Here is a 144,179-nt window from a genome sequence, read left to right as displayed (position 1 = left end):
CTGAAGGTGATGATCCAGCCTTCTTAACGTGAAAGTACTCATTTTAATGAGCCAAGAATAAGGTGAAAACGGGATCATTACACACGCTTTTTGAAAGAAGAAAATCAATGACCTTGCGAGAGCCTAACGTCATCGGGACTTGCCTATGCATGATTGCCAGGTTTGGTTACTTGTCTGTAGTGCCAACATGCTCATTAATTTATCCTCTCTTTGCAGTCTTCTCTCTTGGACTGATACAATAATCTTGCACGTTGAGAGAAGAAATATGGGTGACAGCGTTACATTTTTAAGGACGGAGATTCTTTGCAAGCAACAGGTAAGTACATTTTTGCTATGCTCACGGAGGTGTTAACAGAGGTGTATTTACCAATGCAGTGCAGATCTGCGCTCTCACGGACAGAGTCCTGTGAACGACTCTTTAATGATGCACTGTGAGATGTATCCATGTTGTCCTCTAAACAGGGTAGCTCTTTTTTATTTCCTTTGCTCTTAAACACTGCTAAGTTTCATCCCACTGGTTCAGTTTCTGAAATGTTAAGGGTCTTATACAATTTACTGTATTTATTTTTGTATTATGTTGTATTTTTGTATTATATTAGATTTATTTTGGTATTATATTGTATTTATTGTCTGTTACTTTACTTATAGCCTCTTGTAATTTGGTATTATAATCAGATTTGATGAGTATGGTAAGTATCATGTTAGTGTGTGTTCTCTTAGTTATTTATGAAGATATTATACAGTTTTGTTCCCTAAAAAGCCACTCCTGAAGCATCCTTCTTATCTTTTCAGCTTGAAAATTATGACTTTTTTTTGTCTGTGGACTATTAACCTTGGTTGTGTACGTTCCATATATTTCATACAAATTTCTTTTGCAAATGCGTCTCACGTATCATTTTATACTGCCGTTAATACCGCTGTGTGTCTAGGAGCTCGGATGCTTTAATAAAACATACCTGTACTTGGCCTACTTCTTTGGTCCTACGCTGGCATTCATTAAAACCAACTCCACAGAACTCCGTAGCGGTACTCCTGGTCTAAAACAAGAAAGCAAATTAGGCCAACACATTTGCTGTGTCCCTTCGCATACTTTTCATTTTCAAAGCGCTGCGCAAATATAACCAAGTAATTTAAATAAATATGCAAATGCTTATAAAAGATTAATAGATGTGCGAAATTATCTATCTTATTTTTTTTTTTTAATACGCAGACAGGATTTTGTGTGGGATTTCTCGCACGCCCAGATTATGCACAGGTTTGGAGCCACACTGGAGTGGCATTTTCTGTACCATGTAATTAAGGTCGGGCTCCAGCGGGAAATCCAGGGGAGTGCTGCAGCCAGAAATCAATAGCCAAGGCGGCTCTTCAGATCTGCAGAGCTCCAATGCTGAAGTTTTGCATCTAGCAAAGTGGAAAACGTACATGTCAACAGCAGAGATTTCTGTTAACATCAGTATTATCGTTCTCTGCACCTGAGTAGATTTACAATACCCCGGTAGCAATACAACTGAAACTATTGAAGATTAACAGGGAGACGGCCTAACATGGGAGTAAGTGCTCAGTTTAGCAAATGCGCTGGAACTTGGCTAAATCATCCCTGAAAACCCGAAGAAAAAATAGCACCAAAAGCTGACAAACATCTTGGTGTAGAGATGAGCAAGTTTTAGCAGCGGGTATTGCTGCCCAGTCTGTCCACGCTCAGAATAAAACGGCTTTCTCCCCTCCGCTGCCGAGGCGTTGCGCGCACAGAACACAGCAACGGCAGCGAAAATGCCGGCGGACCCTACGGGCGGTTCATTATGGGAGCGCTTAATCGCTTATTAGGGAAGAGGGTTAGATAACCAAAAGCTAATTGGACAGTAGCCATTCAGCCTTACGTAAGCCGCGTGTGGACGGACACAGCTTTCGCAGGCGTGAGAAATCACCGAGGAAATTCAGCTTTTGCTGAGGAGGTAGCTGGTGACTCACCTCTCTAAGTCGGTGGAGGTGAGGGAAACTTTCCAAAAGGAATGAGGAAAGGCTCAGGCTCTTCCCGTATTTCATCAGGACTTTAGGAACGAGCCCTGTGAGGCAGAAAATGTCCCCAAACCCCGCATATTTCCTGCAAGAAAAGATTTTTTTTGAAGTTGAAATGGCTTTTTTTTTTTTTTTTCCCCGTTTAAATGAGATTAATGTCAAAAAGTATATGACAGTTTGAGTTTTGCGTGGCTTTCAAGTAGCTATTTTGCAGACATCTCCAGAATATCAGCTTTAGAAAGCTACAGATGAAAAATGAAAATTGCCCTGTACAATTCCTCAGGATAAAAAGCATAGATACTGCCTTGACTGTATTACTCTATCACTTTAAGAAAGCAAAATATGGACTTGGAGTAATGAGAGCTAGCAGAGCATTTCTTAAATGTTTACAAAAGTTTTCTTTTGAAAAATTTTCACCATCTGATGCTCCAACGGGGACCTCTGGAGAAGATGCTAGCACTGGTCCTTTGATTGAAAGACTAATGAAATTTGGGATTGAGACCCTCGGTATGTAACAGGGGTTTAGCTCATCTTTTCCTGGTGTTCCTTTGCACCATTTGTTTATTAACACAGTTATTTTGCTGCAGAATATGAGGCTTGGACCCTAGGGGCGCTGGATACCTGCTTCTCACCGAGTCTGGGACAAATTGGTGACCAAATACCTTTTGGGCTTTGAGTCCAAAAACCTGTTTTTGGCAGCCAGCAAAGCGTTGCCTGTGCCGGGTGGAAACGCAGGGAAACGTTGGGTTGTTACCAAGCCTGGAAAACTGATGGCATTTCCATGCGTCCCTGGGGGAAGGAAAACTCAGTGTTCAGGAAACACTCTGCGTTGCTGCTTAGACTTGTCGCTGAATCTATAAATGAGTCTTGATAATGCCCTTTTGGGAGTGTGCGTTTTAGGAAAGGACTTGAGGTTGGTGGTTTGTTATTTATTAATATTCTGCCCTTCAGCAGAAATTATGACAGATGGAAAAGCAGTTGCAACAGAACTTGCCCTTGTATTTAAACATCATTAACGTATGTTATAAGCTTTATAATACAGGCTGTATTTGGAGACCTATTAGGCTTTGATTTATGAATTAGAACTTAGAAAATAATTCATTTCAGCAACATTCAGTTTATAGACATGGACGGCTCATTCTAGTGAAAGCTATTGTGTTCATTATGCATCACACAGTAACACCATTAATTTAGAACAGGTGTTTTTTTAACCAATTAAAAGAGTGAAATATTTTACTAATCGCTAAAATGCCTTGAAACTGGAGATGTAGTCAGATTTATTTCTGAAGAAGAAAGTAACCAAGTTAGGGTCAGGTTAGTTCGGGTGTGCTGAGTAAACATGTAGATCTGTATAAAATCTGCGTACGCATAGTGCCTGGAAGCTGATCCCAGATGTTTTATTAGGGGCAGCTCTAGGTAAGCATGAGGGAGTCAAAGTACATAAAAAAGTCTCATTAAGCGTATTGATGAATTTGAGCCAACCGTAGGACTTCATCGTTGTCCCCATATTTCCTAGCATTAATTTCTGTAGCAGAAATGGACTTTACCAGGTACGGCCGTGGGAAGTAAATTCAGGTCAGAGAGTAAGTGACTGATAGATAAAGCTTGGCATCCCTTTTTAAAATGATTTCTAAATTGGAAAAAAATTGCTAGTGTTTCACAGAGGGACAAAGAATGTTGATCCCTGAACTGTTTGCAGACCAAAAATACAGAAAAAACCTTCCATTTTGGAGCAACTGAGACATTATTTTTTTTAAGAATTCAAAATGTTTCATGTTGATTTTGACCACTTAACTTGTATGCGACAATAATAAGAAAAACCTGTCCCAAAATGTCAAAAAAGATAATTTCAAACCAGAGAGGAAAAATTTTTAATTTCCAAATGTATAAATGGAAAATACAGGGTGGATGAATGGAAAATAATTTTTTCTTGTAAATATTTTTCTTTTTGGCAGACTTTTTTTTTTTTTTTATAAAAATTATTTTAACTGAGAATTTCCTAGACTTACTGTACTGATGAGCATGGAACTTCCTTAGCGAGCTGCACGGTGTGGTGTCGGTGTGGTCCCAGGAGCTGGCTGGATGGCTGGTGGGAGGTTGGTGGCAGGAGGATGCTCAGACGTGTGGCTCCCCAGTGGTGTAACAGCCTGTCTGACGTGTGCCCGGGAGGATACAAGTTTGAAGAGGAACTGGGAATCTAGATTAGGGATCAGGTAGTTCTTCTGCTGAACACTGAACCTGAGCTTTAGGGAAAATTTGGAACTTTGAAGGAAATTTGAAGATATGGTCCCGCTGCAGGCTCCAAATACGTGCAAGGATTTTTGAGGGGTTGGTTGAAACAATTCCCTGCACTCCCGTGAGAAGTGGAGAGCAAAGGTCATTTTTGATGCATGCACATTGCCATTTGTCACTTATTTCCATTTCTTCTCTATTCATCAGTCACACATTAAATGTTCCACCCGTGAGCCAATGCAGAGTGAACATGTTGAAGCTAACAAATCATGCCAAAAGCTTGTTGGGTTTTTGTTGTTGTTGTCGTTGTTGTTTTAAAAGCTTGATCCATTGCAGCAATAAACCTTCCCTGCTCTCTGAGCTATGAATTCTCCTGCATTATGGACTGAATAATATTCATTATAGTTGGCTTGACTCAGCTCCCTTATATTGGTGTAAAGTAAGACTTATCTACAAACCTGAAAGGGATTGCAGAACAACAAGAGGGGAATTAGGTTTTGGTGTGTGGTTTGGTTTTTTTCCCCTAAGAAGTAATACGGGTTTATTTAACAGCTTTTATATATTCAGAGTCTTGCTAATTTTGTTCCGGAATGATGGAGGGCAAGCGTATTATTATCATCATCATCATCATCATCATCATTGTTATTATTATCTGTTATTAGTACTACCTTCTTTGATATTAGCAGTATCTTCTTTTTTCATAAAGTATTGCCTAATAGAACAAGATGCGAAGTTTGGAAAAGGGACTGCAATTTTTTGTTTGTTTTTACCACAGAGTAATTAAGGATGATGTTTTTGCTTTCTTGCTAGAAGAAATCAGTTTGTAATAAAGGCAGAAGCTGCTAAAACGTGTGTCTGAGAAAGCCAGCAACTGTTATCCCTGTGGAAGAGTAAACATGAGAAAACACCCTGGCCTCTTGCTGTGTCATTGAAAAATACAATACAGGTCACTATACATCTTATAAACAGGCACAGTTTTACTGGATTTAGTGGTTTTTTTTTTTTTTTCTGATATGGTTTTAACCTATAAATTGGGACATAGATTTAAGAGCTGTTGTTATAATCTGCAATAACAACTGGTATGTCAAAAAGTAAAGGTAAGCAAGACCTGCTGTGCCTCGGCTGTGAGGTACCTACTGAAAATAAGGAATCCATGAATACGTTATGTGAGATGAAAACAGCAAGACTCTGAGGCAGGATAGTTTCTTTAGCAAATTGCTGGGAAAATATGTTTTGGCTTCAAGGTGCGAATGTATCATCCAGTATTAATGCGTACGCCCCGTTGTAATTGCTACAGGTCAAAACCTGCATGTCGTGAAGATAGGCCCCGTGCATTTCTACAGGGACACTGATCACAGTGGCTGCTGCTACAAATTAGCATGAAATGACATTGGAGATCAGAGCTTTGTCATTTTAATCCCCGAGTTTGCACCCCATGCATTGCAACCCCCTCCTGCCCCTGAGAACAGTGTCCCCTAAGCCAACTGAGAGCAAATGCTGAACTGGATATGTGCAGTCAACATCAAGAGCTGCCACTTAAAACAGCCTTACCCTTTTCACACAAATCCGTGCTACCTTACTGCAGGCTCGCAGCTTCAGAGATATCAGAGTCCAACACCGCTTCTCAAATGACTCATCTGTGGGCGTAGTTCTGGCCAAAGGATGAAGAGCAGCCAGCGCTCCGAGATCAGAGTGGTCCAAGAAGCTCCCTAAACCAAAGCAGCAAGAGCAGACAGGATTTTTTGATCCCAAGGATGCTTTCTGACAACCTTTTCAGGTGGATGGGCTGTAAAGGTAGAACTGTTTTTTATGGTAGGTTCTATTTTTAGTTGTTGAACAGCACTTTTACATCCTATAGCTATAGGAGCAGAGGTGGGCAGCCTCCCCTACTTTCATACCATGTGTATACAGTGTTCCTTTTTCTTTTTTGTCTGTTTGAAGCTCTAGCGAGGGCAGATCTGTAACTTTATTCTCGTGTGAGCTGGAGATAGAAATGATAAGTGAAAACAGAATCAGAATCAGTGCGCTGGGGAGTGCCAGAAGCAGCCCGGTGCTCTCTCTGGAGCCAGGTATCTCTGAGAGCTCCTTTGGGCATCATCCAGACTGCTGCTTTTGGGGGACATTTCATTTTGCACAAGGTAACCCCCAGCAGTCAAAGAATAAAATCTGCCTGAGTTCATTCTTTTTGTTTGCACTGTTAATGCTCCTATGCAGCCAATTTCTTACCTTTCTCTTGGTGGGAAGAGATTCAATTTCTCCTCGTTCCTACCACCTGAAGTGATACACCTCACCTAGCCCATCCCCTCCTGGTGCTCACAGGCTACAGTTGTAATTTCTGCTTCCATGCCTTTTGCCTGGCTGTTTTGGAAGGAAAGCTGTGTTTCGCCTGCTCTGTGTACTTGGTGTGCTTTCCCGTGGCAGAGCCTGGTGGATGTAACCTCCCCTGTCATCTGCCCGGTGAGCTGCGTGGAGGGAGGGATGCTCCGTCTTACTGCTTTGTCTTTGTCTCAGACTCTCACGGATCGAGTGAAAAAGAAACATCTGATTTCTGTGATCCCTGAAGTTCTCGAATATCGATGAGCTGGAAAGATCAAAGCAAATTATAAGCACTCACCCTGGCACGACTGTGTTGTGGGTAAGGAGCCTACCCCTGGAGCTGCGTTGCTCCGAGAGCTGATGGAGATCACACCATGATCACAAAAATGCCAGCGTGGTCTCCGATTCCCTTCTTGTGCCACGGCACGAGCAATGAGCTGGTGTTTTACTGCGCACAGATTGCTTCCTCCCACCGTGGCCTCGCTGCCCTGTTTACAAGCCTGGAACAAACTTCATACTTATCTGCATGAGCGTGGGCTGAATGCGGGCTGAAGGCTCCATAACCCTCTGAACCCTTTGGTTTTTACTGGTTCGTCGGTGTAAAAAAAAAAAAAAAAAGGTGGTCTTAAACATCCTTATTCCTGTATGAGCACATAGCTGAGTTGCAGCCTCATCTCTCACATAAAACAGGTTATGTAAGTGTCACGGAGGGAAACAGTCACTTTACCCATGAATATCTGAAAGATGGATGGCATTAAAGATATCGGCGGTAAGAGACACTGTGCAATAGTGTTGGCTTTTAAAATTTGGAACATCTTGTACAGCTGGGGCCAAGTACAAAGAGGCTAAGTTTCAAGGCTTTAAAATTTTGCTGCAAGGACCGAACACAGATCTAGCGATGCCGGTGAAAAAGAAAGAGGCTGTTTTCACTGAGGAAAGCACAAAGTGCTTCCTCGCAGCTTGGCCTATGGGTGTGCGTACCAGGTTCTCTCTAGACACGACTTTGCAATTCCCCGAGCGGTTAAATGTTCAGCAGCAGCCTGTGGCTCAGCCTGCGGGATGGGGAGGAACCCATGCATGGGGAGATGAGGGAGAGGGGGTCAGATTCCATTAATGACTTGGTTATTAAGAAAATTGTAGCTAATCCATCATTCTGGGTTTGCCCTGGATTCAGTCTTTGCTGTCGGTTATTTAATCCTCATAGAATAGTGCACTGATCCACTTCTTCCCTGTGGGGGAAAAGAAGATATTTGCACTTTAATTTGCATAAATTGTTCTAGAAATCTAAATTAAGTCTAAAAACTGAGATGATGAAAAAGCGTGCAAGGTAGATAAAGAGAAGATGACTTTTTCCCCCTTACATCTGTGATCAAGCAACACAGTCTGTATATCTGCTACAAAATCCCCCAAAAGCCACTGAGACCACTTTCTTTCCCATTGCGGATGTCAAGGATTTGTTTCAAGTGAGACTAATCTATATTTTTTATAAGAGACTGAAGTAATTGATTTTAATTAAACCCTGCTCTACTTGGAGCATTAATGAGCTCATTAGCTATTTTCCAATGAATCCATCCTTTTCTAAATGTCTTATGTCATCAATAACAAGGACATTGCTTGTTTTCAAATTATTGATCTAATTTATTAAATACTTTTCTTAAAACTAAGAATCTTTATACTGCTGTCTGTATAGGAAACATACTCAAGAGAATATCCACTCGGTGGATAAAGAACTGGCTGGACGGTCGCACTCAAAGAGTTGCGGTCAACGGCTCGATGTTCAAGTGGAGAGCAGTGATGAGTGGTGTTCCTCAGGGGTCGGTACTGGGGCCTGTACTGTTCAACATCTTTGTCAGTGACATGGACAGTGGGGTCAGTTTGCTGATGATACCAAGCTGTTTGGTGAGGTAGACATGCTGGAGGGGAGGGATGCCATCCAGAGGGACCTGGACAGGCTGGAGAGGAGGGCCCAAGCCAACCTCATGCAGTTCAACAAGGCCAAGTGCAAAGTCCTACATCTGGGTCGGGGCAATCCCAAGCGCAAATACAGGCTCAGCGGGGAATGGCTGGAGAGCAGCCCTGAGGAGAAGGACCTGGGTGTGCTGAGTGACGAGAAGCTCAACATGAGCCAGCAGTGTGCAATCGCAGCCCAGAAGGCCAACTGTATCCTGGGCTGCATCAAAAGAAGTGTGGCCAGCAGGGCAAAGGAGGTGATTCTGCCCCTCTACTCCACTCCCGTGAGACCCCACCTGGAGTACTGTGTCCAGCTCTGGTGTCCCCAACATAAGAAGGACATGAACCTGCTGGAGCGTGTCCAGAGGAGAGCCACGAGGATGATCTGAGGGCTGGAGCACCTCCCTTATGAGGAGAGGCTGAGAGAGTTGGGGCTGTTCAGCCTGGAGAAGAGAAGGCTCCGGGGAGATCTTATTGCAGCCTTCCAGTCCCTAAAGGGGGCCTACAGGAGAGCTGGGGAAGGACTTTTTACCAGGGCATGTAGCGATAGGAAGAGGGGGAATGGCTTTAAACTGGAAGAGGACAGGCTTAGATTAAACATTAGGAAGAAGTTTTTCACTTTGAGGGTGGTGAGGCACTGGAACAGGGTGCCCAGAGAGGTTGTTGAAGCCCCATCCCTGGAGGTGTTGAAGGCCAGGCTGGACGTGGCCTTGGGCAACCTGGTCTAGTGGGAGGTGTCCCTGCCTATGGTCTTCAAGGTCCTTTCCAACCTAAACCATTCTATGATTCTGTGATTCTATGAAAGTCTGCTCTGGCTGCCTTAAAATTATTTTTAAATGCCAACTGGTCATATTTAAAATCTATAAGTTAAAAATATGTTACAAAAGATGCTGTATATGATGTCTCTGGTGGCAACACTAACATACAGCTTATAGAAAAGCTTTGAGATAACAAGGTCATTTCTCAATGCAATGTTGTGTAAGGTTTTAAAGGCTGCAAGACTATTGCCAACTCTTTTTTTAAGAAAAAAAATAATCCCTACACTAGATCATTTTCAGAATTGTTTGCAGACACCTTTTTCTCAGAGGGTTTCTGGCGGCATTCACAAGATGAGATGTACATTACTTCTGACTGAGTGGTTCTGCAGCAGCTCTTTTCTCAGCAGAATCTGTATCCTTGCAGAGAAAAGCGGGGAGCCTTGTTTTCAGTGGATGTTCTTGAAGTCCTTCTCCATTAAAAATGAAGTTAACATTTGCTACTGGTTAAGCAATGAACAGTTTCCATGAAAAGGATTAGGTCAAAATTCCTGAAGGAGAAAGTTTCAAAGGTTTAAACTGATTAATACTTGAATTTAGTCCCCGGAGCTATGTAAATGTAACCTGCGAGCATAACTGAGCATCTATGATTGTTGCGAGATTTGACAGAACAGGAGTCTGATTTTTTAATGCGTCACACAAGTTGATTTTTCAGGCACTCTTCAGGCTGCATTCTCCACAACTGTGTCATTTCTCACTTATTGTATTTTATTTTCTCTTGGAGGAAAGGTGACTCAAGTCTTTCGTTATCAGCTGATGGGGCAGCTCCACTACGCAAGTCTCTGTATTGCCATAGTCCTGATAGGGGCAATAATCCTGCTGCTATGCAGGCAGCAGTGTATTCTTCATTCAGTTCACTGCAAACGAGAACAGACCTGGTTTTACTGATAGAGCACAACTCTACCAAACAAGATTTCATTTACCCCTGGATTTCATCACTACGATTTTGGCCTCAAAGGAATTGCCAGTTACAAATCCAGTTTAAAACAGAAACGTCAAATATGCAGAAAACTCTTTCTTCACTTTTGTCTCCACTGGGGCGTGATCTGATGCCTTTTTATACCAAAGATCATTGTTCTGTGGAAATGTACATCTTGGATACTGGTTTATATCCATGCTAGTTCCTGTCCAAGAGGATGTCCATGTTTTCAGGGAGTGAGTACTGGGGTGTGGAGAAGCAGAAGTTCTCTGGGTGACATCTAAAGAGGAATGCAGGTGTCTAAAACTCAGATGTAGGAGGTGTCTTAGGCTGACAGTCATCTTACATGAATAAATTTAGCCCTCTGACAGGGAGGTATTTGGCTTACCACGATCTATCACTAGATAATGACAAGGACTTTGAGAAGACTGTTGTCCCTATCCTGGATAAGACTGTGGACATTGGTGGGCTGTAATGCCCTCTGAGGTTGTCCATCTCTCTTAACTGGTAAGAGACAGACGCTAGACAGCAAGACTGGACTGACAGCCTCCCTTACGGTTTACTAAAATTAATGGAAATCCTGTTTTAGGAGGCCCAAACTGGAGTTCGGGGGCTGTTTGCTAAGTGATGTTCCTGTTTTCCCTACGGATTGACAGTTTAGCAAAGCCATGGGTTCACGGGCGTCCCAAGGTAAGCAGCCAGGCACTGGTTGTGCTGCTCTGGGTCATGCTGGGGTCCGGGGGGTGCTGATGTCTGAATAGCTCTAGCCCGGCTCTAAGCAATCCTGACGTGCCGATTCAGTTTGACCTTGTACAATAGACGTCTATTTTGAAAACCCAGCTGACGGGGTAAGGAGAAGGAGGGAAGGGGTCATTGATATTTGCCCTATATAAAATAGTCTTATGGTTAAAGAACTTGTCAAAGCAATGCCTGACCTTCCTCGGCAGGGGAGGGAGTCAAACACACACTAATTTTCCTGGAGCGTGCGCTATCCACCAGGCGACTGCTTATATCAGCTTTCTTGTGCATTCCCTTTTCCATTGACCACCGAAAAAACCCAAAGCAATTTATGTTTGAGATTATTAAAGAACAGCAGCAAACATTCAATACATAGAGTTTGAGGCAACATAAGGGATTAACATGAACTTTTTGAAAGGTGAAGCTGCAATCGTTATATTCCCTGCGTTCAATTTATGCTATTGCCAGTAGCAATGTGAATTCTGTTAGTTGGCAGTAATTTTATGTTCCTCTGTGAATTTTGCTGGTGGTAATTATCCTACTGGATTATGGTCATCTAAAGACTGTACTTGTGTGGGGGGAAAAAAATTATTTTTGAAAGTTACCACATAGTCTTACTTAGTTTGGAGGCACTGTTAATTGGTTTATTTTAAAGTGCTGCTTTCCAACAGATTTTGGTTAACATACTAACATTTTTGACTACTTTCCCTCCCCTTCGTTTTATCTCATTCCTTTATGATCACTCAGTTTCACGAGCAGTGACTCATTTCTCATGATTCCATGGGTCCATAATCGTATCACGCAGCCCACCTTTTTTCTCACCTTGCTCTCTTTTCTCTCACAACTAACTTTATTCTTCTTAGTGATTCAAAGTATGAGGCTTCAAAAGACTTTAAACAAAAAGGGGCAGGGGAGAGGCGAGCTAAAAGAAAATGATACATGCATGGGCAATTCTAGAGGAAGGCGTGGGGAATCTTTCAAATTCGCTTTTTCAGTTTTTAAAGGTTACAATTAAAGTACCAGGCTAAGCATCAGGCTAAAGATCATTCATGTTCCTATGAAGGTAGTTTTGAGCCTACTCGCTGTAACGCTTCCAGTTTGTTCACTTCCTAATGCACTTGTGAATTCCGGCCCCTGCGGTTGGAGGAATCCTCACCGCGACCTACGGTACCCAGGGACTCCAATCCCAGACAGAACTGCCGGTTTCCAGCAGTTGTTATAATAAGCAGTGACTTGGAAGCAAATTTTTCCAACCCCCTGAAGTCTGAACATCGGCATTCTTTCCTCTCTTCCCCATAGCAGCATCTGAAATGGGAAGTTTAATAATGAGGCTCTTCACTTCTGGTGGCTATGCCGTGGTTCCTAAGGGAAAGCCGTGTGCTCAGGGGCACTTTCCCTCCCCCCAAATTCTGAATAATAAATTATAGCTGTCAGCATTTGGGGACTGAGGCATTTTTGATTCATGCCAGGATGACAGAAAAGCTCATACCTGTGTCTGATTCATTTCACAGCTCAGTGAGGCCACGGGTACCTATCCTGAAGGTTGCCATTCAAATCACACCACAGAGCACCAGATTAGATGCCAAGGATGCTTATTAAGGAAACAGTGAGATCCTTTCACAAATAGAAGCTCAGGCTCAGCTGTAACAAAAGGTGTGAGAGAGCACAAGGAAAATTGCATGGATAGCCCGTCACAGCCTGTATGGGTCTCTTCCTCGTTAATCTGAAAGTACTAAATTCGTTGCAAATAAAAGCTTAAATGCATTTCCTTTGTGCTGACATAAGCTCAATGAGCAGAAATAATGAAAGTTTCAGCAAACACTGTTTCTCCCCGTAGAAAAGAGCTTCATCTAACGAAATCTTGCCAGAATATCCAGTAGGACAGTCCAACAGTTCAGTAACTAATGCGGACATCCAGAAGCAAAAGTACTTTATTTTCTCTGTTTCTCTGGGGAGATGAGACGCATGATCGGTTCCTTTCATTTCTACAGATCATCAATTGTATATGCAATTAGATGCCTACCTGTGTCTCATCTTGAGTAAAATTTGTGGAAGTTTTACTGTTGTTTACAATGAATTTAAAGTAGACACTAAATCCTGGTGAAATCTTTGGGTTTTAAAGCACTTTAGCTGTTTTCTCTGGAAACTGAAGGATTGAATTCTGTCAGTTGATATAATCTTTTTCAGTTATTTTGGAGTTTTTTGATACATTGTTATTGTCTGGTTTTCTCATAATGCAGTAAATCATGGATGGCCCCGAAGTCGTGTTTTTGTTACAAAGAAGTAAACACCTTTCTCTAGGAATAATTCAAAACAAGAGATAGTTTTGCTGACTGACTCAGTGAACTTTGAGTAGACACTGTGGCTTGGATATATATGTAAATTAAATGTTGACAATGGGTGATCACTGCATGCGGAACTGAAGTTGATTCAGAGGCAGAAGTGAGACACTACTACTGAAGAATATTGCAATTGGAAACAAATCAATGTTGTAGAAAAAGTAGTGTTTTTAAACTCTTCTGACATTTACGCTGTTCATTGTCTGGGTGACTGTGTTTTCAAATAAATTGTATCTGAATTAGGGGTGTAGGTTATATTGAAACAATTCGAAGTACAAGGAGCAATATACTTCCAGTAGCATTACACCCACATCATGAATGCATCCAGTCTTGGAGGAGCACCAACTTTTCGGAGACTGATGAAAAGACAGTTCAGAGCTCTGAGGTTCATCGCAGGTTCTCTGCATATTCAGCTCTAATTTCAGCTGTGTTTTGGTTTTCCTTTTTGTTTATATTTTTTAAAAAATTTATATAAGCTAGAAACTGTTTTTACAGAAAATCTAAATTCTTGATCTCACTGAGTTGTTTCACCAGACAAAGCTCTAATAATGTTTATGTACTAACCCACCTCTAAGAACCTCTCAACTGAGAAGATAAGGGCAAACAGCAGTGCAAGTTTCATTGGTTGCAACTACATGTTTGCCTTCAGATTCATCTGTGGACTCTCAGATGTACTATGACTGCACGTGAAATAAAGTTTACAGAATTAACTTCAAGAGCAAGCTGTAGGGCTAGGAGAGAGAAAATTAATTGATACAGGCTAAATGAGTTGGAAGAACTTAAAGATCTGGAGAAGAATCACTGATTCAGACTGAGCAAAACACATTTTCTTGGGTTAAAATTTTCTTCCTTATGCGTTTCGTAAAAGTGGACAAACCAGAACACCCACAGCTGAATACTGAAATAGTACAGTTTGTGCTCCAAAGCAGGGGTGGGAGGAGATGACGATGCTTATAAGCAGGTAAGGACCAATATAGAAAATATAAGAAAGCACAAATAGGAGGCCAAAGAGCTTTTCAAATGGAAGTGTAATACTTTGGCTGGACAAATAGTATTAACACATTGCCTTTGTTTAATCTTTAAGGAAACTTAAAATCATATGAAATCTAAGTTTAATAACAAGTCTAACTACTAATTAGAGCAACTGTGAAAATATCGGTTGGGAGAGCAGAAGGAAGCAAAACCATGGTTAACTCGTGAAACGTAGCAGCAAAGCTGAAATGCAAGAAGGTGTCCCAGATGGAGCATTGTTTCTTTCCCTGCGCATTGCATCTGGTGCTGCAGACACACATCAAGATAAAATGTAGTGAATTAAAGTCAAGCATTTGTCTGGCAGTCTGCACGATCTGATCGCAAAGACTGATTAAGGATTAAATCCTTCTGACAGCTGAACCACTTAATAACAGAGGTTTCATAAGGTAGAGGGCTCAAGGCAATTGGACTGTGGAACAATTAGTTTTTCTTTCGGTAGAAAAACAAACATAAAAAGAGCGCTGAAAAGCCCCAGCGTATTCATTGCAGGTAATTTATTTTTCTTCTGCTCATTTGAAAACTTACCTTCCTTGCAGAATTAAGTGTTGACCTTAAAAATAAAGCATATGGAGGGGAGGAAGGAAGCTGAGGGGCAGAGAAGAAAGGAGCGCGTTGAGTTTTAACTGGCTTCACAACGCATTGAAATTATTTCTCTGAGAAAAGTTTTGCCACTTCTTAGCAATTACTGGAAGCAGCTCAGAGGTGGATTTTATAATAGATGATGCTTAGAAAAAGTCGACATCTACCAAACTTGGATGTGCAGAGCAGAGAGAGAAGCTGCAACCAGCTGAAAAACTTCTTGACAGGGCAGTTTGGGGTTTAGATTTGTAGCTAGACCCTCTTTTTAGGTTTGATCTAAGTATGATAATTCACAATAATTTCTCCATTTTAAAGATTCCTTGAATTTCTCACTCTTCCTCTCAGAAAGTTCTGCATAGAAAGTCAGAAGAAATGGAAGGAAATTGTTTTTCAAATGTGAGAGCATCAGTGACAGTAGAGGTCAATCTATACTTCTGAAAATAAACTCTACAGTTTAAATCCTGCTCGTTTGTCAGTGCGTTCTCAGTTTATTTTTCCCTTAGGTCTGATTAAGTCTGGGCTAATTCATCTAGAATTACGCCAGCATTACCGAAATAAGTGATTGTTTTGCATAACAAAGCTGGTAATTAGTGTAATTCTAGAGATAATATTAGTATCAGCAGCAGTGAATCTCTCTCTGGGATGTACAGCCAAATTGGGACTATCTGGAGACACCCGACTAGCTCTATTAGCTTGAAACTCTTCTGGTGGTAACTTCTTCTGTCTTGAACAGCCACAAGTTCTTCAGATCCGTAACCACAGCAGCTTTTCTTGAACAAGCTTGGCTGGCGACAGATAATGAGCCGTTTGTGCTTCTCAGCAGTCAGCCTGGTATCGATTAGGAAGCCAAAAGTTTCCATCAAAACAGCCTGATTATCTCTGTCCCCACTGAGTTTGCTGTTCCTTCTCCTTTATTGCTCGGAGCGCCCTGGTGGCACTTGGCTCCGTGTTCAGGCTCCCTCCCGCACCCTCTGAATTGAGCAGCAGCGCAACGGGGCGGCGCTGAAAGTTAACACTTGGAGTCGTGTGCTGAGGGCACGGTCTCACCAGCCATTTAAGAGGTTAAAAACATATTTTCTGACTCACATTGTAAAATAAAGCACAAGTCTAGAACAAGCTATGCTGGTAACCACCTGGCTTGTTTCCAGTGACCTGCTGGTTGCTGTTGGAGCAGATGGCTCTGGGTCGTGCATTCAGCAGCTCTTCCTTTGGGGCTGCATTGTTGTTTTGGTTTTTTTTTAAAGATAACTTTGCAGCCCATGGAAATTTGGAAACATTGACTTCCAGAGGTGAACTGCTCCAAAGGCACCTTAAGAGCTTCAGTGAAGGGGTGAAGCGATGGAAGTCCCATAGATTCTCTGCAGCCAAGACCTTACTCTGCAGCAGCCTCACCGTGTTTTGACGGCACTGGTACAAGTGGCGTAGGGTCATTAGACACGAAGTGGAGAGGGCAGATGTTTTCTGGGGCAGCAGAGCTGGGATGGGCCGGTGGTATTTTCATGTGTAAATTCCTTCAGATTCTACTCACGTCTCAAAGAACAGTTAAGAACCCAACCATTAATTATTGAATACAGACTAACATTTCCTTTGAATAAGCAGCTTAAACCAAATCATCGAAGAAGTATCAGCTGAGAGTATCTCGGGGGGTTTGCTACGAGAGTCCTTGAGGGTCATATACCTACTGTCTGCGTGCCAGGAAAGCACAGGGACCAAATAGTTCGTGCTTGCTAGCGCTTACAATTCTTTCTGGGTTCTCTGAATCGGCTGAGGTTTAATTTCACTTTCTCTCACTAGCTAGTATTTGAGTGTCTGGCTTTTTCAGTTTAGCATCATTTTTCGTTAGCAAATACATGACAAATTTCCTCCTGGACTGGCTGAAACTCAGCTTGACCTTGATTAACTGTTTGCTATTTCCCAAGACATGAAATGTAATTTAATCATGAAATTTATAATGAAAATTGCTAAGAGGATCTCATGTAATTAATTATTTACTAGTATAAATGTTTTCTGTGCAAATGAGAGACGTGATTTAAAAAATTTAACTCCTCTGACCCGCACATCAGATTAGAGTATTTGAGGGACTGACCTAAGCAAACTTTTTTTGACATCTTCTTCTTAGCAGACTAAGGATGCCGTCGTCTTCATTTCTTGCTGTAAGATTTCTGGGGTCTCACATCTCACAGGGGAAATGAAAACTCTATTATCGATTCCGTGTCCTAGCTGGATAGGGGTAGTTAAATATTAGGAGAATTTTCTAAGAGTAAGGCAAGTGAAACTCTGCAATGGGTAGCCCAGGGAAGTTGTGGAGTTGAGGTGCATATAAGTTAGACACATATGGGCAAACGCTTACAAAGCTGCCTGGGACTCTCTCTTCTTTGTCTCTGCAGTGCTTTGTACAGCACAGTCTTAACCTGTAGATGGAATTCCTGAGTTTCACTGAAAATGATAAATATTAATTGCAGTGAGGACGATCTCTTGCTGTGCAAGTACACAGTAACAAGCAGAAAGCGTCCCATTAAGTTGAAGCAGCACTTAAATTTAATGGCAATATTAACTGTTAGATCTCTCATCCCAAAAATCTATATTCTCCAGGCAGTGTATTCAATCAGAGAAACACTCACACGAAACAGCGTCCCTGCCATAGTTTTTGCATACGTGCTTTGGCAAATGACTTGCTAAAGCTGAACTTCACAGGGGAAAATTATTGTCTTGCAAGTTGAGAGTGTGACCGTCAGTGCACTGACCGAGAGTGGCGGGCACCCCGAGGCACTGCAGGCTTCACTCGGAACCACAGCAGAGATCAACGTCTCATCAGATAGACTGGAGAAAGGGAGGATCTGGCTGACCATCATTAGAGGTTTCTCACTAGGAAAGCCTATTAATCTCTAAAGGAGGACCATAGCACTAGAGATGCCGGGCAAATCGAGACGAAAACGTGCTGTAAAGAATAATTTTTTACTGGAAGAGAAATGGCCAGGACAGTTCCCATTATCAGCTGGTAGTCTGTTTTTCTACATATTTCTGTAAATAAAAGGGATGCATTTATCTATAATTTATATTTAACCATAGCACATAAAAATTATTTGTGTCTACTTTACAGGTACTGCAAGAATAATGTGCTGTTTTTCACTGCAGCTATTATGTTATTGATATTTCTAGGGCAGTTTGTGCCAACCAGCAAAATTTACTTATAACGCACTCAAACTAACCCAATAACATCAAACAAAACCTCACAAATAAGCCAACAACATCAAACAGAACCTCACAAATAACCAAAAAAGCACCAGCTTTAAAGTTTCAGTCAATCGCAGAATGGGGTTGCTATCCAATTCTTCTTATATATAGGCTTGTGGACATGGCTTTAATATGAGTGCGTGTTGTAGACATAGGAAGAATGGTACTTTATAAAGCACCGGATGAATACACAGTATTGAATACACTTTCAAAAGATAGACACATTGCAAAATATTTACTATTCTGCCTTTCAGTTTGATTTCAGAAATTGTACAGTGGAAAGTTCGGCTGGTTATTCCGGATCAGCAGCTGAATTCTGTTCTCTCAAGTTCGTACCAGTTTGATTCTTCCTGAATTTGTGGTATTATCAATGGGTACAGTTTTACCAACATAATTTGCTGTAATAATAACCCAGCCTAATAATAATGTAATAATAATGCCAGATCTAGCTGTCAGACTCGTTGAGCTGAACTAAGCTCGGAACGATGAACTGAAATTTCTGTCACGGGTTGTTCTTCAAACTCTGGGTTGGCACTTCGCAATGTGTGATACTGCCAACTTCTGCTGTGGTGCAGTTCTGTAAAGATTTACCTCATCTAGCGCTGCCTTTGTTACTGTTCGGGTTAAAGACTGAACTCACAAATCTGATGGAGTTTTTTGTTCCTGAAATTTGAAATGGCAACACCTTAAAAATAAGTTATTGGCCCATTTTTGCCTTCTCTCTTGCCATTAGCACTGAAATAGTGGGCTACATTGTTCTGATCATTTCTTTCAGTTTCTCACTTCTAAAAGTGTAACATTAAATTGATAAGAACTGTTAGATTCAAAGATGTGTGGGGCATTTTGGCTTTATAATAGGACAACAAACCAATAGACAGTAGCACAATACACAATAACATCTAAAATAGTGCCATTGCTAAACAGGCGCTAAATGTTGTGAAATAAATTGCACAAGCAGATGGCGAGACATTAGTGTGGAAAAGCCCCATCCTCAGAGCTGCTTAAAAGTTCTTTTTCTCCTGTAAAAAAAGCTACTTGCAAAAGAGAAAAGGTCTGATTTCCTAAGAAATATCACTTTAAAATCACTGTTAATAAAAAGTAACCTTCCCCCCCCCCCCCCCCATGAAAGAGCCAACATTTTAAGGAAAATTTTGTGAATTTGGAGACAATTTTGAGCGCCCCAGGGAACAGAGCCCCAAAAGCAAAGCAGCAGCGAGCCTAATTCATGCTGTTGATATACTGAGAACTAGAGAAGCACCACTTATTTCTGGGCCAGGGTTCAAGCTGCAATATAGGAGTCTGGAAGCTTTGGCACGTATTTTAGTAGGCAAAATGAAACGGTTAGCGTGGTTTATCTTTCACACACCCTCCGATTCGCAGCTCTACACTGCGTTTCTGGGCAGCGCAGTGAGTCACTGCTGCCCAGTTGTATCCTTTAAGATGCTGGTCCAGCCTGCTGTCGCGAAGGGCGATACTAAAGAGATTATATTTCCAGGAAAGCGCATTCAAATATCGAGCAGGTTAGCTGCATGCGAAAGCAAGGTGAAGACAACAACAAGCACTCCAGGTAATTAGAAACTGTGCACTGGAGAGGGGATGAAGTGATCAGCAGATGGCATTTTTCTTATTACTTCTTTCAGACTGCAGGGCCGAGGTCAAAGTTTTGACCTCGCCTTGGGTCCCCCTTGACTATAAAGCCAAGTCTGAATGACAATCATTGCCCAGAAATTTCTGCGACAGGCAGTATGGAAAAGACCAGGGAGTAAAGAAATACACTTTTCCCGTAACACAGCTCTTGTTCTCAGAGCTAATCACCTTGCTAAGAGCTACTAAATGCGACAAAAATATTCTGCAGTAGATTCCTCCGGTGCCCCGTGAATGTCGGTAGCTCCTATATTTTTAATCATGTCTCTCGGCATGCATAAAATGGAAAGCTCTACCCTTGGAAAGGACAATAATTTAAACCGAATACTGGATGTTGAAAACTGAATTATTCATATGCATGTTTTACATTCCTAAAATAAATTAACACAATTAAGGTATTTGTTTTGAAAAAAAAAAAACAAAACAAAACAACAAAAACCAACGCTTTCTTGAAGCAGCGGCTTTATGTCGTGTGAAAGTTACCAGGATATTCTTAGTCCAGTGAAACTCTTAACACTTGTTAGTGTCAGCGACGCTTTATGATGATCACTTAGGGACTTTTTCTGGCTTAGCTGTCTTAAAGCCTTTCTGCCAATAGAACAGTTTGAAACAAATACATTTAACCTTGCGTTAAATGTGTTTTCTTCAGAATAATGCTTTCTCTGGGTAATCCCCCCTGCAAGACATCCACCAAATCGGTAATGTATGTGACACATTCCTATTTATTCTTGACAAATCCACAATCAAGACTGGAGGCTGTGAAGGAAGAAAAGAATGTTATTGTTACCTAGTAGAACAGGCTTTGATAGCGTGTGGCCTTGTTTTTAGTCTACACATTTGGGCCGTACACAGAGACGTCGTGGGCCAAACAGCTTAGGGATAAAATGAGAATTACTAAACATCAAGTTGGGATAGGCCTTGTGAAGGGAATGGAAATATACTGTAATACTTTCTGAGACAAATAGGGAGGAAGGAGCGGGGCCGCTGTGTGGCGGGGAAGGGGTGTGCGCGGTTCTTAACTTCCCTCGGCGCTCGGCAAGGTTGGTGACTCTGTAAAGGTAATGGCATTGAGCATATGGGCAAAGAGAAGACAGGTGATGGGAACGAGGAAGTAGTCAGAGACTATCCTGGAAAATAATGCCAACAATTCACTGCAATCAGATATGAGGTACTGTCCCCAAAACTGCAACCTGTAATACTAAGGAAGTTCCCAGCCCATTTGGGTTTTACAAATTGCTCCATGTATATAGATGTAATACCAGATTAAATAAAACAGAGTAATGAAAAAATATAAACTACAGGTGGATGAACAGCTTTTTGTTCACCACCTCACTGACCAGCCCTCTCTCACAAGAGAGGGAGATCCCTGTAACTTGCACTGGGGTTTTTCAATATTCATCTTGCTGGAATGTAACTTTTAATCAGGTTTTGCTTCTGAATTATACTACTTAATAGTAGTTTAATTGTATATAGTAGTATGTATATGTAGTATAACTGTATAACATACAGTTAACTTTAAATATTTTGCTTGTAGAGGGAATAAGGTAAGAGTAGTTTCTTTTTATTATAAACTCATGAAGTTCTGTCTGTGATGCTTTGTCTCATTTGCTGGCAGTATCAATCACGTCTTCATTCGATGTTTTTATGCAACTATTTACATTATCCCATCAAAAACAATCAAGCGTCTGATCAAGTGAGTGATCCAAAGGAAAGAAAGAATACAATACGGGATGTTGATTTAAGTGCAGTTGAGACTATACGAATGAAATTGTATTACTTTGGCTACCCTCAGGCCCATGAAATTTCTGTTTACTTGCAGAGAAGTTGGACTTCTGGGTAATTTCCATCCCAATATTCTGAAAACAGAAGCCTGGAGCAGGAATCTGCATTAAGAACCAGAAATATTTCATTACACTTCTGTTTAGGAGTGCATACTGGAGCAAGAGACTAAAAAATGCAATACATACATTATTAAATGTGGGGGCTGAGGCAAAAGAAGGGTTAAATGTGGTAGAACTAATAGGGAGGAATAAGCAGCTGCAGCACTGTTCTGGCAGACGATGAAGTTGTGTGAAGCTCCTCCCCAGATAAGGAGGTGCTGCTCACGGGGAAGAGAGATTCCCTTTTCGGTGGGAACGTGATCTTTCAGAGTATACAAGTAAAGTAGAAAATTCCTGGCCTTGGTAGAAAAGTATATAAAGAGCACACTTGCTTAATAACGCTGATTTCGATCCTGCATATCGGAGTCCGTGCCCCTTCATCTCCAACAATTAAAGAAGTTGAGGGAGAAGTGAGAGGGTCCAAACCAGTCATTTGGTTTGAATTAGATGGAAGATAAAGGTTTGGAAACAGATTCGTAGAAGAGAACAGCTTAAATATAGAAGCAAAATGGGAAAAAGAGAGAAAATGTAGTGTAAGTCTACAAAAAGTATATTGTTAGTATAATCTCCTATTTTTCTTTGATATTAATGTTGATAATCCAAAAAAAGGAAATTGAAGAAATTGTGGTAAATTGAACTGTTTTTTTCTGTGGTAGTTGTCACTTGTGAAATTATGTGTTAATTTGGGTAGGGTAGGACGTAGTACAAATTTTATGAAGTGGCAAGTAAGTAAGTGGCTGTGAGTAACCAGCAACAGGTAATTTTAAAAAGGAAAGTCCTGGACTAGGTAAGACAAATAGTTTATTTCCCAAATAAATATTGTTAGGTTCCTGGCAAAACAAATGGGAATAGTCTAATAAATTCCGTGTTGGTCTGTAATAGAAGATCAAAAAAAAAATAGGCAAAGAAAAATAAGTCAAAGTTACTAAGAGCAAATGCCATAAAGAGTAATAAACATTTAGAGATGATACAAGTTGAGTTGCAAAGTAAGACACAACTATCAGAAAAGATTAAGAAATCACTTCAGATGCGCTTTAATAGTAAAAAGATGACCAAGGAAAATGTTGGTCTAGTCAATGAAGAACAAAAGCTATCAGTCCATGACACCAAAAAGGGCAGTTTTTCAACACTCTTTCTGCATCAGTTAACTGCAAGCAATTAAGATAATCACATTTGAAAGGGTCTGGAGAACAGGAGTGTTTCAGGAGAGGAGAAATGCAAATACACCTCCTCTCTTGAAACATGTAGCAAGAGGAGAAAAGAATGATAGATTCTAAGAAAATAAATTCCAAGAATATATGATAAACTTCAGTTTCTATGGCAGTCCACAATAAATGATCACATACTGTTTGTGAAATACCCGGCAGGTAACCACGTGTGTCATAGGCTGTGTGAATTTTCCAAGAAAAAACAATGTCAGCCAAACGACTGTAGCTCCTTGGAATGGTAACGGACATTCTGAGCAGAGCAGAACCAGGCGATGTCATGAATTTTGGCTTAAGAGTTTGTCAGTAATCTGCATGACATTTTCCTAAATACAGAAAATGTCTGCCTGTTAACTATAAGATGGATATAAAACAGGCTAACGGACCTGCCTTGGGTGGACTTTATTCATTGGGTCAGGGTCAAAATGTACCAAGTAGCAGTCTGCAGAAACCAGATTTCAGTGTGTTCATTAATGATTTAAATGATGGAATAGATCATGCGCTTACTGAATTTACAGGCATTGCAGAGAAATGTGGACTAAGACTATATTAGAGAACAGGATGAGAATTTATAACTTGATAGTTTGAAGAAATGGCCTGTATCTGCTAGGACAGAGTTCAGCAAGAACAGTCCTATGTACTACATACAGACGGGAATATCAACTGTGTCATTACAGAATAGGAACTACTGAAGGAGCACAGACCAACAACAAGTCACAGGCTCAACATAAGTTAATAATGGTGTATTTCTGCAAAAGGAGTCACTCGTAATGGAGTGTAAAAGGAAGAGAATAGCCTGCAAGATTGTTGGCTCTCCTCCCAGTCTCTCAATTATAAACAAGATCCCACCTGGTCTGGTTTTGGCCAGTTCGGTTTGAGAAAGGTCAAGAAAGTCTACAGAAAAGCGAGGGGGTTGATCAGTAGTGTAGAAACTATAATCTGTGAGGGAAAAGAAAAGAACTAGGTTTGGCCAGCCTGAGGAAGAGACGACTTGAAGCAACCTGAGGCATTTCCCAATATATAAACCCCCTCAAACCTATTAAAGAAATGACTTGCACAGTCCTCGCATTGCGAGGTGTAGAGGAACAGTCTGTTCCCCCTGTTCAGGCTGAATAGGATTGACATTCTAGCAAGAAAGACTGAAATTTTATGTTTAGAAAAAGCCCTTTTCTAATGGTGAGGATATAGCAGCTTTGGAGTAGATTACCTGGTCAAGGCACGGTGTTGTCAGAGCTGCTGAGTTGGAGAAACATTTACCGCTAATGACAGTCATAACTGATCCTGTCTTGGTGCAGGGCACGGGCTCTGTGGCCTCTTAAGGTCTCTGCCACCACACATTCCTGTGATTGTGCGACTCCATTTAAAGATTTGTGTCAGGTGAATGTTTTCCATTTACTATATTCTTTTGCCTTTCTGCTTGTCAAAATGAAAAATAGCCCGTTCTGGCACAGAACCGTTCCAGATGAAACCGTCAGCCAGAAAGCTCAATGCCATAGGAAAGCTGCTTTGCACATACATCCTTCAGGAGCTTAGTTGAGCAGGCAGCATGCCGGTCCCAAAGCCTCAGGAAGTATGAAAAGGACTTGTAGGAAACAATTACAAGTTCATCGAAATAAAATGTTCGCCTTACGCTCAGCACATCTCTAGTATTCCGTGGTCAGTAAAACCCGAGTAAATGGGCTGTTACTATTCTACGTGTGTGTGGCGATAGCTTCAAAATGCACAAAGGTTTCACTTTGCACCAAAATGGGGGCTCAGGTATCATGGGGAAACAACTGTGAGCCGGTGCGCTCATTACAAATGGGGGCTTCGTTTTTCTGACATCGCCACTGTATAGGCATAAAAGATTTCAAATACAAATACTTTGCACTACAGAAAGAAGAATAAATAATTTGCTAGAAAATGTTTTGTTCTCCAAACCAACCAACCTAATTTAATGGATTGAAATCTTTTTGAAAATAGGACCGGCAATGTAGTTTGGTCTACATCACTTTGAAAACAGTTTATTAAAAAAGAAAAAAGGAAGAAGAAAATGTGCAAGTTCCTTGATATCCCAGGTTTCACTAAGGCTCAAAATTTTAGGAAAAGTCATACTTCTGTGCCTATGTTTTTTACATTCCACACGGCAGTACCCAATGAGCAATCCACTCAAACCCAGAATTTTGTACTAGGAGTGCAATCTTTCCCCAACCACTCTGTTAGCAGGTCAGGATAACAAGCGTATTGTGATTCATAACCACAAAAGGAGTTTCTGGGGATTAGGTACTTCACAAATAATTCCAAATAGGTTCACGCAGCAGGTTGCACGCTAATACTGTTTTGATCCCTATCTCCAGGAGCCATAAACTAGCTTCAGTCCATTGGCTTTTGTGAAATAACCCTGATTTATACTAGCTCAGAATACTTCCTTAGTGTTGTCGGAATTGTTACTGCACGGTTTCTTTGCACGAGCTATGAAACCCAAGAATAATCAGCCAGGGTTTGTTTATAGTTGTGTTAAAGATGTAGCAGTGCAGCAATGCAGTGCATTTTGGAATGAACTGAACTGCAAGTGCTTACATTCCGTTTGCAGATGTGGCAGCATTTGGGGGTTTAGGGGTGTTTAGCAAACGAGACCCTGCTACTGCAAATTAGTACCATAGTTCCTAGTGAACTTCCACTTCTCATTTTTGTCTATTCTTGATTTTCCCAAGGGAAAGAGGGAAACTTATGTAGAATAATAAGGAAACTGGTTACTTCTTATTTCAGAGCTTTAGTGGACTGTTAGAAGTGGCAGCACTTGTTTGGCCTTTGTTAGTATCACTGCTCTTTTCATCATGGATTTCATACAGTCAGACTTCTGCAGCCTTACATGTTCCAGTGATTATCCATAAAAAGGGACACACGCACCCAGACTTCACGTTGTTTACCTTCTTGTAAAACTAGATCGGTCTCCTCCAGAGCACCAAACTCAGCTGTGTGTATAATGGTATGTAATGTGCAGTGACAGGACACGACTTACTGCAGACAAGTCAAATGCAATTACCCGACTAAAACTAGCATGTGCTATTGCCCTGAACCGAAGTAGTGAGCCACACAATTTTCATTTACTCCGCCCCTTCAATATTTTATAAAACTCCCCCAAACCATAAAAAGTGTCAATAAAAAATAACAACAGTGACAGAGCACTCAAAACTTTAACAGAGTGATACTGTTCCTCATTCTTTCCTAAAATAGCATCTGGGTACCGATTAAATTCACTGATCTGTATGACTGTTTTCAGTGTTTTGCCTCTCCCGTTCTGCTGTTGCCTTCTCCATGCTGCTTCTCACACAGCAGAGCAACCGTCAAAGCACATCTGGAGGTCTCAAGGACAAGAGAGAGGGTGTTCTCAACAACCCTTGGTGTTCTGCAAAGCACCAGTATAGGTTAGGGGCGGACCTGCTGGGAAGTAGCTCGGAGGAGAAGGATCTGGGGGTCGTGGTAGACAGTAAATTATCCATGGCCCAGCAATGTGCCATTGTTGCCAAAAAGGCCAATGGAATCCTGGGCTGCATAGGGAAGAGTGTGGCCAGTAGGTCGAGGGAGGTCATTCTCCCCCTCTACTCTGCACTGGTGAGGCCACAACTGGAATACTGTGTCCAGGTTTGGGCTCCCCAGTTCAAGAGGGACAGGGAACTGCTGGAGCGAGTCCAGCGAAGGGCAACTAAGATGATTAAGGGCTTGGAGCATCTGCCTTATGAGGAAAGGCTGAGAGAGCTGGGACTCTTTAGCCTGGAGAAGAGAAGGCTGAGGGGAGACCTTATTATGGTGTACAAGTATCTAAAGGGTGGGTTGAAGGAGGATGGAGCCAGGCTCTTCTCAATGGTTCCCAGTGACAGGACGAGGGGCAATGGGCACAAGTTAGAACACAGGAAGTTCCGTTCAAATACACGGAAACACTTCTTTACGGTGAGGGTGACAGAGCACTGGCACAGGCTGCCCAGGGAGGGGGTGGAGTCCCCTTCTCTGGAGATGTTCAAGACCCGCCTGGATGCAGTCCTGAGTAATGTGCTCCGGGCAATCCTGATTTGGCAGGGGAGTTGGACTAGATGATCTCTAGAGGTCCCTTCCAACTCTGAAAACTCCATGATTCCGTGATTCTCAACAACCCTTGGTGTTCTCAAGCATGGACATAAGATCCATATGAGTGATACAGACTTACGTACAGAACATATGTCCAAAGAGCTACTGAATTATTTTCCCTGCGACATAATAGGATCCTGCCACTGCTTCTAGGCTCACCTCCTTTTCTTTAGACCTTTACTGCTGTGCCGGGTATAATGGGATCTCTTCTTGATGTGCAAGACTGCCTTGGAGTTTGTGCATGGACTGTCTTAGATCTTCAGCCGCTGGGCATCATATTTATACTTTGTTTCAACTGGGAAATTATTGTCACTTCTCAGTGCTAATTTGCTAATGTTTTTAAACATCATTACAAGAAATCAAGGCAAAATTAAAACTGAAGTGCTCTAGAATGGTACCCCTCAGTTGCTTTGCCAGTGTTAAGCATTCCTTGGCTACTAAGCATCATTTTCTAAGGAGTCCTGCATTTGATTCTCCTGAGGCAGTCTCTTGTGCCGCCAGTATTATTATTCCTTCACTGATCCAATGCTAGAAACAAACATGCAAGACCTGTACTTCCGAGTTCTTCATGGACTTGAGTCCTTCCAACTTTTTTCTTTGTCTTGACTGTGTTTTTCTGTGCCCGGTTTGACCTGTGACGCCTGCGAGTCCCAAACAAGAGTCCCTGTAGGTAAATATAGGTCCCCCTGTGCCACGGCTGCCACCTGAAAATGAGCCAGCAATGATCCCCGTTATTCTGTCTCCAGGAGACATTGAGGGATGGGCTCTACCTTAACTATTTTTTTTCCCTGACATAGCACTGCCTTAGTCGTGTAAGAATGGTCTATAAATGCCACACAGATATGTTCTCAGTACCAAACTTAGTAATCTTCTAAGGTATTTGAATTAAAATGTGCCAAGAAATGAACTTTAGCAGCCAAACTGAATGAAAGGAATGGCAGTTAAAATGAAATCTGTGTCATCTAAAGGTAATTACCAAGTATCTATGTAGTCTTATAAACGTAGTTAAATCAATGTTCATTATTTTTAAGAACTTCTTGAGAGAGCTGAGTTATGTGAGATGTTACTTTTAGGTTTTTCTTTTAGTTCACAATTCATTGTGCATAATTTAGTCACATTCAGCTCTTAATTTTGATAGAGATAAATACAAATTTGAGGTCTTTTCTGGGCTGGATGTTCATTGCCTAGTTCTTGTGTATGAAATTATGGGCCTCTTTCATAATCATAAGGATTTATCTACTCAGGATTCTTCCAAAAGAGCTCTTCAGGCATAGTTCCAGCATAGGTTACAGTAAATAGGAAAAAGATACTTTAAAGCTGAATTAGTGAGCCTAGCACGGTAATTATTCTTGACTAGCTTTTTTGGTAAACGTCCAAATGCAGACAAATCCTAAGAGTTCAATTAAATACAACCACTGAATACATTTATTGGAGTTGCTCCGTTATAGTAACCACTGAACACTTTTTTTTGGAATTGCTCCATTAAAGTAATCATGGTTGTTACTATTCAGGACCGTATTTGTCTTGTTTTATTTCTTAACTGTCAGTGAAACTTCACTCTGAATTAGCCCGGCACTTCAGTATAGAAGGCAAGGCTGCTATAATGCCATCTAGAAGTAGGATGAGATTTACCTTGTTTCAAAACAGGCTGTTTCGTTGCCCACTGATTACAGGCTGTACAGAGAAACAAACCCGGGGTATCTGTGCAGTTTGGGGCACTGGCACAGGGCTCAGCTCCGGTGCCTACGGGTCACTCACTGCTTTTGTCTTTTGCACTTGGATTTCTCCTTCCTGAGGGTTCCTATTCCCATGCCTTCCCAAGGATTAGTTGCCTTGAAATCCTCGCGCAAGCAGTGTGTGAAATAGACACAAATACAAAATTCTGTATAGGATCAGTAAAATCATACTAGAAATCTACTGTGAATTTGAGAAAGGTTATTGCAACTTAGAGAAACAATTTGCCATTATATTGCTAACTTGTATTCAGTCATATTCAGACATACAAAAATCGCACTCACAGAAAGAGTGATGAAACAAGAGATGGTAGAGGATACCACCATGTTTATAACAGAATTTTCTGATTCTTAGATGTCTCCTGGAACCTTGAATTGTACTTTGATAGGCTTTCAGTTTTGGGTCATGACTGTGTCTGTATGAATAGTTGATTCACCAGTTTGGGGATAATAGCTTTCCATTAAAAAGGCAAGAAATAGATTTGCAACTAAACCGACACTTCTACATTTTGACTCTCTTCAGTTTATCAGTTTCTAAATTAAAACATAGCTGTAAAATCAAAATAATATTATTTCATCTAGAAGACACCGAAACAGAGATCTTAGATTTTTTAGGTTTCATTACATTTTAATTTGATTATATGAAGAAACTGAAAGAATTCCCTGAAACCTGTAGCTCTACTTTTAATTTTAATCTTCCTTTTGTACTAAAATATCAAATGTTGTAAAATAACAAAATGTTCGAAAACTGTCAGTCAGCGCTGTCACTTCTTGGGCTTAACATTTATTATGCCTACAGGCTGGGTACTGAGAGGGAATCTTGACTCAGCTGTGGTCATCCTGGCAGATGTGACTCGGATTCTGACCGCAAGACAATTCTGTCTACAACATTGACACGGGTAAATAATATGCAAGGCACAACCATGTATCGCAGCACATTTAGAAAGTCATAGTTAGAAAAATATAGTATACTCTATAAATTTGCAGATGATACTAAAGGAGTAGGAAAAATGGACTGGTCAAATGGTTGACCTTCATTTCAGAGGGGTCTTGAGGTCTGGGACAATGAGAAACTTGTGAAATTCAACCAAAACGTTTTGCATGCGGGGTGGAAAACTCGTGTGTGGTGGGCGGTACAGCACAGGGCAATGACAGCAAGTTGCAGATTGGGACTTTCAGAATGGGCATGTTGAGAAAAACCTTTTCACTAGTAAAGTAGTGGGGTGCCACAACAAAATTTCCTAGAAATGTTGTGGGATCTCCTATCCATGGAGGTTTTTAAGACATGGGTTGATAAAGCCATGGTTGACATCATCTGTTCTTTGTAAGGGTCCCATTTCTAGTGGAAGTTTGGACTAGATGATCTCCAGCGATCCTTTCTAATCACTATTTTTTTGATCTTAAAAGTAATAATAACTACAGCCTAACTTTCTCTCAGTGCATTTCATTCCATGGAAACCTTCTCCACAGAGCTGGTGTCTGCCAGACTTTTCGTTATAATGGCTGCTCATGAGTTTCCTCTACCTCCTCCACCTAGTCAGACACAGATTTTCATGGGTTTTTTTTAGGACCCACAAGTCTTAAAAGGTTCTAAGAGAATATAGTTTATTTCAATAAGAATTTGTCCAGAAAAATTGCCACTAAGGACATCGAAGGATCTGTCTAAGCAAGAAGCAGAGGTTCTACTCTTCAATAACAGTGCAAATTGATTTTTAAAATTTGGCTATCCTAGCCGGGGTATGCTACCACCTGCTGCAGAACCCTGAAAAACTGTGGGATACAGCTGGAATGCCATGTGATAAACATGTCTGTTGATTTCTTTTAAGGGCAAGGGAAACCCTTTGGGAGGGCTTCTTCACTGAAACTGTTGACTGAAATAAGAGTTTGCTAAATTTTGCTCCTCTTTGCACAGCAAAACAACAACAAAAAAGGGAGAAAGAGCTTTGTTTTGTTTTACTGCTGTGGAAACAACACTTTGAAGTAACAGCCCCTCTAAAACTCTTTAAGCCAGGTGCAATAAAAGCTTACCAAAGTAGACAGAGAATGTATTTCTTTAACTGCTGGCAGAAATGAAACAGAGCAAGCCTGTCAAAAGTTCTTCCACCTGCTCCAGCTGAAGAAATAAACCACATTAGACCTATTCGCCCATGAAGGACTGAAGAGAATCCACTGACTTCAAAGAGCAGTAGATGGCAAAATGGGTTTTGGTTTGGAATCTGACAGAATAAGTTCACTAATGCGTACAATAAAAAACATTAGTGTTTAGTAGTGTTTAATGAAACCATTAGTATGATGTAATATTAACATCATTTGTGATTTTCAATGTAGTTTCCCAATATGGCTTCATGTTGGTCTAGTTTAATTGGTTTTGTCAACTTGAGTTTATTTGAGGAATAGAAGATGAGAGCCTAAAGGATTTGCCGTATGTTAAACAAACTGTGACTTTGATAACTCAGCTCATTTTAAATGCAAAGGACAGAATTAATGATATTTTAGATGGGTCTGGAAAATTACATTTGCTAACCCTCTGACCCCATGATGGAAACCCCATCATTGGCATTAAGTTTTAAAAATGCAACGTCTGGAGCTGGTATGCTAAGAAATTATATTACCTCTATTAAAATGAAGTTTTAATGCCCTTAAACAATTAAAGCTCAAATATTATATGTCTGTTAATGAACTTCATAAATATTTATAAGGTGCCATTAAAGCATACAGTCTAAAATGAGTAAGGAAAGACTTCAGCTGCCTTTTGCTTAATTTGAAAGGATTGTGTTGTAATTTAGAGATTACCTATCTATCTGTTGCAAGCAATCCTGTATCCTCTTACCATAGTATATCAGAGGTAATTCTATTAATGTCAGTGAAATTATACCAACGTGAAAGCAGTCAATATGAAATATCTTACTGTTACACAATGTTTTTATTGGCTCCACTCAGTCTGCGCTTTGGCACCAGAAAGGCTGGTATAGACACAAGGATACAACAGGAGCAGAGATATAGCAGATTGTACCGGCAAGTTTAAATCTCTATCTGTTCATGGATGGGCAGGAGGCTACTAGAATTTTTAATTTTTTATAGTTGTGGTGCTGTATTTAAGAGCTGGAGAGAGAAATCTTTTCAAGGAGGTCCATCTTGCCAAGAAACCCTTGTTCCACTTAAACAAGGTCCAGTGAAATTAATGAAACTTTACTTATGTAAAACTGATATACTTGAGGGAAGGGATATGGCACTGTGGTTTTGGCTCTGGTTATAGCTTTAGACCCTGTTAAATGCTTCTCTTCGTTAAAAAGCCTTATTGAAATAACCCCCTCTCTGGCTGCAGCTGTGTAGCTGTAAATACTTAGATTGGACAGCTGGGATACGTGTCTGGATAGCTGGGATTCGTTTCCTCTCTCCTCTGCCAAACCAATGAACCCAATTATATTAGGCTTTTATGAGTATTTATGAGTATTGAGGCGTTGCTGCTTTTAGGAAGCTGTGGAAGTTGCTGATTAAAGTAACTTGAAAAAATATACTTGTAAACAAGTTAGTTTAGCCACAGGCTCCCTGCACACAAAGAAAAGTTTTAAAAAAGCTGACCTTGTTCTGCTTGTTGCCCCTTGTCTACGCCTTAGTCTTTTCCTACAAGTTTTAATACATTCCTTTCAAATCAACTCACCCCAACTCTTGAATTAAAACTGGAACACAGAAAACAATCACAGTGTATGTGCTTCTGTAAGAGACTCGTCTCCAGACATCCAACCTGATTGCGCATCTCAGTCCGCTGCCTTAAAGAATTTGTTCTCCCTTTGATATCTGTCTTGGAAAGCTCTTGGTTGACATCACACAGCCGCATTACCACATTAATGAGTTTTCATTGTATCTTGAAATACTGTTGATACTCACTCAAAACCTATCATATTTCTGCTTTTTTTAATTTCCCATTAGAAATAATAGATCTCAGTTGCTTTGTCTTGTATATTTGAGTTTCCTTACTGTAGCTGCTGGAGAGCAGATGACGTAGTGGACGAGTCTCCTTTTTTCTCTCTCAATAGCTCGCCGCCTCACTGCTGTTGAACAGCAGACCACAACGCATTAGTAATTGCTTCACAGATGAAAGCAAAATGCTTATAGTAAGTGTTTGGAAACATTAACAGATTAACATAAGCAGCACCCTTTCAGACAGCACTCTGGTGTTTTTCACAAATTACAAGTTCTCTTCTAGACTGATAACAGATGGAGTTTTCTGAGAAATATTTTTCCTCTTTGATTCTTTAGGTCTTGCTGTAGCTGCCTGAGTTTCATTGTTGGAACTGATACAGTTTGAGAGATGCACAAAAGATTCCCTCACTGAAGAAAGCAGAACAGGTTTGCTGACATGACAGAGGTTCCACTTTGTTTTAATTATGTGAGAGATCAATAATGAGACAATTGTATTCGTTTAATCAAAGTTACTGTTTTAGCTTCCTGGAGGAATTATACAAGCAGAGAAGTACATTACATGGTTTTTGGCACTTATGGCCAATGAACACTGCAGATTCAACAAAACTTGTATGCGAGTTTCACATACTGTACCATAATTAAACCTTTACAGTCACCAAGGTTTAAAACAGAGCTGACTGATCATGTTTAATTTAAATGTCTTGATGACTTTATTTTGAATAGGACATGGGTACATTACTAATCCAGATTTTCTTCACACAGAGAAAGAAGGATGTACAAATCCCTAAGACTTTGTTCCAAAAAAAGCATATAAACTCATAGATTAATTCAGGCAACTAACAATTCCACTGAAGTCAGTGATACTATTACTTGCTTGAAGTTCTGTTTGCATTGAAAGGGTTGATATATAAAAATCTTAATCTTGCAATAACTTTTTTCTTGCATCAGAAGACAAACGTTTTGATGGAACACGAATATTTCCCTAGCTTCTGACTCTTAGGGGACACAACAACAATCTGCCTTTTGCGCTCGCGTCTGGCATAGTGTATTCAAAGATCTCAAATCACTTCCCAGGGTGTGTGGGAATTAATTCCATCCAGAGCAAAGTAGGACATTACTTACACTACTGGGGATAATGAAATGACTGGATGTATTTAAATCATAGTAAACAAGGGCAATTTTTGGCGTTAATTTTGGATTTCATCAACAGAATTTGCTTCTTTCTTTACTCCCCAGAATAAAGAATTATACAAACTTTAAAAGGGGCTTTTTGAAGGTATACAATGAACACCAAGCAGTTTTAGAGATAATTATAAGATAGGTATAATTAGAAAGTGAAATTTTTCATCTTCCCTTTATTTTGCCAAATCAGCATTTTTCGAGAGGAAAAAAGATGTTGAAAAATTGTGAAAATGCTTTAGTTTGAAGTCTCTTGCCTAAGGTGATCCTTTTCCTGTAACGACTCAGTGAATGGAAAACTGGAATGAGGTTTGTGAAATTGTTGGCATGTAAAAATACATTTCAATGTTGATATTGTATCTAGTTTTCAAATCATCTTTAGATTCAACAGTTCCTTTTCGAAGATATTAGTACAGAGCTGCTATTGAAAAAGGTAATCATTGGGTAGGGGTCTTTACATGGTACATACGTATTTATGGCACCTCATTAAGCTGAGTAGTGATATACTGTTTCAATACCTATTGCATTTTATGGCTAATTTTTAAATTCCTGACTAAACAAGATTTTTAATGGAGTTCTGACATATTGTTTGATAATTGCTACCAATCAGCGGCAGGAATGAGTCTAGTCTACATAATGATTAGGGGTGTTAAATCCTAACTCACACCTCTTTTCTGACTGGACTATACTGAAAGATCATGGGCTTCGATCATTTTGAAATGTAACATAACTGAAGTACAGACAGAAAAATAGGTAAAGAATCACTGTTAAATATATAGGAGAAGGAAAGTATGAAAACCAACTTGCTTTTATAAGCTCTAAGCCATATCTTTGGCTCCAGACCTCCCAAATAACAAGCTAATAAATCCATATGAAAACTGAACTTGTTCTGCCTGTGGTGCCGTTCAGCTCCGCTCATTTCCTGTACTTCCAGGCAACCGCTCTCTTAGCTGCTTCTTTGTGAAGACATCTTAGAAATATCCATTTACAATCACAGGGAAAAACCGATCTTTTAAAATTTCTGTTTTCTATGACTTCACAGCTGTCCCTAAACATAGAAGGGGAAATGACTGCAGTTGATTTCTGTTATCTATCAGCAAATGTTGACTATATTAATTAGATTAATTAGTCATTTAGAGGTTAAACAGATTAATTAGATGCTATCTTATTTTAATTTTCTTTATGCTAATATTTTATATTATACATTAATACAAATATATTATAATTTTATGCACGCTCTCTCCTTGATGCTCCTGTTCAAAATAATATTAACAGCTCACTGACACACACTCCAGGCAATAATTCATTAATTCAGTTCCCTATCATCTCATGAATGCCTTTTAATCAACTGTTTTCACATGGAGTCTTTTCTCCTCCCCCATCTGCTAAATAATATTCAGGCAAGATTTTTTCCAGATACCAAGAAGTATTCAGTGGCTCTGTCCATTGCTTTGCTCCAGTAAATTCAGTTTTATTTAGAGAGCCATTTGCATTCATTCAGTTCTGATTCCCTGACCTCAGGGGCCACGGACTCCTGCCCTGTTTTCTCAAACGAGCTTTGTTAGATCTTTGTTTTGAAGACGTCTCTCCTCTTCAAAACATTTAGTACCTCTGACTTTAAGTTACATTTAAGCACAGCAAATATTCAAGAATGTCTTACTAGCTGAAAACATAAAAAACTCTATAGAATGTGACCAACCCCTGCAATATTTAGAGATGAACTTCTGAGAAATAGGGGAAAAGGGTGGCTGTGAAGTGAGAGTTTAAAGGCTACTGTTGCATTTTCTCACAGTCGGGACACAAATTACAGAACTGTTAGTGCTTTTACCTTGAGGGAATTATAGAGCCTTAATCTAAAATTTACTAAATCTTACCAAGTCAACCCATCCCGAGCATCGCATGAGACTCATTACCTGAGTCCTTCTGTGGTACTTTTATTGTTATTACAGCACATTTGCAAAATTACTTGTTTTATAAGTACATAAAATATTAAAGAGAATGCTAGCTGTTCTCAAAACATCCGTGTATTCTTCCCTTGTGTTCCCCAAAGCAAGGAGTGCTGATGAAGTGTGACCAGCAGGTCAAAGGAGGTGATTCTGCCCCTCTACTCCACTCCCGTGAGACCCCACCTGGAGTACTGCATCCAGTTCTGGAGTCCCCAACATAAGACAGACATGGACCTGCTGGAGTGTGTCCAGAGGAGAGCCACGAGGATGATCTGGGGGCTGGAGCACCTCTCCTATGAGGAGAGGCTGAGAGAGTTGGGGCTGTTCAGCCTGGAGAAGAGAAGGCTCCAAGGAGATGTTATTGCAGCCTTCCAGTCCCTAAAGGGGGCCTACAGGAGAGCTGGGGAAGGACTTTTTACTAGGGCATGTAGCGATAGGAAGAGGGGGAATGGCTTTAAACTGGAAGAGGGCAGGTTCAGATTGAACATTAGGAAGAAGTTTTTCACTTTGAGGGTGGTGAGGCACTGGCACAGGTTGCCCAGAGAGGTTGTTGAGGCCCCATCCCTGGAGGTGTTGAAGGCCAGGCTGGACGTGGCCTTGGGCAACCTGGTCTAGTGGGAGGTGTCCCTGCCTATGGCAGGGGGGTTGGAACTCGATGATCTTTAATGTCCTTTCCAACCTAAACCATTCTATGATTCTATGAATGTGTTTCATTATTCAGTGTAGCAGTATTACAGAATCACCTCCAGCATCTTGTCCTGGCACTAGCCACAACCAGATCTTATACTCCTTTACTCCACACGTAACGAATCTATATTGACCTTCTTCTTGGCCAGTCAAGCTTGGGGGGAAGTCCTCCATTCTTAGTGGTTATGAAGGGAGTGACAACTTCTTAATATAGTGCAGTGCCTTCTGATACCAAAAGAAAACTATTTAAAGTAATTAGAAGAATGTAATTTCCCATCAGCCTTTCATATGCAGATGGAAGAGTTTATAATTTTCTCAATTTCAAAATTCTTTTAAACTCCAAATGACTGCAGTAGGTAAAAAACTAGTGAATATGGTGTACTGTTTCGTCCTGAAGCTCTCCTGTCATACACATTTTTTGTTGCTCTCTCAAAACAGTATATGAACAAATTTCAGGGCTATGCCTTTCCAAAATTACTTGAGTCATGTTGCCTATGCAATTCTGAATCTCTTCTCTATTTATAACAATGGCAACTGAGTTTTACTAATGATGTTTCAAAAATTATAACATCTCTGCATGTGACAAAAGCCACCAAAAATAAAATCCAGTCACACATTTTTAACTTCTGGTTGGACATTCTGCATCGTGGGTCGTAACGATGAGGATACATGATCATAATGATTCTCCAAAGGGAGGAGTACCCAAAGGGAGATGTGTGAAGTCAGATGGAAGTCCTGGTGAGGATCTCCAGCTGCAGGGCTGTCCCCTGCTCGCACCCTCAAGCTCGGGATTTATTTGTGGGCTCCTCTGAGGCTTTGTGCAGATTCAAGAGACCCCAGTGCAGAGACTTGCATTGATCTGAATATACTATTTATTGTTGAATAAACCCTCATTCCAGAACCCCTCCCCATTGCAGTAATGTATTTTTGGACAGGTTTTTATAAGAAGAAGTCATTAGAGTATATATTCTTGCTAGACCTGCACCTGCTTGTCAGAGGAAGAAGAAACTCAGAAACAGTTCCATTTAGTTCTAGTATTTAGAATAACTTGAGTTCTTTCGTGATGCCCAGCCGATGTAAATTCTCAGCCCTTCTTTTGTTTAGAACTAACTGTGGGAAGTTGCATCACAATTTCATGTAGCGTTTGTGGACCCTTTCTTTCCATTTGACATAATGAGGGGATCTCGGTATCTTCCACTCCTGTGTGACACCTGACAGGCTCAGGTGGTGCAGCAGCAGCCCTGATGCCTGTAGCACTACCGATAATCATATTGAAAGGACTTGCCTCAAGACTTATTTAATTTAAAATCTTGCTGCACAGTGTAGGGAGTGATGTTACTGTACAGAGCAAATTGGGGACTAGTCCTAGCGCTGTGGCTTTGGCAGCTGGGAGATGATACATTCTCTCTCTTTCCACTGGTAATGGCTAGACCACAAAAGATACCAGCTGAGGACAATATTTCTGGAATTTGGTTTCATTATTAGATTTTATTATCTGGTTATTATTTGTTTATTATCTGGTTATTATGTGGTTTTATTATGTAGCCATATGAATGTAATACTTTATGAATGAGTTATCTGAGCACATACCACAGCAAAGCCTGATCCAGTCGCAATGCAGATGTAAGTTAGGTCTGCAGGCAAGAATTTGGTATAACTCGGTCCTGTCTTGTGACCCAGTGTGTGCATGGCCCCAGGCAGTGGTAATCAGGAATGGCCTTTGATCCCCTGATTTTAGGTAAATTTTCCCCTGAACAAGGGTGTTTACACCACATCCATGCTTGGATTTCACTTAGATCTTGACCTGCTTTTGTGGGAAAAAGTGTGTAAAATCAATTGTATTGAATTATTTAACTTTGTTTATAGGCTGCTGGAGCTAGAGAAACAACAGACAAAGATACGACAAATCTGAAAAGAATTCTGAAGTTGTCTTTATTTGGGAGAGTTCTATTCTTTTTTCCATTAAACCTTTTACAATACTGAATATTTAATTGACTTTATTACCAATTTTTCAACATTGTCACTGGACTGATTTTTGCTTTTTTTTTAACTTAAAAATCCCCATTATTTTCAGCGCATGAAATATTTCTACTGAAAAGTGGTTTAATTTACATTTCACTATTAAGGAAAATCTTAGTTTTGACATAGAAAGTCTCCAGTTTTGCTAGAAAAAATTGCAAATCTTTCTTCCTGCTTCATCTGCAACTACATTTCAACCTTTTCAATTGCATTTTTAAATGATTATGATAAAACATCTCTGATTTATTAGAAAACACTGGTGAAGTTGACAATATAACTCTTAAAGAAGCTATATATGTATGCCAACTACTTCCAGTACTGGACCTTCTTTTTTGAGTTGTTAATAGCTATTTCTACCTAAATAAAATATTTTCAGAAATTTATTTGAAACATTTGGGGTTTAATGAACTCTTCCTGAATTCAAAGCAGGGTCCAAAATATTCATCATAAAAAACTTCAGGGCACAGTTTTAAGCCAGTCTGCAGTGGGAGTGTTTTGTAGAAATCCCTGCAAATCCATTGCATATATGCAATTAAAATAATGCTCTCAAATGTCAGGTTCACTGAGAAGCTGTGGGGTTTTGGACATTTCTAATTCAAATTGTTGGTTTGGATTCTGGAAAAAATATAAGTTTTACTCTGGTAACAGCATTTTCCCTAAAGATGGAAACCTCTGCTTTCTGATCAGCTTAGCTCCAAATGTTGAACTGATGCTTCAGTAGAATTCCTTTTGCTTGATTTAGACTAAATTAATAAGCAAGCAAAAAAACGAGAGTAAGGAGTCTTGTGATTTTCTTGGCTGTGAAAATAGCAATACACTAACAGTAGAAGCAGACAGACATAGAAAAACTGTACTGTGCAAAATGAAAAATGAAGTCAGATGACTAACAAAAAAGGAAAAAGAAAATACTGTCGTTTTATGTTTTCTAACATAATTGATTGGTATTTTGTTCTATGAAACTGCAATTAATTCATTTGGGATTAAAAGCAGTATCATATCATATTATCACATTCTAGTGCTCTTGGCATTCAATTCTAACATATTAACATCAGGATAAAATCGTGAGTATAGATTTTGCCAAGAACAGTAGAGCAAGCACAATCCCTGGGAAAAAGGAGATGAGGTATAGCCGCAGGCAAGAGGACTCAAGGGACTGAACAGGGTATTCACAATTTTTCTGTTTCTGTTGCTTTCTTCCTAGCATTTTGCTCTTTGTCCTTAATCATGCTTTGCTTTTACTTAATTGCTTTCCGTGATGAATATAAATTCAATCACCTCTTAATGGACTCTTTCTGATCCAAAGCCAGAGATGCTGTAAGTGGGTGTACTGCTAAGGAAAAGCTGAAAAAGCTGAGGTGACCCAAGAGAGATGCAAATCACACTCAGATTAAACTGTACTTCTCAGAATTTCCAGAGCAAGGAAGACATCCAAATCTAGTTATGGAAATGGGATTTTTTTTGCATGTTTTGGGTACCTGTATTCCCCATTGGATTTTGAAATGTCAGAGCACACTCAGGAGAGCTTGCTGTGAAAATTCCTTTTCCACAATAATTTTCAAATTTCAGAAGATATTTATGATCCAGTGTGGCATGAAATTTCACTTTGTGCTGGATGAATAAATTAGCAGGAAATTAAGAAGGCTTCTACTGGTAACCAGACAGACAGGAAAATTCTTTCTGAAGATTTCCAACCAGTCTGAAGGCAGCAGCTAGAGCAGCATTTCAACGGGACACCGGGGTCCATTTAAGGATGTGGAAAGCTGGTGGTGAAACAAAGAGGTGATGGGAATCAGCACAGAAGCTTGAGACTTGGCTAAAAAACTTAATAGGCCCCTTGTGGAGGAAAAGACCAGGGTGGAGGGGAGGAATTAATCATAGATATCTCTTTTGAGACTAGAGGGTACTAATTTTTTGTTATGATCAACATGGTAGCATCTTTTTGGCTATAATTGGGTCAGGTTGTCTCATTCCTTTGCCTGGTGCAGTAACAAAAGCAATTTGAAATACATGTTTGATTTGCGGAGGCTCATATTCACTCACAGAGACAAATGAGCAGACAGTACATGCAGCTAAATCACCAGTTACAGTACATGGGCTGCTCCTCTCTCTCGCTGTGTGCGACTGTAATGAGTAGAAGGTTGTCACTGATTCTTCATTGACAAGGTGGGAAGGGGTATAATTGGAGAGGAGGTACATCACAAGGAGGATGGAGGAGAATGATAGGGTAGGAGACAGGAAAATGTAGTACTGGATCCTGTTGCACTTCTTAGGAAAGGTAGTACGATCCTGCTTGAGGATGGTGAAATCTTAGGCAAAGGGAGATGTAACATGCTCAAATGAGTCAAAGAAGAGCTGAGGATTGATGCCTGAGTTAAGGCGGTTTGTCGGGTTGATGTGAGCCTGTCTGTAGGATGCATATTCCAGTGTTTTTCTAGCATTCCTGTTACAGATGTGTGCAGCATCTGGGAAAGAAGGGTAATTGAATGAGAAGACTTGGAGAGAGAGCTGGTGGCATGAGAGTAAGATCAGAACATGGGAAGAAAGTGCAGCAGTAATGTCCTGAAAAGCTGGAGACAAGGGCTGAGAGAAGCCCTGAGTCCTGGGGTTCCTGGGATCCCTAGGCAATGGCTGTAAGTGCGTAAGGGAAAGGGAAAAGCCAGCAATTTGAATGGGAAGCTGCCAATAGCTGGCTGGTCTAGACCTTAACTAAAGGAACATCATTGCTTTTAGTGTCTCTCTCTTAGGATTCATGATTGTGAACACATAAGTAATTTTATCTGTGTAGTTTACTCATTAAGTAAAGGAACACTGGACCCTTTGCTTATGCGGCATATTTGTTAAAACACCTCTTCGAGGTGTGAGAGAAGGTCTTCGTCTAATACATGTGAAAATAAGGTCTAAACCACGTTCCTTGCCTCCCAGGAAACTGCTTTCAGGGGACTATCAGTAATCTTTGCAGAGGACTTAATCTGCCATAGCTGTAGGGTTTTGTAAAATTAAGTACTCGCTGGTTTGGAATGAAATAAAGATACCCACAACTGAGTTTACAGCCTACGGGTTGGAGTGCTCTCAGGGAATGCCAGAGATTTGAGTCTGAAATAGAGCTCAAAGATGCAGGGAATATTGAATCAGATATGCTATGGAATAGCTCCAGCAGAAATGACTAGGATATACCTAAGTCACTGTACTCTTTAACCTTTCAATTTCCTAGTGTCAGAGAGCTTGGGTCAGATGAGGTAGAGGAGAAAACATGAGCCAAATAATACTACCCATTTATTGCTGAAGCAGTTGCAAAGACAGAGTCTTTGAAAACCCTAGCAGATATGACCTGTATACTCACTGCTGTACCGTACATTTATTATAGCCACCAACACTCAGATTTGCGTGTGGAGCTGTATTTTGTACAAGCCTGGAGTTAGTAGGCTAAGGAGCTACTATAGCTGCTATTAATCTGACGAATTAACCTTAAGGCAAAATGTAATAATGTTCGCAGTCCCGTTTCTGGTGGCAGCAGACTTGCCATTACAGAAAGTATCACAAAGGGAGACATATAAATGGCAATTTTGATGGCTGCTTCAAGAGAAGTGTGAGGGCAGACCAACCCCTGCCTCTCCCCATTTTTAGTCACACCAGATTGTGTAGGACTAGAGAGCAAAGACCGTTCATTTGAGACTAGAAAAAATTACTGTGATCCACTCTGTAGCATGGCCAAATGGAGACTTGAGGGATGCCAGTCTTGTGTATTCCTCAGGACCCTCATGGCATTGACCAAGACGACTATCCATCACTCCAGGAGAAAGCAGTTCAAGAGGTCAGATTTGCTTTCTGTTGAGGGTTATTTTCTTATCCATTTTCTACAGTTTGAGTTCCTCTGGGCAGCAACGAACTCTTTCTGAAAGCAAAGGGGTTTGACTGCTAATGCTTCTTGTCTCCCTGTGCAGCCATATAGTTTTCAGGAATTTCTACCCTGATGCACTCTCCTAAGTTGGATTTGCTCATCAAGGGGGAACAGGCCCATTTTCCAAGGGGTTATGTTCAAAGAGGAGACACAGAAGAGAAAAATAGAGAACAGATAGTTCCATAGACTAGAAATTTGTGCCAACTTAAGAAAAAAATGCAGTTTCCCTCATATACCACAAATATAGTCAGTCAGTCAGCTGAAGGGGCATATTAACTGTTCCAGGTATTAGAAAATTTATACATTGACTCTGCCTATGCAATCAAGTATATGTCCTTATGATGGATGCAATGGAGTTAAGCATTGTTATTATGGGTGGTTGAATCTGTATGGATTATTATTCAGTAATAGTAATATCACAAAGTTCAAAGAAACCAAATCCAGCCTGGAATTGATACATCACTAAATGCATTTCCTCGCACCTTTCTCCTACTTAAAATTACTGGACTTACACTGCGGTAGTCTCCAAGTTAGGCTAGTTTATCTGTTTCAGCAGTTGTAAAAAAATGTCAGTTAATGAGACACTGATCAGATTCAAAACAGCCCCAGAACTGAAGACATCTAAAAGCTATTTTAGAAAGCAGAGGTAGAAACATAATTACAAGAGAAACTAATGAAGGGCACCTCCTCAATTTCCCTATGGCCCTGGCTAAGAAATTAAATCAAGTTTGTACTGCATAAGCATGACTGAACTGTTAGAAAGAGGGAAAGGAAAGATTAAAGCATTATCTTCTAAACAATAAATACATAATGAACAGAAAATAAAAAAGAAAGCCATTATAACAACAAGAAAAGAGAAATTTAATGGATTGTGTAAGACCCAGCAGTTAGAATTGGTACTAGAAAGAGTTGGTCAAGAGTTTATTTCAGAGGAATAACTCCCAAATTTTGGAACTTCTGCGGGAACAGCTTTCCCTGATATTTCAAGAGTAGTAACGTTGAAGCTGTTTCTTGGGCCACCATCTGCCAAAAGAGGAAGGTGAGATGTCTCTGCAGATAGGCAGGCAATGCAATGCAAAACCTGTCAAAATCAAAATAAATCTTCCAATTGGCGCCATTAGGGTCTGCATGAGGCTTTAGCAAAACAGGTCCCCTCTGATTTGGGGATGAATTTCATGTGAAATCTCACCTCAGATTTCTGGAAGCCACAGGAGAAGAGAACTGTAAAGCCAAATCTAGCTGGTGGAATAGCAATAGTATGTTTTTCACAGCTGGGATTCAAAACCACAGCAGTGGTTCAAAATGCTAAACACCACCAACCTTCATGTTCCGGAATTGTCCTGCTTGCACAGGGACTGTAGAGGAGGCTAAGAGCTAAACAGATAATACAGAAGTTCTGCCCATAAAGAAATAATTATATGTTTTAATGAAGAAAAGAACAGAATCTGATTTTTGGAGAGTGAACGACTCAGATGACCTCAATTAATTATTTCAGGCTACCACAGCTGCTTGGAATCATATCAAAGCATTTAACATGAGGGTGCAAACAGCTTCTGCCTTAATCAGGTTATCTCTGCTACCTTGTTGACTAAAAAGAGTAGGATGTGAGCCAAACTGAAGGGGTGGAGCCGAAGGTTTTACAGCTACTAGCTAGCAAATCATTCCTGTATATGGTTTGGTGGGGCTTTACATATTATCTGCAAGTTCTGCTACAGAATAAATTTTCTTGCACGATAAAATGTTCATATTTGCTCGATCTAGCAAGATTCTTGCTGAATTTTATTTTTTCTTTCATTTAATCATTGAAAAAAAACAGTTCAAAATTTTGAAAATGCATTCATTTTCCCAAAGGCAAAAGCTGAACAGCATAGACAAGCAGTTTATATCCTGAGGGGTATTTGTTCCTTGGTTTTGATGAGTAATTGATCACCTATATCCCATGTTATTCTTTCTGATGTCTAATGGGTAACTGAAACCCTTTAAGTTATAAACACGAGAATGGAAAACAGTAAGTAGTTAATTATTCTGTCTGCTTCTAAAATTTGAATTCACATGAAAATATGGGTGTTGGTATTAATGTTTATTCCCTAACTGTTTTCTATAAAAAATACAAAGAAGCATACAGATGTATGAGCAAAGTAATGGAATTTAAGTCTTGTGGACATTTTTTAGCATCATTTAGCATCAAGGTCCCAAGACCTTGTTTTCCTGAAGTCTCTCGCTTTCTGTTCTGTTTTGTTTTGCTAAATCAATTTACTTTCCAAACACAATGATTGTTAGCACTCTATTTCTAGAACAAAAAGGGAAATCAGCAATCAGTTTGTGGAATTTTTCCAAATATGCCTAGAGGGCCCTCTTTAAAAGAATATGAATCTTTAGCAAACAATGTGTTGTTGGATTAATTAGTGCTACAGACACTTGTTACACAAAATCAGAGGGAAGGAATGTCATAGTTGTAGCAGATATCTTTGTTAAACAGACTGGGTCCCTATTTATACTATGGGCTGCTGGAACTCTCCAGACTTCAACTACTAAAGCCGTTTTCCTGTTATATCCTTTGCTTAATTTAGGAGTCTTAGAATAAATTACTTTTTTCCTACACAGCTTTTACAACCCGTTTATAATGGTATCGCTACAACTAACTCCCTTTTCTTCTCCTTCATGGGCAATTTTTAGGTTTTTGTTTTTTTTTTTTCTCTTGAAAGCTTAAAGTTTTGTCTCTGTAGCTACTGCCCAATTCCTGTTTTGGAATATGTTCTCTGTCTTCAGTAACAAGCTTATGAATATTAACACTCTAGCATTTATCACAAGTTACGGAAGCAAAGCTCTTAATCAAAGGCACTTGGGCACGTATGTGAAGGTTACCTAGTACATTATGATAGATGACCCTCCATAGATTCCATAGCTCACCTATTTTACCTATTTCACACTGTGATAAGCCTGCCCATCTTATAGACATTAATAATTTAACCTGCTCCATTATATGGAGTTAATATCCCTCTGAGAGGTTTGTCTGTTGGAGAAAAATGATACACTTACGAACTTTCTGAAGCAATAAAATCGATCAATTTTTGAGCTAGCTTTTCCTGTGAAGCTAATTCCTGAGTAATTTATTTTCACTGATTAAATCTGCTGTCTGAAACTAGGAGTTAGCAGATCTACATGAGAAAAGCACAATCAGCCACGTTTGCAGATGGAGCCCAAACTCTCTGTAGAATCTAATGGAATTTGCATTGAATGAGATAAATGGTATATGTGCTTCTGTTTACTTACAGAAAAACGGGGAATCAGTCTAATACTTAGGGAGTTCTTTGCATTGATTATCATGTTCTTCCGATGTTTCACAGAATGTCACCCTTCATAATCACAAGAACATGATAATCAGTAAAATTATAATTGTATTGATTTGACTGGTTTAGCTGGAGAAGGAAGGGTGCTGCTCTTTCTTGGAAGAAAAGAGAAAATGTAGCATTTCTACTGTGAAAAAGAATTACGCTAGGCATCAGCTTAGAGTCACTCTGGAGCTAACATTTGTCCAGTGCTCCGGAACTAACTCATTAAGAATTTGTAAGTTAAGACTAAACATCTTAGAGTCTACTGAGGAGCAAAGGCAGATGAAAGAAATAGCTACAGCAATATACACATATGGAAATAGCGTGCCTGTAATTAGAAACACCACCTCTGGAATGATTTCTGAATCTGATCACAAAGGATGCACAGATCCTTTTGGACAAGAAGAAAAGGCACAGGCATGGAAATGGAAATCATCGAATAAATACTGGGCAGTAGACAAATATTATCCAGACATACTTTGAAAGGAAGGGAATCTTCTCAGGACAGTGGCTCCTATAACATTGTTCTGAGTGATGTATTCAAATCGCATTCTGCCAGCCCCTGGCTGTCAGAAAGGACTGTTGTCTGCTAGTTTTAGGGCAAATATTTAAACTTATTTTAACTTGTAATTAAAGCAAAGAAATCCACATTGGTTTCTGACCAGAACTAAGGATGAAAAATAGATATGATTTAAAGCTATTTTTGCATCTTGCTAGCTTGTCTGAATATAAGTTGTAAATCATGACAGCATAGGACAGCACCTTGGTGTCTGCTAATGAAGTTCTGTTTTACTGACATAACCCTGAATAAGCCATTGAGGAAGTAAAAGTCCTTAAGCTGACAGCATTTATGCATGCAGTGATTTCTTGGGTTCACAGCCTGTGCTTTAGCTCGCTCACAATGCCCTTGGTGGACTACATGTTGAGAAGCAGTAATGTATATTTCAGGAGGTGACAACCAACAATCTCATTATTACAGAGTAGAAACATAAAACGTTACAGACCTTCAACATTTATACGCTGTTCTAAGGAGGCCCATTTGCTTCTAGATCCCTTTTCTCAGGAAAGTGTATTTCTGTAGGAAAGCATAATCAGCCTTCTTTCATCAAAGATTGATACAGGAACACCAGAATACGTACTGGGAGATGGGAGCTGAGGTTAGTCGTACATTGCCATGGCACTTCAATCCCAGGTTCTCTACAGAACCAGAACAGACAATGAACCTTCACTAAACTGGTGTTGAGATTTTTGCAAAATTAAGTAAATAATGTGAGGTATTTGTGTCACAAATTTTTTTTGACCTTGATTTGAATTCAAACAAGGACTTCGGATGACGCCCCCTGAATTTACAAGCCATTCCTCTGTTTCTCCTCATTAGCCTAACAAAACGCTATAGAATGGAAATGGAACGCTAAAATATTATTCAGCCCATATGCCTAATTTTTACCCTGAAGATTTATGTGTGAGGTTAACTACATAATTATCCTGTTTAAGGGTGTTGTTGGGTTTCTGAATTAAGACTGATGGCATAGATGAACAAGTAAAGGTCACTCTTTGATGCATTAGTTCTTTGTTGATGGACAATTTAACACACAAATACTTTGCATTTAGCATGAAACCGCTTTCATGAAAATAACATCCCACTGCCTGTCTTTATAAATATTAATTCACAAAATGCATGTACTTTGTGCAGATCCTGACAGCCTCTGTGGTAGAACTGACAAGTTAGTCAAAAAAAAAGAAGTACAAAAAAAAAAAGGCTGTAAAGTTTACGCCAAAGTGTCAAAGGGCATTAAGACACACACTTAAATAATAGAATTCTACTGAGTTGCAGAGCATAAGTATCAAATTGAAGACACTGAGATAGATGAAGATGGAACAGTCAGCAGTATATTCAGATCTGAAAATTCACACTGTAGGTGGGAATCCTCCCAAAAGGGCTATGACAAAACAAAACTGCATACAAGAAATTAAGGTTAGAATCATCAAATCAAAACCAACAAACAAAAAAAACCCAAACCCAAAAGCAAACAATGGCTCAGCAGTTTCTGATGAAAAGCAGGGACTACATGCCAAACAAGGCACAGTCTTTGAAAGGAGAGAGCGCAAGAACTGGCAAAGGGATATGTCAAGAGACATTGCCAGATTAATGGAAACTGAGATAGGAAGAAGGCATGTGTACATAAGCAAGAAATCAAGAGAGATTTTTTAATAGTTGATCTGTTCTGTGAAGAGCTAAGTCAAAATTTTCCTAGGAAATCAATAAGTAATGAGCCAGACAGAATTCAAAGGGGAAAAGGTACTAAGAAAGATGAACTGCAGAGCTGAAAGAATTGCCAGGGAAATCTGAGGAAATAACTGAACTGACAAATAGAACCAGCTCTGCTTTTTGGTGTAGTACAGAATTCCTAGCAAAGCTGTGGTTCCTGCAAACATGAGATCAGAGATTACCAGTGCACAGGAATTCACAAATCGTGCTGGTGAAGGATCAGCACAAGGAAATTCTGAGCTTTGATAAAACATTGTCTTGGAGGAAAACTATTCCCCTAATTCCCATGAAAAGGGACAAGAATTTGTATTTATCCTGCTAGCACCATGCTAAAAAGCTGATGCGCTTATCAGTGTGCTGGCTCCTTTCTTCCAACCTGCTTTGGCCATTCGATAACCCTTTTTATATGTAGACCTAAAACTGTGTATGTTGAGAAGGGGCAGAGGTTTACTCTATACATGAATACAATAGATCACTGTCTGTCCATTGAGGTACAACACACTTGATCTTGAATTCCAGCCATTCAGGTAGTCCAAGCAACAAATAATTCCAATGAGAAATCTTTACTGAAATATTCCTTGTATAACAAGGTAACTTACTGTGTATCACAGAGATAGTAGCATCTCTTGAACGTCTGTCTTTTCTTAGGTGCTTTGCCTTTATACTGCAAAAAAAACCCCACACAAATCTCATTTCAGTGATTAGGTGATCTTCCCATTCTGCTTAGCTACTATAAAGTCCTAGATTGTTGCCACTTCTCAAAAGAATCTGCAGCTTAGAAACATGCTATAAAACATTCATATTGATTCAGGGAGATCTATATCTGCTGTACTAATGCATGTTACAAGAAAATCTTACAGAGCTGCATCATTAATTTCAACAAAAGAGAAAATATATCAGAAGGTACAGAGGGATTTTTCAAAATGGGCACAGACAAATATCAGTACAATTATCAGAGGTCACATATTTCAATTCTAAACATAATGCTGGGATTCTTTGCCTGCCTCTGTTAAAACAGTACATTTAGTTCCCATTTGAAGACATCAAAAGGGTTTTATTTAATTTGCTGCCTTAAAATTTTTTTCTGTTGGTGCTATACATGTAGTAGTGTGGCAATACAGAAAAGCTATACCCAGAGTTGTTGCTGTCTGCTATTGATTTGGTTTCAATAACAGAAACTTGTCCTTTTTTATTTTTGGCCTCATTTCTTACTTTTTACAGTCTGATCACTTGACAAGGACTACAAGAGACGAAATCTGCATTCTAAAAGTGTATTAATTTGTGTATACAATAATTAGGCTTTGACTATATATCAATTTAGAATAACTTATGAATCTATACAGTTTGATAATAAATAAAATTCCAGTTACTTTAATTGTATTAAATTATATGTGGTTCTACTTTTATGTATTATCCATATACAGAATACAGAATGTTCTCCTGGAATTTAATCAGTGAACTTTGGCTATGGGATACACTTTCCATTTTAGTATTACTATAAAACACCTTTTATATCTCATGGTCAAAATGGTATATACACACTTTCACCTTTTCTTCATAATACTCAATCCACATTATTTGTGTTTATTATAGAGGTAACTGCCTAGATTTGAAGAGCATTACTTCCAGTAACTCAAAAACTAATTTCGTTTTTGTGGGACCAAAACAGCATAGTGGCATTATTGAGGGCTAAGTTGGCTACAGAAATTTATCTACTTTCATTTGAGCAACAGAAAAGTAGACCAGCCTAGAACACCATGGTGTTGAATTTGTTAATTTTTTTTAGACTCACTACTACACTTTATCATTTTGTAATTTAGATACTTTAGAAAACACAGAATAAAACAAAGCCAGCTTATTATTAAAAACAGGGGGGAAAGCATTTTGTGTCAAGAAAAGTTACTCTGAATATTTTTTTTGGTAGCAGAAAATTGGTATTTCAAAGCTGTTTTCAGAGTACGGAAATCTTGAGCGTGCTGGAGCAACTATTGTACTTTTCTTTATCCCGAGCATAGTTAAGGCTGGGAGACAAAGATTTTACTTGAAAAATTTGTAGTTTTTCACTGCACTTCAGGAAATTGTCTCGGTCCTCGCATTTATTTATTTTGATCATCCCATAGGGACTCTACACAGTCATTGTGCAAATAAAATCAGCCGGTATGTCAACCAAAATTACCTATTTTCGAAACATTTTTTAACAGTAATCAATCTACATAGAAATTGAAATGCTTCCTGAGTGGGAACATACAGCTGTATGTTTTCCGGCTGGCTCTGATGTGAGGTGATACAGGGCAGACTATCTTACCACTTCTTTAATGAAAGACATAATGATTGAATCTCTGTGTTAAAATCTCTTGTTCTTTCGAAATTATTTACTTGAAATTTTCTGTCGATATGAAATTGCTATGTATTATGCACAATATTTCAAAGCTTTACTATTCAGACTAAAGGAATTTTTGAGAATATCAGGGTGCAGTTTCATAACTGGGTTCATCATCTCAAGGGGTTATCTAACTTGACCTCCTCCATCTGTGAGTTTCCTCCTGCTCCTTTGAGCAAGCATTAGTATTCACGCAGTTCTGCATGAATCATCAGACTGAAAATGTAACCTCCAAAAATTAAATGGTTCTTTTTCATTTGAATAGTGAAATAACTGAATTTACCCTGTCGGCCATATAATACTAGCAATAACTTAAGGGTAATTATGTGGAAGCAGGATGAAGAGGAAGGATGGGATGGTCCCTTTTGGTAACAGAGCAGGCTTAGTTTGGCTTGTTGTTGTCTTCTGAGATGATTTTGGGAAAGCCTTTGCATGCTGATTACTTTAGAAAAGCGGATGTGTGGTTCACAGATCTGTGGTGGTCACATCATGTGGCCTTTGGACCTGAGTATGAGAAAGCAACTCAGAAGAATTTCTAGACTTCAAAAGGTGGACTAACCTTAGGGCACCTTGGCCAACCATAGAATCGTAGAACCACAGAATGCTTTGGGTTGGAAGGGACCATTAAAGATCTTCCAGTCCAACCCCCAGCCATGGGCATGGACATCTTTCACCAGATCAGGTTTCTCATAGTCCCATCTAACCTGACGTTTACAACCTAGGCATCAAGTACTGATCAAAACCTACCAACCATGGAACAGGAAAACCTCAGCCAGAGGTCCCATGAGAATCCTCACTTTTAAAACAGAGTAAATTAAACCCTTCTGTTAACTCTGATTTCTAAAAATTCCTTCAAATAAAAACGTTCACATTTCTATTGTTGATGGAAACAAAAATACTCTTTCCAGTTTTCAGATTACTGCACTCCAGAAACACCTGTTGTAACTGCATCCAGCCTCTGTTATGTGCCAACCTGAAGTACCTGAGAAGTTCCACACACAAGAGGAAAAACACCTTGCGCCATCTCAGCCCCTTCTGTAACCAGACTGCTGTTCTAAGGAGAGACAATCACAGATTTTAATGTGGTGCATGAAATAATTTGATCATGGTCTGTTTTTCACCTTCTAGATAACTGCAGTTACACATTCTCAAAAATAGAGGTTATAATGTCATCTGAAGGGAAAAGTCTAATACAAATGTATATTCCTATGTGACAACTTCTTCCCTGCTCTGCTGCGCCAGCACATATGGTTCCAAAAATGTGTTTCTTTACCTGCTGATTCAATACCTACATAATTTAATTTCTTACCAAAATTTCTGTCCTGGGACCCTTGCCAAAAGTTTAAATCCAGAGTGATGGTAGTTTTTCTGAGGATTATATCTCCAGGAAGAGCCAAAAAGACTGCCTTGGGGAGCTGTCACATAGTCATGCTTCTAGACGTGTATATGACAAAGCAAAAATCTTTAATGTCACTATTCACAAATGTACTATCACTCAACCTTATCACCCCCTGACATCCTGGGCCTCCCCCTTTCTAACTTCTTTTTATCTTCTCACTATCCTCAGGTACCTATCACTACAATAGCACCTGTGGCACACCAAAAAAGAATTTAGACTGACTGGTTTAGACTGGTTCCCTGGCAAATCTTCCATTTCTTTTTACCTTTCAAATGTAAATTATCCAAATGTAGTGTTTTTCAAATCTCCTCTGTCCAGAACTTCAGGGATGTTTAAAACCTGTCTGTGGTCCACCAGGAAAAAAAATGACTCCTGCTACAGTGGATTCCATGGAGCTAATCTGAAGTATCAAAAAAAAGTGATTTAACATTTGGATTTGTGAAAATAATATTTAGTTGGCTGTAATGTAGATTATACAAGTACAATTTCACATGCAAAGAGAAATGAGTCAAGTTACAAAAGAGGTTTGAAAAATAATGAGACTTTGCCTCAACATATATTATTCATTCTGTAGATATTAATACTTGTCTTCAATAATTCATGACCTGCGTTCGTTTTTGTGGGATCCCAATTTTGTTTTCTGACACAGGCTCACTCCATGGCAAGGGAGGGATGAACAGAACAAAAGCTCACATGTGGAAGATTACTGATTTTTGTAACATTGCAGACCTGAGCTGCCAGTTTCTTCTTCAGGAAGAAACCATTTGGAGCTTTTACACAGCTCAATCTGTAATTCTGGTAATGCTATAGCGTTTTTCAACACCTGTTTCTGTAATGATTTATCAGAGCTAAGAGATTATAGTTAGTTATGGGTGTGGTACAACTATTTTTCTTCAGACCTATATCCCTAATTGCATTTTTACACAATATGTTCTTGTCTTTTGTAAGCAAAGCTGTTTTTCACTCCGTGAACGCAGTTTGTCAGGGTGCAGGGAGGGCGGCTGCAGTGCGGCAGGAGCCAGGCCTGAGCGCCAACAGCTCCTGGGATCCGGGAGCTCTCCCAGCGGGAATGGGCAGCCCCTCCGCTGTGCTGTCCTGGAGCTGGACCTGGGCCTCCTCCCTGGAGGGGAGAGGATGCGCTCGGGACCCTCTCACATTTCACCAGAAAATTTTCTCTTTTCATTAAAAGTCAAATACTGAGATTAGGGTTCCGGAATTAATATTCCAGTATCGAGGTAACTTTCTTTTCTCTTGCCCTTGTTTGTGTCCCTCACTACCCCCTCACTGCACCATGCTGGACCGTTCCACTAGGGCAGATTCTAGGAACCCCCACTCGTAAGTGGTGTGAATACAAAAGAATCCAAGCTTCTGTGTTAAAAATGTCATTATTTTTAAACCAGTGGTATCATTTTTGAGTAGCTGTGGGACAGGGTGGTGAATTTTAGCATTACTCAGTGATATCATTTCTGAGTAGCTGTGGGACAGGGTGGTGAATTTTAGCATTACTCTCATGAAAGATGGATAGGGTTCATTCTACCCATTCATCTTTTTGAACATTTCTACATGGGCTCATTTTAGCCATTTACTTTGATGCTGTCAGGACTAAGGGAAAATTTCTATTCTAGAGAAGCAGAATTGAAGGGAATTAGGTAACTTGTAGGCATTGCCAGGTTGGAATGAAGGGCTTTTCAAGGACCATCAACATATGAATAGGATTACCTTGGATGCACTGATGACCAGACATATTTTTAGCCTTTGGCAGAAAAGAACGGAACCTCTGAAAACAGCATGACTGCCACTGAGAATGAAAGAATTAATATGTCAGGAAACTAGGGAAACATTTTGGACCTTAGAGAGGGGAAGTTGAAATTTCTGGAGAAGGGGACGAGGAGATATGCAGTGTCAAAAGCAGAGACATATTTTTAATTTTGTTTTTTCCCCTTCTGATGTAAGGATCCTAAAATAACATGTTCCAAATGAGTAATAAATGTCAGGTTGTTTCCAAAAGTCTGCCTGGTGCCACTGCACATTCATGTTGTCTTGGTTTTGAAAGAAAGGATTCCTAAATAGAGGCTTATGTTCATTTGAGGCAAGTTGGGGGTCCTGGTGAGAAGCAGGGGCCGTGAACTTAGCAACAAGTTACGAGAAGCAGTGATTGCCTAGGATTTAAAACTGAAACGGTGCCCTTGCGAGAGGAGGGATTGGTTGATGTCAAGAAGTGCACTCTTCAAAAAGAATTTTAGCATTCTCTTAAAATTCTACCCCTTTTTACAGCAACATTTAATCATTACTGTTGATTTGTAAACTAACCTTTGTACGCTTAAAGCTAATAATGCCTGGGATCTGCTAAAACCAGTGCTACAGCAGAAGTCTCTAGGCTTGACTGCATTCTCTCTCAAGAGATTGTAAGTCAGCCTTTGAAATACCTCTTCCAAATGCAATGTCACTCTTAGTGCCAAGCTCCTGAGACTAGGTAGCATATACATGTAAACAGATGATTAGAGTTTAATGATCTTGTGGTTTAGAGGACTTCATTGAATAGAATCTATGCGTATTTTTAAATATGTTTCACAGAGGGATTATTTAAGATTTACTAACATTTATTTTCAGACTAGCTTAAAACAAAGAAAAAGTGAAATCACAAAAAATGACAAAATTAGAAAGCATTTTAACTCTCATGAGAACTAAAGTCTTAAAATATTTCAATTCATTTGTGCTCATCTGCCTTTATTGTTATATTCCTGAACAGCATTATACTCAAATGTATCACCATATTTAGGTACCTCATAAAGCAATTTACCCCATCATAATATCTGTACCAAAAATAGACAGGATGACTTCCTCTCTGAAGATGCTACTCTCTCTACACTGACTACAAAGGGAGTGTAAGTGACGATCTCAAATTACACAACATATGAGATGACAAATTGAGATGATATGAATACCATGTTGAATTCAGAATCTTGGATAAACATTCAGAGCTATGTTTTTTTTTAGGATCCCAATTTCTAGGAAAGTCAACAGGGCTTAAATGAGAAATGCTTTTCAGATTGGCTGTTTTTATACCCGACTTCAGTATATTGATCCTTCCTCATTTCTTCTCTGACCTGCCAATATAGATGTAAACTTCCTGGACTAGGACTGTTCCTTATTATATGAACACCATATAAGACAGCAACATTGATTTAATTTTATTCTCTAAGAGCTACTTGTAATAGGATTGATAAATAGTGCTAAGAATAGAATGTATTATGTATTTTCATGTTATATTTATTAGCTTATTAGCTGCTGTAAAATCTCCAATCTGCCACAAGTGCAAAAGTGAAATGCAAAAAACCGAATGCAGATTTAAGACTGATTTTACTCTGGACTTGTGTAGCATAGAAATGGAATAGGTACGTACAAAGATCATTATAAAGTAGCACAATACGCCAGGGGAAGAGACGCCACAGAATTTCCTGTGAAATTAATCTCATAAAATAGCATAAAAGAAACATCATTTTCTGTTATATGTCAGCTGACTTTTCCACAAAGATCATTAAAATATGTGTGGGTTAGTGCAGGAGGGGATGAAAAGATAGAAACATTTTAGCAACCCTTCAAGCATTTTAGGTAGGTTGCTCTGTTTACTGGTGCGTTTTCAAACATGTTAAAGGTTAGAAACACTAGGGAGAAAACGCCTACATAACTTTTCCCCTCCTCTCTCACCGAGTCCCACGAACATGAAATGAAAGCATTCTTCAATGTAATTTTGAAATATATTCTTATTTGAAAAGTCAAAGGCCTTTTTTAAAATAGTTACAATGTCTTAAGAAACCACTCATTGACACAGATCTGAGGGGTCTTAGTAAGGAATTACGTTATGAATACATGCAAGAAGCTTTACTCTAAAAAACACTAGCAGCCCTGAGCCAACATGCGCAGAGTAAATACTGCAAATGTGCTTACTATAAGCTGTAGCTTCTAATAGGGCAAAGAAGAGGGAGGCATTTCCTAGGTTTACTCTTGCAGCCGCACTAGGTATAAACCAGCAGAGTAACATGGCTTGTTTCTGCTCCTTTTTGTAGCAGTGACTGATGTTTTATATTGCACTGATTATTAAGCATAGGGTACCAGAGGTGGATCTCATAAAAAGAAGTAATAAGGATGTATTTTTCCTGTGTTGAACAAATCCAGGTAATTTAAAACCCCAATGTGTTGCTTGCACCTGCCATATGTAGTTTCATGACTGAGCAGAAGATGCCATTTATAATTGGATTAGAACTCATTAGAGCAGCTTTTGTTCCCATCTTCTTTCAGGGATTTGGACTCTGAATCCCAGGGCTTTAGTTAAACCTCTCTGAGAGATATCCTCTTGTCTCCTGAGCCACTTCTGACCTGTCGCTTTAACCTCTCTGCAGTCGAGCATGATTTTCCCTTTTGCAAAAGAGAGAATCTTGGTACTTGCTGCATATTTCATTATCATACAGGTCTCTGACCATCATAGAACAATTACTGGGATTATTTTTTTTATTGCTAGATGATAAAAAATTCTAGTGCACACAGCATATTTGCTTCCCCTCTGGATTCCAGATTTGATGATTTGCAGCTGGCTCGACAGTACTGTGCAGTAGGATCTTCCAGGTCTGTTCCCCTTCATTCGATGGATTCTTGCCACTGTGTGCTACAAATCCCCATACCATATGGCAGTTCATCTCAGCCAGAGGTATTTTGTTCAACATGCCTGGGTGTCTTTTGCTTTTCTTAGATTGTATAGGTCCTGCTCATCTGGAGTTACTAAATTCTAAGTAGAATAAATACGTATTGATCTACAGGAGACCTAAATAAATCCTTACAAACTTCTTCCTCTTTTGTCACTCAGCTCAGTTACAATGCTACACAGTAACCAAGGTGTTTGCATGAGGTTAGATGAAAATAGGAAATAACCTGTGTATGTCACTGGAACTTATTTCCCATTTCCTGGTCTACTTCTTGGCTCTTCTTTGCTAGTAAAGGCATCCTCCTTTCAGAAGTGAACCACTATAGAAATAGAACATAGGAAACACAAATGTAAACAAGGAGAAATGTTTCTTTTTTACAGACTTCAAATAGTCACACCAGCTGTCTCAGGCATATATTTTAGCATTCAGAGTCTCATTTGGTCAATAGATAAATACAGGAAAAGGGATCCAGGGAAGTAGAATGTGAACGACTGACAGCTGTTAGCCTGGTGACTGGACATACAGCTCCGTTGGACTGTCTGCGGTACCTCTTTCTGGTACCTCGCACAGTTTTTGTGGAAGAGTGGGTGGAGTCAGCAAAGGATCCTGTCATAGCAAAAGGGTCTGAAATGTATCCAAGCCTGCTCCAGTGAACAACCTGCTTGGCACTCCAGTGGAGCAATGTCTCGTTTCTGAGGTTCGGGAACCTGAAAGCCTGAATCGATACATAGGCATTTACCTGTCTCAGTATTGCAGCTGGTGTCTGAAGTCGCACCCTCATTAGTGTATTAGCGCCAGGAGTGTGCTCTTTGAGAGAATCTCCTGATCGTTTCCATTTACCACATTGTGGTCGATGTCATTGTGTCTCAGAGTATAGAAACTGAGTTTTATTCAGATGAAAGTAAATGGAAGATCCACCTCATCTGGAAACTGCAAACTCATCTGATGAGTATTTTAAAAAAAACTCATCTAATGAATGCCCTCGCAGGCATTCAGTTCAGAGCACAAGCCTAGATACAGTCTGGAACAACCGCCCCCCACATATGCATAACAGACATCAAATGCTCAGCACTGTTTCAAGCTCCAAGCCCGCTCCTCGTAGGCTGTGCCACCTGTTAACATACATACATATGCAACACATACTAGTAAGGATTAGAACATTGCCCTGTTTTCAAAATTTTCTCCCAGGGCATTCCTTATGAAAAGAACTCCAGAACAGCTAAAAGATAAACACAGATGTTACAGTAAGATTTTGCTCTGTTGGGATCCCCTTTGTCTACCACATAACCGTTTTTTCTTTTGCAGAGGCTCCACTGACATAATCACAGCTGAAGGCACAGCACCTTAGCCCTGAGATTTTCCAATTCTGGCCAATCCTGAATGAATATAAGTTTCTGAGCTTCTCTTTTTCGCTCAAGAAGTGTTAAAGGAAATATAAAATCATTTCAGCATCCCATCAAGTTCCCGCCCCCCTTTCATTTTTGAAGCGATCCCTACATTTAGCTACACAGTCTTGCTGAGGTAAAATGTGGCTTCTGCCAACTCCATTGCTCTTTGGGACATTATTCTACTCCTTTGATGACAGCCTTCAGAGTTTCTATCACTACGCCATGACTTAAAATCTGCTTCTTGCAGGGGCAGCCTCCCATCTGCTTTGCTATGGCCACACAAAATCAACTTAATACCAAAACAAGGGCTGGAGGATGTTGAAGAAGGGAAGGAAAGCGGAATATATCACTGTAATGCCCCATTCATTAGATGTGAGGTTGTTTGCTGGGCAAGCAGTGAAACTGTGCCTATTCTACATGTGGATGCCAAGATCTGCCAACTTGGGACGAAGCTGGTAGTTCGTAGACAAATCACTGCTTCAGTCAAGCTGATTAGACACTCTACGTTTCTGTGGAAACTAATTTCTATTTTTCTTCCCTCTCCCCCCTCCCCCCGAGAAGCAAAATGTTTCTACTGTTTGGCATCAGAAATTAGATCTTTTCAATGAAGAAATTAATTGAATCTAAAACCTGTATTTTCCAGTTTTGATAGAGACTTTTCAACCTGCTCATTTCAACTATTTTTTGAAACACAGCTGAACTTAAAAACAAAGCATTAATGTTTACTACAGTTATATTTTGAACACCTATAAATGACAGCTTACTTCTGCTTTACATTTTTACATGTCTATTAAATGTACCCTATTGTCCTATCTTTTGCTAAAAACGATGTCCACTTGTGACCCAAGCACTAAGACTGCTTAGCATGTGAAAATACCTTGGAAATCTTGGAAATAAGGGGATATTTTTGTTCATGTTTCACAGTTCAAACTTCAGACTGGAGAAGGTCACGCAGAACGCAGTACCACCTTGGAGTTTGTTGGCTCCTGCTAAAGGTCATTGACTTGCCTGAAGACACACAGGTTAATGGGGAGAAAACCTAGATCTTTGGGACTTATGGGAGATAATTAAGAACACAGGTTTTTAATCCTAAATTGAAATAACACTGAATGTCATTGCTGCCTTTGTCCTAAAAATGGCAATTCAAAATGCAAACTTTGAGAGTATGTATTACAGTGTTTACCATGACAGCTTATATGACAAAAGCTATTTTATTACAGATACATTGCAGGAAATGTATTTAAAATTATGCAGTAAATAACAGTAAATGAAATAATAGATAGCTTTCCCACATGGCATAGCAAGGTTTGATTCATTCAACAATTTGAGCTATTACTTTCGTAATAAGTATATACGCAAAGTAGTGTATATGATACATTCTGTAATATCAAGTATGTTATTTAACATTTATGCAATTCTTTTAAGGATTACAAGTAATTCTTACAAGGCTAAGAACTCCAGAGGCTACGGTGCGTTGGTTAGGAAATGGTAGCTGCTTCTCAATTTAGACTGTGATGGCTTTGTATGCCTTTGAAATTGATATTCTCCTCAAAGAAGAAAGAGCTTTAAATGCCAGATTTTTGCTTGGAGCTGTTTTGAAACAAACTCAATTTTGAGTAAAGAGAGTGTTCTAAATTTTAGAATGTTAATATAAATACGGCATGGTGTCAGTATAAAACAGGTGCCCACTGTGCACAGGACTGTCTTTTTGTTTATGACTGATCTCTTGAACATCAAAAGTTTCAAACTGTTTTGGAAGGGGCTTTATAAGAGAGAGCTGGACTGACTCAGTTAAAATTGCAAAGCATAATGGCAATATAAAATACACCTCAGGAGCTCAACTTAAGTCTTTTTTCTCTCTCACTCTCATTTTTATCTATATGTATCATTATAATCTACCCAGAGCTACAATTTTTTTAAGAAATACCTGATTTTTGATGCCTTTTTTTTTTTTTATTTCTTTATTCAAGGCACTTTACATTTCAGAGAGTGAATCGGGCACTTTAAGCACCCAGGCTGACTGCTCATACAGTTTCTAAACCTTATTTTCTGTCTTTAGATACAAAATATGTTGCTGTAATAGGTTTATTGGCAAGAAGAAAAGCTCACAAAGCTTTAGCCTCACTTTTCTATTCTCTTGACAACAGTTTAGCATTGCTCTGATTCTGTGCAGAGCTTGAAAGACATTGAAAATTTACAAGAAGCTGTGGCTCTATGCCACAATTAAGAAACACAAATTTCTCCCTTGCAGAAATTTGTGCTTTTGGACTCTTTTCCGTCATGTGTCTGATGCAAAGATGTATGCCTGTCTTGTGACCTGCTGTTGGAGGACAAAAGGAGGACTCAGATCCCCCACTGATACGCTGTGAGCTGAAAACCAGTGAGCTCCTACTTTCTTTCAAAACCCCTGCTCTGTGTGACTTTTTGAAAGTGCTTTGGATATAAATTGAAACTGGGCTAATTTGGATTGCCGTTACTACAGTGTCTACCTAGACAGCAGGTAGCAATCTCAGTTTTTCAAAGAGTAAGTACTCCAGCACAGCACTTTCCCCTCAAATTATCCCTGGTAAACCAAAGTTACAAATGTCTCTTTCTGCCAGGTCTATGGAGCTCATACAGTTGCAGAAAACTATTGTGCCCTCATTCACTGAAAGGAAAATTATGATCTACTATCCAGTGTTCATTACCTATGAACACTTGGAGACAAAAAAATGCACCTTTTATACCTACAAAATGATTGTGTTTGTTTTACAGTATTTGCTAAACCTTTCCATTACTATCTTTTCTAGGTTTACAGTAAACAGAGATTATACTTTTTTAATCACTCTAGTCATGTAAATTTAAATTTAAACCTGGTAAACTTAAACCCTCCTCAAAAAGTCACTAATCAGATTATCACAATAATTAAATTATGCAATTTTTGTGTCATAAAAACACAACAATAAATGAGTGGGAACATTGCCAGTACTTCAGAGACCACTGAAGATTCACTGGTATGCCAATGAATAAATAGCTTGTCAAACTGCAGTTAATATCTTCTTATTAAAAATAAATACCTAAACACTTACACCACAACAATACCATGAAATATTAACTTCATGGTATATTCAGATGCTTCTTTTAAAAGCAAGGAAATAACAAATGCAAACAATGTTTTCTGCGCTAGGATCTAAAGGAACTAGTCCTGAAAGAAGTGATGGGAATTTTCAGTCCAAATCCACGGGCTGAAAACAGTGCTGAAATAAATCACAACTTGATTCCCTTGTTCAGAAGTGGCCTCCTCCACTACACCGCTAAACCCTTTGTTTGCTACTGTAAAGATAAAGAACTTTCTTCACTGCCTCTAGCAGGAATTACAGACATAGTCTTTCAACTGCTCTTTACTGTTGCAGAAAATTACAAAGGAGGACAAGTCATAGTCACTTCAGAAATAATGAGAAATCAGGGTTATTTTTGGATTATATCAATGTGAGTATGCTTTGATATTTTTGTACCACTATAAATCTGAACTTCTCTCAATTCCAGTTCTTGAGCATGAAAAGGATTACTCCTATTAACTATGTTAATACCAGCATTAAAACATCAGCTGGTAGCTTATCCCCTTTCTCCATCAAGGCCTATTCTGCAGTCCAGTTAATATGTTTTGATTTTCTGGAAAAGGTGTAACCCTTTGAAGGAGGAAAAGAAACAAAAAAAAAACTGGGGAAGAAGAAAAGAGAAGGATCAGAAGAGACATGGAAAAAGAGAATCAGAAAATCACAGAGGACTGAAAAGTAAGGGTAACTGAACTTGTCATTTGTCTCCAAGAATTAATTCATTCAATTTATTCCACCTGAGTGTAGGGAACTTGGATGGAATGTCAGTATCCAAAAAATCTATGTCCAAATTTCAGGAATGTTGGGAAAAATGGGAATCCACAGTTTTGGAACAACTTAAAAAAAATAATGTGCATTTTTGATTATTATTACTAAAGTTAACTTTCTATTTTGGTATATACAAATAATGAATAATTCCTGTCCACTGTTTAGAAAATACTCAGTATTTTTTACTAGCAGAAAACAAGACAAGACTGCATGAGTTCTAATAGTCAACTAGTAAGAAAATTACAAGATTGGAAGATAAAATGAGAAGATTGAGGATCCTGAGAAATGGAAATTCTTTAGAAATTTTAATAATTAGAAAGCAGTCTGATGTGTTCATGTATTTTTGCCATATTCAACACAAATCTAGCATAACTGATTACTTACCACATTCACACATTATCATTAAAAACACTGGGGACCAAAGAGGGATGAATTATTCAAGTAAAAATTGTATAAATAGACACTTGAAGACATTGTTTTTTCACATCTTTCTCAAAAAGTAGCAATTCCCTTTCATTTGTAGTACTCAAAAAAAAATAAGTAGGAAAAGGAAAAAAAAATCTCAGTATAATCAGTGAAGTCAACCTAATGGAAGAAAAATTCCTGCTTACACAGGAATTTTCTAGTGTGCTTAATTAAATGCATTCCTAAAGAATATTTTAAAGCATTTTAGCTAATGTATAGCTTTACAACTTTACAGCGCCAGCCCAGTGAAAGAGCCTCTAACTTAGCTCCGGTGAGTACCTACTGCTTTCTTGTACCCCACTCCCAATGAAGTTGAGTTAAATATTCCCTCTAGAACAAATTAAGAGCACAGAACATGTCAAGCTTTCCACTAAAAGGCTCAGAAACTTTAACAGAAAGCCTGTTATTTTTGTGGGCTGAATTGCTAACAATGATGCTCTGTTCTTTTTTGTTCACAGAGACTAAACATTCAGAGTACTATTAGGTTCTTTCCTAAAACTCAGCAATAAGTAACTAATCATTGTTACTCCTGTGGTACCACAATGATTACAATAAATGCACAGAACTAACTTCAATGAATATGGAATTCTGCAGGAATCTCAAAATTTCAATTAGTTCGAATCAATATCCTTTTCAAAAGTGTGTAATTTCTGGTTGAATCTACAACAGGATCCTTTTGTGGGTATTTGCACAGCAGAAATAGACCCTTTTGCCAAAATTAGTTCTACAGTTCAATATTTAGATACAGCAGTATTGGTATAGTGTAGTGTTAAACAGCTTGCTTTCTACCATCAAACAGTATAAAAGCTTATTCTCTAAAACTTGTTGATTAAAATTTGTCTGCAATTGTAGAAAGTAAAATATAATTGAACAGATTTTGCTTTAGTTTTCTCAATCATCATTATTTACAAATCTATACATAAAATGTCATAATATGTTTTAAAAGCCAAATAGGTATTTAATATTTGCCTTTGGCTTTCCTAGGGAAAATTGCCCAGCAACAGAATTGTTTATTTCTACTTCTAAGAGGAGACACACTTGCCTGATAAAATGAAACCTAAATATTGATTACATACCTAGAGTGGCCAGCATCCACATTGCTACAGCCTAGGATGGCACCAAGCTCGCTGTGGCTAATTTAAACCAGCTGTCTATCATTTTACTTCATCATTATCAGCAGCTATGACCATTCTCTACTTACTCATGGCAGTCAATCTCTGACTTACCTAGGAAGTGCATTTAGATTTGTCAATTCATGGACCTGCTGATGTCCAGGACAATAGGATTTTTACGTAAATGGTGTCTATTTTCCCTGCTATGCAACCTTAATGGCTGCTGATCAAACTGGCTTGAAACACAGATTGCTTTATGTTGTAAGATGTGATTCAGCCACTGTATTTAACTCATTAGTAATCTTCACTTTGAGGAACTATGGCAGAATGTGCAAAATTAGCAGTAACGCATACACACCTAATCAGGTCCTTAGCCTACTCAAGTTACAGAGCTGCTGATTTTTTAAATATAGATAATACAGAAGGCAAAGAAAATGAAAGAGAGTACTGGGGCTGTCACAGTGGGCCTCAGGTAAAAATAAGCACCAAGCTCTCTCGGGCTTTCCTTGCAGGAAATAAGGAAATTATGAATACATTTTCTAGTCATCTAAAAGGTAATACTCCTTGACATGTGCCTTGTCTTTCCTCTTAGAATCAGAGTGGTTTGGGTTGGAAGAGACCATCAAAGGCCATCTAGTCCAAATCACCCCTGCAATGAGCAGGGACATCTTCAACTGGATCAGGCTGCCAGAGCCCCGTCCAACCTGACCCGGAATGTTTCCAGGGATGGGGCATCCACCACCTCTCTGGGCAACCTGGGCCAGAGGCTTACCACCCTCTGTAAAAAATGTCTTCCTTATATCTAGTCTAAATCTTCCCTCTTTCAGTTTAAAGCCATTACCCCTTGTCCTATTGCAAGAAGCCCTGCTAAAAAGTTTGTCTCCATCTTTCCTATAGGCCCCCTTTAATTAGTGAAAGGCCACAATAAGGTCTTCCCGGAGCCTCCTCTTCTCCGGGCTGAACAACCCCAACTCTCTCAGCCTGTCTTTATAGGAGAGGTGCTCCAGCCCTCTGATCGTTTTCATGGCCCTCCTCTGGGGTCTGGGTCCAACAGGTCCATGTCCTTCTTATGTTGGGGGCTCCAGAGCTGGATGCAGTACTCCAGGTGGGATCTCAGCAGCGCAGAGCAGAGGGGCAGAATCACCTCCCTCACCCTGCTGGCCACGCTGCTTTTAATGCAGCCCAGCATACTTTTCAAGCCGGGGAACAAAGTTTTGCCACCTCAGTCACAAGTAACATAAAATATTCAAATCTTAATTTGTCTGTCTTCAGCGGCATTCATGGAAACTGGTACTAAATCAGGATGTTTCTCCTCTCCTCTGACCTGTGTTGTGTGTCTGACAAAACATCATTGATGTATCCCGATTAGCCATGGAATTAAGAGAGTTTCTTCTTCTGCAGTTATTGACTGGACAGTCCAGCATTCAATAAGGTAAGACATTGATGTGAGGACAAAATAAATTGCTCCTTTTGCTGCAATATGAGTGAATGCATGCAATCTCACAGCGTTACAGAATTTTAAGAGGAATGAAGTCTCTGTTGCTGTTTCCTAGTCCTGGGTTTAGAAATTGCTTTTGCAGTAGCTCAGAGCTACAACTTAGAAAACGGTCTCATTCTCATCTAGCAGAAAATCCTGTTTCTCCTCCTACATATCACTGACACGATCGGTGGCTGAGGAAGCCCACAGAACAGCAATAAAACATCATTCCTGCTGGGAACCCCCTGACACACTGTTTTTGAAGCTCTCTGATACCACTGCAGTGAGCACAATCACCAGAACACAGTGTTCTTCCAGTGCTGGGAATGCAGATCCCTGTGCACTCAAGTGTGCCGTTACAGAGTCTGATTCCTAAGACTACGCAACAAATGGCATGCTTAAAGGGGAATGCAGAGTCTGAAGCTGTATTAAATACACTGTCTCATCCCATTTTGCTGTTCCCAGGGCTATTTCTAATAGAACTGGGTTAGAACAAAATCCTGCTCTGAGTAGCTGCGATATTCTGGCCTCCTTATTGCACAAAATCCAGATGAAATGGCTAGTCATTTCAAAAAATCCAAGTGAAACCTGAACAAATAGTCTTTTATTGTTACTGAGTACTAAATCATCAGGTTATATTCAAACTTTGGAGTGTTTGTTTTGCAACTTCTGTGCAACTTCTGTCCAATGCAAGAAGAGGCTGGTTTTTTTTTTTGTATTACTCATGTTGTTTGAAATTGTTCTTCCATTTACCTCTTACATTTAATTGTCCTGTTTCATCATGTTCTCTTTTGGGTCAAGAGTCATTTGAAATGACTGTGGCGACTGGTGGCAAGTTTCTACTACATTTAGAAGCAAAAAAAACCCCAAAACAAAACACAACACCCCAATAGAAAAGAGTAATTACACAAGCATTTCATTGAAGTCAATAAGGCTATTCTTGGCATGAAGTGTTACTTAGAATTAAAGATAGATGTTTGCTTCAAGTCACAGGCTCCTATTAAATACTGCACAAGGATACTAAATCTTGTAAAAGTTAAAGACTTGAATTTATCACAGGTTTATTATGGGAGCATTAACACTTTTACAGCTGTAACCCCACAACAATATACACAGTATATTGAGTACTAAAGCTACAGTGCTGCAAATGTCAATTGGCTTATAAATAATATATATGAATTTCATATATAGATGAGTTTAATTACTTAGACTTATCAAATTTCACTGAGATAATGATAATTAGGTGTAATAGTGTGCCAGCTGAAAATATGTCCCTGTCCATCACAGTCAAGCACAGTTATAAATGACATATTTTGAAACACCTAAGCCAGGGTTCGGTACACAAATTCCAGTGAAAGCAGCTGAAGTGGAGTCGGCAGGGCTCGCTGCCTTGCTCTGGTGGGATGCCCAGCGCCCAGTGGGTATTGCCCAGGTTTGCCCGTGCCCCAGTATGGGCAGTAGCACATTTGTTGCAGTGTAGTTCCGGGCCACACGATGGCTCCAAGCACATGCATTCAAGCCTAATAAATTTTCAGACCATATACTTGACACAATTTCATTAAATGGCAACTACTGAAATACGCTGATACAGTAATGTTTAGAAGAACTGTTTAATTAGGCACAATCATGAGCCAGTTGTAGGCACTTGTATAGTAACTAAAAAGAAACATCAACAATTTGCTTTTATAAATGTTTAAGTATGATATCTAGGGCAATTAAGATGCGCGTGGTTACATCATACTGATTGAGGTTTGTAATTCCTTTGAGCTTTGTCCTCTGAAGTTTCTTTTGTCCATCAGAGTACCAATAGGTACTTGGGAAAGAAATCATCAGCAGTATATGTGGCATAGCAAACAAGTCCACTGATGATGGAAACTTCTCAGCTGCCATACGTATCTGTGTAGACGTGTACAGAACAAGTAAAATGTTCTCAGTCTCGACTCTGGTTTCCTTAAAAAAATCCTCCATGACTTTGGAGTTACTCTAGTGCTAAATCTACAGCCAAGGGCTGTGCACTGCACCTGGAGGTGCAGTATAGATCAAACTCTCCAAAGACCAGCAGCGCTACTTAGGTTTCTCGAATGGCCAGTATAATTCTTCCTCTAGTCAATCTTTGTGAAATTGTTGAAGGTTAGAACTAGAATAAAGTCTGTCTTTTCATTGACATATACTGATTTCTGAACCCTTGGCTCCCTAAGACATTTGTCCTAAACTAGGCAAAGATTGTTAAGCCCCACGAATGGGTTTTGTTGGCGAAAACTGAATTTTTACGTCTCATACAAAATTAACTTACCAAAATTAGCAAGCTATCCTGTAATAGACTAATATTACGTAATAGACAAAAATCTCCTCAATTAAACTATTTAAACTATTTTGTGTTGGCAGTGTTCCACTACACCAAGAAGTCTAACCAATTCAGAAAGCTAAAATTCTTGACTGACATAAACTGGCAAAAGACAGTTTAAAGTTCAAGTTCTTGGCTGCCACTCCCAAAGAAGAGAGCTCTGCTTGTATTTCAGTCTTGATTGCTCCAAATGTCAATCAGCACAAAGCAGTGACATTAGGGTAACTCTGTGAGTGTGCGTAGGGAATCCAGATATGCAGCGCGCAGAAGAAGAAGAGAAAAAGAGGGCTTTTCCCCATGGTGACCTAGACTTAATTAGTCAAGCAAACATGAAGAAGAATAAGAGAAGCAGTAAAAGGTAAAAGAAAAAAATACTGACAGAAATAGAGACAGTATAAGAAAAGAGCTAAAATAGCCTTTCATTTATGTCTTTGAAAGAATAAATAGATTTTTTAATAGATTGTAATTGCTGTAGAATAAAAAGCTATTCAACTGTCATGCCAGGCTGGATTTTAGTGATTTTTAGTTGTTTTTGCTTAATCATCTGGTTGCCTACAGACTTAGGCAATGGGAAACTAGAAATTTTGTTCATCCAGACATGTCTTAGTGTATGATCTGAATGGATTTGAACCCACGTCAGTTTTATGTCCTGTGACAACTATGAATGTAAATAACTCCAAAATGAAAGTTGGCTGCCAAGCTGTACCTGATTTTACATCAGAACTATGAACAGCTGACAAAATTGTCAAGCTTTAGTCAACATCACTTGAATCGTTCTTAAAACATACAAATTATTTTACATATATGCGTTGGGGTGAGACCCTGGCCTGGTTTCAGGGCTTGTTCCAAACTCCTTACATAGGTTTACAAAGAATCAATGCTCTGCCTCCTTTGTCCTACAAAAAACTTGTACCCCTTAAAGGTAGCACTAAATTTCAGCTATGCAGTAAATCCTATCTAATATTTGTGTAAGATATATTATATGCTGGAGGCATAATTCTTTCTGAAAGGCTCCTCCTTCAAGTACACTTGCTACTAACCTCAACAATAGCAGGGTGATGGTGAAGAGATATAAACCAAAGTTTCCTGCTCTCAGATACTCCCCTTGTATATAAGGTAATAATAACCAGTGATTTCATGGCTTCAACAGTGAGGCATTTAATTAGCAAAAAGCCTCAGTAAAGTTATAAAGGGTCCACAGACAGCATGCTAGTTTCAGGTATTCTGTGCAAATTTCTCAGTATGGTATCTTAAAATTCTAGGTTTGGCTTTCTTTCCTGGGGAATCTTTTAGATGTCAAGGAATCCTCATTTCATTAGTAATAACAGTAATTGCTGGTAATAACTGTAATTTGGTAATAACACAAAATAATGGCTTTTTTTCACTGTTAAGTAACACGGGTCTGAAGTATTTGTGTAGATCTGACCCACCTGATGTAGTGCAAACCAATCACATAATCTTTCTCCGGGCAACCAGCTAAAGCATTCCGTAGATGTGCTTTTTACCATAAAAATTAGTAACAAAAAATATAGGCTAGTTGTTTCTGGAATGAGCTCTAGTAATTAAGAAATGACTTATGCAGATTTAAGAGTTTCCCATGAGGTACTCATACATATACATAGAGATTTTCTCAGAGATAAATTAGGTGCTTATACGTGTTCCAAATTTCTTATTCTCTTCATTCCTCATCATTTTGGTTTAGGTTAAGTAACCTAAAATAGTGAATGACAGACCGACGAACTACAACATTTTGGAAAAAGTTCAGGGCAGAAAAAGAAAAAACTATGGCTCTTGTTCACTGACTTACGTGAACTGGTCGGACCTGTTCAACTTAATGGAAGTGTTTCACATGGTTAATAACATCACCTCAGAATCAATGAGACTGACCTGGGCAGAGGCCTAAATCTATTTACAAAGCCCTCTGGTTTTCATTAGGAATTCAGGCACACAAAAGGGCCGGCCTGCACAGGATGAAGTCCTCAAGTTGTGCATGTGTCCTCAGGTTGCACACTGCCTTCAGTCTCACTGCCTCAGCAGGACTATGACAGCCCTCTTACTCACAAGGATAAGACTTTTAGTACATTAGTTGAGTAGCACAGGGACATTGATACTGTCATTGCTCATCTGCTACCTCGTTCGGGTAAAAGAACTGACTGCACACTTATGCCGCCTAAACCCATGAGTAAGTTATACTCAGAGCGCAGCTCAATCAACTTCCACTGCATTCTGCTAACCCCAGACAGAGTTAGGAACTCTGAGAAAACTTTCACTGAAGCAATGGGCTAGTTTTACTGTGCAGACGGGCCCTAAGCTTGCAAGTGCTGACCCTTACGTATGTGACCCTTACACTGAAAACTTGGACTTCTGAAAAGCACCTAGATCCACAAAATTCTTCTTTTGACCAAAAAAGAAAAAGAGACACAACTTAATATAGATGAGATAATGCATTTTGGTATTTTTTCTGTCAACAGGTACACTATGGGGGTCTAAATTCTAAATGACTCTTTCATTTGAAATGTATTTAACTTCTGACATTATAAATTAATTTATACAATTTTGTAAAAAAAACCCATTAAATTATTTGTATTTATATTCATAGATTAGACAGTAATACTAAGCATTGAAAGAACAAAGAAGAAAAATGTACTTTGCCCAAGAAAGTTTTAAAAGAGTGAATATAATCACTATTTTAAATGACTCAAGAATGAACAAATGTAAAGTCCTAATAGTAAACATCTTTTGTTTTCTATTAATGATAATAATTATTTTGTGAAATTAATTTATTAGTGGAACTTCTTGACCAAGCACAATGATAGGAATTTTTCAGGATAATTTTGCTGTGTTTCATTTTGGAGATATATGACAGATTTTAACATCCCGAACCAGTAAAGAGATTCCTATCAACTTCAACAGGGCTTAAATACAACTTTCATTCTTCTCCATTTTTGCAGTGATATGAAAAACAGCGGTTGTTTAAAAGTATTAATCTGAATTCTGAAACAACTGAACAACACTTTTTAAAAAAAAAAAATTAATCCTGCTATTGCTGCCTCTCCTGAAACCTGCTAACTCTCCAACTGATGATGCATTCCTTAGAATGGAAATGCTTTTCTTCAGCTTTTGAAGCACTACCTGTGAATCTTCATAGATTAGCTTTTCTTCACTTGCATAGCCTCAGAATGCTCGATTTAGCAATTCTGATAGGTCATATTGTCTCTCATACAAAAACATAAATAATATAGAGATGGAGATGGTGGAGTTGTCTAACAAATGTTTCGGGTTGGACCTGTGATTTTTCTTGGACTAACCAGCACATGTAGCCATGTAAGACTAAAAAAGTTAGACTTTCATGTAACCTTTTTAAGAATCCTTTATATGGAAGAAAAGCCATCATCAGCCCATGAAACTCCGTGGACTTAAGAGTTTGCACAACCACAAGACCTAAGAATGAGCCAGACAACATTATTTCTAGTGAGTTTTTTTTGTCCCAGAAGAGTGACAAGCTTTTAGGAACCAGTCAGAAAAAAAAGCTTCTGCAGTTGCAGTTGTTACTACCACTTAGTTTTTTGTCATGTCCCTTTTGCTGTGAGTTCGTTATTTTCCACAGCTTTTTGGTAGGGTAAATTTCATCTGCTTTGATGGAAAAAAATCAGTCTTTCTTAAACTCAGTTTACCATGAGTTGCAAGATTTTGCCACAAGGCAGGTAAGAATCAGTCACACATCCTGCTGCATTGGCAAAGAGCTGTAACCTCCAGGAAAGCAGTATCAGCTACACCGCTGTTTCTGCCTGTGAACGTCTCTTTGTGGACTAAAAGTAGGCTGCAGGTGGCTCAGCCTTCCCTTTAAGTATACAGTTGAGGAAAGGATTCAAGTAGCTTTCTCCTTTCTGCTCCCCAACTGGAGTCAGTACAAATAAGAGACTAATCCTTGAGAGAGAAAAATACTGAGAAGCCTAACTACCCCCCTAAAAGGCTTGGTAGCTACCTCCATCGGAGCGGGATCAGTTCTCTCTCCTTTGCAGTCACACCTAGGAAAACGAGTAGCACTGAAAGCATCTGCTGTGCCTGTTGTAGGGGTGGGATGAATAAGAAATTGGGTTGTTCTCAGGGTTGTTGTGGTTTGCTCTGAGAATCTGCTGCATCGCAGTGACTCTGCATTGCTTCTACTGCAGGGTTGTAGCTTAATACCACAGTGTAGCCTTAAATCTGTTCCTTGCCAATTATCTGTATCCTATTTGGTTTAAAAGTCAAAGCAAGTTTCGTCCAGCAGCTAGCTGCAAGCTGGGTCTAGTTTAGAAAAAAAAAAAATCAGAAGTATTTATGCTTCATAAATCACCATCAGCTGATACATACTGGAGAATCAGAACACTGCAAGCAGATAGCTGCAGCAGGACAAATTTTGTTTAATTTCTAATTTATAACTAGTGTTGTTTATTAGCTCTGCTGATAACAGTTGAATGATTCCAAACACTAATTCCTAACACTAAATCTATGGGGAAAATCCCCTCTCCTGTAGCAGGATATTAGCAAAGGTACTGTAGCAAAGTCAAAGGGGCTGAAGGATCCACAGGCAACACAGTTGAAGAGATACATACAGTTCCAGGACAAAAATGAAAAGGGGAAAAGATGTGTAACTGGTAACTCTTTCCCCTTTACACACTATATCCATGCTGCCTAGGTGCTCAAGCAGGGCAAACACAGCTTACCCATTTCTGCCACCTACATCCTTCCACAGTTTGTGTGGAACCAGTACTGTGGTACAGATTGCCGGCATTATCTGATAGTGCCTGCAGCTCCTCCTTTCATGACTGGCTTGATTCACACAAATTATGAGGCTATTTCTGTAAGGAAGGACTATTCACGAAAAAAAGATTTTTCTTGTGCACGCCTAGCAACAATGTACATACATGTTCAGTCATCAGGGGCACAAACCAGAGGAAGTACAAATATTTGACGATACAAGACAAAGAAATTGAGTGTCCTCAAAGGAAAGGGACATGTCCTTTATCAGCAACAAACAGCTTAATATGGAGATTTCACAATTTAGCTTTGTTTCCTGAAACAGAATTTTTAATCCAGAATATAAATAGTTGACCAAGCTCTGTCTTGAAAATTAGGGAAATAAGGGAAGCAGATCTCAAGTGACACGAACATTTTAAGCACTCTCTCCACTGCCAGGGACACACCTGTGTTTGGGTTTCCTGGGCTTCGGTCACCCTCCTTGCCACAAGTCCAGCACTGGTGCAGTTATCTGTAGATGCTGTTAGGGTGGAAGCTTATACCTCTGTTCTTCCACAAACATGGTCAACAAGAGTTTTACTACATAGTAGTTAATTCAGAGTTCAAAGCTTCCATCTGAGGCATAATGGATATACTAAGCAGATAGGTTTAATAAAGCCTCTCTGGCTTTAATTCTCTAGCAATAATCATGTAGTAAAGTGAATTGGATCCCTGCAATACTGATGGTTGCTTTGTAACTATGTGCAGTATTAATAGCTATGAACACTTTCCTGAAGGACATGCCTTCAAAGACCACAAGAAAGCAGATAATTAAATACATTTACAGATGAATTATTTTGCTGCATTTCATGGTTTAAGGCTGAACTTCTCTTACAATGAAGATGTTCAGGATTCAATCCCTCCACGCAGAAAGGAAGTTAAACGAACCCTGTGCAAAACTAGGCTAAGGCAATACAAGGATTAGGGTGGCTCAGAGCTTGCCATTGGGAGGAATGGAGGATGGATTGGAGGAATCACAGGAGTGATTCGAGTGAACCGAGGCCACGGTTATTTTTCTGCCTTTCTCCCATCCCAGCAATCTGCAGTCCCACATAACTACCTCCTCTGCCTGTTTGCTGAGCTGGACCCAGCTCTGTGAACGAACTGACACTGAACTAAACACACATTTAGGCTGTAATACCACATACGGGGCAGAATCTGACCAAGTGAACAAAAGTGACATGGTGGGTTAATTGCACTAACAAAAAGAAGTGGGGTTTAAAATGACGTGAATGTCTAAACGGGTGGAAAGCCTGTTATGTACCCACTGCAGAAAGTATTCAAACGCTGTTAGTCCTTTATGCAAAGATTATGTAAACGTGCCGAATGTCAGCATGGGTGGTCTGGGCTGTAATTGCCCGTTGCACAAACTAGCAGCAGTTCAAGTCTATACGAACAGCCGCTATTACCTGTGCTTAGCGGTGCTACAGCCCCCCCCCCCCCCCGATTTGCTTTTGCTCCATCTTTTTCGGGAGCGCAGAGAGTTTTATTACGAACCAGCAGAGGACCACAGAAACGCCAGCCCGGCTCCTCACCCGAGCTCTGCCCTCCCCGGGAGCCCTGAAATGCAGCGTGTCGCAGGCCGTGCCGTGGGGCAGCTCCCGCCAGCCCCGCGCACCGACGGGTTCATCCCTTTCCGGCTGAGGATGGGTGGAGTGCTGCGTTAAATGAGACCGGAGAAGAGCTCTCTAAGGCTCCAAAGGGGCGCCGGGGACCCCTCCCCAGCGTTAGCGGCGGGACCCGGGGCGGGCGGTGCGGCAGCGGCTGGGCAGCGCGGCGGGGGCGGGGAGAGGGGAGGGGAAATCCCCCGGATCCCCCTCAGCCCCCGCGGGGGGAGACACAGCGTTAGTCACCGGGACCCTCCCCCCGGTGTCGGCGCTCGGCACCGGTCGTGTCAGCCTGCAAGCAGCGCCGCTCCCCGCCGACGGGACGCGGCGGCTCCGTGAGGGGCGGGCTAACCCGCTGAGGCTGAGGGAGGGATGGAGGGGCCTGGGCTGAACGTCGCGGGGCTCTGCGCGGCGGCCGCCCTCCCTCGGGACGGCGGGGCGGGCTGCCGGCGGGCGGCGTGAGGCGGCCGAGCCGCCCCGGGTGCCTCCGCCCCGCGCGGGGAATGAGAGGCGGCGCCGCGGGGCTGCCGGAGCCCGCCGGGACCCACCATGCGGGAGCTGGCGATCGAGATCGGCATACGGGTCCTGCTCTTCGGGGTCTTCGTGTGAGTACCCACCGGACAGCGGGAGACGGGGGCGGCTCCTGCCGGTACGGCACCAGCCGGTACCTCCGAGACTGCCTCAACTTTCCTCCGGCGCCCGGGTCCTTCCTCACGCCCCCGAGCGCGGGGTGGTGTGAGGTGGTGGTGGGGGGGGGTTGGCCGCCCCTGGGCGCGGGCTGGCGGCCGTTGGGCGCGGGCTGGCGGCCGTTAACCGCCCCGCAGCCCCTGACGGAGGGGCAGCCGCCCGCCGGCGGGCTGTGGCGGCGAGGCTGGGGACCTCCCCCGGGCCACCTCCGGCCCTCTCGGGAGCCCTGAGCGAGGGGGACTCGCCGCCGTTCCCCCGTCCGGGGTGCGGAGGGCGGATTTTTTTTTTTTTTTTTCCCCTGCCCCGGGGTGAATCGTTGCGGGAGCCGCGGGGAGCCCTCTCCGCCCCGGGGATTTTGCCGAAGACCTGCGGGCAATTTTTGTCGGAGAAACGCCTGTTTGTGAGAAAAGTGTGCAAAACCCAACAAAACAAACGAAAATAATAAAAAAAAAAACCAAACCACCCCAAACCCCAACCTGCTTCTGTTTGCGTTTGGGCAATTATAGTTATTTTGCTGTAAGGTCTCAAACGCGCCCCGGGGGCTGGCTGGCAGCGGCGGGAGGGAGCCCGCAGAGCGAGCGGCGGGGCGGGCGGGCGGCCGGAGCGGGACCGCCACGGCGCCGGTGCCCGGGGCTGGGGAAGGACCTCGGGCTGGACGGTGAGGTGTCGTGTATCGTAGCGGGGTTTGAGATGCGTATCCGCACGCTGGCGGGTAGGAAGGAGAGTCGTGGAAATCTGGTCGCTGAAAGCCGCGCGTCTTGCCGCTGCAGGATCGCTCTTTCTTTTCGCCGCCTTTAAGAGAGAGCAGCGCGGGTGTTATTTTGGGCTGTAGACTTCAGGCAGACTTCCCCCCTTCTTCTCAGGGCTGTACCTGTTTCTTCTTTCTGGCAGTTTGTGTTCTCCGTGCGTTTGAACAATGAAAAGTTATGCTCTTCATATAAGTTTGCACTTCAGCTGCTTAATGTTTAAAGATGAGTAGGCTCAATCTTTGTGATCTATGAACTGTCACAGAAACTGGATCAGATTCTGCTACTGCTTTCTTGTTCGTCTACCTAACGATGGTTCCTGATGGCCACAGGTGCAGGCAGAAAGAGTATAGTGCATCTGTTGAGCTGGGATGATGACTTACCAGCTGGTGATACTGGAATACTTTGATGTGATTCCTTTCTGAACCTCTCATGGTTAATGAATAACTTGCCCAATTTACTGGTATTTGAGTTTTTTCTCGGTGCTCATTTCTCTTGAAGATTGATGCAAATCTTTTGATTTGCAACATGCTTGGTAAGTGCCATCCTCTTCCTTTTCCGGATAAACTTTGATATCTTCAAAAACCTGTAAGGTACCTTTGGTACTTTTCAGTTCAGTTGCATCTTACTTTGAAAGCAGACCTGTTCCTTTCAACAGAACTCTTTTCTGGAATATATGGAATTACAGGATGAGCGAAGACCTCAGCAACTGGTGCTACATCAGAACCTTTCCCTTCGTTACGATTGTGTGTGTAATTCATCTCTTAGACGATCCAGTAAGAGATCACTTCATATAGCTTATTACCATGATGTGTAAATCGTGCCCCATTGTAAGTAGTAACCTCTAGGTTATGCTTGTCTTGTGTCCTCATTTCCTCTCCAAAACATTCTGTGACTCTCACTATTTTTTTATGCCGTGGTTCAAAAATCAACTGAGGGGTAGCTAAAGGAAATGCTTTTGGTAGACCCCCATAATGCCAAATGGCAAATGGCTACACAAGCACTTTTCACATTTTCACATAGCTCAACCTTCTTCTTTTTTGCAAGTGTGGGGAATAATTCTGACATTGTAAGAGGCCATTTGAAGCAGTCATTGACGTCTACAGGTACCTAACATGTAGTATTCTAAATTCACATCCAGGTTGGTGCTTAGTTTTATGAAGAACTGTGCTTTGTTTGTAATGGCTGCAAAAATATAATCTCCAGCTAGACCAGAAAAATAGCTTTAACATTCAGATAATCTTACCACCAATGTGGTCTTTTGCTATTGAAACAATATTCAGTATTCCTCTGCTTTTCCAAAGAGGCAGTTATTTGTATTTTTAGAACTTTTGTGTTATAAAGCTTTAAATACTGTGTTTTCTGTGGCTTTTTAGACAGCCAGGGCAAGGATTTCTATGGAGTGTTAAGTTCATTGAAATATCTCTTCAAGTATGAACAATTACTAGTGAATTTGGACACCCTGGGACTGAAATCAAGGCAGCAGCAATGTAAGCTCTTTTGCAGAAGCTATTTCTAGGAATGAAAGGGCTGTATGGTTCCCACCTCCCTTTGAAAGGAATGCCATTAACATTGATGAGTTGAGGCTAGGTCTGAGATCATCTCTGCTGTGAATGACAGCTGTGACAAAGAGATTGTCCACCAGGAACTGGTCTGGAGAGAGTTAGCTCATTCTGAAAAGGTGTTGGTGACTTTGGGTCACTACCAACCTTTGTAGTGTTAAAAATCTGACCGTGAAGATAATGGTTGCTTAGCTATTTGCCAGTCATGAGCCATCTGTGCCTCCCAGATGTCTTTCAGTTTCAACCTACTGATTAATATAACCGAGAGTAATATACTGGCATATTTTGTACCATACAATGCAAAAGAAAAAGGTGCATATTCCATGTTGTAGTTTTGCTTGGTGATAAATGTCATTTCATAAAAATGGAGGTGTGAAAACTTACGTTGACGATTGCTGAAATTGAATGTGTTGCCAAGTTGAATGTATTCTACAGTAACAACAGCCATATTTTCTATACTTAAAAGACTGGAAACATTTATTCCCCCAGTTGCCATAATTATCAAATTTAGTCATTCCACCAAAGCAAAAACCTATACTTGTTATTTAAGTTGTCTTCTGTAATGCAACTGTACACTAGTCTAAGTAATACACATTTTTGATGGTTGTGTATTGGTTTGGATGAATTCAATAGACAATCAGTGAGGATAATGATAACAAGTGACTGAGTTCTAGATGTGTTCTCAGCAATTGTTGAGTGTTCACTTAGCAATTAATGACAAGTTTAGGTATTGAAATTAAGCCTGTGTGTAAAGATCTGTGCTGAAGGGCATTTTAGCCCTTCAGGATTTACTGTTATCGAAGGAAGGATTAGTTAAGAGAGATTTATTAGAACTACAGCTGCCTGAAATGCAGAAGCAGGAGTTAAGGAAAAAAAACAACCAACCAAACAAAAAGCCCAAACGCAACTGTTGCAGTCAAAAATGTGCTTACATACTTTACGGGAAAGGTAAATAGATGTTCTTTGAGTACCTTCAGCAAAATAGCCCTCAAGCCACAAGTTACAAACTGTAGGGAGCACAGTGATATTTCTGTTCTGCCCTACAGTTTTTCCCTGTTCCTTAATATTAAGAAATTAATTTTTAGTTTTCAGAATACTTAGACTTACACCTTTTGACTGAACTGACGCTAATGAGCATAGATGGTTTGCTACTCGCTAGGCAAAGAAACCTCTCTCTATAATTTGACCATTACATTGTTATACAGTTTCAAATATTTTTCAATTAAACCTTGACTTTAATAAATTCTCATTTAATAATTTTGTTTGCTTAGGTTTTCTTTATTAAGAAATATCTGTGAGTATGGAACTGGATTTTTTTTTTTTAAAGTAAAATTTTTGCTGTAAGGTCTCAGAAGTAGAAATGGTCTATTGTCTAATATAACTGTGAGCATGTACTTTGTTTATAGAAAAAATAAAACTCTAATTTGAAGAATGACTAAATTAGGGTCTTGCATCTCTGTTTTCTTCATTTTGTACTTATTTCTATGACCTGGAGCATCTTAAGATGCCCGATTAATGCTAAAACATGGTAAATGTGGCCAGCCTTTCATCTACTCTATGTGGACAGTAGCATTCGTCACTGAATGCTTGATGAAAGCAAATTGTTTTGACCGACTTGGTTTTATTCAGTTAAGGCAATTATAAAAAGATTTGTGAGCAAGTTTGATATTTTAAACAAAGTTTTTCATCTATCCTAAAAAGAATTTGTTGAGTGGTAGCTCAGAGTGAGCCTGTAATTGCCAGTAGGGATGTCTTATTTTCTTACATTAAACAGAACAATGTGTATTTTGCTATTTCCTACAAGGAAAACTTTTTCATCGGTGTCAGAAGCTTTAGACAACCACATCATTGTCTTAGTAGGAAGATAGAAGACTTTGCATGTGCTATATATTTAGGCCAATGAGTTGTCAACAGCATATCACTGACATTTCTAAAGCTGTCTAATTGATTAAAAAGACAGTCTTTCAAGGATTGCTTCATCAAACCTCAAGCTCTTCAGTGAGTGTGATTTGATTAAAAGATAAATGTCATTCAGAGTAATTGGGTATCTTCCCTACAGCACAGCCTCATTAGCAGCATCCCTTGGGAATAAATGTTTATCTGCAGGCTAACATATATATATATTATACACATGTGAGTGTACAATATTGACTAACGTTGACATCATTTGTGTGTGTGTGTGCACCATGGTTTAAGTAAATAAAAGCTGACTCTGTGTCTGTTGGGTTTCTTAAAACTTTACAATATTAAGATTTTAATCAAGTTATGAATGTGCATGAAATGAGTTAGCATGGAAAGCTCTTTCAGGTAGCTTTCTCTGTCATGGGTGGTGATCATCTGGATATGAGACCCCGCCTGGAGTACTGTGTCCAGCTCTGGAGCCCCCAACATAGGAAAGACATGGACCTGTTGAAGTGGGTTCAGAGAAGGCCACAAAGATGGCAGGAGGGCTGGAGCACCTCTCCTATGAGTACAGTCTGAGAGGGTTGAGCTGTTCAGCCTTGAGACGAGAAGGCTCCAGGGAGACCTTATAGCCCTTTCCAGTACCTTAGGGGGCCTACAGGAGAGCTGGAGAAGGACTTTTTACAAGGGCATGTAGTGATAGGATGAGGGGGAATGGCTTCAAACTGGAAGAGGGCAGGTTTAGATTAGATATTAGGAAGAAATTTTTCACTCTGAGGGTGGTGAGCCCCTGGCGCAGGGTGCCCCGAGAAGCTGTGGCTGCCCCATCCCTGGAGGTGTTCAAGGCCAGGTTGGACGGGGCTGGGAGCAACCTGGGCTGGTGGGAGGTGTCCCTGCCCATGGCAGGGGGGTTGCAAGTAGGTGATCTTTAAGGTTCCTTCCAACCTAAGCCATTCTATATTCTGCATATGTTGCCTTCATAAATGATACTATATACTGTGTTATTAACATAGACAGAAAATCAGTTAGCTGAGGAAATTCCACAATGCTGCAGTTTCGCTTTACTCTTCTCACAGTTTGCGCTTGCCTTTGCTCTGTCATATCTACTGTAATTTTGGAGGATAGACTGAGCTGAGAGTCATGAGCAGAGATCTTCAGGTAATGTAAGCAAAATGGTATTGAGAAGAAATCACCAGTCTGAGGCATTAAGATTTATTTCCTCATGCTGACACAAACACTGCCAAATTACACAAATCAGTTGGACTGAGATTTCAAAGCACCTTTTAAGCCTAGGCTCTCTAGCAGAATGTTTCAAAGTGAAGTAGGTAATTGGCCACATGAGCTTCTTAGTCTTTTTGACATTCTCGATTTGAGCATCCCATAATTCTGACTTTTTGGGACCTGATTTTGGCTTCTGATCTTAAGTCTTGGACTTCATTTCTCTGTACCCTAATTTATTATCAAGAAAGCGAGAATAATACTTCTTCTCACCCTGTGTTCATTTAATTGATAAATTCTTTGTCGTGAGGTGTGTGGACAGTAGCCAAACCCACTGAACACTGAATATGCTTGGAGCTTTTTCAGCGTTAGTTTCACAAGTAGTAATGGTAGTAGGAAGGGAGGACATCAACCTGTTTGTTTACTAACCTGTTTAAAAATAGGTACTGTATTGTAAACAGTAATTTAGATGATACTACAATGAGGGAAAGATTTAGTTTCGTGGTCCAGGTCGAAGTCTAGGTCACTGAGTAGGGTTAATGAATAGTTAAGGGAAAGACCTGCTGTAAAAAAGACCTTAGCCTCTGTGGGGCTTTGGATCTGAGAGTATATATCAAAGGTTGCATATTGAGCTGCAGTGGCAAGCAACAGACTTGTTCCAGTGCTCAGCAGTCTGTTATACCTTTGAAGCGATGAAGAATGCCGTGGAGCTTCTGTCACTTGCTGAATGCAGCTGATATATCACAAAGTAACCCGAATTTTAACTTTGCTCAGCTCTGCGTCCTTGAGAGGTTACTGTAAAAACAGAAGGCCATAAATACCTATTATACCTAGCGCAATATGAAGCACACAACAAAATGACTGCGTGCCTGTCCTGATATCTATGAAATATCACCAAACTGACAGAGACACTCGGTACTCGGCGTTCCACTGAGCTGAAGCTTCTGTTTCCATTGTTTTCTTATTTTATTTATTGAAACTAGGGTCAGATCTTACTGACTTTGATAACAGCTATTCAGGAGTGAGTGTACCTGTCTTTTTGTGCAGGCTTTGGTCTGTGCAAGAGATGGACTGTTTTGCAGACTGTTGTATCAATACTGTTAGATTGTGGAACTAAGCTTACTGCATTTGTCTTCCCTGAGTCCCGGGGGGGGAAGTAAAAGGGCATTTAATGGCAGGGATTCTAATTGTGCTGTTAATAGGATGGTATTTACAGTTTACGTCCATGGCTAAACACGCAGCTGAATACATGCTAAAAAAAAGGATGTTATTGTAAATGCCAAAGCATCTGCTCCAGATTTTTGAGGAGTAAATGGTGACTTTGTGTCTCTTCATGTTGAATCCTATTTACTCACTGACTTTGGCACTTTGTATTTATTTGCTCCCAGCCCTGATTTGGGACATTTTATACTGAGAATGTTGCTAAGACTGACAGGTTTTCTGTAAGGAAAATTTTTCTTTAAAAAAATTGATTTTTATTCTTTGATCTAAACACAGTCAAGCTGTGGCACAACTGTGTTTCTTATGGCAAAGACTTCAATAAAAAGTGCAGTCTTATTGCTGAGAATGCACTCATACCTGGCACAGTAAATGAAGATCTTCATAGTCTCCCAACCCGTTGGTGACTTTGAAAAGCCAGTACTTGGAAATAGTTGGCAGAATTACTGACGCTGAAAGTGGATTAAGGATTACATTTAATGTATCTTGTGACTTTTTTCTGTAGTAAGCACTGTATTGACACAGAACAGGAGGTGCTCGAGTGCTGCGTCTCTGTTGGCAAGGATTAGTGGACAAAGAGAGAAAGCTAGAGACGATATGTGTCCCTAGTTAAAGTATTGGTTGTGATCCACTAATGAACATCAGGGACCGATGAATGATTGAGGAAAGCTTCATTGGTTTCTGAGTCAGAATAACTGCTTTACAGATGATCCAATTAGACTGTCTTCATGGAAGAGACAAAGTTGTCATCAGATGCAGCACTTGGATTAAGCTTTTCAGAACTACCTGGGTTTTAAGGTACTTTCTATTCATGTTTTTCCCTTGCCTTGTAAATGGTAAATTTGTGACCATTGGATCACAAGTCATTGCTATGCAAGAAACTCTGTGACTGATGTATACGATTCTGCAGAAAACTAGATTAGGAATGTTTCTTTGTTTAAATCAGATTGCTACAGTCACCGTGCATCGTATTTGTTTATTTCTCTGCATTACAAAACACTTTTAGCTTTCACGATCCAAATGGCTAAATATTTTCCTTGTTAAAATACCACTGAATTTTAATTAAAATGGCATATAGATAAAATGCAATAAGTGGGAATATTTTTACTCTAGGCTAGAGTAGCAGGGTTTACAACTAGTGTTTTCATAGTAAGTGGCTGCTTAAGATTACTTATGCAGGTGAATTTCAAAGAATTAGGGAGGAGTGAGAAGGATGGTAAGAGAAACCTTTTCTGAGAAAAGATAGGAATAATTGAGCTGTTTAATCTAGAAATCTGAGGAGACATGGCAGTAATCTTCACATGTAAGCAGCTGCTGTAAAGATGTCTGAGGAAGGCAAACTGCTCTTCATATCCTTCGGGAATTGTACAGGAAGGAAAGATTTTAAACTTGTCGCAAGGGAAACTTAGGCTGAGTGTGGGGCAATACAACCTAATTGTAAGGACTTTTGGGTACTGTCATAGATTGCTTGAGGCACTGGTGGAATCTTCACCACTGGAAATTTTAAAAAGCAAGTTACACTAAAGTATCTTGGGAGTATTTTACATAAAGTTTTGCTTTGGTGAGAGGAGACAGAGTAGGTGGCATTGTAAGATGGCACGAATCAACTTAGTAGAGTGAGGTTTATACTACCTGAGAGTGTCCCAGTGCGTGTGGAAAAGTTGAAAGGCATTAAAGCAAAATTTCCTGTAAGAGATTTTTGGCACATGTTGATGGGCAGAAAAGGAAATGTCGTTACCAGTTTGAAGTTACTTGGAGAATATTTTAGCAATGACTGAGCAGAAGCCGATGATCCCTTCTGGCTGGAGGGCAGTGCCGTGCCAGGCATCATATTCCACATATTCTACATTGATGAGATTGTGGGGAAAATGAAATCCTAGATTCCGTGAAATATTTCACTCTGCAAACTTGCAGTTCAACATTTTGCTCTATTTTAAGTGAAAAGTTTTACTACCACTTTATAATGGAGGTGTAAATGTCAGCTGAGAAAAATTTCAACTTTGAAGGATTTGTGGCAGCCTGCCAAGTGTTGTGAAGCCTTGCAAATTGAAAACAACAGAGGAGAGTATCATTTGATATAAACTGTTATATTTTCATTAGCTGCCAATTTTCACTAATGGGAGAACAGATCTAATAGCCTGACTGTACTCTCATAGCCTGCAGAGAGGCCATTAATAATTTCATCCATCTAGTGTCCATGGTGCTTTACAGGAGTGTAACTATTACCATTGGACTTCAGTGAGTGCTACAGAATGCTAAAAGTGATGTTCCTATTCCCCATTACTATATCTTTATATAATTTTTTTTTTTTTTAGTCATTATTAATGCTCTGGAACATGTAGTTATTCACACAAGTGTTTTTGGATTGAGAGTTTTTAATATAGTTGGATTTAATTGTGAATATCATTAGGGAGGTCTCTTTTTTCTTTTTTTTTTTTTTCCCAGAGAATAATGAAGTCATTTCATACAGCAACTGTGAAGGAAAAACTGGAACAAAATAACTTGTAAATTTGTATTGCATTTAGTGAATAATTTGGCCAAAAAAGAGTCTCTTTATTAATACTGAAGTGTTGTGTTTTAAAAAGTAAATTTTAAAATAAAGTTTTTATTAAAAGGAGTTTAATGGATGCCCCCCCAAAATATTTAATTTCAGTTTGGGTAAAAATGATACGTTCTGCTTAACCAAAAATTAATGTTTTGATTTCACATAAAGAAACTCTTGATTGAGCCTTCTAGATGGGTCCATAGTATTTATCCCCTCTCTCACTTCCTTACCAGCTCCTGAGTTTTTGGTCTGAAAAAACCATCTGAGAATGTGTTTTGGCACTTAGCTCTAGTTGTGGACAATTTGTTTGATACTACTTAATCCTGACTTTTATTCAGCTTGTACCCCTCAGGTACAGCATTATGTGGGGACACACTGCCATACAGGTCCTCTTTCAAGGTCGTGTCTCTGTCGATCCATCCTGTGTTTAAAGGGCACAGTGGTGCAGAGCGAATGGGATACAAATCATAAACATTCATATCACAAACATATTCTAGACTAAAAATAACTTGGCAGTAGATTATCAAGTCATGTTTATATTAAAATTCAGGTTCTGGCAAAAAGCTGGGTGAGTGAGAAAGAAACTTTCTTGTGTTAAAGTGGTGGTAGGTTTCTGATATGGGGCTTTTGAAGAGATTGGGGGGGGGAGTGGCTGAACGAAGCTGATATCCTGCAGCATGGAGGGACGTATTAGTATGTTTCAGAGATTGCTCCTGAAAAAGCTGCCAGGGCCAAGCTGCCGCTTCCAACTGACTAAACCTTGTCCAAGCAAGATCTTACAGAGCTATTGCAGGAGGGACAGGAGAAGCACTGAAGTAACAGTGAGCTACAAAGGGAATTTTGGAGGATTGATGGAGGAATAAAAATAACTGCGAAGGAAAGCTTTGGTCACTGAGAGAACTCAGCATCTTCGTGAGTTTAACCCCGACTTTCATTTCAGGTCCAAACCTATAGCAGTAGGAGTGTGGCACGCAGGTGTAAAACCAGAAGAAGCTTCATCAGACTACTCGGCACTATCAAACTGCTATGAAGCTGGGATAGTTGTGGAAGCAGCTGTTGAGAGTTGTTTGGCTGAAACCAGTTCAAGATGTAACAAAACCAAGCATTAAAAAACATCAAAGGCAAAATTTTGACTGTCTGTAGTGTGTTTTGGTTCCTTATTTAGATACATGCTCAAGTGATTTAGGCCTGTAATATGAATTCCGTTTTCACTTTAGAATAATGTACAATTGCCAGTTTTGAAACTTCTAAAGGCTCCATCAGTGTTCATATACTGATGATTTCCTTTCTTCTCCCTTCTCCCCAAACACACGCACACCGAAATGGCTTTTGTGAAATATCTTACCTCGTAGGGTATATTTACCAAAAATAGAGCATAAAGGCAACAATTAATACCACAAATCATGCTTTTTATTAACTTAAATGAGAGATAATGCAATGAAAGCAGTAGCCAATAGTTTTTACTTTGTTGGTATCTGTTTGTAAGCCTCCCACTGTTGATTCCCTCTGTTCTAGTAGTGCAGCTGTACTGGATCGCCTGATGTGGTGTGCGTTGACATACTAAGCAGCAGCTCTGCCCTGCTTGCCTTGCGCTTGAAGTGCTGCTGGGCCACTGCTCCGTGGGAGAACCGGATCACGAGAACCAGACGGCTTTTTCACTTCAGGAGCAGCTAAAGGCCGAAACAAATACGGTTTTGTTTCAGAACAATTTGTTTTATATTCTGCTGAGCAGAAAGCAAAAGATGCAAAGATTGCTTTCAGTAGTAGGTCAAAGAAAGTTTTAAAAATATAAACTAAGCCAAAATATGTCAAGTTGACTGATTTTGCAGTGTAGCCACTCTTGTCTCCTTCTCTTCTGTTCAAAGCTGCAATGCAGTATGGCCAACTGTTCCCTCCCTCTTCCTTTCACTTTGCACATTTCCAAATATTCCGCTTCTGTAAGGAAGAAATGATGGTGAAAAGGTTGTATCTAAGCTAGTTAAGTAGTTTAATGCCTGGATACCCATTTTTATTCCCACTGAATGGGAGTTTTCTAGATTCAGTCACTTCATACTGGCAGTAATGATACTCAGCAATATTTAGTGCTGCTTGCATTGAGTGCTCAGCCTGTGAGCAAGGAGAATGTATGTGAAGATTGGAAGGTCTTGGATTCTTTCAGGCGCATGAGAAAAACTGGCTGGCTGTGTTAATTGCTTGTTCTTGTGCTGTTCATGCATGCTCATATTATCCTTTCCCTTTCCTTTCCTTTCCAACCTAAACCATTCTGTGATTCTGTGATTCCTCTTAGGTTTGGTATGACTGGAGTAACATCACAGGAGGGAAATCATTTACTCAGAGTTCAAATGCCAGGGATTGAGAAAGCAGTAGAGGTATAATTTAAGTATTAAGGAAGTTAACATTAGATTCTCAAACTCCAGGCTATTCTCTTTTTTTCAGCATTGTGAAAAGATTGCTGGTTCACTATTTCATATTAGGTATTCCAACAACATTTAGATATCATTTATGTATTATTTCATGAGTTGCAGGATTCCTGTTGTGAATCTATATTGTTGTTAGTTCAAGATCTGACCTTTTAAATGAGCCCAGACTCCCCAGCTGTTGCCTCCTTGCTGATTCATTTAATTCATATTGTTTCTTGAATTTGGACCAAGCAAGGAACAGAAAATTTGAGCAGAGGGGTTGGGTCTGTTTTTTAACCTGTTTCTGTCTGTCTATTCAGTGTGGGTACATGTGGCTCAAGTCACGTGCTGTAGCAGACTTGAGCCTAATGTCAGGCATAGGTGATTAAGCCTTTAGAAATACAGCTCCAGATGCTATATCAGAGAAGGGTCCAGTGGCTCAATAATCATTCGGAGACACTGACTGACGCAGACTCCCTCATCTAGTTAGACATGTTCTGGTTGGAGAACTTGCTCCACATTGTGGTTGGCTTTGTTGGCCCAGAAATCGTACAGCTCACCCTGGCTGGGGTGCAATGCTGGCTGTGAGGAGGAGAGTAAAGAGGGGGTCATTCGTCTTTGGAAGAAGTCACACCTAGAGAGATATCTGTTAAATCAGTGGATATATGAGGCAAATCTAGGAAACCTGCTAGTGAGACTGAACAAAAATACTGGAAATTCTCCTATTCCAGCACATCTGGGAAATATGACAGCTATGGTAATATGTATATTTTTAAAACTGCATCAGAATTTATTTTCAATCCCTTAACCAAAATGATTTCTTGTATATCTGAAGGGCTAATGTGGGCATATGTGCTAATTAAATGTATCACTGCATTTGCTAGCTAATTTAAAATATTCAGAAATCTTTTACATCAAGTGATACTGACTCATCTGAAGCCAAACCTACCCTTGAGAACCAGCTCTCTACTTGCCAGTGACATTAACTAAAACCCCCAAATATATTGCCCCTGCCCTTTGTCCTTATCAGTCCCAGGATTTAATTCCATGGACTTTTGACTCCTCCCTACATAAATGCGCACCCACAGAATTAAAAGTAGGGAAAGCTGTATACATTCAGATCAGAATATCAAATGTTATCAGGAAGTGGAATGAAGACTTTGTTTCTAGCTTCTGAAAATACAGAAGTTTAAAAAATGCTATCAACTTGCACTATTCCCAGAGCTGTATTGGGGACTGAATAGGGACTGAAAGAAAGAAGCCTCTTGCAACATTTTTCTTATCATTTACTTTGTGCCAGTACTCCTCTCAGTCTTCGTAAATACTTGCCTACAAACAGAAGGTTACTGCAAATGAAGAGAGGCAGCAGATCTTCCGATCTCTGTAGTTATAAAAACAGCTTCTGAATTATCTTTGCAGAGTGTTCCTGGTGATTGTTAACTACCCTGTGTCCTGCAGGACACTCAAACCTGATGAAGGTTCATTTTAGGATTATAGATTGTTAATGAGAAGTGATAGGTGTATACACTGCATGGTATTGTATTGGGAAAGAATAGTTTTTAGCTGTTAAAAAAGTAGAGATAATTTATTGACACAGCTGCTTCTGTATCACTTAGCGTGAATGTGAATTACTTAATTAATTGGTTTTAGTGCAGTTACAAGATGTTGGTTATAATAACACATTTCTATCAAAGCCCACGAAGAACCAACAAAACATGAATTTGTGTTCACATGTACATGCTTCTTATGCAATCGATATCTACTGCAATATAAATTCTAATATATATTAGAATTTAACTCTTTACTTTTGACTTCCATTGAGGGGTTGAAGCTGTTTCTTGCCTGCTTGAACGCTTGTCAGCAGTGCATACTTGGTGTATGCAAATACCCAGTCCAGTTAATGATCAGACTACACCATTAGGAGTCTTGCTCTGATACTGATATTGACGCTTCTTGCTGGAATGAATTGCCCTACCTTGTATGGTAAAACAGTGGCAGAAAACATCAAATCTCTTCATACCCAGTGTTGTTTGTTATTGCAGTTATATTTTTAATTCATGTCAGCTTCTTTCTTGGTGAGATTGCAGTTCATGAGGAATAATTGAGCTTTGGTCATATTTTTTTGTACCCCAGTACATAATTCCCTTCTTGATGTCTGAGGAACTGTGGATTTCCCAAATTACTATAGAAATTAAATGGCTCAGCTCTCTTTCCTTTTGCTAAACTCTGAGCTAACACAAAGCTATCTCATCACGATAATATGCACAGACAGCAGCATTTCAGAAACTAAACTCCCCCAACATTCATGTGGTGAGTAGAATGATGGTGATAAAGCACAGGCATTGTTTCTTATCTCACCTCATCACTATCCTGTCTGCTTCAGTTTTGTTAATTTTGCATTCCAGCCACAGACCATTTCCAGCTTTTCCTGTTTGGTCAGTCTTTGAAGGAGTTCCGAGAATAACCACTAAAAAGTTATATTTTTTTCCTTGATATTACCTATAGGGAATAAACAAGACTAGATTGTCTCATGGCATGAGGATAAGTTATTCTCTCCAGGTATATCAAATAACATGGCATGAGTTCTTTTCCCCTTATTAATATGTTTCAGAATGGATAAGTTGAAGTCTTGGATTCAAATGTAAGCAAAGGCGATGCGAATAAGCAGCGTTCAATGCGACGTACCCAGCCCGAGTAAACACCGGGCTCTTTCTGTTTAGCCTAGGTCACTTGATGGAAACCCCTAAAGCAAGTTCGTTCTTTCAGAATACATTTTTCTTATCTCCAAAACTGTTGTGCCCTGGGATGGGTTCTCCGTTATGGCTCTTCGTTCAACATGTTGGGGCTGTGAATCTGTTGTGTGAGAATCTCCTTCAGTTATGTGTTGTGTACGTACCCTGTAATTAGGCCAACCTATACAGAGCCATGTCAACTTCAGCCTCACTGGTGCTGCTCATGACTATGCAGTTTCAGCGTCAGGACAACTGATTGCACAATTTAACGTGGCAGGTACACTATAAAAGCTTTTACTGCTAGATTTGAGACCCGGTTTGGGGAACAAGCAAGGAAGTACCCATGTAAGTAAGTGCAGAATGGAGTTCCAATAGCACAGTTGCAGCCAAACTGTTTCTGCGGGAGAGGCAGGCGTGAGTTTGCTCGCACGGAGCTCTGTGGTCAGGGAATGGTGGTCAGAGCCAAACATTTTTCCACAAGCCCTCAGAAAGGATTTATAAGAGAGGTTCATGAACACCTGGTATTTCTTCCTTACTTGCTCCAATGAAGAATTGCATACAAAGCCATTTTAGGATCAGATCTGCTTATCAACAGATGAAACTTAGAAAATAGTGGGGTTAGTCATTAGGTATCTGGTATGAAAGACCAAGTATCACAATCACAAGTTCATGTCCATTCTCTTCTGGTGCTTTGTCATGCCCTATGTACTTCTCTGTTCTCTCCTTTCTTGCTTATTGCCACTTGTTACTTGGGCCAACCCTTGTCTGTGTCTATGAAAAAGAAAAATCCTTCAGAGACAAGGCAGAAGGGAAGAATCTCAGCCCTCCCAAAAAACCAACCCAACCCCCCTTTGTGCATCCTTTAGGTGATGCTCAAAACCAGGAAGCAATCTCTAACCCTCCAGTGTGCCATGAACGTTTCTCACGGAGCAGATACGGAGCAGTCCCCAGAATTACCAGGATGAAAGCCCCTATGTCTTCTGTGAGATTTCATATTATTACTCTCTGAAAACTGAGCTGTTGGCCAGCAGTGGTCCTTGTAATGCTAAGAGGTACTTCTAAGGTGAACGCTAGTCGTGATTTCACTACTGGTGGTTGTATCTTATGCTAACACAACACAACAATACAATCCTAATGTTGGGCCCATCTGTCCTATTCCTGACCTGTTCTCATTGCTAGATGAGGAACGTGCTTTCCTACCCTCGCATTTAAAGGTCTCCACCTTACCAACTTTGCCAATGCGGTGCTGCTCTTTCTCTTTGTTCTTAGTAACTTCCAGATGTCGTGTCTTCTTGATGTCGTGCTGCTGAATGCCAGGGAAGGGTGGCTGCTGTAAGTAGCGTTTGAAACAATAAGGTGAGGTGCTAAACAATACCCTGCTGTTAATTATGAGCAACGAAGACCGTGGTGGAAGCACAGGTGAAAGACTCTATGAGGATATTTATGCAATGTTTGATTCATTCACTACCAGTGAATCATTTCATAAAAAAACCATTATCAGTTCATATTATCATACAAGTACTGTGTGATAGCAACCAATGATAGGACAAGGGGTAATGGATTCAAGCTGGAACACAAGAGGTTCCACTTAAATTTGAGAAGAAACTTCTTCTCAGTGAGGGTGACAGAGCACTGGCACAGGCTGCCCAGGGAGGTAGTGGAGTCTCCTTCTCTGGAGACATTCAAAACTCGCCTGGACGCCTTCCTGTGCAACCTCATCTAGGTGTTCCTGCTCCGACAGGGGGATTGGACTAGATGATCTTTTGAGGTCCCTTCCAATCCCTAGCATACTGTGATACTTTTACCTTGATCAGTCTGTGATGCGATGCTTGCATGGAAATTATCTTAAAGACCTACATGCTGTTAAATGGTAATGAAGTTAATGTAGCCTGGAGGCGCTCGTGTCCTCAGAAAAGAACATTTTTATTTAGTGTAGGGTTGTAGGCAATAACATTGGCTGTCCAAAGCAACCTCAGGCACTTGGACACCTGTTCCTCACTGATGTTTTTAATGGAATTAGGGCTCCTGTTTCCATTAGGTTGCTTTGAAAGTCACAGTTAAAGGCTCTTGAAGTTAATGGAAGTGCTTTTATGCCTTAAATATATGTTATCAGGTTGAAGTGTTCAAAATCTCGCTTGCTGAACTGTTAAAAATGTTGGATGAATATGTAAACAGGTGGAAAGTGTAAGGCCAAAAAGCTAATACTAAATTTTCATGTACTAATACAAAGTAAGCTTCCTAAGTTGCCCACCTGCTACCGGGGGAATATGATATGATTGAGCTTGTATTTGCAGCCATAACAGAAAATGTCTAGAAACTAGCTTTCTTTTTCCAAGGATTACATTCATTTCTAATAACACCTAGTCATTTAAACAAGCTTGTGCTGGCTTATGAATAGTAATAGACTGTACTTTGGTTAGGACAAAGGAACATAAATCACAAAGTGTCAGGCAAGTTAGAAACCAGTATGTCCTCATGATTGTTTAATAGAGTACAAAGGGAATTGCCTTCAAGCTAGTGAAATCTCGTATCCAGTCGCCCATCAGTGATGCTTCAAAAAGAGAAGAGAATTGTTCTCTTATGGGTCTTGGCATAAAAATTTAATGAGCAGCTGAGATTTTTCTGAAGATGATAAAGTTATTTCTTTTTATATAGTCGCTTTCCCTTAACTGTTTAGTTTGTATTTCTGTATTGTTCGCACAGACAAGATCTTCCGCCTTCTACATTTATTTTTATTTTTCTCCTTCCTCCTTCAGTAGCGATTTTGAAATTATTTTACATGGTTTCAGAAATTTATATTTGAACACTGTTCTTGGAAGAATTCAGAACATGTCAGAGGAAGAAATGGATACATAATCAGATTTAATATGTAGTGGATACAAAACTGCTGTTATTAAATAAAATAATAATTATAATAATTATTGCTGTCATTGATGGATTTTTGGAAATGAATCTTTCTTTAGAAGAGTTCAAAGTTAGTGAGTATATACTAATCAGAAAATCAGTCCTCAATTGGAGTCAGGTACTATTTATGCTATTTTTTTTACTTTCATCTCTTTAGCACTTGTGTTATTTTACTCTTAAAGGAATTAAATCTTATGACTTAGAATGTATTTGCAGTGTCACAGTATGATTCCTGTGAGAACTATGAATTTGATTATTGTTTAATTTCTCAGATTTAAACAACTATGCTTTAATCTTAGGTTGATGGTTGGACTTGATGATCTTAAAGGTCCCTTCCAACCTAGACAATTCTTTGATTCTAAGCAGACAGAAAACATAAAAACCAAGAAGAGCCCCAAACCTTTAACTCTTCTGGCGTTTGATCACAATGTCAAATGTCTTAATGTCAAATTAATTAAATCTCTGGTCTAATGCGTCACATTTTCCAAAAGTGCACTGGTGCACGGGTGTAGTGTGATGACCTTGAAGCATAAACGTTTGTGTATTGTTTGTTTTTTGCAGTCAGCAGGAATGCTTCAAGGCCTAGATATGTCAAAGAACATGTCTGTGCTTCAAGGCGTTCCTTGGCATATCCATCAGTCTCAGTGCTTTGAGAACTGCCTCAAAACCAGCAGATACCTGAGGGAGTATGTCAGAAAAGATGTGATTGGCTGAAAGATGTAGTCATTGAAACTCATCTGGCTTCTTTAATTTCTTGCATGCTCGAACACGCATGTGCTTATCTATTTATTTATGTTTAGACGATGGCGAAGTACCTCCTGGCCGTGGATCCTGTATTACATCTTCATAACAAATGTTAAGTCCTGGCCAGTATAGCTGTGAACTTTGCTATTCAGCTGTCCCAGGTGACGCGTGTTGGATGTCATACCCAGGCCCGTGACTTGACTTGGCAACAAAACCCTTTCAAGCAGCAGTCACTTGCTTCTAGCTGCCGTCAATCTCTTTAAAGACTGAAAGTCAAAATAATATACTTTAGCATTCTCAGTTGAAATTTGGAAACAAAGTTGCGCGCATTGTCTAGAAATTAACCTTTATTTTTCTAGTTGAAGGCAAAAGTTGTAAAATGAATTTTTCATCTATGAAGTGTTTTATTTCCTGGAAATGGTCATCTTTAGAAATGTTTCCCTCTTTCATGTCTTGCACAAGCCATTGTTTTTTAAATTTAAAAAAGATTTAAGTTTTCATTTTGAAAACACTGAAACAAAGTGTTTTGACCCTCCTGAAATTCACCTTGCACCTTCTTTGGAGAGTAGGCTCAGACTCTGGATTTGAAGAAGCTGAATATAACAGCAAATATTCTCCTAGCAATAGTAGACTCCTTAAGTTTCCAGCAGAATCTAGATGTCCATGTAGGTCGGTAAGGGAAACATAACTATAGGTACGAGTGACAAGACTGTTTGGTCTTCAGATTTTGTTTTTCGTTTAGCAAGAAGAGGTTGGTTGGGCTCTTTGGTGTAGAGTTTTGTGCCTTCTGTGTAGTGGGAGTCTGAGCGTGGGCAGGTAAAGGGGGCCAGAAGCAGCGTGTGCTGGGGGCGTGGGAGACGGTAGCTAATGCAGAGATTGTAGTCTGCAGTGAGAAAACAAAGAACAGCTGGTCAGTCAGTCCTAGGAAGGGATAAAAATAAGGATTTCCTAAGACCCAGAAGGCTGGATAAGGCTGGCTGCTGTTTAGGAAATTTCTGACCTGGCTAGATTTGAGGACTTGTCTTCACAGGGCGGGGGGGAGTGTTGCATATGTATGGTTTAATTTACTTTGCTTTACAAATTGCTTTGAGCTTTTTCTATTTACGAAGTCAATTGTTGTAGCTGTTACTTGTATAAAACCTGGTTTTGGAGGGGTTTGAAGCCCTTGGCTTTGGGAAATTTACAGTAAAAAACCGCTTTGGGCCACTATGCTTGTGTCTTCTGTCTCTGTGGGCTTATTAGGTAAGACCGGCCTGCAACAAACTGGTCCCGGGGTCTTCTCTCAGCAGCCGCTCTTTCAGTCCTAATAAACTAGCCCCGAAATGAGTAATGTAAAAGCAAAGGCAAAACTTCTCAGGAAGTCTAATATGTCGTCAAAGCTAAGAAGAGTTAAAGGACAGTGAAAGAGGCTTAAATGAAGAGAGACAATTCATGTAGTCCTAAAAAACTTTTGAAACTTCTTATTGCAGTCAAAGATGACGACTCCTGCTTTTCTTTCAGTGCTGGACAATAGTTATCTGCACAAATAATTTACTTTCTATATAACAACGTAACCTCAATGTTTTATTTTGATGCTCTCCATTTCAAAATAACATAATGACAAAAGTGTGGGGGCTTTTTGTTTGTTTTTTTAAGAGAGCTAAATGACGTGAGAATGAAATTAAAACAGAATGAGACATTTCTGGTAGAGCTAGATGCTTAAGTTTGACAGCCCAATCAAAATACTGGGAATCTGAAAAAAGAAAAAATCTGTTTCTATGAGCCCATCCTGTTTTAGCAGCAAGTCTCTTTTGGAGATATTCTCTAAAATTATCTGTTCTATCAGTAGAAGGAATTGTCTGGGCTGCTTCTTTCTCCCTGCTTTGTGATCCTGTAAATACAACTGTCATATTTCAAAGTCTGGATCTTGACGTTTGAAAGACACATTTTGTATTTGATATCTGGTATATAATTTCTTCAGTGTAAAACATCTGCTATGTGTTTTTTCTAATTCCACAATATTCTTTGCACACTTTTCCCACAAAAATAAACTGGCAATTTATTCTCCACAGTGCAGTTCACGAAACATTTATAAAGTTGATTTTTAAACGTCTATATTCTACACTTTCCTAAGCGTATATTTATGAAGGTTGTATTACTAAAAAGCAGTAGGGTAGGAGAGCAATGTATTATAAGGCTAATTCATGCATGCTATACCATAATTACATTTGGGGCAAGTTTAAAATCTCCTGGGATTTTTTTTGGTTATAATTTCAAATTGTGAAAAAAATTGTATCTTTAACTGTTATTTTCAGTTTTACAGAATTTTTGGATCCATTCCAGCGGGTTATCCAGCCAGAAGAGATCTGGCTGTATAAAAATCCTTTGGTGCAATCAGACAACATACCTACACGTCTTATGTTTGTAAGTACTAAAGGTTTATTGGTCATTTGATGGCTGTAAACTAAGTACTCTTTCGTTTGATAAGTAGCAGGAAACCTTTCAGAAGTATAGGATGTGCCTTTAATTCTAATGACAATTGTTTTCCTAATCAGGGATGTCCAAAATGGCAAAATGTAGGAAATCACGGGGAGTTTCTAAAAAGCAGCATTACCTGGTAGCGGAATTTATGACTGTTGGTTTTACAGTTTAAGAGTTAAGCTATTAAGATGTAGAGGGATGCTAGAGAAATGATTAAAGAAGCTTTTTGAATTAGCTGGTTGGGTGACCTGACAAAACCTTGCTATGCTCTTATTAGGTTAAGTGCTTGAATTTTTAAATCCTATTTGTCTTGTGCATGTCAGGCACTGAGATATTTGCCTCCAAATACTTTTATTTTCCATGCAGATAAAAATCTTTGTTTTAGCTTCTGCCAGCAAGTGTACTGCATATATCATAGAGCTGCTCTGCTGTCGCTGTTCTTCTGGCTCTCCCCAGTACAGCTCGTGTCAACATGCAGACTGGCCGTCTGATTTTGATGGTTTGTCTGCTTATCAAAATTCATGGTTTTCATAACCTTCACTGGCAATGATTAGCAATTGTAATAATCTACGTCTATAACTATAAGAGTGCAGTAAGAGAGACCACTACAGAAATGCTGAGAAATGATGGGTATAGTTCAGGCTATTAAAACGAGTAGGTCAGTCTTTCCAAAAGCGTCATCAGTCAAAGTGGAAATTTTGCAGGAGTGGGCATGGCAGAGGAGGTCAAATCCTAGTACCCTTACGTCAAAGCAACTTTTCTCGTGTCTTCAGTGAAGCCAGTATTTTACTTTTCCAGATTAAGGCTTGAATTCAGAATAAGCGCAAATCAGCTATGTAATTTGTCTTCAATGTTTGTGGTGTGTTTTTTTTTTTTTTTTTTTAAAAGGCTCAGGCCTTCAGATACAGAAACTTTTTAATTAAGTAAGGAACAACTTGGAAATGCTTCCTATTTATGAGGCGGCAATATATCCCAGCCTTCTAAGCCAGGGGATGAAGGCATGGTTTTAAATTCAACAACTTATTGTTTATGTTGCATCGAGAAGCTCTATTAAGTACTTTTTCAGCCTGGATGGGGGAAAATATATGTTTTTCCTGAAATGGAAGACAGCTGTGTAAAAACAAAAAAAACCCACAAACCCTAACATTAAATTGTTGTGCTAGGAAAGACTCTGAGTTTAATTCTTCCCGTTTTCCTTATGCTGGGCATTACCTTGCTACATACATGGTTTGTCTGGTCTGTATTTATAACTGAAGAGTTCAAGGACCAAGAGCGAATCATTGTACGGGGGTTTGCTGCCGTGGTGAAACTATTTTTTAAACCGTTTGGGATAATCGTTAGTCGTTCCTGTGAACTCTAGGCAGTATCCACCGGGAAGCACAATTCTGGGATGTAAGCGTAGTGCATTTCCCTGTTAACCGCTTCCCAGAGAGCCAACTTTCGGTGTCTTTTACGGCAGGTGGAACTTCCAGGCGGCTCTGAGTCAGTAGCGTTTGTATCATCTGTGTTCTCTTTCTGGCTCAGACCATTGACAAGTCAGTTACTCAGTGAACAGCTTCTTAAATTAAGAAGCGTAGATCATTTCTAAGTGATTTTTCTTATTTCTTTAATTAAAAAGAAGACATCCAACTCTAGCATTGATCACAAGCTTTCATTATGTAGAGAATTTCTTGCCTCTAGTGTTGTACTCTGATATTGAAACGTATGGCTACGGCTGACTAGAAAGCAATCTCAAAGAGGTTATCAACTGCTGCATTATTTTACACGCTGAGAGCTTTGAATTCAAGAGAAGTGTTGTGAATACTCCAAATCCAGATCTAAATTAGACAAAGCTGACCTCTGCGTGAGTGGCAAGCAACCCACCAGGACTGGAACGGCCTGAGCCTCCTTGTGCGTCTCTATCAGTAGATATTCCTTGTCTTGCAAAGTGTAAGGCGCTGTCAGCTTCTCTTGAATGCGTGGAATTATGTGGGAGTCGCTATAACTTTAGCATATCTCTGTCTTGCCAGGATGAATAATGAATGAGAGATTTTGTCCATGTTGCACAAAAACCAGGCAACGTTGGAATATTTCACTGCTGGAAAAGAAAACATTACTGAGGTGCATCTGAGGAGAGTATTGCTGATTAGATTGTTGCCAAATCTGTTATGGATATGAGCCATACAGAATCTTTTCGCAAAATAAAGAAAAAGGGGCCTTTAGCAAGCCAAACTTTCTTCATACGTGCATTTTGCTGCAGAATAAAAACCACCTTCCAGTTAATGCTTTTGTGTAAGCAACAGCAAACACGAATAGTTCTTCATCTCTCTCAAAAATCCATATGCTTGTGAAATATGAGGAAATCTGCAGTTTTACCAGATTTCTGAAGGTTGATTGTGAAGTGGCTTGGAACAAGCTGCCACTTGAATTCTATTCTTTATTGATATTTTCTGCTGTTCCTGCTTGTTCAAAAGATTTCCGACTCCATCAAACCATCACTATAAGCCTGTCAGCCTGGCGATATTTCTCCATGTTCTTCAACAATGTAATGCAGATATCTTTCTTCTTTTCTGGTGGAAATCCTTTTTAGAATGAAACTACTAATTCTAGGGTTTGCTTTACCCATTTTTTATTTTGCTCTTTGTCTCTGAAAGCAGAAATTAGGCTATTGTGGAGGACAGAGAGAAGGAAACATTTCTAGAGCAGTAACGTGGCACCGACATCCTAACTTGAATCTCACACGCCGTAGACAGAAGGGAGTTTTAAGTGGAAATGGTGCATCTTTTTGCACAAAACCTGGTGCCTGCCTTTTTAAATGCAAAAAAGGGGAGAACACTCCGGGCTGTGTTTTACTCTGCCCAACTTACTGAGTTAGATAATATTTTGCAAATGAAGGTCAGGGGAGTCTGGTCCAAGATGCACTACCGGAATAACAAATACAGTGCATTTTCAGGTTGTTCCCTACTCAGGTATTGTAAAAGCATAAAATGAGGACTGGCATTAATCTGTATGATACAAAGAAGAGAGTCACACTTCTTTTGTCATAACATGTCTGTCCGGTCTCTGTTATTTTATTTCAGTGGGGCTGTTGAAGAAGTAAGGCACTGTTTAACCTCAGTCAAGTTTGCATAATCTTACTGAAGTTCTGGCACACCTTGTGCCATATACAGCTTAATATTCACCTTGCTTAAGAAAAACAGCCATTTTCACCTTTCCTCAAGAGAATAAATACTTTTCATAGAATCACAGAATGGTTTAGGTTGGAAGGGACCTTAAAGATCATCTCGTTCCCACCCCCCTGCCCTGGGCAGGGACACTTTCCCCCAGCCCAGGTTGCTCCCGGCCCCGTCCAACCTGGCCTTGAACACCTCCAGGGATGGGGCAGCCACAGCTTCTCGGGGCAACCTGGGCCAGTGCCTCACCGCCCTCAGAGTGAAAATTTTTTTTCTAATATCTATTTTAAATCTACCTTCTAAATCTACCCTCAAATTTTTCTGAAAGACCTTGGTTTGGTTTTGAACAAATGTGATTTTGGAGATGTTTGTAGATTCCAGGAAGGAATTGGTTAACTTAGACGGGAACCAGCAGGAAGCATAAATGGATTACCTTGCCTACAAGTTGCCTTTTACCTCTGCAATTGAAGGTCTGGGACAGAAAGGATGATGGAAGGACCAGTTGGGAACAAAATCATAGTTTGCATAGCAAAGTACTAATGAAAAGCTCCCTGGTATCGTGCTTGGGAGAAACTGAAGTGTGTCTATGGAGAAAGACAATAAATACCTGCTCTGGGAGGACAGACTGCAGTGTATAGACACTGCACGAAGTAGGGTGCTTTTGGGATAACTGGCACATTTACAGTGAATCGTCAACTGTAGAACAAATTGCTCTACGATAATGGAGATGCTGTTCGTGGAAATCAAGTGTGTGCATTCATGTGCAGATGCCATTTCAGGTTCCTTGTAGGAGGAATCCTGTCCCTTAAGCACTGACAATAAAAGAATTTGGTTCTGCTTAACCAGTGAGTACACTTGTAGATGTTCAGGTGATGCTTTTCTGTTTTTGAACATCATGCAGTGGGTTCCACATCCAAACACTTGTAAACGAAGGAATCATAAAGACACGATCTTCTCAATGCATTCAAGAATGAGAGTTAGAAAAAAACCAAAAAATAAAATAAAGAGCATTTTAAAAGGTCGGGAAGTCGGTGCTGGAGTCTGTTACGTTGAGTAGGGTCTTACTGAGAGCTTAGCCTGGACGTGCTGCCTTCTAGAGCAATGCTTAGGGTGGAAAAAATGTACAGGATCTGTCTGGATCAGCACATGAATTTTGTGGAATTTGTAGGCTGTTGCTTTTTCATTTATGAAGCTGACATTTTAAACGCGGCTCCGGGCAATTGCAAATCAATTATAACCCACAGTTATATTACAATTTTAATGTATTCGTTGCCCTGTAGTTGCAAAGACAAATCATCCCACTTTGCTTAAGGTCAGGAGTTTGATAAAGATCATTCAGCCTTCCAGTTTAAATGGAGCTAACTGGAACTAATTATTAATCAGTTGGACTGAAAAGGAATTGATGCTCTCACACATGATATTTGTTATCTCTTACAGGCAATTTCGTTCCTCACGCCACTAGCAGTCATTTTTGTGGTGAAAATAATCCGGCGGACAGACAAGACTGAAATTAAAGAGGCTTTCTTAGGTAACGTATGTCATGCTTCAAGATGGAAAATATGTGATAGCTCTCAGAGATTGATTCCAGTTGTTGTCTAAGCCTTGAAGAAAACCTGTCGCCATTACGGTAGTTTTGAGTGTGGTTATAGTCACAAGACATCTCACAAAAGCCTTTGTTTTCGTGTGTGTTTCTAAATGTACAAATTCTGTGCCTTAATTCCACAATCTAGCTAGCAAGGGCCAGAATTCGATCAGCAGAGACAAGACCATCTGAGAGACTGTTCAGATGTATATTTTTCTGTCACAGCACATCTATTACCTCTTATTTATACTTGCAGCTATTCTTAATTAAGGGTTTGACTGGAAAGTCCCGTGAGACTCAGCTGCTTAGTGTAGGAGATTAATCCTCTCATTGTTTTCTCTGACTTTCTCCTGGAGTTTGCTGTTCCCCACTGCAATATCTGTGCTCACGGCTCAGCTTTTCTAGTCACAAACTGATGTTTCGTATTAAACCGCCAGTGGAGTTAGTTGTGCACTTAATCCTGGACTGTGAACCGCTATGGCTGTGTAATGGGTGAGGTCTAATTATAGTTGTAGGCAGCAACTTCGAGCAGAGGAGCAGGTAGAAAATGGGGATGGTAGGTCTTAAACTGTTCCAGCTAATTCTGGCTGTGCCTATCTTTTGATATCTTTTAGTGATATATGCCCAGATCCTTTTTCTGTAGATACCGCCAGAGACCAAAGCGAACGGAAGCACTTTCACTGGCAGCAGATACTTTGAAGCATTAAGAACTGCAAATGTTTTTGTTGGCAGTTTGAAATATGCCTAATTCTGTTTTACTGGCTAATTTACACTTTAATTTATTGGGCCTTAGATTGTAAGGTCAAACCAATACTCAGCCTTGCCTTAGCTAGATAGGATATTAATGGTGCTATGTATCTGCCTTTGATTTTTTTTTTTTGTTTGTTTGTTTTTTCCCATAGCTTGTTCTTTCTCCAGTTGTGCTAACACAAGTGTGAAAAGGTCCCAGTTTTGTTTTGGCTGCTGCCAGTCATTTGTAGTAAGTTCTGAAATGTCTTACAGTGATATTTTACTGACAAGTCCATTCAGCAGAAATACCTGTTTCATAAAATGCATACAGGCACAGTTCTGAGTTTCACTTTCTGTTGTCTAAGAAGGAAAGGAGCTTTGGATTAGTTTCTCCATCAGTTTTTCCCACCTTTTTGTTCTAAAGAGACCTTAATTTTTTCTGCTGTTCTTGCCTTCTGTTACGATTCCCTCTATAAAGTCCAGGAGAAAACTTGCCAGCTTCCCCAGAATTTTCCTTGGTACCCAGACTTCAAGGAAAACGCAGCCTGGATGTTCTGTTCTGCAGGGTATCCCTGTGCAGTACGTGCCATAAGTGTGGAACTTCTTGGGGCTTAATTGTCTTTAAGTGTACCGTACATTAATGTTCTTCGGTGTGTTAATGTGTCTGGTGATGTGAAGCTGATGTGAAGATTCATTAACTGTGGTGGAGCTTTACTGATTTGCTGAGATCTGGCACATAACGTTCATAATGAATGATCAGGAAGTCCCCTAAAAGGTGAATTTCTTTAAGCATCATACGTAGAAGAGATCAAAGGTTAAAAGGATGTGAAAACACCTCATATAGCCGTTAATATAAAGAATGTGGTTAAGTGCATCCGGGGTAAGGAGTAGTTAGCTTCCTAATGTAGGTGCCCTTAATCCCTCCCCTGGAAGTGCCTACATCCCTCTGCTGACTACATTGTATGGCTTTTGGTGGGCAGTACGAATGTTTCCTAAAGGGAAGAAAATGCCTCCAAATGCAATTGGTTGATCAGCTTACATTCACGCTGTTATTTGATCCTTGGATGGCCATCGTAAGGAATATGCAACAGTGAAAGCGTGGATCCGTCAGGTATGCAACGAGCAATCAAGACAAAGCTCGATGAAAAGAGTAAACTTTACCGCATGGCACAGAAAGCAGATATCGTTACATTTCCCATTTTTTGAAAAGGCGAATGCAGCGCTGTGACGTTGCTGGTCATATGCATTCGACACTAGGTAAAGTTTCAGTTCACCAGGCAGTCACCGTAGATAACTGAGAGAAAACAATTGAGAGGGAAAAGAGAGAGTGGGATTGAGTGGTCACTGGGAACATAGGTGTTGAAAGTGGAAGACTTTTTGAACAATATCAGTGTCTTGAGGATTGACTTGTTCTTTTATTTTTGCTGGCAGCTATTGCTATAGTCTGCGAAAACCTTGTTTTGGCTTTGATGGAAGACCTCCGTTTTATTTTTTTTAACATAAAGAAAAATAGATTCTATAACACACACATTTTTATGATCTATAATATCCTCAGGCAGAGATTTTATGGAGACATGATGAGTGCTGCTGAAATCTAGCATCTGGGGCAGCAGTCCAATGAGAAAATAGCTTGTGTAGCTGTCATAATCAAAAGTTATATTACTGTAACTGTTCTGCTGGAAATCAGAGATTTGCTCGATAGATTTTTTTTTTTTTTTTTTCTAATGAGAAATAAAATTCAGTTGCTCTTGTGTTGTAACAGGGAGCTACTGTGTGGACTGCAACATTAAATCAGTTTTTATCTAAAAGGAGTGCATGCACTGGATCTGAGTGCCACGGAAAGTCTAGGGACTCGGCATGCAAGTACAAATAAAAAAGATGATTCAGTCATACCTAGTATGACAGTTTCCCTTTGTTACTGCAATTTTATTAGGAAAATTGGTTAATCCCGGGAGCAAATGTAAGGGGAAAATGTCAATATTTTTAGTTGAAACACCCACATCCGTTTGGGAAAAAAAAAAAAAAAATCCAATTCTAGTTTTAGCCAAAAGGCAATTCTTTAGCTTGAAAGCGGAAGCGGACTGTTTAATTGCATCATACATACACATACATATACATATATATACATAAAGACACACACACCTAAGTATAGGTCTATACAGGAATTTTCTTTGACCCAGTGTAAGATTTTAACCTAGTAAATTGCAAAACTGATAAACACCGTACTTGATTCTCTAATAGTTGTTTCTATCTGATGACTTATGTCGGTGGAAACGGCATGATAAGAACACTGGCTTTGCGTAAGGAAATAAGATTTCTCAAGAATAAAAGCAGAAGTAAGTCGTGATTGTTACGATGCTCTGGCATCTGTCCTTCGTCTGGGTAATAAGAAAAACAATAGGCTGCAAAGATCATTCAGTTTTCAGTCCAGTAAAGGTTTCAGTCTCTAAATCAAATGCTGTAACGCTGCAATTTATAGCTTGGTATTTACGTTATTATTTTCTCTTTGTTCATTTTGTTTTGTAGCTGTTTCCTTGGCTCTAGCTCTGAATGGCGTCTGCACAAATACTATTAAATTAATAGTGGGAAGGTAAGTCTTGTCATGCTATAAATGATAGCTTTAACTGTTAAGAGAAATGAAGACAGATTGGCAAATACAATACATCTTAATAAAAAGATAGCTGCTGCTCCAAAGCGCATTGAATTAGAACGAACCCTGGTGAAGCTGTCCTTTCCCTGGTGCAGGTGTTGTACAACTTCATTATGTGACATCCAACTGTGGTGGGAATCTATGTTTTGTTATTTGTTTGACCGGTTGGAGGATCCAGACAAATGAGGAGTTTGAAAGGAAAGGTGTGAGCTGAAAGGTCATTAAATTGGCGGCACAGAAGAGTCGCAGCATGTGGGAGTTTAGATGCCAGTGTCACTAGTCTGATTGAATAGGAATTGAGTTGCTATATCACCCAGTGTCTGCATTTTGTGTGAAGCATATTACTGTATGTGGTATTTCCAGATAACATCAAGATCCATGGCAGAACAAACCATGGAGCTAAGCAATAAGTGGGCTCCTAGGAAGGCCGTTTTTTAGGGAAGCATAAATTTGAATGAAGGGCTCAGAAAAATACCAGCAAACAAAACTCTCAGGACAATATATTTTTTTTTAAAGTACTTTATGGTTTTTAATCAAAATTTTGAATAATTTCAGCTGAAAAATACATATTTTACTTGAATTCATACACCATTTAATAGAGTCCAGTGCTGCGTTTGTTGTTCAACTTAACCAGTTCTGAGGAAGCAATATTTGTGCTTGGTTTCTGATGAACCCTTTCTGCTACAGTACTGATGCCCTGGTGGTAATGGTACTTGGCACTTCTATTTCGAGAGCGCTTTTAAAATATAATTAAGAACGTCTGCACCATCTTCTTCAGGCAGACATGAGCTCATTTTGCCAACTGGTTGCTCTGTCAGCTTGCAACTGAATCTGTGGTCGTTCGCCTTGCTTCTCTACGTGGTTAACTGGCTCAGGAGCAGTATGACAGCAGTCAAGCCTACGTGCTATCATTCAGCTCAGAGCAGGGTGTAAAGAAACTTGGGAGTTTTTTCAGTTGAGATAGGGAGTGAGCATCAAGGCTGGCATTAGAATTTGGTGGTTGTTTTGGTGCCAGTCTCGTAGCCTAAGTTGTAGTCCTGTTCTCAGCTCGGTGTGTTGGCAAAACTTGTGCAACTTTCTGGGGTTGCGACGCTGCTTCGCTCTGTCACTGGAGGTGCTGTGCGAGATTGATTGCTGTAGGCAAGAGCAGCCCTGCGTGGTCATTTGCAGACACGGCTCCCGCTTCATGCTGCACTGGAGGCTTCCCTGAGAGAGGCTGCTTACAAAAAAAAAAAAGTGACCTTGTATTGGTTATTCAAGGAAAATGAAGCATTTCTGCTGCTGTGTTAAGGCAGGAGGGAATGAACTCTGTATGTAATAAGCAGTAAATGTAATAATCACTTTGAGGTTTATTTGTTACTACAGCTTTTGTATTTTTAATATCCATGGTGTTTTTTGTAGACCGCGTCCCGATTTCTTTTACCGCTGCTTTCCAGATGGAGTAATGAACTCTGAGATGCACTGCACAGGTGATCCAGATCTGGTGTCTGAAGGCAGAAAAAGCTTTCCGAGTATCCACTCTTCCTGTAAGTTCATTTAAACGCAGTGCCTCTTTTGTAAAAAGCTGTCTTGTCTATGTTTTGGAATTGCTCTTTTTTTGTTAGATCATGAACCTGACTTTTGCTGGAGGGTCCTGCACTTCTGTCTTAGGTCACCACTGCCAAATAAAGTTGTGAGCTCGTGACCCTTCCTTGTCTTGAGAACCACCTGACTTCGCTGAGAGAGCCATAGCAGGACTATCAGTAGAGTGAAGCACTCTTCAAGGTTAAAGAAAACGGAGTGGTTCTGAGGGGTATCTGTTCCTTAATGCAGACCTCTGTATGCAGCCTTTGTCTATATAGTAACTAGTCTTTTATATTCCATTGAAATATGAAACGTGACAGGGCATGCTTGAACTGCGTAGTTTTGACAAGGTTTAGTTAATATCTTTCAAGTACAAGATCTATTAAGCCAAAGTTCAAGTCACAGAGACAGTTCAACAGTTTTTATCTTTCACGGTTTCATTAAAAAAAACACAAACAATGCAACTGTCCATTACCACGGTGGTTTTCTTTATGGGAAGTTGTATTCTTGAAGATGGAAAGGATAGAAAGGAATACCCAGTGATGGCGCTGCATCATTTGGGTGCTGTTCATCCTAATGAACTGGATAGAAAGTCAAGTTCGAGAAGACCTTATAAGGTCTTCTATAAGCACTAGAAGCTATCGTAATATCCCAGTAGAAGGATGGTTCTTTCATTCCTTGTTTTCTTACTCTTTTGGCAGTATCCACTGCCTGCTGTGGCTAAAGAAGGGGTCGTTGTCTGTGTGGGCCTTTGTTCTGAGGGGTTCTTATAGTTCCATGTTCAGATGTCTACTGCCACTGGACCGCATCGCCTAAATGGAAGCTCTGTTCCCAGCTCAAGCAAGCAGAGAATAGATAAAATGTCCCGACTTCTCTGTCAGCATGACAGCACGTAGGTAGCGTGTAACAGGGGAACAGGTGTATCAATAGTATCTTACCTAGAGGAGCAAGTGGGAAGGAAACAGGTAGATTTGGCGCAGGTTGAAGTTTCTGTGCTTTCTTGCGTGCTCCTAAGACAGCACAGTTACTTGCTGCTCCATTTGGCTTTGTGGTGGTCCTCAGTCTAGGTCTGATGGTTGGATCAGTTACTGCTAGCTTAAGCTGTATCCTGACAGACATTTAGGTGGCTTTGTGGGAACTTGTATGTCTCATTTAATTAGTTGTATTGACTCAGATGTTTACAAAGGTTCCTTTCTCTGTCTTGAGGAGCTGCTTCCTAGAGTGTTTTATGTCAGGTATCTAATAAAACTTCTTTTCATCCGTAAAATAACTTGATTACTGTAGGCTTTTTTTCTTTTTTTGGCCAATATTTTTAGTTGCCTTGTGCTGTTCTGTTTCTGAGAACTGCTAATTGAGTACCAGTAAGTCATATCTCTGGAATTTGTTTTTCTGATCTTCTTTTAAAGTAGTAACTTCATAGCGTCTAATTGTGCAGAATTATATATTGCAAACAAGTTGGGTAATGAGGTGAATGAGATTCTGAGCTGATCTTGCTCCCTTTTACTTGTTTGAGCCCCAGGAGCAGATAAGGGAGTAGTAGATGTTTGTAGATACGTTATAATCTTTACAGTTCTAAACAATAAACCAACTTAGCTGTCTCAAACTCTGTTTATATGCTTTGATTACATTGAAAAGACAATAGCAGAATATTACCATACGCCGTTTAGAACAAATGGTATTTATTGCTCTTTGTAGTCTGTCTTGAGATCTGGTTGTCACACTTAATTGCAATCCTCTTGGTTAAGTATTTTGTCAATGTATAACAAAGGCTTAAAATAAGTGCACGTATACACCGATGTACTAGAATTTACAGATTAACCCCCGGCAAGTGTTACAGTTGGTCACTACCCTTTACTAAAATGGAACAGTTTACTCTGAGGCTGCAAAGCGTGAGTTGTAGAAGACACCCAACGTGGTCTTGTTTTTATACAGTCTAGAAACACTGTACGTGGAGCATGCTCTACTTAGCTCTGGCACACGTTGTAGTTCTCTTACCGAGACTGCTTGTCACACAGGGAAGTGCTTTGTCCCTGTGCCACTGGGGCAGCCGCAGAGTGCATACTGGGGTTCTACTTTTAACTGGTATTGGTTTTATAAGCACTGAGTTACATTACTGCAGCTCGTACAAAATTCAGTTGGAGCAGAGTGATGGCCCAGCGTATTTAGATCCAAATTATGAGAACAGCTTTCTCCTTCATTGACTAATATAATATTAGCATGTGGCTGAGTGGACTGTATTTCCCACTGCAAAGCCTTTTATTACAATGTGATAGGAATGAAAAGATATATAAGCAGTTATTTTTATCTGTTGGTAAGTGTGTGCTAGAGTGAGGCAATTCTGCAGCTGCTTGAAGTACTTAGCTGTTTGAAGCCTGATGTTATAATATCTAAGTCTCTGACAAGACTGTGTGTTTTAAAGCCTTAAAATCCATACATGTTTTAGTCTCTTAATGGAGAAGGAAACCATTTGAATTTGATAATCTGACAATGCTAACCTCAGCTTCTGCTGTGTAGCAAAATTATTTAGATGACCAGGATTGTCAGTAGTATTTTATCAAGAATAGTTTATGGTCGCGATAATAAGTTTAATTTCTTGCTGTTACTGTACTCCCCACTAGATTGAAGAGTGAAAAGCAAAAAATATTATGGGAGACACAACATTATACTGCCTTCCTGGACCAATGAAATAGGACCTATGCTATAGTTCTACACTTTCAGTATTTTGTTTTGTGTAATGTATGAACTATACTTCCTCTACCTCCCACTCCTTGTGAAAAATTATTCTCGTATCTCAGTTTTAAAAAGCTGTCCTTCCTGCCTTAACATGTAGGTAATTGCAAATTTTCCTTCCATAAACTCAGTCCAAGATTTTTTTCTTGGCTTATTTCTCCCTTCCTTCAGCATAAGATTGCTGCTAGATAAAATGAAGGAGTTCCGTTCTTCAGATTTGTCATCCGTCCTCTGTTGTGGAATTTGTGAGACAACACCAGAAAAAGGTTTTTTGTTTCTGTTACTGTTTTGGGGGGGTTCTTCTGTTTTCATGGCTGTGGAAATGTGAGTGGGGAGGATGAGAATTGACATAAACTGTGGTACCTCTCTTGGACTGATACTTTACAAGTAGCCCACTACGGTTTGGTAGTTTCTGCTTCACTTGAACACACAAAGAAAATAAATCGGAAGTAAAACCTGCTAGGCAGCTCGTAAAGAGAGGTTGGAAGCTTCAGTCAAGCGCTGCTCTCAGTTTCAAAACAATATTTCTTAGATCATTCCTTGGTCGGGCTGTCAATCAAAAGCTTTGTTATACCAGGATCTAAAACCTCGTCCATGCAAAATGAGGCCTTTAACAAGAAAGTCTGTGGAGCTGTGACTGTTGTGCCACAAGAATGTAGTGCAGGGACGTATAACAAAAGTGACAGTACTGACACCCCCAGGCGCCCTGACCTGACCTTGCGTCCTCAATAAAAATGTTATGAAGTGCCTGTCTTCCGCTGTGAGAGCCAACGTGTGCCCTGAAGGAGAGTGCGTTCTCCTTATTAGAGCACAGATGATTTTCTTGGCTTAAATTACCATGTCTTTCATCTCCCTGTGCCAAGGAGTGCGTGTAATACAAATAAGAAAAATTTATGGAGCACGAACTGTTTTGTAAAGCCAAAGAGTGATTTGCAGACAGGTGCAAACTATAGTTGCCTGGAACAACTGAGGCATTTTGTATGAAATCAGAAAAGGAGGTTGACCCACGTGAAAACAGTGGTGGTGTTACCACCTTCTCTGAACGAGGAGCAGAACTCTTCCTGCAGACGCTGCTGAAAATGCACTTCAAGTTGGTATACTTCATTGGCTCTGTCTTTTGCTGTGCTTTTCTGGAAAGACTGCTGAAGTTAGGTAACTCCTCTTCATAACTTCTTATAACAGCCTCTTGAGTTTACAATCTACACAAGCACAAACCAACATTCAGTGACTCCACTGAAATTCACCCAGTAGTGCATGTTCTACTAGATCGAAGGTGTCCCTGGACCATCTGGATTGTTTTGAGCGTATTTTGCCTCTCTTCCAGTTGAACTGCCACTGTATCTTGTTTGAGGAAACCAACATTTGGGAGTAGGGAGCCAAGACTCCTGCCTGGGTCCAGTAGCTCAGAGGTGTTCCTGAGTCCCAGGTTTATATGTAGCTATTCTGACCAAAATGCTTCCAAAATGTAGGTCCTTTTTCCATATTTAGCATTTACATGGCTCTATGATCCATTCGCTATTTTATGCTGTTTAAAGCTACTGCCAGTGAAAATGCCATGCAGCTTCTCTATGTCTGTACTGCATTGAAAAAATTGTGTTTATGAAGATCTCAAATGCAGCATTCTTCTTCCTGCCTGTGTCCTTCCTCTGCGTCATCTATAGGGTTATCTTGCAGAGATCCTTTAGGCAGCTTGCCTCGGAGGTACCGCATGGCATCCTAACCTCAGGAGGTATGGGGAGTAAGCACGCATACTCCTCGGGGTTTGTTCTGGCTGTACTTTGCCAGCTTGTTATCCAAATAATAAGTCAGTCTGTCTCAAACATGGCCCTGAGAATAGTGGGAGTTACTGAACATCCGAATGCCAGTTACACCATCCGAAAGTGCTGATCATAGTAAGGGGTGGAAGAAGTTGGCCGTCCCTGTGGGTGAACTTCTGAAGACGTTTTTCCTTGTGTTTGGTGAGGTATGATGGGAAGTCCCCTTTGCTGTAATTTTTTTTTTTTTTTTTTTTTTTTGGCACGGTGTTTCCCCACTTCAGCCTCCTGATGTGCAGCAGAAGTGAAAACATATTGGTTCCTCGGGTCACTCCCTGTAGTGCTGGAAAGTACATAATCCTACTGCTGATGGACTGACACAAGACCTTTCACCATTTTTCTTTCCTTGGAGCAAGATTCAAAGAACAGCAGCAAGCAACGGATAGAAAATGAGACATGAACAACAAACTGGATAGGCATACAGACAGAATGATTTGGTGTTTTTAATGAAACAAACAGAGCAAATTATGCCAAAATCAGTATAAACCTTTTATTGTCTGCAATTGATAAGTATAATGATGACCCAGCATACCAACTGGTAAAAAACCGCACTGTATGAATAGAGTATGTAATGGAATGCAAGACATGAAAACTGATTGGTAAGAGGAAAAATACGGTGAACGAACACAGAACAGTTAATTGGATAAACCGCATGCATAGCTGTTAGCTGAAAAGATCACTGAATTTGCAGGCATACGCTATACTAATGGGATGGATAGAAAGCTTTTTGTAACTGTTTTCTTCCTTTTTATCTCATGACTGATGTCATTTTGACATTTGCGTCAGGCTGACAATATCTTTCCACAAACAAAACCTGAACCTAGAGTCCTGTAGTGTTATTTATCTGAAAATCAATAATATCTAACTCTTAATATTTGTTGTCAAAAAGTTACCCTTGTGCAGAAGCCTCTTGTTAAGATTGATTCTTGCCCAATGTCTTATTGTGCAGAGAAAGTACATGGGAAGTAAATGCTTATAATACCAGGTTTAGATCCAGTGGAGCAATTCCAGGTAGACTACATATTCAGTGATTAAAAACTGGAAAACAGATCAGAAGGTTTCTTTTCAATGTCAGTTGTTTGGTACTTTAAGTAGCTTTGTGCATTTGCCAGTTCAAGGAAGATTTCACAATGTGCCATTCTTTATATAGACTACAAGCAGCGAGTACTTGATTGTCTGTTTTTTATGTGGACAATGAGGTCTGAGTTTATTTTGGTGACAAAATTCGGAATTTTTATGATTACCATGGGATCCTGAGGCAGAAAGTCAGCTTTCTAGTCCCTGTTTTAGTCTTAAATTACCATTGCTGTAATCAGGCAAATATCTTTGATTAGAGAATATATCTAAATTACTTCAGGGAGTATGTTTAGCCTACAAACCATTGATTTTTTTTTTGCTACACTATGAAAAATTCTACTTGTGAATAGAACACAGTATATGTTATGTTTAATTAAGGTGACAGAAATACAGAGCATGTTTTCCATATGAGAGCTCACATTTCTATAACGCACGTAGGATTCATGAGGTGCAGCTTACATTTGTAACAAAGGAAGAAGGGAGAAGAAAGCCCTGGGGCCTCTAAATAGTTCCAGAAGAGGTGCACACAGTGACAGCATCAGATGTAGCTGTTCTCCCTAAATCAGTCATACATTTTAGCTTTAAGAGATGATGACAAGTCCAGATTTCAATTGCACACCAGTTAAAATTCGGTTCTTTTCCAAAGCACAGGGAAATGTTTTAAAATACATGAAGGGATTAACATGCCTGTTCCTTCATTATATAGGAGATTAAACCTTTACTTTCCAGGAGTGAGAGATATAAAAAGTGAAGTTTATTTGTTGTCTGTCTCTGGTTAGATAGTAAAGTATCTTCCATATTCTTGGTGGTTGTCTCTCACAAGGATGCTGGGGTGGATGGAAGATGCAGAGCAAGTCACCCCTCACAGTTGGTTAGAACTTCCATTCACAAAGAACGATAACATTTTTTGAACCACGTTAGTGCTTTACCAGCAGATGCTGACTTTAGTTTTAAACGCTCCTGTGTTCTTACTCCATTAATTTGAACAGCAAAAGATGCGTGTTCAAATCCAGCGGTTTTACAAGTGGAACAAACGAACTGCAGGAGAACTGTAGCTGATCCACTATGATTGTGCTGCTCGAGGAAGTGGTGGTCATGACAGAGAGGGAAAGGAGAAGAAATGAACATGACCAGTAAGGTAGTTGTGATGTTGTCATATCACCGATCTGTAGTAGGGGGAGAACTAAAAGGGCAAATTCTCTTTTCGCTTTGTGGTCCTGGTAACATCACCAATACAAACTAGTTCTAACAAACATTGCATGGTTGGGTTTTTTTCTCCCTGTTTTGAACAGCAGAGCTCAGTTAACTCTTGAACCCTTAATATGCAAAAAATGTTCAGAGTTCGCATATGAAGTTTGGGAATATGTGCTATTCTCTATCTCATTTTGGAAGGTTTGGCCTGGAAGCCACGTACGCTGAAATTTTACAGAATTAAGTCTGGAAACAGACTTTGTCTTTCAGGCCCACACATAGATGCATAGACACTGAAGATGGAAAAACCTTCTCATATCATTTGCAGTACATCAGTTCATTGCTATATACAGATGATTCCTGACAAATTTAAAGAGTTATTTTCTTATATTAATTTTAATCATCTTACGTAGTAGGATTTTCCTGCAGCTTAAAATTAGGCTGGTTATTACACGGTTTGTGAGTTCAGTCTAGGATAAATACCTTTCTCTGATCTAATCTTGAGCCCTCTAATTGGACGTTTCTTTTCTGAGCTTGGTGCCTCATTTCAAATTGCTCTGAATTCATCATGTCAGTATGATTCTCCTCTATTAAGCTACAGTTTGCTATTACAGTTTAGTATGGGTTCCAGTAATTTGCTGCATAATTTGTTTTTTTGCTGTTATGTTAACTTCATTTTCTGTACTTATGTATATCATTGGTAGCACACTTTGTTGTTTTTCTCACCGAGCGCGCTAATAAGGAGTTCAGGAGATAATTCTTTGGGCCTACTGCACTGTGAAACTATCCAGGTATCAAAAACATTGGGAAACATCTGATCGTGTCCGAAAGAATTACGTGACAGAAGTAGATACTCTGAGGAGGAGGAGGAGGGAGGGATGCATGGTGTGCTGGAATGAGCAGCGGTCGGTGAGAAGTTACGGTCTCCCTTGGTTCTCACACTGGTGGTGGGGAGCTGGCTGCCAGCTAATACAAGGGCCAAGGTGATGCTTTAGGAGCTGTCAGACTATCACTGACATTCTCTTTTCAAGCCTGTTTTATACGTTTCCTGGCAAGTGATAGAGAGTGGTCATCGGTGCATGTTGTAACTGTACACGCTGTACGTTGCCTATGTAAGGGTAAGCTTAGATGTGGGGTTCCTCTCGGATAGTATCGCCTGTGGAACACGCTGTGAAGAACAAGTGTTTGAAGACAAGCAGATGCCCCGTAAAATAGATGCTATCACAATATGTGGTCTAGCCTTCTGAAAATCCGGTAAGGCCCTCTATAATGCAAAGCGAGGAAATTAATTTCAGGATGCATTTAAAATTTAGACATTTTAGAAGTGGAGCATATGAACTGAAGCGGATTTCCATTTCTTAGGTCTGAATCTGTGAAAGGCTGGCCTTAGTATCCAGTAGAGCTTTACTTTTTCTGATTTATTTAACAAAAGAGACTGTCAGTTACAAATAGTTTAATTACTGCTGCCAAAAAATAGTTTTATGTAAGATCCTTTGAAGGATCTTTATGGAAAAAGCTACAGTTTTGCACTGAATGGGAGTCTTTGACCGAGGTTGGACACCTATCTATTTAATGGATATTGTTTGACTATTTCTATGCTGACTGGTAACTGATTTAAAGCACCATTTACCAGGACTGCAGGTAGATTTCTGCAGGGGGAGAAGGAGTTGAGAATACTTTTTATGTCTGTTGAAGGAAGACTAGTAGGCAGTTTAGGGAATGAAGAGGTGGAAACTGAGGGATACTACAAGAGACAGGAAAAACAGCTATCAAGGAAAGCATGTTTCAGAAGCACAAATTCATAGAAATCCAAGTCTTGGTGCAATTGCTGTCTGAAATTAATTTCCCTTAGCTTCTAGCTGTGAAGATTTTGGCTTAAAATATGAATCCAGATCATCTTCCCAAGTTGTTGATAGCAAGTTTTGGGTGCAGAGCTCTAAATCAGAGGGAGAAAGATCTGACCCGTGGCATTTTAACTGAGTCTTTCACCCAGAATTCATCTGTAGAAATGAGCCTGGGCCTCCAACAGCAAGGAAAAAAGTGCTGCAAAAGTATTATTTGTTTATATTAATATAGCTTAATGAGTGAGTCTTGACCTGTTGCCAAAACTGGGTCCTGATTAGATCTAACCTTAAATGTTTGCTTATGTCCATATGTTACTTACCAGAGCAGTAAGTAGATAAACGAAGTAAAGGAACTAGAGACCATTGAGCTGTCGGTCAGAAATACCACCGTTCTGCATCCAGCCACACATCAGTCTTGCATTCCCGTGTCTGGTTATGAATGTTGTGAACTTCGATTGTAGAGAGGGCTGAAGGGAGCATAGTGTAGCATAGCACAGCATAGCAATCTCGGAGTGTCGGGCTCTTAACCTGCCTTTCACATTGGTTGACTTTTTTTTTTTGGGTAGTCATAAGACTATATATATATATATATTAGTATTAAACTGCTAAAGGAATGTCCAGAACTATATCCTGTACAGAGAAATGGTGTACCCAGAAACCTGTTTCATATCCCAGCTCAGCAAGCAACAGACGGTTCTGATGTAAACATAACCTTGCAGCAGCAGCAAACCCCATAGTATTGTACGTAGTATTGTATTCTGATCTACTTTTCAGGAGAACGATTTCTGAATGGATTGTCTCCTGAAGCTTTCTTAGAAAAAAGTAGCAATCCTGCAATACAGGCTTGCTTCAAATGTTCAGTAAAATAGGTTGTTTAGGTTAAAAAAAAAAAAAAACAAAACCAAAACATTCCTACAGTCAGGTATCTTCCATGCTGACATGACTGTAGTAATGAAGTCCTTGTACAAGCAAGGATGGGTAAATAATAGTAGTGCAACCCATTTTACTTAGAAACACCAGAAATCCTGTGTGAATGAAATGGCAAATTCTTGACCCTGTTTGCTTTCTTAGAGGAAGTGATTAATTCATCGCGATATAACTCCCTTTAGGCTCTTGTTCTACTGAAAACATTTGCAAGCAGATTGCAATTCCCGGAGTTTTGGCCTCAGCTTTAATTAGTGACTGTTTTTAAATGTGTTATTTCTGAGTTGTTCAGAACTACTTAAGCTGTGTTTTTCAGCTAAGGGAATGCTGTCACAGCTTTGAGGGAGTTGCATGAAACTGGTTCTGATACCTTTGTGCTGAAGGGAAAAGGAATGGCTTGGTGAGAGTTCAGTTTAACCTCCTGGGAGCCTGTACTGCTTCCTGTCGGGAGTCTGTGGCAGATTGAGCCCGTGATTGTCACACGCAACTTAAAACTGATGTGTCTGCTATGAATAAATGAATAATCCCTTGCTAGTCCCGTTTGCATCAGCTCCTGTCTGATCCACAGAATTGTTAGGTTGAAGGTGCCTCTGGAAATGACCCGGTCCCAACCCGCTGCTCAACGCGGGGCCAGTGAGAGCAGGTTCCTCAGCACGGTGTCCCGTTGACTTTTGTACGGCTCCGAACGTGGAGATTCCACAGCCTTTCTCATGGGGTAACCTGTTCCAGCGCTTGGCCACCCTCACAGTGAAAATGTTTCTTACGTTTAAATGCAATTTCCCGTACTTCAGTTTGTGCTCATTATCTCTTTGGCTTTTACTGGGTAACGCTGAGAAGAGCCCGGCTTTAACTCCCCCACGAAAGGGGCACTTTGCACTGCCCCGTCTTGAACTTCAAGAGATTCATGTCAGCTCTTGATCTCAGATAGAAGGATCCCAACTAGTGCTAGTGGATTTCCCAGCAACTGATGGAAAATAAAACCGAAACACCTTGATCAAAATTAAAGTCAATTGAATAAGACAGTAGCTGCAGAGATAATTAAACTTATAATTTCATGTTGGATTTGATAGATTCATGGGAATAAAATCAATGAAAACAATACCATTTTCTGTATAAAAGTGCTGTACTAGCAGCAAAATAAAATAGTTATGTGATTTTATTTTTGTAGCTGCAGTTTAGTTACTTAAACTTGTTTGAAAAGTTGGCTTTTGACTAAATTGTGCCATTGATTTTTTATTTTTTCGATGGAAATCTTTGTTGATTCCAGAGGTTCCTTTTTGCAAGGAAAAATCAAGGTTTGAAGAAATTATTTTGTGGTAAGAACTCAATGTGATTTGTACAGCTTCCAGAGTGAGTGTTAACATGGCTGAAATAGAGTTGTAGTGATTACTGTTAAATACAGCTGAAGAAATCAGACAATTTCATCAGACGTCTGAAATAAAGTATTTAATCAGAGTATTTGGTTGTGGGGACAATAACAGTGACTGTTATATGTTTTTCAATAACCTCCTTTATGAATGAAGGTATCTCGATATGTTTGGGAGAGTAATGGCCTTGTAGAAGAGAAGAAAATTATTTTCTCTACCTTTCAAGCTATAGCATACACTTACCTTGCAGTCTTCATAGACAAAATGGCAAATAATCTGTAAATAGTCAACTTTTATGTATTGCTTGACCCTGGTTTTATAAGGAATTCATGTTTTTAAAAGAAGCAGTTCCTTTCACTGTATATTTCTAATAACTTGCAGTTTTTATACAAATAAGATGTAGGTAGTAATAGGTTACAATAAATGTAACTAATGTTAGCAGTGGCCAGATTTGCAAGGTTGAACTGGTTGTAGCGTCACGAAGAATTGATTTTTCACAGTTTCATTATTCAGGATGAGCCTTTGCAGGTATAAACTCATCACAAATCAAGATAAACATCCATTTCCAACACAGGGCATAGTCTTGCTCTGATCAAAATCAATGCCAGAACTGAATTGCCCGGAGAATTCTAATCTCTTAATGGTTATCATTACTACATCAAAGAAGTAATCGGCTAACAGGTTTAATGGGAACAGCGACCACAGAATTAGGGTCTTAATACCTTGTGTGCACTTTAATATAGCTTTAAGAAAACATTGTCAGTGAAGCATGTTACACGTTGAAGATTCTGTTTATATTAAATGTAGGATATGAACATGGTAAGAGTACTGGATATGAGGTCACCTGTGGTTATGTTTGGAGAAAGAACAGTGTTTCTAAGAAAGGAAGTGCAAACAACAGGAATAAAATAATGTGTTACCCTTTTCTGCTGGAATAATAAACAAGATTACATCTTCAGACCAGTCCTGAGTAGTAATTTCCTACTTTAAGTAGCCAGATCCCATTATGAATGACAGCAGTAATTGCTCAATCTCTTGTAACAAGCTTAAGAATATGTAAGAAAAATGCTTCTGCAGAGATCCCCCAGCTCTGTCTTTGAATACGGGGAGAGGAATCCCAGCTGACTTTTTTCACCGCATTACCATTTCTTCCTTTGTGAGCAAGGTCAGCCCCCTCACCCTGCAGATATTAGGAATGGGCATACCTTTCCCTCCGGCATTGACATATTTCCCAGAAGTGGAGTTCTTCTGTTAACTTCTTGGCACTGCGCTTTCGTAAGGCTCCTAAAGAGCAGAATGAAAGGGACTATACTGGAAAGCTGATGTAGTTTGCATTTGACGATTGTCATTGAATGCACGTGGCAGGAGGGGAAATGACCGTGTGCATCGCCAACCTCATCCCTTACAGAGCATCCCATCCTGGCGAGGAATGGCAGTATACACAACTGGAGAGGCACTACTTGGGAGGTAGTTCCCTTATCTGGAATAGAGAAGGTGAATGTTGAAGGTCTGTGCTCTCCCCTTATTTTAGGAAGAATCAACAGTTAATTTCTACAAGCTTTCAAGAGTTTGAGTATAAACTGGCTCAGGTGCCAGTTTATCAAGCAGCCATAATGCATATTATTGGGATAAAAAAGGAAGCTCTTTATCCGCCTGTTTTTTTTTATGAAAAGTTATAGCCGCGCGGGTATGCTCTTCATCTCTGTCAATGCTTACCGCTTATCTGTCTGAGAATATTCCAAATTTAAGGTGAAAGAACGTGTCCTTATCTCTCCATCAGTTTCTCTGCAAACAGCAGGCTTGCTTCCAAGCTGTGTAAGAGGTCTTTGCTTCTCACCAGCACCCAGCCTTTTTCATCAAAATGACTAAAAGAAAACAGAAGCGTGAGGTGTTGTATCTCATAGAATCATAGAACTGACCTTGATGATCATCGAGTTCCAACCCCCCTGCCATAGGCAGGGACACCTCCTACTAGAGATGTCCACTAGAGGTGTCCCATTATCTCTCTGTTATCCTGCAAAATTCAGCAGACCTTCTTGAAGAAAAACTGAAAGTAATGTGATTCTTCATGGTAATACATTATTTAGCAATACTGAGGACGCCATGAAAAATCAGAAATTGTACCAGATGTTCTGTTGCTTTCTTGATCTCAGGACTGTGATTTGCTGACTTGCAGTCCACTGTAGTTTGTGATTCACACAGGATACCAGAGGTGTGTGTGTGGGGCTTTTTATTTGTTTTTGCTTTTCCTAACCTAGAGACCAGATTATGCAGGGAACTCAAGAGAAGAATGAGACTTCAGAAGAGACTAAGCAAAAACATGGAATCATCTTGAATCCTGGGTCATTAGTGAGGAACAGAATGAATGACTGTGAGTCGACATGGTTCTTCCTCAAGTGCTGGAGAGCTGAAGTTAAAAAGTCAGCTGGAAGTATGAGTAAATCTCTGATCTTAGCTTCGATAAACCAGTTTTCCCAGAAGCTATTGGTGTTTCTTGGTTATTATAGCTGTTCAGTTTGCTTTCATCTGTGTAGGGAAAAAGCTTCATTACCTTTCAGTCTAATTCTCCCTTTTCTTTTGCCCGAATTTAACTTTTCAGGCAACATTAGTAGCTAAGGTGAAGGTATATGCTTGATTTAACAGCCTGCAGAAGACACTATAGTGATGTTGTAGATTTTAGCTGTATGTAAAGCTAAGACCATTGTTCTTCTGAAGAATCTTTTCAGTTAAAAGGACTTTTGAGTTACACTAGAGATCTAAAGATCAATTTTCATCTGTGAACTGCAGTGACAGCTCTTCTCTGGAGCAAAACGGGTCAGAAAGCTCAAGACTAATTTGGAAATGGATAGGGATCAACTCAACTCAGACAGAGGAGGCTGGCACATCAATTTCTGACCATCTTTAAGAAAGAAGTTTCACTACACCCCTGGCAAATACTGAGATTCCTTGAAATTGCCATTGCAGCATAGTGCTGACATCATGCTCCGAAATCCATTCAGTATGGTTTTGTGTAGCGTTTCTGCGTAAGAACAAACCATAGAGATGTTTCTAAACCAGGTGTGGCGTTAGCCCTTCCTTAGTAATATATCCTTCAGCGTGGAGTTTTCTTTAAGGTAGGTAAGCTCCACAGTGGGCTGTTTCAGGCGGCACTTGGAAGGTAAGGGAAGCTTGGCTACTGCACTGTAGATGAGAAGCAGGTAAATAGCCCAAGCAAAACCATGGCTTGGTTGCATGTTCATTGTATTCACTGCATAAACATGTTTCTGTCCTCTCTTCTAACTTTAATTTCAGGTCAAGCCCTGATTTTGTGAAGGATGTGCCTTCATCCTTCTCTGCAAAGAAGAGAATAGGGAGCCATAGGTATAGTCAGAATTCCTGTTTTCAGAACTAGAAGCTGATATTTGTGTGTGAGTGTGGCCCCTGTCCCATCAGCTGTGAAACATTTTGATCGGGTTCAATCAGGAGTGACTGCTAGAAGCAGTCCGCGCTCTTAATCTCGATAGGGTAATTTTCTGTGTTTGTAAAGACTAAGGGTAAGACTTTCTGTGGCAGCGTTTTCATTCTGATCAGGCTTATGCTGTTGAGGGCGGTGTTACTACAGTCCCCTTTTTTAGCACTGTGTTTCACATCACAGTGTGGTCTTGGAGCCCACGATAAGAATAAACCAGAATGTGTATGAGAGCGTTCTGCCTAGACTAGAGCTACTTGGAAGTAAACCCAACCATTCTGTTTCCATGGGGACTTTGAATCTGTCTACAGGGTGGTCACCTTCATGAGTTGGGGTGTGTGTTTTCCACTCTACAAGAGTGGAAGAGCTACTCTCCAAATGATACTGGTTGACTCAAAACCCTTTGAGCTGCAAGAGTGATAGAGATGACTCACAGAAGTACATGTTCTTGTAACACAAATAACCCTGAGTCAATCCTGAATTATTTCAGTAAAAAAAAAAAAAGAGTATCAACTACAATTCTGCTGTAAGGAAAGAAAAAATCAATAAAAACCTTGAAATTGAATTATAAAGTTAAAATCCTAGGTACCTTTCTTTAGAGGTGGTTGGCTGATTTATCAAATTACAGAAATCTCAGTCATAAAAATTACTGAAAACATTAATTTAGGTCTCTTGAAAACAAGGGAGTATTAAAAGTCTCTTGAGATAAAAGCTATGAGATAAATGCAGGAAATCAAGCATATTATTTATGCTAGAAAGAGAAAAGTACAGAACATCTGCAGAAAGCCTCATTTGGATTTTGCTATTACTGTCAGTTCTACATAGAAAGCACCAGCTATTACAGATAAGTAAGTAGCTAACTTTTTTTTCCTCTCCCTTCTGCAGAGGAGTGAGCAAATAATGAAGTCAGTGTTTTAACTAACAAAACCTACACAAAAAAGTTTGTGCAAAACTTTGAAGACTATCAAGATATAACAAAGCTATGCAGGGGGAAAATGAGAAGGGCCAAAGCTCGATCAGAACTCAGCTTGGCCACTGCAGTTAAAGACAATAAGAAGAGATTCTTTGAGTATATCAATAGAAAAAGGAAGACTAGGGAAAATGTAGGCCCACTGGTGAATGAGACAGGTGCCCTAGTGGTGGAAGACACAGAGAAGGCAGAGTTACTGAATGCCTTCTTTTCTTCGGTCTTCACTGCTAAAGCTGTCCCTCATGAATCCCATACTCTGAAGGCAAAGGGGAAGGTCTGGAGAGAGGAAGACTTTCCCTCAGTTGAGGAGGACTGTGTCAGAGACCACTTGGCCAAGCTGGACATTCATAAGTAAGTCCATGGGCCCTGATGGCATGCACCCGCGAGTGCTGAGAGAGCTGGCGGATGTTATTGCTAGACCACTCTCCATCGTCTTTGAACGGTCATTGAGAACAGGAGAGGTGCCTGAGGACTGGAGGAAGGCTGACATCACTCCTATCTTCAAAAAAGGCAAGAAGGAGGACCCAGGGAACTACAGACCGGTTAGTCTCACCTCTGTCCCTGGGAAGGTAATGGAGCGACTCATTCTGGATGTCATCTCCAAACACGTTGAGGAACAGGAAGTTATTGGAAGTGGTCAACATGGATTTACCAAGGGTAAATCGTGCTTGACCAATCTGATAGCTTTCTATGATGTTATAACTGGTTGGCTGGATGAGGGGAGAGTCATAGATGTCATCTGCCTTGACTTTAGCAAGGCTTTTGACACTGTCTCCCATGACATCCTCATTAGGAAGCTGAGGAAGTATGGGCTAGATGAAGTGACAGTGAGGTGGATTGAGAGTTGGCTGCGGGACAGAACTCAGAGGGTTGTGATCAGCAGCACAGAGTCTAGTTGGAGGCCTGTAACCAGTGGTGTCCCCCAGGGGTCAATACTTGGTCCAATTTTGTTTAATATATTCATTAAGGACCTGGATGAGGGGGCAGAGTGTATCCTCAGCAAGTTTGCTGATGATACCAAACTGGGTGGGGTGGCTGACACCCCAGAGGGCTGTGCTGCCATCCAGCGTGACCTGGACAGGCTGGAGAGCTGGGCAGAGAAGAACCTAATGAGGTTCAACAAAAGCAAGTGCAAGGTCCTGCACCTGGGGAGGAAGAATGTAAAGCACCAGTATAGGTTAGGGGCGGACCTGCTGGGAAGTAGCTCAGAGGAGAAGGATCTGGGGGTTGTGGTAGACAGTAAATTATCCATGGCCCAGCAATGTGCCCTTGTTGCCAAAAAGGCCAATGGAATCCTGGGCTGCATAGGGAAGAGTGTGGCCAGTAGGTCGAGGGAGGTCATTCTCCCCCTCTACTCTGCACTGGTGAGGCCACAACTGGAATACTGTGTCCAGTTTTGGGCTCCCCAGTTCAAGAGGGACAGGGAACTGCTGGAGCGAGTCCAGCGAAGAGCAACTCAGATGATTAAGGGCTTGGAGCATCTGCCTTATGAGGAAAGGCTGAGAGAGCTGGGACTCTTTAGCCTGGAGAAGAGAAGGCTGAGGGGAGACCTTATTATGGTGTACAAGTATCTAAAGGGTGGGTTGAAGGAGGATGGAGCCAGGCTCTTTTCAATGGTTCCCAGTGACAGGACGAGGGGCAATGGGCACAAGTTAGAACACAGGAAGTTCCGTTCAAATACACGGAAACACTTCTTTACGGTGAGGGTGACAGAGCACTGGCACAGGCTGCCCAGGGAGGTTGTGGAGTCCCCTTCTCTGGAGATTTTCAACACCCGCCTGGATGCAGTCCTGAGTAATGTGCTCTGGGCAATCCTGCTTTAGCAGGGGAGTTGGACTAGATGATCTCTAGAGGTCCCTTCCAACTCTGAAAATTCCATGATTCCATGAAATGTTTTTAAAACTAATACTTCTTTGTTGCAATTGACTGATTTCTCTGGTGAGTTTCTCTTGAGACTTTTGGGGTTGGCTTTTTTCAATCTGAACTAAGACAATGGTTTTAGACATCTCTCTCTCTGATGTTCCTACGTTCTGTTTAAACAACCAGAAAATTTTGGAAAATGATTATGTTGGAAGATTCTGATCATGTTGGAAGGCAACGTAGGCTGGACTCGTGGATGAAACTGTCAGTGGGTAATAGGAGGTCTTTTTAAAAAAAGTCTCTTGGGGGGGAAGATGGAGGAAGGAAAAATCTTTGGGTGGTTTTACTGAGGGAGTTAATCAGACCATAGAAATCAGAATGGTTGACCAGATGTTTTTGATATAGCATTTCCACAGACACTCAGGACTGGATATGTTTTGAACTGGTGAGGGGTGCTCAGTGATGCAAGAACTCTTATATGATTAGCCATTTTATTCTTCATTGTATTAGCCTGTCTTCTTTGCTGATCTCTTCTCCCTGGTATCCAGTGATAGCACACGTGGGAATGGTTCAAAGCTGTGCCAAGGGAGGTTTAGACTGGACATTAGGAAGCATTTCATTATCGAGAGGGTGGTCAAACACTGGAACAGGCTTCCTAGAGAGGCGGTCAAAGCCCCAAGCCTATCTGTGTTTACGAGGCCTTTGGACAATGCCCTTAATAACGTGCTTTAATTTTCGGTCAGCCCTGAAGCAGTTTGACTGAATGATCATTGTAGGTCCGTTTCCCACTTCTTTGAAATCAGTAAGTTTGTGTGGGTGAATACAGCAAGATCTTGTCTAGAAAAAATGGAACTACTAGTTGCTGTAAATAACAAAAGAGTCTAAAGGCAAGAAGATATTTATGTCATCAAGCAATATATCACTTTTTGGTATTGCTTAGTATGGCAAGGAGGCTAGGCTCTGAATGAAAAAGAAGAGAGTATCACTGTATCCAGGGAATGCCTCTAGCAGTAGGGTATGGAATGGGCAGGAGGTAAATATGAGGAGCAGGAGTATAATTTGGATGTACCTATTCATGGGCCTGGCTTTGATTCTGTTACCAAAAAAATGTTATATGGCATTCCTTGGAAATGCCTATTTATCTCTAGCAATGACAGTCTCGATAACTGGTTCACATACCAGTGTCTGCATTTGTTTGCATGTGTGCCATTCCTCCTATAGAATCCGCTTGTTTGGGCAGAAAGCGTTCTCCAGATTACTCCTAAATTAGTTTTCTGTCCAGTCCACTCCTTGGTTTTGGGGGAAGGAGGGAGAAATCTCATGGTTTTTTTTTCCTTCTCTAAAGCAGTTATAAAGTCTTTGACAGACTAGGAGTCTCCTTGGTGTGAGTTGTCATCTTAGTCAGGTAAGGACTATTACAGCAGTTCTTAAAAGAAACAGCACCTTTGCTGTTGACTGGCTGATTGCTTAATATTTTGTTTTCTCTATCTCCACAATTAACTGTTCCACTCAGTATTGTTTTTCACTGTATAGTGCATTACCGTTGGATTACTCCCGAGGAGTTGCCTTCTCTGATGATATCAAAGTTGATTAGGCAGTTCATGCTCGCACCAGATTTGCCTGATGAAGCACTAATTAAACAAATGTAGTATTTGTGGTGTGTCTTGCTGTGTCACTAAAAAGAAAAAAGGAGACTGGAAGATACCATGTCTTTAGAGTGAAGGGACAGCTGGCTCCTCCTCCCCCTTTTCACTAAATAATTGAAATTAGTCAGTTGTAAAAATGAAAAGATTTTTACATTTTAAAAGCCATTCATTTGGTTGAAAAATTAAAATGATGTATGTGCTTCAGAGTGAAGAAATTATTGAATTTCAATAGAATTGTTTGCTATCCTGTAATAATTTATATAAAATATTACTGCAGTGCATGTAATTATAGTTGGGTATCTAAATTTGAACTGTTAATTATCTTTAGCTAGCAATTTCATGGAGGATAATCATATTTCCTTCAGTTGAAAGTGAACATTTTAAGTAACAGATGAGCTACAAGCCACAGGTTTTTGGCAGTAATTGCTGCTACTCCCCTATTTTCAAGATAAATCTCTTAATTAACAGCTGTATGGCAGTGTCTCTCTGAAATATTTCATCCTCTTAAAGAAGAATCCAGGGAAATAAGGAATAGATTTATTAGATGTGCAATGAAAAAAAAAAAAAAAGTCTCCTGTGGGTTTTATTGGCTTCTTAATTCAAGCTGTAAGTATGCTCAGGAACGGCTGTGTTTAACGTTTTTACCTCTTCTCTGACATATTTACCTCTCAGTACTCAATAACAAAGGCTGTTTGAATTCATGAGGGGCTTGTGAGATGAACTCTTGAAAGTTTCGTTTTCCAGCTCTAATAATAAATCAACTCCTGCTAGTTTGTTTGAGGTTCAGATTACGTATATGTCTAAAGTATACCTCCAAAAGACTTTCTATCTTTCCTGAATTAAAAAAATAAAAGTTGGGTTTTTAATACATGATATCATGTCAGTGTAGAACAGTGGTTCCTCATTGGCATTTGTCCTACCTAGCAAACATGTTCTATGCATTGTCTTTTACACCATAGCATTTAACACAATAATGTTTTGGTGTTTTTTAATGGTAGTATATGGTAATATATTTTCTCCTTTTCCATGCGTGATTAAAGAGATTAATCCCAGTTCTACTATGTACTCCAGCATGGACAACAACTTTATTTTTGCTGTCTTCAGAGGATCTGGACTGGATTGGAAATGATGATACCCACTTCCCAGTCCCTCAATCTCTCAAGAGAGTTATTTACAAATTTCTCTCGAGAGTTATGTACAAGTTTGGAGCCCAGCATTGAATTCAATGATGGTATAATGTGGCTGTGAAGCCACTGTCCTCTTCGTGTCTAGGTTCACTTTTCTACTTAAAGCGTGGTTGAAGAAGGCTTCAGATCACTTGCCTCTTTTTTTTTTTTTTTTTTTTTTGCTCCAAACTCTTCTTCTTTGCATAAAACCCACAATAAGTTCATCTTGCAAATGGTGGATAGATCAGGCTTCATTGCTTTGCAATTTGCAGTGTAGCAGGAATAAATAACATTTTCCTATTCCTGATGGGTCTCATAGCATGAAAAGAGAAACAGATCTTCTGTATAACCCTTACTGCTGTAGCTGTGCATTGTCTTGGGGGTTCCCTGCTCTCTTTTTGAAGTATTTAGGGCGGTTATTCGCAGGCAGTACTAACGCTGGTATAATCCAGCAAACTCCTTGACACTGCCTACCGTGCTGCATCCTGGGTTTGACAGAAGCATTCTGATCCTCCACTGTAAAAAGTTTCTGTCCATCAAGGTATTATTCAAAATGTCTTTTAACTGTATTTTACATGCTAATCTGTATGCTTGTGCCAATTCGCTTCAAAGAAAATTTTAAATTAAATGCGCGTCCTTGAAAGATTGATACAAATACTTGCCATGGTGAATGGGAGGACAAGTAGTTGAGCAGGATGTGATCCGTTATCAAGGACGCTACCGATGGCATATGTATGGCAAAGCGGGAAGCAAGAAGTTACCCTGATCCAACACGTGGGACTTGGTATATTACAGTATTGAACTGGGAAGAATTTGAATGAGGGTTGGAGAGCTGATGATCTCAAGCTTGTGGCTAGATACTGTATTTATGCTAAGGTCTAGCAGAAAGAGAAATTTATTCCCTGGTTATTGATAATTGACAGGGTAGTAGCTGTTTAGTTAGTACTGACCTGTTTGAATTAACCTGGCAACTCTTGTCTCAATTTTTTTTCTCGAGAAACTAGAGGTATAGTATCAGGGCCTTATTTCATAATGGGATGCACATCTGAACTAACAAAAAAAATGCAGGCAACACTTGGTATTCCTGATGCCTGTAAGGAGGAGAGTGCATTAGCCAGGGACCACACTAGAGCAGCACCGTCACGGGAGTGTTCAAGAACCACTTGCATCCTGATGTCGTTCTGTCCTAGGTTTGAAACTGATACAAGTTTATTCGTTGGACGTAATTACCCCAACTGTAATTGAGAAGCATGGAGATCTTGGCAATGAGTAAAGAGTGAAAAACATACCTTGTAGAGAAAGATGACTTTTTAGTCTGATACAGTCGTATGATGAGGGCCGAGTTTGCGAGACAGTCTCTTGTAGCTTGGATTAATGCGAAGGCTGCTTTGATTAGTGTGTGAGTTCTGACCCCTTCTCTTCAAAGTAATTCCAGAATCTGAGCCCTTTGAGGCTCATCTTCACTGTGTTCTCAGAGAAAGGAGATTTCTTCAAGGTTTCTGTCAACAGAAATTGCAAAACAGGCTATGGAACAGGTTCACTTTTATGACTTTTTATAAATGGCATCATTAACTGAACAAATCAGAACTTAGTTCTTATTTTTTGGTAGCAGTGAGATGCACCCTGAGGCCGCTTCAGATGTTTCAGGTGTAATGAGGTATCTTGAAAGATGCATGAAAATAAAATATGTCAGCAAAAACAAAATCAGGTTCACGAGAATCCACTGTGACAGTCCTGCCAAAACAACCTAATAACTAATACTCTAGTTACTTGCTTTTCACATAATATAGGTCTATTTTTGTTCTAGCATGTCTCTGTCTCTGGTATCTCCTTTTTGTTTCCCAAGTCCCTGCATACATTTGTATTTTGTGATGTGCTTTTCATGTTGCTTCTGCCGAACTGCCTTTCTTTGTGAAAAGAAATTAATAAAGCTAAGCCAAAGGGAAGGTGATTGACTGTCCCACTTGGAAAAAATAAATAATATTTTGCCTGTGATAATAGGCTCAAAACGTTCTCTGGGAATTGTACTTCTATAAAATCCTCTTTGAATTGAATTTCAGCGTTAAAATTTATGCAGCCATTTGGTGTCATACTTTTTCCTTCAGGAAAGATAAATATTTCAGTCTTTGAACAGTGTGAAACTGAAAACACTCACCAGTAGCCCCAGCTAAAATTGCAGTAGGCTGCTGTGCGATTCCAGTGATGAATAGTATGTGTTTGCATTTGGAAAATACACAGTAATCACTGCAAGTATAAAGCATTACAGACAAAGAGATGGATCATTTTCTCCGATTGTTACGTAGGCCATTTGAATGGTTGTTTTGCAGTTTCATAGTTTGTTGCCACTTAAATAAGTTGAGGATTTTTTCTTCAGCTCAGAAACTGCTTAGTGTAAGGAAGACGCGGATTGCTTGCTTAGCAAAGCATCCATTAAAACTTGAGAAGCTGAAGATTCTCATGGGGTAGTTCAATTTCCAGAAAACGCCCACAAAAGCAATTACGTTTTTAATGAATAATTTATTTGGGGTACTTTAAATCAGATTCTTGTTCACAGTTTCTCGCTTTATGCATTTCAACTTGGTAATTGGTTTGGTTCATACAGATAGGTTTTTAAACCCACCTAGATCTCCTGTCTGGAGAGAATCAGATGTCAGGATGGGGTCCACTGTGTCTCTACGTGCTATCACAGTCTTTATTACTTCTGTGAACTTTGTGGTTTTTTGTTTTGTTTTGTTTTTTAAAGAAGGTGATAGAAACAAACTGAAAGATCAAGTCTAATGTAGTTTTATTTATTCCAATAATGAGAATGCCCAAGAGGAAGCTGTTTTTTGACATGCTTCAAGTACCATTATGGTGTAGATTTAAAATGTGCCTTCCAATATAGCAATTCCAGATACCCCGCCTACACAACACGAGATGAAAAGCACTTTCTTAAGTTGGTAATTCCAAAACCATTAAGATGTAAAGGTCAAAACGCCTTTATTGTCTTCACACAGAAGTCTATAGCTGTCCAGGTAGTTCTAAAAACCTGTTCAATTGCAGGTTTTTGACTCTTCTATTTTCTACCCTCTGCTGGTTGCTCATTCATCATATCTGCAAGGCTTGGACCTGGTACCCCTACAGAGTGCCATTATCCCCTTCGAGGTTTTCCATGGTGACAAGGTTCCGCGCCCTTTGATCAACTGCAGGATGGGAGCTTAGTACATTAACTCCTTGGGCAGAAGTCATACCAGGTTTTAGGTTTTTTTTTCTGTGAAGTATTTTGCTCATGTCATTGCTGTAACGGTAAACAAACATACTCGGATATTTCCTTTCGCTTATACCTCAATAGGTGCTTGTAACAGAGTGTTTGCATCAATTCTGCATGTACGTGATTATTGCGAAACGGGAGCAGCACTTCTTGTCGGAAGGCTGCTGGAGAGCCTTACTGATTTTTTGCCTACGTAGCGGTGTTTTTATTTCTCTTCCTATTGTAAGTGTTTTACTGAATCAGCTCCTCAGGTGAAGATGGCCCATCGTGATGGTGGTTTACAATTTGATCGTGGTTTTGTCAGCAAAAACTTCACCAAGTGGTTGGTGTTACAAGTCCTCTTGCATCGGGGGTAATTCTCCTCCTCTGTCTTCCGATTAGTTTTCTGAAAATTATACTTTATCCAAACTCTGGGTCTAATTTACCCAAACATTCTGGGTCCAACTGGATCATACTTAATGGTGTGATATATAGGAGGTCAGACAAAAAGATCAGCTGGTCCGTTTGGGCTGGCAACTCTCTGAACTTTTGAATAGTCCTTATTCAGCATGCCAAATAAGCAGTGAGAAACACCCCAGTATGCTTTGTGAACTGGACCGACTTAAAGCGGTGACTTCAGTTTGATCTATCCCATGTGTAACTGGTATTTAAAAGTCTCGTTCTGAGAACGGGAGTAGGAACTTCATTTTGATGACCAGAGGGAGACAACACACTTGCCCTGCTGGCTTGGGTTGGATGATAGAACTTGCAGTACAGGCTGTGGATAGTTTATAGCCATGTTGCAAACAAAATCAATTGGACACCTTCGGCAGGTCTACGTAACTACTCTACATTTCACAAACAAATATTTATTCAGACTATTTAGGTACTGTTAATATTATCTGGAGAGTGTGTATGCATTATTAAAGTTTCTTCGTAGATAATAGTTTGAAATAAAACCATAAAAGTAGAGCAAATCCATAATACGTGTGAACTTCAGTGGTTCCTTTAAAGAAACTCAAACCATGAGTAACATGCGCTATGAATCTAAATTCCCTTCAGAATTTGTTCAGAGAGGTGCAAAGGTTTGCAAATCTGGGATTTTTACTGGTGCTTAAATAGCCCCATTGACCCTAAACCAATTATCTGATGGTATCAGCACGTCCAGGAAATGGAAGTAAACAATAAGAGGATAAATCAAATATTGCTAATGTGTTTCCCTCTCATTTTAAGTCTTTCATTCCCCTTTAAGGTAACTCATAGCACCTATTCCTGTAATACATAAATTTTCCCTTCTCATTCCAAAATTCCCTTCATCTCTGTTACTTTCTGAAAAAAACCATAGCTGCCTTATTTAAAGAGAACAGTTCAAGAACAACTTTCAGAAGGCAGTGGGAGGACAGTGAGGCAGCACGAGCCTGCAGCTAGGGTGCAGACCCTGCCTCTGCAGGAGCCACGTTTCATCCTTGGCTGAGCAAATCCCTTCTGCCCTCTGCACGTCACTTTGCCTCCTTTGCCTGTGTGTCTTCAGCTGCTAAGCTTTGTGGGACAGTGTCCTCTCCGTGTGTTTGCATAGCACTTAGAATAATGGTAACCTCGTCTCAGCTGAGACCTCTCAGAGCTGCTGCAAAGAAAATATTCCATTTTCTGTCTTTCAATGCGGTCACAAAATCGACAGTGTTTTATCAAACAGATAAAAGGTCTCTCTTTTGGAGACCTTATTATGGCGTACAAGTATCTAAAGGGTGGGCTGAAGGAGGATGCAGCCAGGCTCTTTTCAATGGTTCCCAGTGACAGGACGAGGGGCAATGGGCACAAGTTAGAACACAGGAAGTTCCGTTCAAATACACGGAAACACGTCTTTACGGTGAGGGTGACAGAGCACTGGCACAGGCTGCCCAGGGAGGTTGTGGAGTCCCCTTCTCTGGAGATTTTCAAGACCCGCCTGGATGCAGTCCTGAGTAATGTGCTCTGGGCAATCCTGCTTTAGCAGGGGAGTTGGACTGGATGATCTCTAGAGGTCCCTTCCAACTCTGAAAATTCTGTGATTCTGTGATCAAGCCCTGGCAGAACACGTGGTTTGTCTCAGGGGAGGTTTTCCTGTGTTCAGCAACTTGTAGCATCAGGACTTTGATTTAGCTACACCAATTGATTAAAATGCCATTTCATAGAATCATAGAATGGGTAGAGTTGGAAGGGACCTTAAATATCATCTAGTTCCAGGGCAGGGACACCTACCACTAGACCAGGTTGCTCAAAGCCCCATCCAACCTGGTCTTGAATTTCTTTACACTCTGTGTTTGATTCATTCCTTTCGTGGAATCATAGAACGGTTTAGGTTGAAGGGACCTTGAAGATCATCTCGTTCCAACCCCCCTGCCATGGGCAGGGACATCTCCCACTAGACCAAGTTGCTCAAAGCCCCGTCCAACCTGGCCTTCTCTTCTCTTCCAACACTTAAAATCAATTACATATTTCTGTCTGGAATTTCTATCAACATCTTTCTTGAGTTAAGATTGTTTTAAACTAAATCAGACTGATTTTCATATTTTCATTTGCGTCAGTGTCTCCAAAGAGGGCTGGCTGGTATGTTATGCGGCTCCTTGCCTGCTTTAAATAAATTCTTACGGTCTGGGAAGGAACTAGTTTAGCAGGAGTATTTGTGTAGATGAGAAGCATTGCTTTTCTGATTCTTTGGAATCTGTCGTCTTATGCAGAATGATAACTTTTATTATAACATTAGGCGGTATGTAACATGTTAGGGCATGTGATGTGTGTATGTGTGTGTTTGCATTTTCTTTGTGGTACAGTGAGCTATTGACTTGAGCTGGTGCAGAAAAAAAATTTCTCAAATATATTCTACTGATTGACCAGTTCTTCAGTGTAAATATCACCTATAGGCCCAGGATTCTTGAAGAGTGAATTGTTTTTCTTAATGTTTTTGACTGACAACATCTTCAAAATACAGCCATCAAGCAAAGTTGCCTACATGGAGCGCACGGCAATGGAGTTGTCTTGGAATATATAGTTACCTTTATAATGGATACACCCACATCCCAGAGCGTTTAGCTGTTAATTCCATGTCTTTGCTGCTGACTCTGCACATACTGGGACTATTGGGTCAAGCAGCTCTTTCTGGATGCGTGTGCTCCAGGGTAAGGGAAGTCAACCTTACAATATTGCAACCTAAAGCTGCTCTGCAGAATATTAGTTTCACAGCCGCAGGCTGGAGCATCATTATATTACTTTTCTATTTTGCATTAGGCATAAGTTCCCCTGGTGGAGTGTTTGTGAGTCTCTCTTCTTCCTGACATTTAGTTTAGAGGAACACATCGACCATCTAAAGCAAAATCTTCCTTTGTGTCTAGTGCAAGCGTGGACCCTGCTGAACTTCCCTGCTCATCTGTGAGCGCCTCCTTCTGGAAATGTGGCAGATCCTGAAAAAAAGAAATTCCGGGGAAATAATTTTTTTAAGAATATCACAAGGTTTGCTCTAAAGCTCATTTAGCTGAATCTGCTGCTGCTGTCCACCACCCATTTGAATTGGCTGCCAAATGGTAATAATCGTGAATACAAGTCTGTGTGAACTGAACAGCTACACTACGGTTTGGGTTATATTTCTTTAATCCCTCTAAATTGCTCGGCATTGTAGATTCCCTGAAAATGAAGCCACAAAGTGCTTGATGCTTCTGCCTGGAAATACTGTCTTCAGAGTTCAGTTAATCTTCTTTTAAAGATCTAGAAAATAATAACCTGGGATGTAAAATGGAAATATGAACATAGAACTAATTTTTGAGAGGAAGTATTTGAAAGTTTTCGCTTTGGGATTGCACTTGATACTGAATATCCAGGACAGGTTTAGTTTTGCTCACTCCAGTTACTCAACTGGCAGATGGAATGATGCAGACGAGTCCTGTCCTTTCGGTCTCAGGTAAGTTTATGAACGTTTCTAGTTCCAAAGGTCTGCAGGATGGACAGTCCTTTGTCTGCTCACACGGATGTGAATGTCTATTGTTAGCCATAAAAAACCCATAACCCTATAAAGAGCTGCAGATCTTTGATACAAAAGACAGTGCCAGAGAAATTATCTAGTGCGACAGGAGGAGCACAGAAGAGAGCAAGCAGTGTTGTCCGCTGTCATATTCCAGCGAGGCACAAGAGCGGGGCGACACTGGAAAGAAGAAGAAATGTTTATTGTTGGTTTAAGCGTGTCAGTCTGCACCGGGTACTAAGAGTTGGAAAGGAGGTTTGGAAAGGGAGGGAGAGGGTATTCCAGTTTTCTGAAATATGTTGTCAGGATCGTAGATTGATTATTTTTTTTTCCCATGGTGGCTATAACCTGGTGCCCTGACTATGCATCTCACAGCCTGTTTCTGTGTAAGATGTGCTACTTTTAGGAAAATGTATACATTTCAAGACTGACGTAGAAATGTCAGAAGAAATTATTTATTCTTGTCCCAGAAATAGTCTGAAAGGCAAAGTAAGTTTATATGACTTAAAGGTCTGTACACAAGGACGTCGCCCAGTCTGCAAGAAATCTTTTATTTATTCAGGATTGTTTGTTATGTTTTAAAGTTTGCCTCCCACTGTCTTCTGACAAGTACAGAATCGGCACTGGATGAAAATGCTTCTAGGAAACAATATATTTGGTATACCGGTTTGCTGACTAATCAGCAGTCTGTCTTCTTCCGCCACGTCTAAAGATTTGTGTGTTTGAAGATGAAACGCAAATCTTCAGTAATTGCATTCAAACAGCTGTGTAGCATAAACTTATGAAACCACTTCATTTTACTGTCAGCTAAAATTGACCATCCCATAGATTTATCGGCAGAGTAATTACCTTGTCACATCTACCGTTTGGGAACATGAGGAGAAGGGCATTTGAAAAGCCCTGGCGGGAGATTAGAAAGAAGATGCCTGTTTGACCCAGCACGGATGGTGATTTTACCTAAAATTCACCCATAGCAGGATCAGAACAGAATTTTATTTTATGGACGTGACCTCGTAGCTCTTACAGAGTTGCTTAGATATCACAAAGATAAAAAGCATAAAGATAGTCAGAAAAACGATTTTAAATATTTGTATTTTTGCTATCTGTGCTTTACATACTTATATTCTATTTTGATCTCTGCAGTCAGGAGCAAAATTGAGTATAACGTTTGTGGAGGAAATAGAAGATGTGTTTCACAAAGCTACCTGTTCAGCCGTGGCACTAATTTTCCTACATTAAAAAAAAAAAAAATTAAATGTTTGTAAATGCTTTTTAAAAATGCATATTTTTTAAAAAAAATCCATCCAGCATCTCTGGAAGGTGAACAGCTGCAGAATGAAAGAAGTTCACTACAGAAACTGGGTGCCTGAGATCTGTCATCACTGCCAGTTGAGCATGTTCTACAGAAACAGGTTAATGGAACCTAAAAAAATATCGTTTAAATGTAATTCAGTTGCAGTACAACCTGACTGAATCCTTTTCTGCTTTGAACCTTAACTTTTTAGAATACGTCTAATATCAGGAAAGACATTCTGAAGGTTAAGCATGAAAGAGCTTTTGTGAGTCAAGTTAAAAATTTGCCTAAATGTTTAATTTAATGTGCACATAAAATCAGGGATTCTTTCCGCAGCTGATGTTTGCCTCAGAAGAAAAATTGTAAATTGCTGGAGGAAAAAATATTCAACTGCTATTGGATAGATGAACGCCTAGAGGTACCACAGTATTTGCAGACTTGTCAGATTATGTGCAAGCTGAGTATCGATGAGAAAGAAGTGGATTTGCTTTGCAGTGTTTATTTGCCTGATTCTTTGCGTTGCCACATAGATAACACCACAGCTGCGGAGAACATATGTATGTCATGGATCTTGTGGAAGCCTACCTTCTCCCATTCAGCCCCCCAAATCTGTGGGGTTTTTAAAGTTTGTAAGATCATGCTTGCTTTATTTAAAAAAGAAAGAACATAGAAAAACTCTCTACCTAGGCAATTTGCTAAATCCCTTTAACATGCTAAGTTATAACAGCATCGCTTATATTGTTACATAGGAATCACCATGCATATTGTGAAACTCCCTCAATTTTTTGCATATGGGTCTTCTCAACGTATCTTAGCTCCTAGTATCACCCTAGAAAGTCCAAGACTTCTCTGCAGTAGAAGGATCTTGCTGTCAGATCTTAAAGGGTCTTAAGGGATAGTAGCGTACAGTGTTAGTGACAAAATACTGTAATCCTGTGTTTTTCTTTATCAGTTGCATTTTCAGGCCTTGGCTTTACCACCTTCTACTTAGCTGGAAAGTTGCACTGCTTCACGGAAAATGGCCGGGGGAAGAGCTGGCGGCTTTGTGCAGCAATTCTCCCACTCTACTGTGCCATGATGATTGCCCTGTCACGTATGTGTGATTACAAACATCACTGGCAAGGTGAGCCATGGAGATACCTTTTCCCTACCTGTTTTTTTTTTTTTTTCCCCCATTAAATCACATGAGTTACAACACGATAGTCTGCTATAGATTTTCCTTGCTCCTGGATTGGTGCTGAGAGTTTCAATGTCTGAAAATACTTCAGGGGCCCTTTACCGTTCTATACTTTTATATACGCAATGTACATCATCATATTTGTAGACAAATCTACATCAGTGTTTTTTTACATCGTCATTTTTTTACAAATGTACATCAGTGCCATAGCCGGTATGGATGGATCCAGCCGTAGGCTGGATCTGGCCCATCCGAGTAGCTCTGTCGTGTGGCTTAGTCCTTGTCTACTGCTTTTCCAGGTACCTGCAAGGTTCCTGTTGGGTGTGTGAGTGATTGCTAAGACGTGGTTGCGTTATACTAGACTGAAGCATCTGTGAGTAGCTAGTCATCGCGAAGATGCGCTCAGTCATTTGTCTGTGTTCTGGTCGTTTGATGCACGTGATGTAACACACTGTTTTTCATTCTAATCAAAGGATATTGGGCCTGAGGTGGGTTCATGGCCCCTCCTTTGAGAAGTATAGAAACTCTGCATGCTGAGCTACATAGCATAAGTTGTAACAGATTCTACCCACGCTGAAGATCTTGCGGAAAAATTGGATGTTTTCTGTTCCCTTAATTTTTTTGGCCAAGGTTGTAATTGCTCCCCTGGTGTCCATTCCACACTTTCCAAAGTCGAGTCCTACTTAAGGAAGATAAACGTTTCATCTTTTTGTTACATCAAACCAGGACACTATTAAAAATGATTTTCCATAGCTTTGGGCTGCAAATATTTCAAGGCTGATATTTTGTTATACTGACTGGATGTTAGTGTGGTGGGTTCAGTATGGTGCCATACATGTGGTACCAATGCATGTTCATTAGTTTGTAACTGCAAATAAATGCTGAATGTATTCAATATGGATGAGTAGGTCATTGCAGCAGCGTGCAGTGTCTTTCTTGATCATAAAGTACATCCACAAAGCTAAAGAAACATGCAGCACAATCTTAAACCTTATCTTTGTGAGGGAATGATGGGAGATGGCTCATAGGACTCCAACAGCAGCGTTTGATGTGTGGGTGAGTTGTATAAAACGGCTGCTCCTGGATGAAACTGCATCCTTAAAAGTCTACATATAATGAACAACAGGGGATATTCTTAAGTGAAGCATTGACAGTCTGAAGGATGCTTAATCCTAATCTCTTTTTAATTTACTTCTTACTGCTTCTAGCAGAAACTTTGGATCTTCATATTATGTGAGCATTCTCATGTAAATGAGGCATCATTTTAATAGAATATAACTAGAGCAGTTACCTTCCAGGAGGTTTCTTAACGAGGTTGAATTAACTGGGACTGACCTTCATAGCTTCAGGGCCATGCCGCAGCATCCTCTCTTCCCACGCGGTCGGCACTTCTGGCGTGTGACACCGATCAGACCAGCTGCATCTGTCACAGGAAGACTGTTGTCTCAGAGTCCTTTAAAGTTCAGACGTGAGACATAACTGATGTATAAGGCTATGCTATTAATTACACATTCATATACTTTAAGTTACAATTCTATGACTTCATTCTATTAAGTCAGAATATACCACGCCTTACCCTCCCACACTGAGTCTTTCAGACATGATCCTGGTAGAGAGTCTGGCAGGTTGTCCACAGGGCTTCTGTCCAGCGTCCACAGGTCAGTTTACTATGGTCTGTCAGCATCTGCACTTTCACTGTCAGAAGATCCCACCATCTATTCTTTCTTTTACCGTTTCTTGAACCTCTTTTTCGGCTCCTTTGCACCTGCCTTTCTCCACAGGTTTCCTAAGAAAACCAGCCTGTAATTACTTTTTTCCCTATTTATCCCCATATTCCTATCAGAAATACCAATCTTCCTTTCAGAAATACCAGACTTGGTATTTCTAGTACCGTTATGTAGGTCATCTTGGCTTTATGTGGTGTTGCTGGTATGGTACTACTGGCTTTGCGGATTGTACTCCCCTCAAGGTCCTGAGTACTCCTTTCAGTTATCTGCTTCATACTGGTTACGTATTGTTTATGTTTTCTGAGACATATCATTCTGTTGGTTCCTTGACATGGTTTCAATTAAGTACAGCGTATCTTGTGCCACTGAGCTTTTCTTATCTCACACTGCAGTCAGCATACGGAGCAAGACTCATCCAGGCTTTTTCTTGCTCTGTTTTTTGTGTTCGTGCAGCATCCCGTTCTCCCATAGCAGCACCGACCGGTAGCCTTGACGTGTTCTTTAAGGAGTCTCCTGGTTTCCTGCAGAGGCCCTGTCTGGTCACAGGGCTCGTTCCTCTTCTTTGCTCACCGACACTGGGAGTCGGAGAGAGCCTCCAGCACAAAGCTGCTGAACGTGAGGTGCGTTCCTCGCCAGGCTGGCAGGCGGGAGGACGGCAGAGTTGCCCATCTCATGCTCAATGTGCACCACTTGGCTGGTTGAACTCTCTGTTAGAGAGAGAGAGAGACAGAGAGAGAGAGAGAGAGAGAGAGAGGAGTGTGAATGAATGTGAATAGGAGTATACGGGTTTACTCTCAAGTTTTGAACACGTTTGCAGTTTGTACTCTCTCTTGCCAAGAGTAAGAATTATTTACATACCGAAACATGTGCCACGAAGCAGATTATCGTGGTGTATTTCATATATAATAGAAGAAAACTGCACCCAAGAGGTTGTGATTGTGTCCATTACAGCCACTTATATTTTTATCTTTGAACTTCGAGGAGATGGAGCTGAAAACGCAGCTCTTCCCAAGCTAAGAACAGGTCTGGCAGACATTATCCTGCAGGTGACCTATGCTTTCACCTGAAAGAACTGCACTCTCAAGGGAGAGACTAGTTCACTCTCCTATATACAGCACAGAAGCTCAGGCCTCATCTTTCCAGCTCAGCAGAGTCAACCGATTGTGTTAAATTACTTATGGTGGCTTTGTGAGGGGCTTGACTATGCTGTGGGGAATGAACACGGACCATCGATATAATGTCCAAGACTTAGCATACTGTAGGTGAAAGATGGAGTGGAGTATCTTTATATTAAAAAGCCATTGAGTGGGCTCAGAACGTTAGTATTATGAGTACTTTATGAGCTCCCTTCGGTTTGGCTGGAAAATGTAGTATTCAGGTTCTTGGTGTTGGTATTGGTGAACATTAGGGTCTTTCTTTATGAATCATGAACGTATTGACAGCTTTTAAGTCCCTAGATTGCTGTATAGGCTTATAATTCTGAAAATGTTAATTTACTCCTGACATAAGTGGAAATTTTGGATGAAAAAAAGTAAAGATAAATACCGAGACTGAAATAATATTCTTTTCCTTTATGGACAAAGTAAAAAAAAAAAATAGAAAAAAAAAAAAAGGAAGCTGTGGCTACCATCAGCTCAAAGAAATCACAGAATTGTTGTCTTCAAAAACAGAAGTCAAAATAGCTGCCTGTGTGTTTGCTCAGTACCCCCAGTCAAGGTCAGTAAGTTGGAAATCTTTGGCATAAGACATGTAGTGAATTTTAATTACTGTGGGGCCCAAACAGAGGCCCAGAGATGCATGTGTGTGTTGTGAAAGAAAGAAAGGCAAGTTTTCAGCAAGTCTTGAAATACGGGGGAATTTGTAGCGGATTGGCAGAAATCTGGGGTTTCTCCATAATTAAAAATAGTTATCATAGGCTTGACCTCCTTGTTAAGTAAAATAAAAAAGCAGCTGAAACAGGATTCAAACAACCACAGCTAAAGGAGGGTAATCTGAGAATTGCAACCAACGCAGGTTCATAGAAAACTAATCTTGTCACAATAACTGAATATTGTACAAATTGATTGATAGTGTAATAGTAGTATACTATAGTGAAAATTCTTGCCCTTGATACCTTTTGTACCGTGACAGTTTGACAGGGACAGTCCAAATGGTACAAAATCAGTCAGCTACCAGGAAGGGCAGGATAAGCTGCTGTCTGCCTGCAAATACTGCGTATACACAATCACCTTTCAAAATCTTACCTGAGTCTCTATTACATTTGTGATAGATTTGTTATGTCCTTTTGCGTGTAGGAAGAGAACGTAGGATTCGAAGGGATCTCTCAGGTGATAGAGTCTAGTCCTCTTCTTCAACAGACAACTGTGACTTATAATCACGTTTCTTAAATTTATCCGTCTCGATCTTAAATTTTTTTCTTGCCCCAGCTATTCCTGTTAAAAGGCTCTTCAGAATCTCACTCCTCCGATGCCTACAAGCCATTTAGTACCCACTGACAATTGAACAACATGACCTTTGTCCTAATATATGCTAGACTGACAAACTAGGGCATTTAATGCATACTTAACTATTTTAGACAAAAAGAATTTGTATTGATTAACCCTTCTTTGTCATTAAACTCAGCGATTCGCTATTTTTATTACACTGTGGTTTCTTTGAACTGAAAGTCAACTACAGAAACACAGGTACACACAGATGATGCGGTGCTTAGTGAGCCTCGTTAAAATAAAACATGGTGTCAAGCCATATTCTAGCCAGTGCCTTTTGCCTCACTTTCATTATTGTTTGTGTTCAGATCTGAGGTTTTCAAAGTTGGTGTGTGTTTTCAGGGAAGTTTTGCCCTGGTTGCTTGAAAACGAAACACAAGATCAGGTGAGTAAATTAGCAAGAAGCAAGGAGAACCTGCCAGAACAAATCCTCTTACCTTTCAGGTGCTATGTGGCTCCCATGGAAAACTTAAAATTGCCCGTGTGTGAGAGCTGCAAGTATCTCATTCAACGGCCTTATTTTATTTTATCTTATCTTATTTTCTGGTAGGAGTATGGGATAGTAAATAGCATCAAGGAAAGATATGCAAAAAGCGTTAAATCAGGTAAATCAGTAAGTCAGGCATGCTTCGTCTTTGACCTTTCAGGTGGTTTTAGGAAAAATCGACCCAGCTTGAAATTGTTCTTGACAGCTGTCTTTCTCAGAGGCCTTTCAGGAGCTGCAAGGGAATTGTTGAAATGAATTGTTGCAGCTATAGTGGCCCACTTACTGAAGGAAGATAATTTTCCGTCCTACATCCTACCTGCTCCCTGCCTGCATTGGAGAATGCCTTCTGGATTACAAACCGGTCAAAAGTAGATCTGGGATTTTAGCTGCCATCTCCCCTGGGGGCGCTTAGGCAGAGCAGGCTGTAGTCAGCGCAATAGTTTGGGGTGTAGCTGTCAGCGGGAGAGCTCTGGATGCTGTAAACAGCATAGTTCAACTGTATTGTTCATGAATAGAAAACCTGGTGGTGGTCGTTGTAAATCATGGCAAACTGAAAGAAGACATGTGTCCTTAAAGGCTGGTCAGTGGTGAGCTGGAACATCATGAATGTTTAATGCCCCGTGGAAACCATTCTATTTCCCTCGTTCATCTCCTGAAATGTAGCCAACCGTCTACATTTGGGGTATTCAAAGTGTTGGCGATGTCCCCCCCAAAATACTGATTTTATGTGTTCTGTGTGACTGTGGTATTCGGCTCCAAATTCTTTATGGAAATTTGAGGTTCACAGTTTCTGGATTAAACACTTCCAGGTCAACCAAAGGTCTTTTACTTAAAGTTGTCACTACTGGCTCTCCTGTCCGTGGTAACATACTTCTGGTTTTGTTTCTTTTCTTATCTAGATGCTTTCGTTGGAGGGATCATTGGCCTCATTTTTGCTTATATTTGCTACAGACAACACTACCCTCCTTTGGGTAATACAGCTTGTCATAAATCTTACGTCAGCCTGCTAGATCAGAACTCTGTGAAGAAAGAAGAGAGACCTCCAGCAGATAATGCTACTGGCCTGCCTCTAGAGGGAATAACTGAAGGTCCTGTATGACTTTAAGAAATGCGCAGAATGAACTTCTAGCCTTCTCACATTTCCTCCAAACTGGTCTCTTAACACGGTGTTTCTTACTGTACGTGTTTTTTCTTTTGTTTCTTTACTTTTTACAAAGAAAAATGAAATATTTTATTTTTAATGCGGTAATATCATCATACTTTAAAATTTTCAGTTCCTATTGACTTACTGAATTACTGTTTTCAGTCTACTGCAAACAGATAGATTACTTGAGGGAAAGGGAAGGAACATTAATGAAAACAATCCAGTGTGGAGAACGGTTAAGAGAGTAATTTTAAGAAGATGTGGTTGAAGATATAGTAGATCTGGAAGCATATTTTCTGAAGTACTGAGTGTCTCCTAGAAAGTTCTGGTTGTCTTCAGCACTCACTGATTTTGATGGGTGATGAGTACACACAGCACTTTTCATCATATATTCAGCATCTGTTGTGGCCAGCCATTTCTTTCTATAATTTGATAAGTCGGGCATCATCCTTATCTTTATCTTGTTGCCTTCTAACATAAAAAACTCTGCATGCTGGTAGAACGTATCAATTGTCAAGATTTGACAAGGTCTTTCTGAGCTATTAACAATCAAGGAACCAAAAGGTATGAATGGTTAAGTGTTTCTGAGAGCCGAGCTTCATGCATTAGTAGTTCTACAGGATGATGCTGATGTTCAAGAAATTCCATATGTTAAAATTATCAGCTTGCAATAACATATATGTTCACAGGATGGATCAGAAACTTGCTATTACGTCATTAGCAATTTTTTGAGAGCTCTTGCAGTTATTACCATCAAAACAAAATGAAAGAACACCCATGACATTCAACAAGCTGAAGTCTTTAAAAGAAATTTTAAAAAATCCTAAAACTGTGAAGATGAAGAAACACAACGTTTTCTGTGAATCTCTGTGTGCCACGTTCATTCTTGTGTAGTGACTCACTGCAGCATCGGTGATCTAAAGAAATGCAAAGATTTTCCTTTGTGACTTTGGGCACATAACCATGAATGCTTGTGGGCGTCTCCAGCACGAAGACATCCAGAGGAATGCTGGAGACAGTTTTCCACTAGACCCATTCCACATTTTCAGCTCATCATGTTCTTGAGCATGGTGTTTGCAGAGGTTGCCTTGGAACCTGAATTGAAACTCACCTGAATCGAAACACTGTCGGTATGGAGAAGACTACTATGTGTATGACTTTAGCTAATTTATTATTGGTAGGATCCTGTTTTGTTATGTATGCACTATGCAGTATACATCACATTCCTGTGAAATGAGGTACCTTTGGATGGCAAAATGTCAGATTCCAGAATTTTCTTTCTTGGATACCCTGTGACAATGCAGGCAAACGTTCCAGACCCCATCTTGGCGGTTGAACATTTTTTAGCCGGAGCCGCTGGTTACAGCGATCAAGATACTGTTGATCAACGACCATTATTACGGTGCTTTAGACTGGAGGAGACTGCTGCCATAGTTATAATTTATGTGTTCCTGTTGGAATATGTATTGGCCTTGTAGGCATTTTGTGATTCGAACAGCTCAATGTCTTTATGTAAGGCTTGTCATTTCCTTTTCTCCAAGGTAAGCTTTGTAGATTTTTTTGAGAAGAGCTCCTTCCTGATTGGCAACACTTGAATTTTTATAGAAAGCAAGTAAATTAGAGTCCCTTTTAAAGTAAATGTAATAATTGTGTACAAGAGGATGCTACCGTACTATATATAAACATATATGATATTTGGAAATAACTATAAATAGGAAATGCCATTAAGAAGCAGAATGTGATAGGCATGAACCCAGGAGGGTTCTGTAGAAATTGGGCCTGATCTACTTGTAAAACTGATACCAGTTTGACTGTGTCAGTTAGCGGTAAGATTTTTTACTGCCAGTTACGTTTTTCTGAGTTCTGGAATAGAGGCAGTTACCCAAATGTAACTGTGGGTTTGCGGGTGTATATATGCCAGTTCACAAAACCGGCATCGGCGAAGCAAAATTATTCTGGCATTGCATTTGCACTGGATTTGACAGAACACTTCTCTAGTGTAACTGAGGTCTTATTCTAGAAATCCACCCGGTTTAGTGGAGGCTTAATCTTTCTATAAAGTTTTTAAACCATCCTACAGAATTCTGTAACAGGGATATCATTTTCTATTACTTCATATGGGAGGATTAATGAAAGCCCTAGAGTAAGGGTATCACGTCTCTACCTTGTACAGGGATTAGCCATTAGCTTTTTCTTTCAGCAGGAACCCTAGTCTTCCAGGTTATATGCAAATGTTAAAAAAAAAAAAATCTTAAATCAAAATTAGAAGTTTAATACTGATGCATAGAGCATTTTGCATGTTTTTATATAGATCTGGCTTATTCTCAAAAATGAGTGGGGCCTCCTAACTGTGCTGTACACATTCCCAGTATTTTAATGGCTTTTGATACAAACAAGCTATAGTCTTCTTCGGGATGGGTAAAGCTTCTACAGTCCTCAAATGAGTAGTGGCTGTTGAAAGATTGGCATATGAACTGTAACGCAGCATAAATACTTACATTGCAGGAGTTATTGGTGAACTTTGCAAAGCGGTAAAGAATAACATATTTTAATGGGACTAATGAAATTGAAAGTCGTAAAATAGACAATGTAAAAGCTCGGATTAAAATGTAATTAAAATTATTAAAGACTTAATGAAGTGAAACTTGTGGAGGGATCTGTGGGGGCTGTAATTACCAGTGCAAAGTCGGTGTAGCTAGGAAGGCGTCTTTGTGTACCAATGTATTTTAATCTCATGCTTTCTCAGTGTGAAGGAAATGTAATGTTGTAACGCACCAATAAAACAACACATGAATGTGGGTTTGTACATCTGTGTGTTATCATTATTTTGAGAAGAAGAAAAGTTACCCAAGTTAGTTTCATTAATAAACCACACGGAGTATTACAGAAGAACCAAGCCCTAATGTGACTGCGTTATTGATAAACAGCGACAGCTCCAAGAGTCAGTGCTGATACCACTAAAATGGAGCAGCCTTCCCCCTTTAACCAAAAATATGCTATCCAACTTTCGTCCAAGCAAATGTACAGTGTAAGTCTGCAAGGTGGAAATTTTGAAATGTTCAACCGGATAAACCGCAGCTGGTGCCTGTCATCTGTCAGGTTCCACGTCTCAAATAATACTAGGAGTGCCACAATAAGAAATGTGATTAGACTAGAAACGAATAAAGAAATCTAATAGAACGTAGCAGAGAGATCCTGAAACCAAGTGGAGCGCGAGATTGCGAACGAGTCAGTAAAATGTCCCCGTAGTGAATGCGTGTCTCGGGCAGCGTGTTAGGAACAGAGCCGGAGCGTTTGTGCTGATTCAGTCTCAGATTTTGTCGTGTGCAATTTGGACCGATTTGGCGCTCTGTTCTTTCCCTGTGCGTACAGCAAGTTCTTTCTATTTAATGTGGCAAAATGAACCTAATTTTCCTTCTTTCTTTCCATAATTAAAATATACTGTACTACGGATTAAAAAAAAAAAAAAAAGTCTTATTTTTGTTTTATGCTACTAAAATTCCATTTGCCTCAGTGGAACTGCTCTGGATCACTAAGCACATCACATCCAGGAGGTGGAATAAAGCCTTCACAGAGGTTTTGCTCACACTCTTAAGCTCCTAGGAGTATAATTAGCAAAATAGTGCAATTAATTTGCCTGCAATTGTGTTTTCTTGCGATAACATCTATCCCTCCTGAGTTAGGAGAGTGTTGGGTTGCTCTGACCTAGCAGAAAGCAAAAAGTCTCCAACACAGCAGCATCGGGATGATGGGAGTGAAAAGGTTAGACACGTGTTTCTGTTGCTTTTGATGTTCAGAATGTGTTCGGAATGGCCACAAGCAATAGGTAACAATGATTATAAAATTTCTGGTTTAGCTGTTCACCCGTGTTACTGCATGCAGTAGTACTGTGCGGGCTGGGACAAACACAGTACAGGCCCGGTATTTATATTAATTCAGGGAAAGAAAATAGAAATTCTGCACTTTATTATACCGGTGTAAACACTGCTGTATCGCATGGAGTTAATTCACAATAATACTCTTTTTTTCAAAGCAAAATTTGAGATTTTGGTTTTCTGTCACTGCCATCTTGCTTCCAGTAAACTCCCATCAACGTAAACATGAAAAGGAGAGCCTATCGTTCCTTTCCAGACGTATGTGTTATATTGCCGTAGGCATCCTGTCGTTGCTCGAAACAAAGGAAAGTTTCAGGGCTCGTGTGCTTAAACATTTGTCTCCTTGGGAAGGACGGTCCAGAGATTCACAGTTACCTTTTCAATAGGGTGGGAGAAAAGCAGCCACGCTGAAGTATCATTGCTTCATCTTCAGGG

General features: G+C 40.0%; 1 protein-coding gene across 2 annotated transcripts; it reads left to right on the top strand.

The window, feature by feature from the left end:
- Window positions 1–74,053: 74,053 nt before the first annotated feature.
- PLPP4 (phospholipid phosphatase 4) lies at window positions 74,054–139,955 on the top strand (the record flags this gene model as incomplete). 2 transcript variants are annotated; one of them, XM_082486503.1, is made up of 7 exons in its annotated part: window positions 74,054–74,109; window positions 94,456–94,564; window positions 99,211–99,301; window positions 102,611–102,674; window positions 104,136–104,260; window positions 133,801–133,971; window positions 139,625–139,955. In XM_082486503.1, the coding sequence occupies 7 exons, from the start codon at window positions 74,054–74,056 to the stop codon at window positions 139,822–139,824; spliced, it is 816 nt and encodes a 271-aa protein (XP_082342629.1). In that variant the 3' UTR covers window positions 139,825–139,955. The 2 variants fall into 2 exon arrangements, with proteins under 2 accessions (XP_082342629.1, XP_082342630.1); XM_082486504.1 differs by lacking the exons at window positions 102,611–102,674; window positions 104,136–104,260.
- Between the last annotated feature and the right edge of the window lie 4,224 nt (window positions 139,956–144,179).

Source organism: Vanellus vanellus (assembly GCF_965231255.1).
Source record: "Vanellus vanellus genome assembly, chromosome: 7".
Taxonomy (NCBI): domain Eukaryota; kingdom Metazoa; phylum Chordata; class Aves; order Charadriiformes; family Charadriidae; genus Vanellus; species Vanellus vanellus.
The sequence above is the reverse complement of the archived record's forward strand: the minus strand, read 5'-3'. Positions and strand labels throughout refer to the sequence as shown.